At 43.6% G+C, this 122,116-nt stretch overlaps 17 protein-coding genes across 17 annotated transcripts; 12 read left to right on the forward strand and 5 right to left on the reverse strand.

Moving 5' to 3' along the window:
* The first annotated feature begins 5,283 nt into the window (after positions 1 to 5,283).
* LOC131266103 (protein naked cuticle-like) lies at positions 5,284 to 14,573 on the forward strand. Its single transcript, XM_058268463.1, has 4 exons — positions 5,284 to 5,698; positions 8,985 to 9,122; positions 9,730 to 9,915; positions 11,381 to 14,573. Exons 1-4 carry the CDS (start codon positions 5,284 to 5,286, stop codon positions 11,401 to 11,403), a joined length of 762 nt encoding a protein of 253 aa, XP_058124446.1. The 3' UTR covers positions 11,404 to 14,573.
* A 2,747-nt stretch (positions 14,574 to 17,320) lies between these two features.
* Positions 17,321 to 18,713, reverse strand: LOC131266102 (mitochondrial import inner membrane translocase subunit TIM44-like). The gene has a single exon (XM_058268461.1). It carries the CDS (start codon positions 18,691 to 18,693, stop codon positions 17,404 to 17,406), a length of 1,290 nt encoding a protein of 429 aa, XP_058124444.1. The 5' UTR covers positions 18,694 to 18,713; the 3' UTR covers positions 17,321 to 17,403.
* Positions 18,714 to 23,655: 4,942 nt separating this feature from the next.
* Positions 23,656 to 24,438, forward strand: LOC131266104 (EEF1A lysine methyltransferase 2). The gene is made up of 2 exons (XM_058268464.1): positions 23,656 to 23,872; positions 23,935 to 24,438. The coding sequence occupies exons 1-2, from the start codon at positions 23,665 to 23,667 to the stop codon at positions 24,396 to 24,398; spliced, it is 672 nt and encodes a 223-aa protein (XP_058124447.1). The 5' UTR covers positions 23,656 to 23,664; the 3' UTR covers positions 24,399 to 24,438.
* Positions 24,439 to 25,430: 992 nt separating this feature from the next.
* LOC131266101 (staphylococcal nuclease domain-containing protein 1) lies at positions 25,431 to 35,723 on the forward strand. Its single transcript, XM_058268460.1, has 8 exons — positions 25,431 to 25,575; positions 25,765 to 25,923; positions 27,342 to 27,466; positions 27,558 to 28,685; positions 31,714 to 32,722; positions 33,207 to 33,388; positions 33,773 to 33,899; positions 34,507 to 35,723. The coding sequence occupies exons 2-8, from the start codon at positions 25,852 to 25,854 to the stop codon at positions 34,615 to 34,617; spliced, it is 2,754 nt and encodes a 917-aa protein (XP_058124443.1). The 5' UTR covers positions 25,431 to 25,575; positions 25,765 to 25,851; the 3' UTR covers positions 34,618 to 35,723.
* Positions 35,724 to 37,651: 1,928 nt separating this feature from the next.
* LOC131261864 (brachyurin-like) lies at positions 37,652 to 38,563 on the forward strand. The gene has a single exon (XM_058263709.1). The coding sequence runs from the start codon at positions 37,661 to 37,663 to the stop codon at positions 38,561 to 38,563; it is 903 nt and encodes a 300-aa protein (XP_058119692.1). The 5' UTR covers positions 37,652 to 37,660.
* Positions 38,564 to 43,254: 4,691 nt separating this feature from the next.
* Positions 43,255 to 44,136, forward strand: LOC131262925 (chymotrypsin-like). Its single transcript, XM_058265023.1, has one exon. It carries the CDS (start codon positions 43,255 to 43,257, stop codon positions 44,134 to 44,136), a length of 882 nt encoding a protein of 293 aa, XP_058121006.1.
* Positions 44,137 to 45,547: 1,411 nt separating this feature from the next.
* Positions 45,548 to 46,468, reverse strand: LOC131262849 (brachyurin-like). Its single transcript, XM_058264931.1, has one exon. The coding sequence runs from the start codon at positions 46,451 to 46,453 to the stop codon at positions 45,548 to 45,550; it is 906 nt and encodes a 301-aa protein (XP_058120914.1). The 5' UTR covers positions 46,454 to 46,468.
* A 3,631-nt stretch (positions 46,469 to 50,099) lies between these two features.
* On the reverse strand, positions 50,100 to 51,017 carry LOC131263058 (brachyurin-like). The gene has a single exon (XM_058265194.1). It carries the CDS (start codon positions 51,003 to 51,005, stop codon positions 50,100 to 50,102), a length of 906 nt encoding a protein of 301 aa, XP_058121177.1. The 5' UTR covers positions 51,006 to 51,017.
* Positions 51,018 to 51,400: 383 nt separating this feature from the next.
* On the forward strand, positions 51,401 to 52,321 carry LOC131263371 (brachyurin-like). Its single transcript, XM_058265559.1, has one exon. The coding sequence runs from the start codon at positions 51,416 to 51,418 to the stop codon at positions 52,319 to 52,321; it is 906 nt and encodes a 301-aa protein (XP_058121542.1). The 5' UTR covers positions 51,401 to 51,415.
* A 3,555-nt stretch (positions 52,322 to 55,876) lies between these two features.
* LOC131262762 (brachyurin-like) lies at positions 55,877 to 56,794 on the reverse strand. Its single transcript, XM_058264832.1, has one exon. The coding sequence runs from the start codon at positions 56,777 to 56,779 to the stop codon at positions 55,877 to 55,879; it is 903 nt and encodes a 300-aa protein (XP_058120815.1). The 5' UTR covers positions 56,780 to 56,794.
* A 5,364-nt stretch (positions 56,795 to 62,158) lies between these two features.
* LOC131262928 (brachyurin-like) lies at positions 62,159 to 67,522 on the forward strand. The gene is made up of 2 exons (XM_058265029.1): positions 62,159 to 62,331; positions 66,778 to 67,522. Exons 1-2 carry the CDS (start codon positions 62,171 to 62,173, stop codon positions 67,520 to 67,522), a joined length of 906 nt encoding a protein of 301 aa, XP_058121012.1. The 5' UTR covers positions 62,159 to 62,170.
* A 3,001-nt stretch (positions 67,523 to 70,523) lies between these two features.
* On the forward strand, positions 70,524 to 71,444 carry LOC131263492 (brachyurin-like). Its single transcript, XM_058265698.1, has one exon. The coding sequence runs from the start codon at positions 70,539 to 70,541 to the stop codon at positions 71,442 to 71,444; it is 906 nt and encodes a 301-aa protein (XP_058121681.1). The 5' UTR covers positions 70,524 to 70,538.
* Positions 71,445 to 76,554: 5,110 nt separating this feature from the next.
* Positions 76,555 to 77,472, forward strand: LOC131263202 (brachyurin-like). Its single transcript, XM_058265369.1, has one exon. It carries the CDS (start codon positions 76,567 to 76,569, stop codon positions 77,470 to 77,472), a length of 906 nt encoding a protein of 301 aa, XP_058121352.1. The 5' UTR covers positions 76,555 to 76,566.
* Positions 77,473 to 79,546: 2,074 nt separating this feature from the next.
* LOC131263485 (brachyurin-like) lies at positions 79,547 to 80,467 on the forward strand. Its single transcript, XM_058265689.1, has one exon. The coding sequence runs from the start codon at positions 79,562 to 79,564 to the stop codon at positions 80,465 to 80,467; it is 906 nt and encodes a 301-aa protein (XP_058121672.1). The 5' UTR covers positions 79,547 to 79,561.
* Positions 80,468 to 98,003: 17,536 nt separating this feature from the next.
* Positions 98,004 to 98,918, reverse strand: LOC131263137 (brachyurin-like). The gene has a single exon (XM_058265292.1). The coding sequence runs from the start codon at positions 98,904 to 98,906 to the stop codon at positions 98,004 to 98,006; it is 903 nt and encodes a 300-aa protein (XP_058121275.1). The 5' UTR covers positions 98,907 to 98,918.
* A 4,844-nt stretch (positions 98,919 to 103,762) lies between these two features.
* LOC131262401 (medium-chain specific acyl-CoA dehydrogenase, mitochondrial) lies at positions 103,763 to 106,273 on the forward strand. The gene is made up of 4 exons (XM_058264394.1): positions 103,763 to 103,901; positions 104,688 to 104,946; positions 105,014 to 105,114; positions 105,186 to 106,273. Exons 1-4 carry the CDS (start codon positions 103,887 to 103,889, stop codon positions 106,068 to 106,070), a joined length of 1,260 nt encoding a protein of 419 aa, XP_058120377.1. The 5' UTR covers positions 103,763 to 103,886; the 3' UTR covers positions 106,071 to 106,273.
* A 5,581-nt stretch (positions 106,274 to 111,854) lies between these two features.
* LOC131264672 (dynein axonemal assembly factor 1 homolog) lies at positions 111,855 to 119,248 on the forward strand. The gene is made up of 13 exons (XM_058266942.1): positions 111,855 to 111,895; positions 111,970 to 112,061; positions 112,125 to 112,264; positions 112,353 to 112,440; positions 112,520 to 112,662; positions 112,727 to 112,825; positions 112,890 to 112,954; positions 113,017 to 113,102; positions 113,161 to 113,204; positions 113,278 to 113,787; positions 114,143 to 116,036; positions 117,888 to 119,105; positions 119,187 to 119,248. The coding sequence occupies exons 1-13, from the start codon at positions 111,855 to 111,857 to the stop codon at positions 119,240 to 119,242; spliced, it is 4,476 nt and encodes a 1,491-aa protein (XP_058122925.1). The 3' UTR covers positions 119,243 to 119,248.
* Positions 119,249 to 122,116: the final 2,868 nt, after the last annotated feature.

Below are 122,116 nucleotides of genomic sequence, written 5' to 3' on the forward strand. Positions count from 1 at the left end.
AAAGTGGTCGCCCTCGCCGAAACGAAATCGGAAGCTCGTGCGAATCGCAATGTGAGCTAACCGTGAAAAGTAGGGTTAGAATCACTCGACATAATCCCACCACTTCCTTCGCTTCCTCGCGTTCCATTTCGTCGCAAGAAGGTATTTGTGGAGATTGCAGCATTCCGCGAAAAACCCTCGTCGAACGGCGACCAGAAACGAACCAAAAAGGCAAGGAAAAGGTCACCCGGGGTTATGGGCCGATTGAAAAGTTTTCTACGGGTTCCGGCTCTATCAACCGCTGGGACAAACCAACGGAAAATGTAAGGCAGTGGAAAAAAGTGTACCATGATTTATAGGGGATTTATTAATTAAACGATTCCGGTGCGGTCCTGGAAGTCGCTTACTTTTGCGCTCGAGGTCATCGGCAGGTCCAGGGTCCGCATTACCGTTGATTTGTAGCAAGGAAGGTTGGAATTGATTATAAAATGCACACTACAGTAGGTTTTTTGTCTCGGACAAGTTATTAAATACTTTCGAAAACGTATTGGAATTTTTGACACTGAAATTCTACATTTCAATTTCTTTTCAAAACAGAAAAATGATAGATAGATTCAAAACTTTATGATAGAGACATTGGTTAATTTCACGAGCTTTTGCAAATAGTGTTGTACACAGTTATACACCGTATAAAATATCTTCACAAGCGTTTATAGTTCGACTCCTCTAATAGAGAATGAATAAACGTATAAATTAATGTTAGCCATACCTTGTTTTATCCGACATTTTGAAAGCACAATACTTCAAATATTTATGAAATCGGACAAGACGTTTTGGTCAGGTTACTGAAAATCCAAAAATTATACACTTCGAAAATCCAGCAATGATTTGTAAAGCGGTACTTTTAATTGAATTATTCTGTGTAAATTGGTACGGATTTGAATCGCGTTGATGCAATTTTCAAAAGATAGGTAGAATAAGAAAACATTAATCTACAGTGAGGTGCACTAAGAGCAAAATTTCGATAAAGTAGAGTAAAATCCGCTTCACTTGAAATTTACTTTATCTCACTACATCGGACAAAACAAAAAGAACGATTATGTCAGGAAAAGAGAACACTTCCATGCCAGATAAATCGTACCGACGGTCCTTCGATTGAACCTGTAGCAGACAGCTGCAGCATTCGCCTCTCGAATACGCCGAACAGCCGAAAAGTGAAAAATGGAGATACACCCTTATGATGTGAATTATGGAGCGTAGAATTAATCACGACCCAAGTGCTGGTGATTATAGCGAAAGCTAACGAGCTGAAACGAACCATTCTCCCGCCCGACTGACCGATTTCGATCGGGTTCCAGTTCGCGCAGCGCGATATTGCCCCCTTACCCGACCCTTCTCGGTTGTGGGGGGAAAAGCGTGGATGGAATTTAATTAAGGACGTGACCAAGTGATATCTCTTCGGCAACGTGTTGGCGTACGAGCAGCGATGGTGGATTACTCAGCTGACCGACCGGTCGTATCGACATACTAACTTCCTGCATTTGGGCCCATCAGCCACTAATTCAACTAGTTGTCCACTACGGCGCCATGATTCGATGGCCTGCCGGTGGAAATGCGCCGTGAAAATGTTGTGTTGTACGGCTACGGAAGGCCGCTCTTTACATCCGGACCGAGAATCGAGCGAAGCCCAAACCACATTAGTTTCCGTGGTTTAGCTTCGGCTGATTAGCTCGAGGAACTTTATTTGGAGCTCAATTTGTCGGCTGCCCTTTCCGATTGAAAGCTGTCGATGATTGGGAAATTGAAGCAGTAATGCTCTTTAAAATGGAAACGGTTGTTAAGTTGATGATTGAAGTCCGTAAAATTCATTTAGGAATGGTTTTTAGAACTATGCTTTAAAATAAAATCATCAAAATATTAAAAAAAGTTATTAAAACAGCATTATACAATTAGTAACTTTTTCGATATATCGAATGAATGTATAAAACGGATTTAGTAAACCTTGATTACAAGCGTTCTTTATTGTTTTTGGTATAAACAATTCTTATCGTTTCAATTTAAAACAAATCCCCGACGCTCATGATATGTTTGCGGTGGTATAAAAGACAAGCAACTGTAAAGTATTACGAACTCACTTTTAACCTTAGTATGCTCCTTGTGATGTAATAGCTTTTGTTTTATTCAAAGTTGAATACTACTGGATGCTTTAATATTACGACCTGCTTTCCAGGACATTTACAGCACCGATGACGAAAAATATTCGTAGTCCCATGGTCAGCACATGCAAGCCGGTAGCACGTTCTGTATTGCTTTTTCCCATTATAAATCAAAATAACTGCCAGTTCGGTTTCGATGGTGTACTTTAGAACAATGGTTATAACAGATCCACCTGCTTATAACAAAAATCGCAAATGTATATTTAAACTTTTGCAATTGTTTTTTTGAGAAATATAAATAATAAGTAATAAATTATTTTCAATCAAGTCTCATACGTTACGATGACTTTTATTAATTTTGAAAAAGGTTCGTTATTGCACTTTACTTGATATTGCATAAACCTATCTTTTGTTCAACTTCAACCATACTGTAAAATAAAAATCAACGGTAATAAAACAACGTGCAGTACACCACCTGGGGTGGTTAAAGCATTTATGGGTTGTTATGGTTTTCAAATTTGAAATGGCATCTGCTCTTTACAATGAAAACATCACGCAAATAAATCCACCCCACCTGACCCACGTCCAGACTGCACAGCGTGAGGGTAGAGGTGTGAAAAACGAATAGTTCCATTATGTAAACATTGGCTGTAGCACCTCTGCAACAATGTTTCTGGACCGGTGCTCAGCTTCCAACTTCATGAAAGTATGTGAAAGTAGAAACAGGTAGATCGTTCGAGTTGGACAAGATTTATGACGACTCGAAACGAGAATAATGTAAGAAGAAAAACTACAACACAAACAAACAAACTAATGCATTCCGCAGTGATCGACAAAAACGCTGTATCTGTAGCACGTTAGTTGTTCAACCCCCGGCAAAACATTGTAGCAACCTCGCTGATGTTTAGAACAGGAAACCTTACTCTATATGCGGGGTGAAACATTTTACGAACCCTTTATTACAACATACATCGTACTCTACTTTGGGTAGCCAGCAGTGTTGCGGAGAAGAATTAAAATTTAATTGACATTTTCCGCCCGAGGTAACCGCATGCTAGCGACAAGCGGGATGGTGGTATGATAAGGACGAAAGGTACCGCACAGGAAGGAACGAAAAACCAAAGGAAAAATGGCGTAGCCCTACGAAACAGCTAACTTTTGCCCGGACGTGGTTCGTGTTTTTCTTCTGCATATCATATAGCCCGGTAAGGGCACCGTGTTCCGTGCCGTTTCCATAAATCCACCCGGAGATCGGTATTAACAGGTCGGGCCACTTTTTTCCGCCTGATAGGCGTGGGTGCGAGCAGAGTGTAATTTTCACCCAATGAGCACAAGACCAACCTGGCCAGCCGGCAAACAACGCGCCGGACGCCGATGATGGACGGAGCGGGCAATCAGTTTTAATTATTCACCAACCAGGGCAGCGAAGAATGGCGGGTAAATGTGGTTCCCTGGGAAAAAAAAGGATAGACAGGGTGCTGATGCGACGCAAATTACCAGCATTGCCACAGACACGAATCTGAGGCTGCATATGGTAAGGTTCGCCAAAAAGCGCCTAGACCGTTCCAGTACGCCTGGGGTCATCGCGTGGTGAAATTGCCCGCATGCCTAGATGGTTACATGGCGACACAGTGTCCACGGGATCGCCATCAACAAATGCAAGGTGACACGGAAAATAATTAGAATTTATTATCACATCTCCCATTCCGCACGTCCTTCCTCGACCGAACAGCGTCCTCTGCGAGGTACGGACATAAAGCTTTTTTTTCAGCATCCTGTAAAATAGCATCAACGATACAACGATGACCAGAACGCAGAACCCATGTTGGCAATCGCCTTTCTATACGTCCATCGGTCATACCCTTTACGGTCATCGCTCATAAACATCACACCTTCCCAGCGGGATACACGCTGAGGACACGCTTTGCAACTCACAACAAACGAAGATGGCGGAAGGGTTGACCATATTTGCTCTGTTTTCCCTTGGCCCTGGCCTGAGCTTGGAGATGACGGCTTTTCATCTCGTTGGCCAACTAAACGACTTGTTTGACGTGGTATATGAATGCGTATACGCGTCACTCTGTTGGGAAATCAGACGCACGCCGGAGCGGGCATGTTGGGAAACCAGTACTAATTCTTTTTCGAGCACTGCGATGCCAACTCTAATTAGTGCTCTTATCGCACACAAACATATGATTTACCTCAGCAGAGGAAGGCACAGTCACGTTCAACGTTATTTGATTCTATAGAAGCAACTGCAGTACCCTGGGCTGGACTCATTTTCGGTTTCAATGCATCATGCTGAGTCCCTTCGAACTCGTAAAGTTTCCATCTGCATTCGAAGTTCGTTGCCTTTTTCATCCAATCATTTCTATTTATCCAAACAGTTAAGACTGGCATGGATTTTCATTGATTATTTCATTCATGAACTAATTAAGTTGATATATTAACCGTACAATATTTATTACACTGACTTACTGTTTTATACCGGACTAATTTTTTCAAAACATTTTGAAATCTGTTTACTTCTTTTAGTACTGACTCTGCGATGGACTGTAAAACCCAGCTCCAATACCATCAATACTAAAATCCAAAAAGCATTGATTTAACCGTTACACAATTTTCGTTGGAAATATCTCGAAAATGGTTATATAGCTTAAAAGAGACTTTTCTTGTAGCTGCATCAAATAAAACAAGTTTGGATTTTTCTGTTCATCCAATTCCGAAAATGAGCTTGGCAATTATGGCCGCTTTATTTCAACATAATCAAAAAAAGTTTTGATTTTTCTGTTCATCCAGTTCCGAAAATAAACTTTGTTATTTTGACCGCTCTGTTGCAACATACCCGATAATCCTTTACACCGGACAAGCGGAAAAACCTAAAAACGTCAATATATCGTCAAAAAGTCTCGTCAAAACTGCTTACAGATTCGAACAATCTTCAAAACAACGGAGCTACAGAGTGTTTAAAAAGAGCGGGTCAGAAAGACTGCTAAAAGGCATTCGGGATCGATAACACATTTTTTATCGAAAACACATTGGTAGTAAACCGTCACATTACTACCGTGAAACGGGTTCTCACTGAACTACCTTATACAGATTGAAAATGCTCTAACATAAAATTCGTTCTTTTCCTTTGTCTTTGCAGATGAACATTCTGATAATATCATTCCTGGCGGTGGTTTCGCTAACCACCTTCCCGACGCAGACCCTCTGCACGCCCGCCGCGTCCAGCAGCGACCCGAAGAAGTCGGTCGCGGCCGCCGAAGCCGCCCAGCCGGTCAACGACAATGGACTGAAGGAGATCTGGCAGGAGGACGACCGGGAGGTGCTGATTCGCAACGAGCGCGGCACCAAGAACGGGGGCAGTGCCGCCGCTGGTAAGAAAAATCACAAGAAAGACAAGCACTCCCCTTACAGTGGCCAGCAGCAGGAACAGCAGCACCAGCAGCAGCAGCAGCATCAGCAGCAGGGACAACTTGGCGGAGCCCGCGATCGCCAGCAGCAGAAGGGACAGAAAAAGGTGAAACCGATCGATTCGACCCGATCCGAGCCGTCGCCGAGTAAGTCGTCTATGCCTTTCGCCTGGCTTCGGGACACCAAAGTGTCTCGGTTTGCACCCTGCTTGCCCTAACTACTAACATCGTCCTCATCCCGTCAAGAACACTAATCGCTACTAAAACAGAACTGCGGGAAGCTTAACTTTGTCTAACAACTTAGTACAACAGCTGCTGTAATACATCTGTCTCCTACGCGTCTGTGTGTGTGTGTATATATTAGAGTCTGTTTTTGTGTGTGTTTGTGTGAGTTTTGAGTGATCTATTCCTACCCACCTTAATTTATAATCTTGCTCCAACGAACAAAAGACGCCATATACGCCAGTGTTCAGAGATGAGCCAACCGAACACATCTCAACCAGCCCTCCTGCAGGAACGACCTGACATTGACCGCAAAGAGCGCCCTCCGATTGTGCAACAACTGGCCAAGAGATGGATTATCACCGACCGCAAAACCCCCAAACCACCCTCCCTTTCGCGAGGAAAATGGGAAACGGTCGAGCGAGATGGGCTAGCGACGCTAATTAGACTCACGCCGCGTACTAATTCCATTCCGGTGGATACCTTGGGACAACAATGATAAGTGACATGGCCGCATGGGCGTGGTGCTTGGGAGTTTGGAGAGGGTTGTATGCTTGTGGCCACGGTAACCTCGATCCACCCGATAACGCAAACGCTGCTAGGACGTGCCTGAAACAATCATATTTGGACCCTCGGCTTCGTAGGACACCCAATGTTGGCATTCCGGGTTGGTCTACGTTTGTGTGGTACGGGTACCGCACCTGCCTGCCATGGCCGGAATATTGCGTCTCCATCCCGTTTCAAGGGACACAGCCGAACCCGGCTCGTTTCATGCGGGCGCACGTATCTGAGAAACCGTCCTCACCCGACCGACCGACCGGCCGGCCGTTCTCGGTCGGTTTCGACGGTATGGAACGAATTTTATCAAAATTAGGTTTACCTCACAAACATTACTCGTCGGTGGTCGTCCCTTTTCCCTCCCCCGCCCACACTCCTACCTCGTACGTCCTTTTCGTGCGAATGTGTTGCAGATCGTTCGCATTATGTGTAGAGCTACGTGCTGCAATAATATCCATCGGCGGATATCATCCGTCATTGGAAGCACTTGGGCTGAGAACCACCAGCTCAATCTACCTAAGGCCATCCCTGGGCTTCATGAGTTTAACGTAAGCTGCTTTCGAGTATTGTTGATTTACGCTAGGCATGAATTTTCTGCAGAAATTCGACTGATTCTATCATTCAGATATCGTACAACAAAGCCTAATGTTTCATTTGAAGAAAGGAAACTGTAAATTACATTGTAGTACTTTAATGCCCTCGCTTTTCAATGTCATGTCTCCAGTTCCAATCTTAAATCTTACTTACTTTTCTAATTTAGTTTTTCGTTTGTTCGTCGTATGATTTTGTTTTACATTTAAAGGATTTATTGTCTGTTGAGTTTTGAGTCATTGAGTACAACGATACTAACAAACATATTTCAAACCTAACTTTATATTACTTTGATGAAATGAAAGCTTGGGCTCTCCGTGTGGTTCCTAGTCATACAACGGTGTGTTCAAATATTACACTAGCGTGGTGATCGAAGTTATTTGTTATTTGTTAATATAATTTGATGTTTCACTTATAATTTCATGTAAGATAATTTTAAACTTCTCCTTTTTTAGATAAACTGCACAAATGAAATAAAATTAACGCTGGCTTTAAAAACTGGACACTTTCATCAGCGATATGAAAAACACTACCAAAGAGAATTGATCGAAATAGATTTCATTATAACATCCGCTTAGTACTTAAAATAAATTCCGACGGAAAGTCAGGCAGTCTTACGGTAGTTGACCGGAATTTTAGCTATGGACGACAAAACTATTAATGTTGGCATGTTTTTCAATCTTATGTGGCCTACATGACCACATGCTGCTTCATTTGGGCTTTAAAATTGTCGGTTATATCCTGTGTTTAAGAATTGTCACATTTTTTTTTCGATTGGCAGCAATTGGATGATAACGCAGTGAAACTTGTTCTGAACACAAAAATACTGATGCTCTTGATGATGCTTTCAAAATAAACTTTTATGCCTTCCTGGTACATTTGGTGCTCAAAGCACGTACAAAATATCCTTCCCACATAGTTTTACCCAAACAGATTCCGCTGTGAATGAAAAAAAAATTTGACTAGTTTTCCCGGTTGGAAGGTTTGGCATTTTTGACATTGTTTAACATGTTAAATAGTCTTAACATGTAAAATCAGCACATGACATATTCGTAAAATTAAGAAAAGTAAACCCCTAATGAAGCAAGCCCAACAAACACTTGCCTAGAGATAAGGATAGCTGAAAAGTTAAACAAATACACGTCTATTAAATGAAACGACACTCCGCTTTCGAGGATTTTGCATACATTTTTAAACCAAACACCCTTGATTTGATGAAGTTCATGTGTTTTACAATTTTTCTCATCTCATTGCATACAGCACGTACAGCAGAATGAGTTCGATTGTCCTCACCAAGTTGACAGTAGAAAAAATCCGAATTGATAAAGCGCACTTGGCTTTACAACAGATCCGTCCAGGGGGCTTCGATGGTATGGTTTCCGTCGTCGTTAATTTTCAAACCGAACTCATTTTTATGACACGATGATGGATCGGAAATGTTGAGTCCTCAGGATCGAACAACCATCCCAACAATGCGATGCCACAATCTGCCACCAATTTCGGGGCTGCCGGCCTGCATAACACAACAAACGCCTGAGTGCTTTTGACGAGGTTTAATCATTATTCCTCGACCACGACTCCATCGACAAGTTATGCATTTTTATATGTTTTTTTTTTAACAATTCTTTTTAATGGATGCCTGTTCTGAATCTACTGGTGGGAGTCAACGTTAGTGGTTTATTTCTTATGATTTTCGTTGTAGTGTATATTTTCTACTAACACAAAGGTAAGGATAGTCTATCGTGTTTGTTCAACCTCAAAACTTGTCAACAAAATAACAAACCACGGTCACATTAACACTGCGGACGGCAACATTCTCCGCCGCTGGAATCCATTTTCGTCCTACCATTAACGTCAGATTTTTCTCATTTTTCTTTTCCGCCTCCGTAAAACCTCTTGTCCTGCGAATGATGTGTTGAATGCGTGAATAATGGAAAACTCAACCAACGCACAACATCAACAACAACAACAACAACAAAAACCATAACCACACCACTGATCGACACCTGTCCGGCCGAATGTGTCCTCCCACGGGATACGAAAATTTCCAAAAACCCAACAGACTCGCAGTGCCGCTACACCAAAGGGCCGTGGACCGAGTGCGATGCCAAGACTAACACGCGCTCCCGAACGCTGTCGCTGAAGAAGGGCGAACAGACTTGCGTCCAGACCCGCACAATCCAGAAGAAATGCAAAAAAGGTGAGTTTCGGGGCGAAGGTGACCACCGGCTGCTGCCGTCGCTGGGGCTCGATCTGCTATCGTAAATAACATTGCCGCACAGTGGGAGAACTCGTAGGTGGTCTTGTAATTTAATTTTCCTATGGACGATGTAAACACAGAATGGAGAAAATATTTTGATTGACAATCAAGTCCTTTAGAGTGTTACGGGAAAAGAAAATAACTAAACGTACCACAATTTATCGTTTTATTTTGAGATTTAAAATAAACGACTTTCGTGTAGGTGAACATTTTCTTTGTCCCACTGTTTTTGGGCGCGTGATGGGTTTTCTGATTTTTGGCATACACGTTGCTCATAAAAAGCATGTTTTATAAAAGGTCGCTAAAAAAGGTGGCTTCACAAACCTTTCAACCAACGAACAAAATGCGCACATATGCAAAAAAAGGAGTATAAAGGTACCGGGGTATGCCCTTTCGGCGTGACAATTTCGGTCGCAAACTCTGGAGGAGAAAGAGGCTAGCCCAACACCAACCCATTACCAACCTTTAGGGATGACAACGTTAAACCCACCGGTTAAGTTCAAATATAAATTTGTTTGTGCTCGTGTCCACGATTTGCCTCTTTCAGCCTGCCGTTACGATAAGGGTGCCTGGTCCGAGTGCGACAACAACGGCCAGATGTCCCGCACGGACAACCTGAAGCAAACCAGTGACGCCACTTGCCAGACGACGAGAGTGGTCAACAAAAACTGCAACCAGGGCAAGTCCAAAGACAAGCAGAACAAGCCGCCGAAGGCCGAAAAGAAGGAGAAAGGTAAGCTGTTGGGAGAAAGAGGGGGGCGGGTGAGATCTGTGGATCGAGGGTTGGCAACGGATGGTTAAATCCAGTTGAGGTTGCAGGAAACTTCTCCAACATAGGGGAATGGATTCGGTTAGTGAGCAGTATATAGGTATATCTCTTGCCCGAGTTGCGCGCCGTCAGTTGTTTCACGGTCGGGAAACTCGTCCCATTCCAGGTTGGATATGCGTCCTATCGGCAAACTCATGTTTTACATTTTGTTTTGCTTACCTATCTTAGTTTTCCCCGTTACGCCTTCCAAATCCAAAAACTTTGTGTTTTTCTTCATTTTTTAACCCATAGTCCGAAAGCTTAAGCGGTTCCTCAAGCTGCACAACAAGCAGAAACAGGCCAGCGTTTCATAATTCCGCCGAGAGATATGTTCAACTCCCTGTGGGGAATTTGTAGCAGCCCTTAGCGACTACCGGATTTCCAGCTTTTGCTTATGTGGTTGATCAACATCATTCGTGCTACTTTTTGCATATTTTCTACACCACGAGGGCGCAAATCCCTGGGTGCGCCCTCTTGGTGGACTCCGTGAACTAGTTGGATTAATTTTACGACAGATGGAAGCCACTTTAATCGACATTTCGGTGAGAATGGTAGCAAACCAGCGTGCGGCGTGATTGGACGTGATTTTAACGGAAGCAAAACACTCGTGTTTCTGCGAGGGCACATTTGTTATTGCACATTTTCCTTCGAAATGCAAAATGCACGAACCAGCACTTGTATTGAACGATTTATTATGGATTGTACCATAACCTTGTTTTAGAAAATAATGTTCCGTGTACGAAGAAACAAAGTTACGAAACTTTTAGTCCAGCACAACTGATGTAATTGAAAGTTACCAATCGATCAATGTGAGAAAATGCTATCATTCATAATGGGCTTAAGAGTCTTAATTTTTAAATCTCCCTGTCGAAGGGATGGTGAACCTATCTTTTCTTATTCCGCTGCGTAACAATGATCGTACATCCATAATGGTTTGCCTGATTTGAATGGTTTGTTTGATTTCCTCTAAAAGTATGTTGTGTCACACGCAAAACCAGAAACAACTGCTTTGCCTCCAGTTATGTAGTATCTAATATTTAACGTTGCACTTTCAAATAAAGAGAATTGGTAGTTTTAAAAATTAGCTTTGAGAACGTTTGAAGCTTACATGCAGCAGTGATTAAGCTGGTATTTTGCAGATAATTAAATTAAACATTTTCTACTATAACCAACCATTTCCAGGCAATAGCAAAACGAAAGGAAGATAATATTTCCGCAAGTCTTTTCAAAATAGATCGAAAAAATCGTGTTCCCTCTAACCACACGTTTTGTTTGTTGTTTGATTTATGAACACAATCTTCTTAAGCTATGGTCCTTGTTTTTCTCTAATGTACTTTACCAATCCAAAGTAATTAACACTTCTTCTTTCCGTTTCTCGTCCCCCCAATAGGTGTCCGCAAGAACCGCCAGTAAATGCCAACTAAATGCAAGGCGCCAGATTTCTACACCGCAGTTTTCCACCCATGCAACGGCGCTGTTAGCAGTTGGTAGGGCGCAAGCCTACTCCCTCGGAGAACTGATCACCTGTGGCAGAACAGCAAGATAAGCTGATAGTAGAGTACGTTCCAACCAGTGTAGTGTTTCTATGTTTTTCTTTTCTACTATCTTTTTGGATACCCCTTTCCCAACTACAACTGCAGTTTTCCACACTAAGACCTCCGAAAGGGCCACGTGGCCAGGTGACACATTATTTATTAAGCGGTGAAGAATTAAAACTCGTGCAGCAGAGAACGTGGAAGGACAGCATTGAAAATTGGAATAAAAATACTAAAAGCAAGGGTACAGTTATTCATCGAACAACATAGGGCCGATTACACGATTATTTTTTTTATTGTATGTTATTAGTTCACGTACTTGTGGTGTCGATGAAATGGAAAATTAATTAAACTACGGCGATCCATGACACGCTTTTCAGTGCCAAAATATTCGAAAAATACAACCAACGAACACAAAAGTACACACACATACACCATTTCACTTTTCACGGCGATGGAAATGCCGTGTGGGAGATTGGTGGTTAAGGAACAACTGATAACATGCGAAGAGTTCGAAATTCGAACCCAACTAGACACACGTTTGTTAACGGAATACACTAAAATTGTAAACAGGTCACTCATGCTAGTGAAGTTTTTTGCCAACAATCGATATTTTAACATACTCCCCTGACGAAAGTAACATAGAATTCCGTTGCTGTAGTGCAGCAAAAATATAAGGATAATGAGAAAATTATCAAAACTTGGTATTCAAGCGCCAAACAAACAAGTGGCCAAAATCACACCACTGCGCCAACAATTGAACAGCCGACATACACTCACCGTTGCGGGCTCCCGTAAGCTTATAGTTAGAAGTAGCAACAGAAACCACAGACACACTCACACACACACATTAAAACTGGCAACACATAAGAACTATTGCTCCCTTATCTTAAGGACAGTGTGTAAAAAAAATCAAAGGAGGAAACACTAACCAACCATTCAAAGTAAATTTAGCCATATTCTGTATCCGAACAAACAAACGAGGAACATAAGTAGAAAAGTGATAGGAGAAATCAAATTGAACACATTCTACTCCCCTCGTCCGAGCACGGCATTCAGCGTTAGGTGTACTATAGGGCAAGCTCAAAGAAACTTCCGGTTCCTTGTAAAGCTTTCTTTGGTCTGGAGGAAGGGAAGAACCGAAATAAATAACTCAAATAGAATCATTCGTTTTTCGTGTCCAAAAAACCAAAAACAAATGCGCGGCAAAAGAAGTTGTGTTTCAATAAACCTGCAAAATTACGAGTGTTCTGGTCTTGGGTGGACATCTTTGATTCGCTGTAACAGTGTCATCTCGATTCTTCCGCGTAAGTTACAGTGCTGTGGACTGAGTGTTCAAGTTATATAAGCTTAGTCAACAGAAGGCAGTAAAAAATATTAAAAACAGGTGTTATTCTCGATGGGTGTATGCGTGAGTGGTGACAGTGTCCGTAGGAAAGAATCTTATTTTTTCAAACGACCTTGCATAACGCCATCAAGAAGAGTTTTCCCAAAGGCTGCAACGCGTTTGTTCTTTTTGGAAAACTCTTGGCAGGGTTAAGAGCGGCTATATACGGCTGGTTCGTACATTAAACACACTTCTAAAGAGTTTGTTGTTGCGTAGAATTCAATTTTGAACAAATCCATTTACCCTCTTCTCTATAAGCATAACGATAGTCTCGTTTTGGTTTTAACCTAGCTGGCACCATCTTTCCTTTCATTTACCCGTCGGAAACATTTGAGTATGGCTCACATTGAATTTCCCAGGATACCCGTGAGCACAATTGGTCCCAGGGTGAACCCATAGCGTAAAAAGATTCCAAATTATATTCTGAACAGGTATGCTGATCGGTCTTCAGCAAATTGGCGACACACGAAAAGCGCAAATCGACCCGATTTTCCATACATTATTACCGTAAGCCACCGTGGTCAGCTCTCTTGTATGTTTGATGTTCGTCTCGATAGTAACGATTATTGATAAAAAAAAACAAGTTAAGGAAAATTACTGCGGTGAGGCGGTTGGCAAGCGGATCGTAAACCATTTCCTCACTCGCTTAGCGGTACACCATCCTGACCACGTCGTCCGGTACTCACCCATTCATTGCAAGCCATTGGTGGTTCATGATACGTGCTGTTCCCTGCGGCGAGCTAGTAATAAACGAAAAACGCATAGCCGAAACAATTACATTCATGTTTTAACGCAGTTGAAATGCAGCCCAATGTCGTTCGAAGGGCCGAGCAGAATAGTAACAAATAGGTGGAGAAAATTAAAAGAAGTATAAAACAGCGTCATGCAATAACATCAATCAAAGGCAGAGAAAGAGGGAAGGAATCCCAACCGTAAATTGTAAAGGCCAACATGAATTAGATAAATATATATATATACAACATCAAAAGTATGCTATACACTTGAACACACAACCTATAGTGACCGCTACGGTGGCAAGTTTGAGGTGAAGAATGGTACGAGTGCATGGTGCAGCAAGGAGAAAAAATTTCGAATTAAAATAGAAACATAAACCAGAGGAAAAGAGGAACTTATACAGATATTCTTAGTCTTTAACGATTTAACAGTAACGACAGACAGTTCAAAAACAGAAAGGGTGGTCATTGAAAAATTCAATCTTTGGTTTGGTTTTGCGAATGTTTTGTATTTTGAGTGAATAATTTAAGCTTTGCCCTGATTGAAATAGGTGGAAGGCAACAGCAACGTCTTGAAATCGGGTCCGAGCATTTGGACTAGCTGATCCAAGCGTGCGTTGCAAGCTGCGGTATTTCAATTCGTACCCCTTCTTTACGATATTTATATTGCAAGGTTTACGGATCTTGTGTTTTTTTCGCTTTCTTCAAATGAACTACATCTATTTTATAAGATTAATTTTGTTTCCATTCAACTGATGAAGCTTTTCCTATTAATTGCTCTTACTGAAAATAAATTACATAAAAAATACAATAACTGTAGCATAAACAATAGAACCGTATTACAGATTGAGGCAACAAGCAGCAGAAAAACGAAATTCAAATATCAAATTTCTTAATAAAACATATTCTTTTGTGATATGTTGTACAAAGGTGGCTCAGAGTTTGTTTAATTTATCCGAAATTATGAACCATTATTTGAAAATGTTTTTCCCTCCTCATTACCAACGACATATTTCAGATCTAAACTAAGGCAGCCAAAATTGGTTACAAAAGGAGCTCTGAATGTTGTAACGGAGAATAAAAGCCGCATTTGTTTAATATTCGACCTAAGTTCGATACAACATTATTTATTTGCTTGTCTAAAACAATCTTTTTACCGACGTGATAATGAAAAGGTGATGATTCATAGAAAATTCCCAAGGGGAACTGTTATAGTCCGTTTAGGATTTAAATAAGCATGTCTACTGTCTACTGGACTCGATGCTGTCAGTTGTGCGACAGCATACGAGGATAGATACGGCACTGGAGGGCATCGGCCCTTTGCGAGGCAGACAATGCTAACGCCATCTTGCTGTAAACTTTGCACGCAATGCAACAGCAAATGCAGCATCAGCAGCAGTTAATTTCGCAAATGATGCAACAACAGCAAAACGTGCCACAGCTCCAGCGACAGCCCCAGCGACTGCCCACAGAGCAGCACTACTCCGCCGTGCCGAATAATCCCGAGCTCATCCTGGATGCTTGGATCACAGCATTTTAGAGTTCCGGTACGAAGCCGAATCGGGTTCCACATTCGAAGCGTGGATCCTGCAATAGTGCGATTACAGGTGCGCAAGCTGGGCACCGTAGAGCACGGGGACTCACCTTCGAGGAGACGACGGCGAAGCTAAAAGCCCTGTTCGGGAAAACAGAATCGACCCTCAGAAAGCGCTGTAGATGCCTCCAGAGGAAAAAGGGAATCGGAGGATCTAGTGTGAACTACGATTTTACACTACGACCGGAGAAATGTTCCTTTAAAGTACACCAAATTAAATACTTGGGACACATTATAGATAGCCATGGATTACGGCCTGATCCGCAGAAAGTGGAAGTTATTCGCATGCTCCCTCAGCCGACAAATATAACCGAAGTCAGGTCGTTTTTAGGGGCCATTAACTATTATGGTCGATTTGTGCCAAAGATGAGAGAATTACGCTATCCGTTAGACGATTTGTTAAAGGCCGGAAGTGAAATCCGATCTACTGCTAACCCATTACAATCCTCGGCAGGAGATCATCGTGTCTGCCGACGCCTCATCAGTCGGCCTCGGGGCGACAATCAGTCATAAATATCCCGACGGCTCAATTCAAACAGGGGCAAAAAAGCATATAGCCAGATCGATCGCGAAGGCCTTGCCATCATTTTTGCTATAAAGAAATTTCACAAGATGATATTTGGCAGACGGACATTTGGGTCGAAAAAGTGTATCCCCAACTACACCGCCAATCGATTGCAACGTTTTGTTTTAACCCTACTGGCGTATACGGATACGCACACACTCAAAATCCGACGAGGATTCAGTAATAGCGTGTGTGGTAATCCCTAAAGTACTGCAGAAGAAATGTTTAAAGCAAGTTCATCTCTGGCATCCAGGAATCAACAAAGTGAAAGCGATGGCCAGAAGTTACTTCTATTGACCATCGATGGATCGTGACATCATCGTCTGGGTAAATTCGTGCCATTCATACTAGATCGCAGCTAAATCCCCACCAAACATCAAGTCGGCTAGGTGACCGGAAAAATCAGGTCCCTGGCGCCGCATTCATGTCGACTACGCGGGACCACTCAACGGAGAATCGTAGCTGGTGATTATCGACTCGTTCTCCAAGTGGCCAGAGGTTATCCCAACTGGTAGCACAACACGCCCGGCGACGATAAGTATTCTTCGAAACGTATTTGCCCGTTTTGGCATCCCGGAAACGCTCGTACCAGATAACGGCCCACAGTTTGTTTGTTCGGAATTTGAATCTTTTTGTAAGCAAACTGGGGTTGAGCACATCATGAGAGCACCGTATCATCCGCAGTCCAACGGACAGGCCGAAAGGTTTGTCGACACCTTCGCGCTGTGAGGAAGATTTCAGCTGATGATCTCACAATGCGAGAAGCCCTGGACACCTTCTTGCAGACGTATAGCTCCACCCCAAATACGCAATTGGTCGGAGGAAAATCTCCAGCCGAGATTATGCTGGGCAGGAGTCCCAGGACTCTGCTAGAGCTGTTATTGCCGTCTCCACAAATGGCGCAACCGAATCTAGGCGTACGAGCTCCAGAGCTAAATCCGGGAGAATTGATCTACGCTAAGGAATACCGTCTAAACGATTGGAAGTGGATAGCTGCTACCGTGGTTGAACGACAAGGACGATTCATGTACCTGGTTAGGACCGCCAACGGGAAGTCCATCCGTCGACACATTAACCAGCTACGTCGACACACAAGCAACGATACGCCTAGGAACACTGCACAGGCCCATCCACCGTTACCCTTGGATATACTGTTCGATGCTTGGCAATTGGAACCGTCATCAGTATCTGCATCATCGGACCTTCCACCATCTTCCGAAATATCGCCCTCACCGCAGGAGCCTGTGCCATCCGATATTTCATCTGAGACTAATGCGAGCAGCCGTCCTATACTACTAAGTCAACACAGGAGAGCTACATCCCGTATACCGGATCAACCTATCGTTTCGGTGCTCGTCCCGGAAGGACGCATTTTTAATTTAATAAAGATTAAGTCCCGTTACTCACAACCAACAGAACGTAACAACTAGCAGTTTGAACACGAGCACTTCGGACACGGGACACGATATGCGATCACAGTTGAGAGTTGAGACATTTGCCGCTAATAATGTGAACCAATTTTTTTCGGGACTTACGTTTTCGTTGAAATCGTTGCCTGATGCAGGATGCTGGGCTGGAGCTGCAGTTAGGAAGTTGGCTTACACAAACTGTTCCGTACTGTTGGCTGACATTTCCATAAGGCGCCAGGCGGCTTTCGGGTCCAGTTCTTTCGGGTCGCGGCACAGTACCCACACATGATGGCAGCGCATCACCTCCTCTGGATCACCCTCGATGACGGCGCCTTTCCCATCCCGCACGCACATGATCTGTTGCGTCTGGAAGGTGACGATCAGCACCGGACCCTGCTCCATCACCTTGCCCATCGCCAGGTCGACGTTCTCGATGTCGAGGATTTTCGAGTCGAGCCGGTAACCGGCCTTTTGTGCCTGTGAGATCGGCGTTGCGATGATGTTGTACGTGCTCTCGAAGCACCAGTCGCGCAACACCTCCAGCTCGCCCCGTACGATCGACTCCAGCACGTTTGGAATGATGTCGTTCTCGCAATCGCTCAGGAACTGCTTTTGGTCGAAGCTCGGATCGATCTTGCACAGCTCTGTCAGCGTCTCTGAGAGTTCCGTCTTCGAGAACAGGTTGCCCATGATGTCGCTTACCTTGTCCGTCAGCAGCCGAGACGCTCGGATCATCGGGTTCTCGGACTCGTCGTACTGCATCTTCCACGTGAGCACCTTGTTCACGTACTGGTTGTTGTTTTTGAAATCCTCCCATGACTGGTACAGTTTGCTGTCTTTGTGCAGTTGCATGCCGGTCGCGTCCGCGTTCGGCACTACGACACGGGACGACGCTTCTGACGTCATCGACACCTCGACGCGCTTCCGAAGATTCAGTGGACTGCGGTAAACACGTGCCTCGAAACCCTGCGCGTCCATTTCTTGGCGCACAACCTTCGCCGTTTCGCTAATGCCATGAAAAGCGCTCGACTGGCCCAGCGCCTGGCCCTTTTCGGCGAGCGTTTCGCCTACGCCGCGCGCCGTCTTGCCAAGCTCTTCGCCAAGCTGGCCCGCCTTACGGGCCAGGTCGGTCTTGGCCACCTCGTCCAAAGCGTCCGACACGCGCCCTCGTATCTTGCCCAGATTTTCTCGCAACGCTTCGCTGCCCTTGTTCGCCTCCGACTCAACCGTGTTAAACTTTTGTCGTGCCGCCTTCAGCGCATCGGACTGCTCGAGCCGCTCCGCTTCCTCACGGAACTTTTTCAGGTTCTCTTTCATCTCTTTGTTTTTCTCCATCTCCTGCTTGATGTTGCCTATCACTTGTGTGAAGAAACCCGGTCTTCGGGTAGAGTAAGTGCGCACCGAACAAGGTACATTCCGCTGCGCTCCGGAAAGGATTAACCGCGATAGTATTCGGCCCGTTGCGTTTAATCGATGCATTTTCTCCGCTGCACACTGCTTTGGTCTGTTGGAAAAATATGTAAACGCGCTTAGGCTGCCCTGAACCTCTGGTCAAAGCTTTACGCAAGGTCTTGCGTTTGCGTTTGGGTGACAAAGGAAGTACAGCCAATATCCGACTTACGCTGATTATGGGGACCAGAGAAATCCGCGTATCTTGAATATTAGGAGCTATGCTGACTTATTCCGAGATCTGAACGTTCGAGATTCGATATTTGGCATTACCAAATTCGAATTCGAGATTTTTCAAGGTGTATGCAAAAGTGTTTTAAGGGTTACCGCTTAATGGTTTGAATAAACCTTTGGTGATGTTCGATAATTCGATTTGATTGTTATTATTACTTTTAGAGCGATGATTGATACATGCATGCACAGTACAAGGAGGCTAATATCATTTTACATAGATTTTATCACGAAACCCCAGTAATTACAAACGATTTTTCAACATTCAACGTCCAAATCTGTGTTGACCATTTGATTTTGACAACTGCCGAACAGCTATGTAGACTTTGTCGACTCGAATCGAATGTTAGAATACCGATCCAATCTCGATTCGAGACGAGCGCCCGCGTTCGAGACAGTTTCGAAACGAATCTCGGAATAGCCCTGATTATGAGATCCCGGCGCTACGACCGAGAGTTTCTGCGACACTTTTGACATACGAGATGGCCGACTCAGGCTATTTTACTTTGACACTTCCGACTACGGAAGTCGCGTCGGCGTAGTCGCAGAAACCCCGGTCGCAGGAAAGTCGCAGCGCCGTGTAAACCTTCCGTCCCGCTAGGCAGCTCGAAATATCGTTCTCAAAACGTCCTCCGCGCGAACAAACGTCCTCCTTTTTTGTATGGGGATGAAACAATTGGAGGACGTTTTTCGAGCAATCGTCCTCCTTGTCCTCCTCACCATACAAAACTGCTCGATGTTTGTGTCACGGAGGACGTTTTTTAGGACGATTTGCTCGAAATTGCCCAGCGGGGTGTGACCAGGGGTTGAGGTCGGCTGACAAAATTAGGAGATTTTTCAAGCACTCGAGCAGAATTGCTTGAATTGATTTTTTAGGAGCTCCCCAAGGGGATTTTTGAAATATTTCCGGCGCCTGGTCCGACCCGTTTTCGCGTCGAAAACGGGTCGGTCCAGGGCACGATGCGCAGTAAATTTCGACCCGATTTGACAGCGATGTTGACGGGCTGTCAGATTCAAATTTGATGGTGGGTTCAAATTCAAAATAGTGGGTTCGAAAAAAATTATCAATCTAGGGTTCAAAAATAATATCCTCTCTAGGACTGTTTTCCCTCCTCATTCCGCTATCTTTTCTCTTCCCTCTCCTAGCCTCTACCTGTAATGCACACTTGATTCGATATTCTTTCGTTTTTTAAACAGTTTTCTTGCATTCACCTTCCTGGATGTCGCAAAAATTGAATCGGACAGAGATAAAAGACAGGAGATCAGTAATGAAAGAGTGTGCCAAGAACACCAGCATATTTCGCTCCCAGATTATGACTGTGCGTTGGCGATCCCGTTCTGGCCCACTTGAACAGATAGCGTGCTGGTCTGCTTCAGCAGCTCTCCCGGGAGAGCGCTGTGTGACATTGAGAGATCGCATGTTGTGTTCACTCGCAGCAGTGCAGAAGAACGAGAGCACTTCCTCAGTGCTCATAGCAAACGTTAAAACAGAATGCAGCCCTACTCTTAGTCCTATCAAGGATTATCAAATTGGTACTCGGACATCGCGATCCTGTTCACTGCAAAGCAAAACGAGTTGCGCCAGATCCTGCAGTAACAGGCAGTGGATTTCTACTCCTTCCTTAAGTACACTCCGACTCAACTAACTTAATGACAATTTTCATATAAAAGAATAAATCCTGTTTTCTCTGTTCATGTAATACGTAAAAGTATAAAATAAATTAAATGAAAAAATAAATTTTCAAAACAACAGTTTTTCCTTAAACGTACTAAAAAATAAAAAATAATGTAAGTTAAATGACATATGTATTTATGTATCAGTTTTTTGTTTTTGTCATTATTCGCATAGCATCGTAGATGGCGATCGAACTGAGAGCAATCTCGATGCAATGCGAATAATGATCAAAACGAAAAACTGATACATAAATACATATGTCATTTAACTTACATTATTTTTTATTTTTTAGTACGTTTAAGGAAAAACTGTTGTTTTGAAAATTTATTTTTTCATTTAATTTATTTACTGTCGCGATCGTGGTTAACTCAGTGGTAGTGATTACATTGGTGGAAGCTGTTGAAGAGAAATTTTTATTGTTTGGTTAGTGAGGATTGAACACTTATCGTTATACATACCATATGATGCGCAGACCGGTTGATCTATCGGCGATGTTGGAAAATGTCTTGTTGATTGTCTGTTTTATTTTACGTAACGATGGATACATTTTCTCAAAATTGCACTCGCGCGAAATAAGGTGCGTAGTATAAAATCATGAAACTAGAGGTTGGAGTTGAAAAATTCGACGAAGTTTGTGCAGTTTAATAATGTGTTTGATTTTTCTAGTGTGCTGTTTTTTTTAGATTTTAACACTCAATTGACAGTGACTGCAGCATGTTCTTTTGGTCAGAAAGCACACGCCAATAAAGTGTTAAGTGTGGAAGTATTCATGCTACGACATCCACTGGGACAATCAATGTGAAACCCACCGAAACAACTGAAAAACGGCTCAGGACATTCCATCGTCACTGTTTACCTTTTCAAATTCCACCATGATTGACAAATCACGTTAATTATTGAAATCAGGTTACAAAGATATAACTTTATATTTGTGCCATTTATAAGACAAATACTGTGTATCATTTATTTTTAGAAGGGGCTTTCAAACGCAACCTTCACAACCATTAATATCATACCAGCATCTAAGCCATCGATTTCTGGCAAGTGAATCAGAGAACAACTCTTCTTTCATTAGTTGCATGAGTTTTGTCGTCTGCAAGGCTTGCGGTATTACTTTACATTGACTTTGGTCCCATTTTCTCTTTCCCAGTGTTTCTTTTCGCCAGCCCACCGGCAGTCGCTTCATGATGCTAAGATCGATAAGATGCAAACGATCCGCTACCACGACATCCTAGACTATGTAAAAAAAATAAATCTTAAAGAGGTGTAATCGTTCTTTGGTGTCCTGGATAGGCGCCTTGCCTGAATCCTCCATCAGTTCGTTGTGTCGTTGTTCGTTGTTGAAAATACAATGGTGCGAGCAACGCTGCCGTAGTGACCTACGACAGTACATTTCTGGCAACTGCTATAATCAACATGTCCTACTACACCTGTGAAAATTAAATGAAAGAACAATTAAATACATGTGAAATTGTCTGCTAAAAAGTTTTGTAGTCAACCTGTTATGAATGCTCTTGCTGGAGCGTCTGCTATAATAGCCCTTAGATTCCCGTTGATGTTTACTCCACATTCCATTAATAAATAGCGTTGAAACCCCATTTCATCCACATAAGCTCCATCTCGATCTTCAACTAGAATTTCTGCTTCCACGGGTATGTTGTCAGCTACAGCTTCAATATTTGCTGTAGATTGCTGCGTTTTGAACATGTTTTGGACATTGTCGGATCGACGATAGAAAACAGCATTCTTTCGCAAATGTTTTAATTCGGTTTTAAGCACATTTTCAAGGGATTTCTTGTACAAAATAGACACCAAGTTTTTAGAACATACTGGACGAGCGGTTATTTTAAAATGTAAACAATTCCTCAACGGGCTGTTGCTCACACACACACAAGTCTATGCTGTTGGCAAAATAACGCGAGAGAAAAGGACGGAACGATAGAGCAGACAGCATTTGGATTGTCATTAGGAAGTGAGGGGTATGTCAAATGGTGGCGGAGTGGTTGCGGGGTAGCTCTCCCGTCGTGGAGGGGTTTTTTTGTATGGAACTTTCATGGGTTCGGGTCGAAACGTCAATTTGGCGCTCCTTGGGTCTAATTTTGTGTCAGATCGCCTCGGCCCATACAAAAATGAGAAGTTTTTTGTTCGTGATGTGGAGTTCAGAGAAAAGCAAAAAATGCCAGCGGTCAAATTTTGCAGACTAAAAACATGTTGAAACTTAAAACGCTGCAGCATTTTACCCTTATTATACGAGGAATGTATCTGTCATATTTTTCCAGAAGTTATCTGCCAAACGCGCTTGACAGATACATTCCTTCCTCAAAATCGGAATCAGGCATGACCGGTTCCGATTTTCTTTCGACTGGAATTTATGTCAAAGTGGCGAGTTGTTTACTTTTTGCTTTGTTGTTTGCAACGGACTTTGTTCGTTACTCTAGGATGAACAATACGCTAAATTCAAACATGAAAATGATCAAATAACTGCAAAACACATTTTGAGGAACTTTGCGTTATTACACGAGCGGACATCATTTATATCTCGAACGCCCTGTCAGTGCCTACTTTGACAGTAAAAGGATGGAAAAATATGACAGATTCATTCCTCGTCTAATAAACCCCTGGTCACAGCTTTGCGCCACCGCATGCGGTTGCGTTTTTTCCCATGGGAGAAATAGGAGCTGTCATGGGCTGTCACCGCAGACGCAAGACCTTGCGGTTTCTGTACTAAAAAATCAAACGAGTTTGATTCTTGCCGCAGACTCTTGCGTTTTTATATGTCAACAGTAAATATTGTTCCTAGTAGACTTTAATGAGATTGTATGCTCATATAAGTGGTATATTCAAACATTAAAGTATTATTTTTGGCAAAAAGCTGTGCTCGTTTGACAGATCAAAAACGCAACCGCATGCGGTTGCGGAAAGCTGTGACCACAGGTTAAGGGTATTTGGGTCTCAGATTGGGAACGACTCGAAAAGCTCCCGGTAGGGTTCGGATTCGTCAGGATCCAAGGTCACATCTCTACAACGGGCTGTCATATGTTTTATGATTTATTTTGTAAACAAAAACACGCCGGTTCCATCTTTCATTCTGCACGATGTGTGATCGCGTTGAAGAATTAGAAGGTTCTGAGCTCGGCACTAAAGACTACTGGGAGTCTAGCTATACCAGGGAGATTAAAAACTATCGTGACCATGGCGATGTCGGAGAAGTGTGGTTCGATGAGGATAGTCAAAACCGCATCATCTGCTGGATAGCGAAACAAGAGGAAACGATCAAGGCGGACGATTCAATAATTGATTTAGGTAAGCTGTTTGCCTGCTTGCCCACACACACATTGTAAAAACGGTCATTGTTTCATTGGCAGGATGTGGTAACGGAATGATGCTGATTGAGCTGGCTCGTGAAGGTTACACGAAGCTCACCGGTATCGACTATTCGCCGAAAGCTATTGAACTGGCGAAAGCCATTTGTAAGGATCAAAGTTTAGCGATCGACTATAAAGTGGTCGATTTGCTCTCGGAGTCGGAAGTGAACGCATTGGGCTTATTCAAAGTGGTGCACGACAAAGGAACATACGATGCCATCAGCCTGCATCCTGACGACGCGAAAACTATGCGAAACCTTTACATTGACCACGTCCACCAAATGCTCACGGATGATGGCCTTTTCATACTCACCTCGTGCAACTGGACCGAAAGTGAGCTGGTCAGCAGTTTTGGGGAGTTATTTCGACTGCAAACGGTGATTCCAACTCCTACGTTTAAGTTTGGTGGAAAAGTAGGTAGTGTGGTTACTTCGGTGGTTTTCATAAAAAATACCTCGAAATAAATTGTATTTATAATACCTCCTCATAGCCTGCATAAGGTTTGAGTTATTAATTTAAAAAAGTGATTCTATCCCCTCTTCTGCTTCTTTTTCCACGAGGATTCACCACAGTACGATTTTTGAATCCTTCGCAAGCTAACCTGGACACATACACTTCCATAGTGTTATGGACCAGCTGCTAAAGCCATATGTCCTGATTTTCTTGGCAGCTGATCCCCAAGGAGGCTAGCGGAAGTGTACCAACGATAGGTACATATTTCAAAGTGGAAGTTTGTAGAATATGCGTGGCGAAACTAAATACGGATGTATATAAGAGCGTCGAGATAGACTTGGCAGAGCCAACAAAAGAGTTCTCAGCCTTCCGGTTAGCTAGCAATCAGTTCCAAAATTCGAGTTAAATTTAAATACTTAATCTAGAATTGAAACCTACCACTAGATATTTTAAAACCCTATTGCTGTTGATCCTGTTCGTGGTCCTCCTGTTGTTCTTGCAACAGTTGTTGATGCTACGTTTGTTGTAGTTGTGTTGAAGTTGTTCGATTGCGGTTTATTTTTAACACTAGAAGTACCGGACTATTTTGACTGGTTAGGTACTTTTTCAATCACATTTCTTTCTTAAGGTTAAACAATTCTACCAAATGTTAATGCATGGCTTTTACACATCCATTGTTCATTATTTCGTTACGACATATCCAGGGTTCACAGACACGGTATTATCTTTGGAAACAAATTTTGCTTCATTTGCACAAGCTTGTGCTTGTTTTGAAAAAAAAACCGGTTTCGCCCGATTCGAACCGGTACGAATTTCCTATTTTTTTAAATATCCTTTTAGCAAAATATCCCGTTTTGAGTTAGTTGTCAACTTCAGTTCAGTGTACGGTGACGTTTCCAACTGTCAGCCAACACGATTCTTCTGTCTTGCTCTAGCCACTGTCTCCCGGGCATGAAAGCATCTCACCTTCACACCGCTTAGGAAGCGCTTTCGTTCAACGTAGTGAATTTACACGCAATCACACCTCACTTCGTTCTCAGATTTTGTCCGGTGCAAATGTGTTGACTTCGTGGCTCTGGTGCGCCCTGTGTATCCGGTGGTTCGTCTCTGTCTCTGCTACCTCGGTCCTGTTGTGGGACTAAATTTGGAAAGCTTTACACGTATGCAAAGCACCCTGGCGATTTAAAGGTATCTATGCAAGTGGATGGAGGCTTGTTCTCTAAAGAATCCTCTCGTTTCTGTGTTTGCATCCTCGGCGGGGATGTGCGGGGCCGGGGGCCGGGGTTACCCTGTAGTTATGATGGAATACGATCGACAGGCACGACGAGGTGGTAATCGGTTTCACTTGGATTTATCTTCACTTCTTCTTCTCTCAAGTGATAGTGACGGTTTCGAAAGACCCGTAGTGATACTCCCGGAAAAAGGAAAGTTTAGCTGAACCACGTAGCCGTTTCGGAACGCAAGATGAGCACGACTCCAGCGCCTGCCGCCACCCCTGCTCCACCACCTGTGCTGAAGAAAGGAATCGTGAAGCAGGTACTGTACCGTCTTTCGTCTTCTTACAGCCCGTCCCATGATCCCATACTTGTGATCGTCTGTTAACCGTGCAAAAAGAGAAAATATGTGACAGAACATGCCGATCAGTAAGGCAATGGACAACTGCACCAGGGAACACGATCTGCCTAGTATCCAATTAACTATGCAGTTCCGGCGCCTTTTAAAGCCATACGAAGGTTTGGACCGTGAAAAGCAGTAGCGGTTCTATAAAACCATCAAAGAATTTTTCCCTTCTGTGTCGCTGTGGAAGTGTTCAACGTGACTTTTGGCTGCTACGATTTCTCATTTAACTTTCTCATATTCCGTCTCACATTGCGATCACCTCTCTCTGTCTGCCTCGTTCCATTGACGGAACCAACGAATTCTCGTGTGATCACTCTCATCTCACTCCCCCTACCGCTTAGTGAGAAGTGCTTGTAGTGATGAGCATTACGTTTCGTGGAACTTTAAGGGATTTAATTTTCCTACAGGGGTTTTAAAAATCGTGAAAGTGCAACAGGCTGTATTATTGTTCAAAATAAATTGCTTTATTCAATCGCCTGAGTAAGTGCTCTCTCTGATTTTTGTTTGGGCTGGATGCAACTTGTTTACGTAACTTCTTGAATTCTTTCATGATAATTATTGATCGTCTTTGCTGATGGTTTTAAAATACAAGAAATTTTATTTTTTATTTCTTCCAGCAGCGTCCACACGGCATCGTAGCGTATCGATTTTGATTCTCCGTCGTAGTGTAAATGTTGGTCAAGGGGCCTTAGCCACGGCCATAAAAAATAGTTGACACTACGATGGAGTGTCAAAATCGTTACGCTACGATGCCGTGTGGACGTCTAGTCATGATTTTGGAATCAGAATATTTTACATAAAAACAAAGGAACAGATTCTTTGATTTATTTTTTTTATGCGAACGAATGGGAAATTAAAATTAATGTAATGACAAGTTAGTGCATGAAAAAACTACGAATGCCAATTTATTTAAGATTGTTTGGATTGTTTGTACAAGAGTCGCGTTTGGTTTCCTTAAAAATACAGTTGATGGTGATGAATAAAAGAGGTATGTTTCTAGTTTTGTTGGTGATAGCCGACTTCATCACATCAAGTTTCACATTTAGACACATTTCAATTTACCTATGTTTAAAGCCACCGGTGGCTTAGGATTGTGAACATATTATTGTTCATTCAGCGATAAACAAAAATGGATTTATTTGATTAGTTTTGTGCAGCTGGGTTCGGCGTTCCAGGAATCAGGAACTAGATAATCCGAAGAAGAACCGGAACTCTTGACACACCTCAAATCTGTCATTTACTCGGGACGTCTTACATGGCTTCTAAAAAGCGCACGTTGTTGCCACGAGGACTCTGCTCGTACTGAATCGCCTGTTTCACTTCCCTTTCACTAGATCCTTTCCGGCGATTCGGTGATTCTGCGTGATAAACCCGTGAATGGTCCGCCCCGCGAGAAGCAGCTGAATTTTGCCGGTGTGGTCGCTCCGAAGCTAGCGCGTCGTCCAACGAACGGTTCAAGGTAAGTATCGGGGCCAGGTACATAACCTCTAACGCCTTACGCGTGTATGAATCTTTGTGAGGTTATAAACGATTGACTTCCGTTTCCCCAGTGATGGCTCGAAGGATCAACCTTACGCCTGGGAGGCCCGTGAATACCTGCGCCAACGGTTGGTCGGGCAGGAGGTGTGGTTCTACTCGGAGAAACCGCCGAACGCGAACCGCGAGTACGGCTACATCAAGCTGGGCAAGGACGTGAACTCGGAAAACATCGTCGAGTCGATCATCTCCGAGGGACTTGTGACGGTGCGCCGGGACGGAGTCCGTCAAACGCCTGAGCATACCCGCCTTATCGAGCTGGAGGATGCGGCCCGCAAGGCGCGGAAGGGTTTGTGGAGCGATGCTCCGGAATCCGAGCATGTGCGTAACATTACGTGGAACATCGAGAACCCGAAGCAGTTCGTCGATCAGCACGCGGGCCAACTGATCAAGGGTATCATCGAGCACGTGCGGGACGGTTCGACGGTGCGCGCTTTCCTCATGCCAAGCCGTGGTGTTTACCAGCACATCACGCTCATGATGTCCGGAATCCGCTGCCCGGGCTTCAAGCTAGACGCCGACGGCAAACCGGACAACACGACTGAAGTGCCGTTTGCGGATGAGGCTCGCTTCCATGTTGAATGCCGCCTGCTACAACGAGATGTGAAAATTAGGTTGGAGTCGAACAGCAACACTAACTTCCTCGGGACAATCCTGCATCAGGACGGTAACATTGCCGAGTCCCTGCTACGCAACGGTTTCGCCAAGTGTGTCGAGTGGAGCATACCGTACGTGAAGGAAGGCATCGAACGCCTACGTGCCTCTGAGCGTGAGGCCAAGAACCAGCGACTGCGCCTCTGGAAGGACTACAAACCACCGGCGGCACTTGCGAATACTAAGGACAAGGAGCTGATCGGTACGGTCGTAGAGGTGTTCAACGGTGATGCCGTTGCGGTGAAGGTTGGTACCGTCACGAAGAAGGTGTTCTTCTCGTCTATTCGCCCCCCGCGTCCGAAGGAGGATGATCCTCCCCGTACTAAGAACTCGCGTCCGTTGTACGACATTCCCTGGATGTTTGAGGCTCGTGAATTCCTGCGCAAGAAGCTGATTGGCAAGAAGGTTACTTGCACGCTGGACTACGTAGCACCCGCCCGCGATAACTACCCGGAGAAATTCTGCTACACTGTTAGGCTGGGAGACTTGTAAGTATTCAATACAATGTAAAAAGTAACTACGATTTAAATCTGTATACCCAAATATCATTTACACATATTTCTCATGGACGGGATTTTATAAGAGGTTCGTCATTGCCATTTTTGACGGACATAAGTTGTAACAAAACAGAACAAACATGTTCAACATAATCAATCGGTCCGCATGCACGCTTCTTAACAAAAGTAGCGTAAGAATGAGCAAATTTTAATTCTCTATCTTTAGAATGTGTAGGATAGAAAGGGTTCGCGAGAGCCGAGCGGTTAATTCGGTTAGAAAATCGGCACACGAGCGCCGAGGCTCACCACCTCTACGACGTGCGTTCTAATCCCAAACGTGACCGGACTATCCATGTACACAAAGCGAAGAATGTTTAGTAAGCTCTTTACGGGGAGGCATGATCGAAGACGGTTGTTACGCTAAGAAGAAGTTGGCGTCCGGAACCATCATAATAGGTTCGTCAATGGTAAAGTAATGTTCACAGATGTTTTGTTTGGTTATTCCTGCCGTTAAGGACATGGATCATACTCGCTTTAGTTCTGTGACACAATGCAATGAATACTTGAACAATTAACATGGATTACATAAAAAATGGATATCGCGGGCGTAACATGTATTGTTTCGTCTACAATGCAAAAATGATATAATAATAACGATATTTAGGATGCTTCAGAAATTAATCTGGCCGGAATCATCAAAATAGGTTCGTCAATACCTTTTTGATGGGAAATGACTTGATCAAATGATGGAAAAGTAATGTTTACAGATACTTCGTTGAGTTTTTTTTCTTCCTTTTAGGACATGGATCATACTCGCTGTAGTTCTGTGATACAATGCAATTAACATGCATTATTCTCAAAAAAATTGAGATATCGCTTGCTATAATACTTTAAAAAATGACCGGAACCATCAAAATAGGTTCGTCAATTCCTTTTCGATAGGAAATGACTTGATCAAATGATGGAATAATAATGTTCACAGACGCTTCGTTGACTTTTTCCTGCCTTTAAGGACATGGAACAAACTCGTTTTTTAGTCCGATGACACAATGAAATGAACATTTGAACAATTCAGAAGATGCTTTACTCTTTAAATAGTGATGTATCGATGGCGTAACATGTATTATAGCGTCTACAATACAAAAATGATCTTATAGTAACGATATGTAGGATGCTAAAATAATCAGATCAGAAATTAATCCGACCGAAACCATCACAATAGGTTCGTCTTTCCCTTTTTGATGGGAAATGACTTGATCAAATGATGGTATAATAATGTTCACAGATGCTTCGTTGAGTTATTCCTGCCGTTGGGTGGATCATACTCGCTTTAGTTCTGTGACACAATGCAATGAACTTTAGAACAATTGACATGCATTATTCTTTAAATAATTAGATATCGCTGGCGTAACATGTATTATAGCGTCTACAATACAAAAACGATCTTACAGTAACGATATATAGGATGCTAAAATAATACTTCAGAAATTAATCCGACCGAAACCATCACAATAGGTTCGTCTTTCCCCTTTTGATGGGAAATGACTTGATCAAATGATGGTATAATAATGTTCACAGATGCTTCGTTGAGTTATTCCTGCCGTTAAGGTGGTGGATCATACTCGTTTTAGTTCTGTGACACAGATCAATGAACATTTGTACAATTAACATGCATTATTCTTTAAATAATTAGATATCGCTGGCGTAACATGTATTATAGCGTCTACAATACAAAAACGATCTTACAGTAACGATATATAAGATGCTAAAATAATACTTCAGAAATTAATCCGACCGAAACCATCACAATAGGTTCGTCTTTCCCTTTTTGATGGGAAATGACTTGATCAAATGATGGAATAATAATGTTCACAGATGCTTCGTTGAGTTATTCCTGCCGTTGGGTGGATCATACTCGCTTTAGTTCTGTGACACAATGCAATGAACATTTGTACAATTAACATGCATTACTCTTTAAATAATTAGATATCGCTGGCGTAACATGTATTATAGCGTCTACAATACAAAAACGATCTTATAGTAACGATATATAGGATGCTAAAATAATACTTCAGAAATTAATCCGACCGAAACCATCACAATAGGTTCGTCTTTCCCTTTTTGATGGGAAATGACTTGATCAAATGATGGTATAATAATGTTCACAGATGCTTCGTTGAGTTATTCCTGCCGTTGAGGTGGTGGATCATACTCGCTTTAGTTCTGTGACACAATGCAATGAACTTTAGAACAATTGACATGCATTATTCTTTAAATAATTAGATATCGCTGGCGTAACATGTATTATAGCGTCTACAATACAAAAATGACCTTATAGTAACGATATGTAGGATGCTAAAATAATACTGCAGAAATTAATCCGACCGAAACCATCACAATAGGTTCGTCTTTCCCTTTTTGATGGGAAATGACTTGATCAAATGATGGTATAATAATGTTCACAGATGCTTCGTTGAGTTATTCCGGCCGTTGAGGTGGTGGATCACACTCGTTTTAGTTCTGTGACACAATGCAAAGAACATTTGTACAATTAACATGCATTACTCTTTAAATAATTAGATATCGCTGGCGTAACATGTATTATAGCGTCTACAATACAAAAATGATCTTATAGTAAGGATATGTAGGATGCTAAAATAATACTGCAGAAATTAATCCGACCGAAACCATCACAATAGGTTCGTCTTTCCCTTTTTGATGGGAAATGACTTGATCAAATGATGGTATAATAATGTTCACAGATACTTTGTTGGGGTTTTCCTTCCTCTAAGGACATGGAACACCCTCGCTTTATTTCTGTGACTCAATGCACTAAACATATACCTTCTTCACAGTTTTATCCGGGCTGCACGTAGTTGCCCGAGTCTAGTGTGGGTAATTTGTCACCGTCTGTTTTGTTTCTGTGACTCTCTCTAATGTTTGTAGTTCAATGCTTCTCACCAGTAAAGATCGTTGTGTTATGAAAAATTAACGTGTTTATGTTTGCTAATCTTTACAGGAATGTGGCCGAAGCAATGCTCGAGAAGGGTCTCGCGACGGTGATCAACTACCGCCAAGACGATGAGCAGCGCTCACCCGAGTATGACAAACTGCGTGCCGCCCAGGAGCAAGCGATCAAGGGTTTGAAGGGTCTGCACGCGAAGAAGGACATCCCGGCGCACCGCATCAACGACCTGACGACGGATCATTCCCGCATCAAGCACCACTATCTGCCGTCGTGGCAGCGTGCCTTGCGCACCGAGGCTATCGTCGAATTCGTTGCCAGCGGATCCCGCCTGCGACTGTACTGCCCGAAGGAAAGCTGTCTGGTAACATTCCTGCTTGCTGGCATCAGTTGCCGCCGCTCGGCTCGTCCCGCCATCGGTGGGGCACCGGCCCAGGAAGGTGAACCGTTTGGCGATGAGGCACTCCAGTTCACGCGCGAACGTGTCCTGCAGCGAGACGTTAGCGTGAAGATCGATACCACCGACAAGCAAGCGACTAGCGTGATCGGCTGGCTATTCGCAGAGAACAATATGAACCTCTCGGTGGCCCTGGTCGAGGAGGGTCTGGCCGAAGTGCACTTTACGGCGGAGAAGTCCGAATACTTCCGCTCGCTCAAGGACGCCGAGAACCGCGCCAAGGCGAGGAGGAAGAATATCTGGAAGGACTACGTCGAGAAGCCGGTGGAGGAGGAGAACAAGGATGAGATTGATGATACGCCGGACGTAAACACACCCGCCGACCGGAAGGTCAAGTACGAGAGCGTCGTCGTGACGGAGGTGACTCCCGAGCTGCACTTCTATGCCCAGCATACCGAGCAGGGTGCCAAACTGGAGGAACTCATGACCAAGCTGCGCCAGGAGTTCAAGGCTATGCCCCCGGTAACGGGAGCGTACGCGCCAAAGCGTGGTGACCTCTGTGCGGCCAAATTCTCCGAGGACGACGAGTGGTACCGTGCGAAGGTGGAGAAGGTCGAGAAGGGTGGCAACGTGTCGATTCTCTACGTCGACTATGGAAACCGCGAGGTAAGTAGCAAATGTAGGAAGGGAAAGAAAATTCAAAGCCGCAAGCTCCTTAGATCCATTTCTGTCACTTCAAAAGAAATGCTTGAGTCATAAGCTTGCCAGAACAAAACTAGCGAGTGAACCATTGACTTACGGTCTTTACCCGGCACGCAAGAAAAACCTCCACCTGAATGTCTTTTCCGATGCAGGAGAGTACGCAGCACTTCCGGAACGGGTTCAGTGTAGCCAGAGGTAGACGGTAATATTCTTTTGCCTGTTCACTTCGATAGCTTCACGACATGGGCCACGGAAGGTCGTGCATGGTCTCTCCAACGCGTCGAAAATGTACGCAGGCTACGAGGGTGCATTCTAATTGTACCGCCTGGTCAACCAATTCTATGGCCGTGTTCCTCGTACAGAACTTCCCCGAGTCGGATGAATGATAACCTTTTGGATAGGTTGTGTGTGTACCAAGGAAATAACCATTACTTTACCCTTTTCACAGAACGTTCCCTCGACCCGCCTAGCAATGCTCCCGCCTACGTTCCTCTCGGAGAAACCGTACGCGCACGAATACGTGCCGGCCCTGCTTGTCTTGCCGACCGACACCGACGATCGTAACGAAGCGGTGAAGGCGTTCTCGCAGGACGTGCTCAACCGCAGTCTGAACATGAACATCGAATACCGGTAAGTGAAGCGCGAATCATTTATGCTCATCATTAAACACCAGCTTCACGCGGTCCGCTGCGGCATTGATATGCCAAAGCTGTGACAAACAGTAACATCATTGTCAGAGCTTCTAGATCATTACCAAAAGTAAAGACAGAATCGAGTGCGCGGAACACTTCCGCCGCTCGTATCCGTACCGACCTTCGGAAGCAGGTACGGCTGCTGGCTTAGCCCATCATTCACCGTATGAAGCATCAAATAGGTTTTACAGAACACTTTCATAATTTAATCCATATTTCTCATCGTCGAACGCCTTGAGCTTATTTTGTTTTGTGAGTTGCAGTGCCAACGAATGATCGAATGACAATTTTCTCAAAATAATGTGATATAAATCTTTTACAGCATCACCGGTACAGAGTATGTGACCCTGGTGGATCCGAGCACGAAGTCTGACGTCGGAGAGGATCTGATCGCCGACGGATACGTGATCGCGGACAAGAACAAGAAGGATCGTAGACTGACCAAGTTGGTAAGTGTAAACTGACCACCAAGCTATGCGTTCTTAAATTATCTAATGTATATTAACAATCTATCTAATGGATATCTTCCCTGATCTAAAAACTGACTGATGACAATGCGCGAATTTAGCCTCTTTTTGATAGTCGATCATAAATATCCGATAATGTGTCAAAATACCATACCAAAAGAATTCAAGGAAAAGCGAAAAATTCGTTCAAACCGATCCTTACGCCTAGATGCGAGACCTTCAAAGATTGCTTTCTTAGTTCGACATCGTTGCCTTTTGCCGTCAAGTTTATCTGTAAATTAGTACGCAAATATGAGATATAATTTGTTTAACCTTTCTGCAACAATTTCGTCACTAATCCTTTTGATATTGGTGAGGTTTATGTATGCTCTTTTGATCTTGGTGGTCCAGAGTAATTACGTGATGGTACGCAAACCCTAACGGAGACTCAAATAAGCCTGTTCACCCATGGTGCGATCTTGTTACCAATGTTAACAGGGACACCTAGCTTGCTCAGCCTCTTTTGTGTTCGTGTCAACATCTTTCTTATCGATAAGTCGAGTAGATGAATCGGATCTAATTGTTTTCTTTTCCGACCTTTCTTCCTCAGATCGCCGATTACAAGGAAGCTGAACAGAAGGCCCGTAAGCACCATAAGGGCATCTGGCAGTACGGTGACAGCACCGAAGATCAGGCTGGCGAGTTTGGTCTCAGCCGTTAAGGTTCGCCAATCGAGCCATCCCTTTTCGCTCACGCATCTCCATCGCAGTCCAGTTCTTCCCTCTCACGTTGTTCTCTCAACGTATATCCTATCGTTCGTTCCGTTTAGGGCGGACGTCTGGGATGTGCGATGTAGAGCAGAATTGAGGGCCCCCGCTGAGAATAAACGGACATTAAACAGTAACTCTCCGGAGGGGAAACGTTGCAATTCTATAATATCGTCGTCCTCGTGATCGTGTTTTGTCAAAGTCGTACCGGTTGAACCGGTCTTCTAAAGCACACATACACATTAGAGACAAAAGGAGGATTGAAGTTGGACCGAGTGAGTTGCGGGCGAATGAACATGAAATAACACACCTGCCTATCAATATAAACAGTAAAAAAGCTATATAATGTGAGATAAAAGAGAGAAAAACAAAAAATCATTTCTGATAAAGAAAACATCGTTTCAAATGGTTCATTTACGGCTCTATATATATGCTACGATATATTGCAAGAAACGAAATCGTTTCATGAAAGGAGAGACTACCACCAACAACCAAGAACTAGCATGATGCTTCCATGGACTCAACTGTCCAAATGACAAGAACACTGACTAAACATCGGTTGGTGCCAAACCAACAGTCAATATCATCGTTGAAGCGCTGGAAGCTGGAAAGAAGACTAGAACTAATAGAGTCCACAAGAAGAAGGCGTAAACAGAGCTAGTGTATCTCCCCTCATATTGTAAGATGAAGATGAATGTGAGCAGAAAGGCAACTAAAGTAGCGATGTCGAACATAGCAGAACAGAGAGAAAGATTGAAAAAAAAAATGTAAAGGCCTCGGAAAAAGGAACCGAATAGGGAATGTGTTTATTGATGGTTACGTGCATCTCACAGGAATGGCACAGGAGAACAGTGTTGGTTGAAGAGATTGGCCTTTGTTCACATGTTCACATATAGCCATTAGTTATCACAGATTTGTGTTTATTTTTTACGGTTTACGCGTAACGCATTATATATCTTCACCTGATTGTCATAATGAATCTTTTTTTTTTACAGTTTTTCTTTTTTTTCTTGGTTCCATTTATGGTGAAAATAAAATTTATCCTGACATTATAAAAATACCTGTTGTGTGTTTATGCAGGTGTGGGATGTTATTAGGATCCGGATGGATCTCCAACGCCCCCTTCATACCTTCGCTGAAATCCGAAAACGGTTATACCTAAATATTTTCTCATATTAAGTTGTTGATTTACGGACATTTGTATGAGGGTATCTGCGGTGAAGGATCTTGGGGTGTGGTTGGACGATCCCTTCAGTGATCATATAAACTCAGTAGTGGACAGAGCAAGCAGAGCACTTGGCCTAATAACGCGCATGTCAGCAGAAATACGGGATCTTTTTTGTTTGTGGGCGCTGTACTGCTGTTGGGTCCTCCAAATATTGTAATACTGTCGTGTTGTACGGTCTCCTGTGGGGTTTACAGGTATGAACAGGCTGGAGCGAGTATAACGTAAATTTATTCGACTCGCTGTGAGGCTGGTTGTAATCGTCTCTTCTTCCCCTATTCCATCCTATCCTTCGCCTTCGTCACTTGCTTGCTTTACATACCAATGGCGACACTCGACCACCCAATCCTTGTTCATTGCAAGCCTACTCCTGCAAAACATTGATACCCTTCTTTTTCTACCCTCTTTTTTTTTTAAATGATCCGTTGCTTCAGGCACTAACGGTCAGGGGTCGCCAAAGTCCCGCCAACTGATTTTATTCGACCATTTAAAAATACGGGCTTCATACAAAAAACCCAATTTAATTTTTATCGGATTTGTTCACGATGCCAGGTTTATTTTCTTCTAAAAAATGTAGATTAAAATTGTTGAACGAGATGTTCCTGTTATATGTTGAAAAAAAATAAAAATTCAGCGAAAATAAGTACGAAAATGTTAACATTAAAAGTTAAATGATAAAATTTAATATATTTTATCTTATACCACTTTTTATGTAACTTCACTGCTTATAAAGTTGATATCCCATTCTAATAAAATGGGAACGGATTGAACAAGCGTGTAGCGTAAAACGGAAAAACTGTTTCCGTCTTCTAACCTCTTCGCTCTATCCAACCTATAGCTAGATATGTTGTAATAAGCATAAAAATGAGCATAAGTATTTATTAACACATACAAATTATATTGTCGCGTGCCCTTCTTCTGTAAAGTGCAGTTTTGCCGTAATAATGAGCATCATCATACTCCGTCTAGCTGATGTTACAATCATCATATCTAATTTGCTGCTTTTATCTCAACCTTCTAGTTGATTCCGCAACGGGAAATCCCAAGGGTTCGAATTTTATCGAACTTAATTCAAATTTGATAAGGTCGTCTTGTAAGGCAGACGGAAATTGAACCAGATAAGCAAACATGGGGCCTACCGGGACCATAAAACTATCCATAAATCTACTGTTGGATCACAATAAACATACGACGGAACTGGTGATTAGTTATCTGCTGAATTAAGCTGGACGGATTGTGAAACCATTTAGGGAAGTAAAGAGATAAAAATTACTACGCTCCGCCTGTTCTGGTATAGCGAGGAAATACTGACATCGAGTTAAATTAAATGACACAGAAATCTACGATACTTGTTACTAATCTTGTATTTTACGCTGAAGAATACGTTTGAGTAAAATTTTGAATTGTTTAATTGATTATTATAAATTGTTTGATTGAATTCACTTATACGTAATAAACTCTAAAATTAATGAGATCCTTTGAATTGAGCTTTAAATCGTAGATTTCCTTTGAATGATAATAAACCCTGTTTGTTGCAGCAGGTATTACAGACAAGGCTTCAATCGACCATTACTGTTTTGCGTTCACGCCCTGGAAAAAGATTAATCTAATCTAATGGTCGGTAGTGTTGTATACGAGCTTTTATTTCCCTAGTATGAATGAGAAAGCATACTACAATTATGTCGCTGGAACAGAAAAAAAGAATAATCTCGGTCCGTAGGTGAGGTATATAATCGAAGCCCATCGACCATCCAGATTCATTCTGTGTCAAGATGAAAACCTTCGCACTTCTCGTTGGTCTGCTCGCTGTTGCCAGCGCCGAATGGATCGATATCGATTGGTCCAAGGTGCGCCCGATCGAGGATTTCGATCACTACTGGGCCCGCCTGCCGGCTGAGTTGCAGGTCTACCGTCACATGCGGCCATCGGCCCGCATCGTTAACGGCAATGAGGCTACTCCCGGACAGTTCCCGTACCAGATTGCCCTGCTTAGTGAATTCCTCACCGGAACCGGCCTGTGTGGAGGATCCGTCTTGACCAACAACTACATCCTGACCGCTGCTCACTGCGTCGTGTCTGGTGCTACAACCTTGGCCACCGGAGGTACTGCCATCATCGGAGCCCACAACCGCAACGTCCAGGAGCCTACGCAGCAGCGTATTCGTTTCTCGACTGCTGGAATTGTCCGTCATCCGCAGTACACCCCGACCAACATCCGCAATGACATCGCCGTCGTGCGCCTGAACTCGCCAATCGCCTTCAACGCTCGCGTCCAGCCAGCTCGTCTTCCGGCCCGTTCGGACACCCGTCAGTTCGGAGGAGTCATTGGAACCGTTTCCGGATTCGGACGTACCTCGGATGCCACCCAAGGTACCTCGGCTGTCGTTAGGTACACCACGAACCCGGTCATGACCAACGCCGACTGTATTGCTCGCTGGAACACCGCCCTCATCCAGCCCCAGAACGTGTGCTTGAGCGGAGACAACGGTCGCTCGTCGTGCAACGGTGACTCCGGTGGCCCGCTGGCTGTTCAGGATGGAGGAAGCCTCCAGATCGGTATTGTGTCGTTCGGATCGGCCGCCGGCTGCTCGGTTGGTATGCCTTCCGTCTACGCTCGCGTGTCCTTCTTCCTTGGATGGATCGAGGCCAACTCCGATTACGTTGCCAGACCCTAAACTGATCTTTGAGTACGGAATTAATAAACGCAATGTTTCTTGAAAGTGAAAACATAATCTAAAATGTTTCGAGAGAAGATATCACATACTCTTAACCTAAAAGCTTTCTAACTGTAGTATGTAATCATAGCAGCTCTTAGAATCGTGGATAGTCTTACGCAAACGTATGATTAGACACGAGACATGTATAACCGTAAGGCGTTACCGCGTTATCATACATCAGCAACAATCCACTACTAAATTGTTGACTATTGGTGCACCCTTAACCCCTAAGTCTATTATACTGTAGGCCAGGCATGACTGAGGACGAATGTGAAGTCGCTTGGAAAACGCTTGATGCTTCGCACAAGGAACTAGCGGTCGAAGTCGTCAAACTGTTTTTTTTACTTTGCAAGTATTACTACTATCTGGTAATAGCTGCGTAGTTTTAGAAGTAATTGCAATGCCTTCATTCACCACTCTTATTTCCTGACTCCATCTTAAACCTAAGCGAAGTAAATGCAATCGATGATTTTGAAGTCGTTCGTTACTCTGGGCTTGGAAGTATCATACGGAATGCTTTTAAGGAATCTCGATTACGCTACCCGGATTGAAGTAATCAAACTCAAAATCCAAGCCAAAAACATGTACAAAAGCTAATCTTACAGTGCATACAATGGTCACGTTCTTTAGGAGTTACTCTAGATACCAGATTTTTAAGCCCCATATGATCGTTGCTGAACGCCGGACCCAAATCGTCCTTGTAGTGTACTTCAGAAAACCAATCGCTCGATTCGAATAGTTCTAATACCCATCTCGCTGGTATAATGTGCCATACAAAACGCCTTGCACGTATGTTCATTATTTTTGTATATGTTGTATTATTTTTGCTCACAAAAAACTAATTATCCTTTATACACTACTGCACCAGACGAAAACACGGAGCTGTACAACTACGACAAATACAACTTGTCGAAATCAGTAATGATCGATGCATAGATAAAGCAAGCCAAACATTTTCAATAACTCACATATAGGTTCGAAGTTTGGGTGTTGTGGTCGAAAAATTTGTCATCGGTATTTCCCGCCGAAAAATAATCAAACTTATCATCTCCAAACTTATCTACTCTCCTATCTAAATTAACTCAAGGGTGTACATGTTTTGCAACCGGAACTCACAAATGATTAGTTTTATATTTTACATGACAAAATGTAGGATATCAATTCATTGCATTAAAATATTATACATTTTTATTTAGAGTTCAAATCAAATTTAATTAGATTTCTTGAGGTTGCTAAACAACCTTATCTACTATCAGGGAAAAAGAAGGCTCTTAAAATTATTCGTTTTTATAATGATTTGATTAATTCAACTTAATTTTATTATGTTCTGGTATAAACAGCAATGGCATTTAATCGATCTGTGAAATATTGGGATACCTTTCTTCGATGGATTACGAGAAATTATTGTTTTTCGCTTAAGGTCACCTTGCCTCACATAAGCTTTCATAGCTTGCTATGATAACCGGATTCAGAGCCCGCACTCAGCGTCCGGTTATAGTCTCGCTTGTGCATAGACTCTTAAGTATCATGGTATGCGACCAATCAATTGAGTGTGAATCCTATCAATGGCGGCACTCTCCCCCTTTACTACAGGCATGACTACCAAAGTCACTTATGACAAAAGTCTGGTTCACTTTTGGGAAATTGATTTCAAAATCTTGTAGTAAAATAGATTTTTCTATGTTCTTAATTCATCTATGTATGCATATGTGCGCATCGAGAAGGCTCCACAGAGAAGTTTCACCGACATCAATGCGCCAGAAGTACGTTAATTTCGAATTATATTCCGTTTTTTCCAGTATGCGTTATCGTAATTCTTTGAGCCACGGGTTTTTTGCCCTGAAGCCCCCGTGAACAAACATACAAACAGAACCGCTCGATGGTTGATTTGTAATTGTTTTTTTCTCTAGTGGCTTGCTAATCTTACATCCCATCCCAAAAGTGTGTCCCTGTGTGTGTTGTGGTTTGTTCATTGTTGATAAGCTCGTGTTTATCAATAAAGCATTATCCTATGACAAATATGTCTGTCTAACGCAGCGCTGAAATAATTACATGGCTGATAACCTTATCGATGTATTGAAGGTGTTGTAAAATGTTTCAAAGATGCCGAGATAAACCGTGTAGGCTTTGGCCAAGACAGGGTCACACGAACCCTGTGAAAAAAGAGACATTTCATCTGCTGGTGGAATGAAAGAGACAAATCGAGCCTTTTTCGGTATTACCCGTGTATTTTCCCACTGTATATCAGATCAGACTGCAAAATCAGTACATAGGTTTGGGTCCTTAGATTCCCGATCATATCGTGACAGTTGTCTAGGATCATTGTATCGCAAAACCTAACCAGGAGACGCCGACTCAGCAGAATCACCGAGACACGCACCACCGGTTCCCACGGGCTGCACCTGACGCGAATCAGCAGGTCACGCATACTCACAGTTAGGGACACTTAGGCAAAGCACAAGTTAAGAACGTTATTGAACGGATTTTCACACAAATTGGTACACATACTACTTACATAGGGACATAGCAAGGATTGAAATTTCATTCATCTAGAAGTAGGGGACAGGGGTGCTCTCACACTACCCCTATTTAGAGATTCATAAATCTTGAAATGAGAGATTCATGAATCTTAAAGATCCATCATCTGATGAAAACTGAATAGTTAAAAATGGGAAAAGCGACCCCCTTTTTTGCTTGGTCGCATGATTTACACCAATGGAAGAATCATGGATTCGTGAGAGGAACATGAAAAATTCATGAAGATTCATTAATGTTTCGAAAGATTCATTAACGTTTGAAGATTCGAATCCCAAAAGATTTATGAATCCATCTGAATGAATCTTAGGGGAAAGATTCATATGAATAGATCTCGCCAAAAGATTCATAAGACACAACACTAATAAAAATGCAATATGGGTATCAATTTCGTAATATTTGGGGCCACTAAATCGAATGGCCACAGTTTTAGTGCTCAATCTCATCGCATAGTTCTTCTTTCTTCTCCTTCATAACAAATAGTCTCAATCACACAAAATCGATCGAATCGATTTACACCAAACATTACTATAACTGCCTTTAATTTTCTATCACCAGAACGATACAAATGCCACCTTACGATTATGCGAGGGATTGATGAAAGACACTACTTAATACCGTACATATCGTGGGGTGACGGTAGCAGTGCTCTCAACACTAGAATGCATTGCTTTGGACACCTGTCCGAATTCTTTTTAGGGGTCATTTTGATTTTGAACGCTACAACTTCACTATTTTTGAAGATTTTACAAATCCGTTAACTATTATTTTTTAGTATATTTGTTGATTATTTATTTGCGATTTTTAGTTTTTGATGTACCACGTCTTCATTCCGCTAGCTCGGTGTAAAGCAAAAAAGATCGATGTGAATCGAATTTCAATCCTTTTCAAATTTTATTTTTTCAGAACGTATCATGTAAATTCCGAAAAAAGTGTGCGTTTGAATGTTTATATATTAGGCCACCTTTGAAAAATATACTAAAAAGTAACAGTTTGCGGATTTGAAAAATCTTCAAAAATAGAGCAGTTATAGCAGAAATTTTTGTTTTAGATGTAGCTTTGAATCGAATCGAGCCTTACTTCCAATATGCAATCCCTTTTGTTTTTTCCTCCTTCTCCACTTCTACAACAATGTAATGGTGTTCCTTGGCTAAAAAAGCGTTAATTCTGATAACATACATATGATTGTATCAAGCAAAATCTTTCGGTCTGGTGTGCACCAAACTAGATTTAAGAGTAGTCAATTTTGTTGTTGAACTTAATTTTATAGATGTGATCTCCTTTCTTTACCCCTCGCAAACCTTTACAAAACCTTAACACAAAACAAACCTTCAACGTTTTTGAGATACATTATTTAACTATTAATTTATTGATATTGGTAAAAAACATGTTTTTTGTTAGTTTTCCTTGTGAACCTAAATCTTGCACTATAAACTTATATGTGAGACGCATTTTCATGAATCCGTTGCAAATGATTATCCGAGTAACGCCCAGCCCCTAGGGTTCAGTATAATCTACATTCTACTATTTTTAGTTTCCCTTCGAAAAATAGATACTTTGTTTCATTGCAGGAATACAACCACCTTTTATACAAACCCTGCAATTGTTCGTATGAGCATTTTATTAAAATAGTTGAATTATAAAATTATACAATACGTAGTTAGTCCATCAGTATAAAGAGACTATATTTGGTAGGGAAACAGAAAAAAAGAAGAAAAAACAGAAAGATTTCTAAACTAATCTATAGTCTACTCTGTTGCGCTGTTCGAATTGAGGTTCAAGCATAGTTTTTCTCATGATTGCTTCAATTGGTTAATTTTAAACGGAAGCACTAAGGAGAAAGTATAGTAAGATAATTAATGCAAATTGGGTGTAAAAAATAGTTGCTGCCGACTTAAGGTAACACCATCAAATAGCTTGTTTTGGTGATTTCAAAAAAGGTAAAATTGAAGAGTGTCAAACTCAAGATACTGAATGAAAACTCTCTTGAGTATGAAATTTGTTTCTTTTCGGATGAAAACGGGTAAATCAGCTAGACTTCGATAAATGTTTGGATCAGTTTTTGGGGTATAAAACGCGCCGACATTGAGCAAACAGATTCAATCTGTGTCAATATGAAAGCCTTCGCACTTCTCGTTGGTCTGCTCGCTGTTGCCAGTGCCAAATGGATCGATATCGATTGGTCCAAGGTGCGCCCGATCGAGGAGTTCGATCACTACTGGAAACATCTGCCGGCTGAGTTGCAGGTCTACCGTCACATGCGGCCATCGGCCCGCATCGTTAACGGCAATGAGGCTACTCCTGGACAGTTCCCGTACCAGATTGCCCTGCTCAGTGAGTTCGGTGGCGGAACCGGCCTGTGCGGAGGATCCGTCTTGACTAACAACTACATCCTGACCGCTGCTCACTGCGTCGTGTCTGGTGCTACGACCCTGGCCACCGGAGGTACTGCCATCATCGGAGCCCACAACCGCAACGTCCAGGGGACGACGCAGCAGCGTATCCGCTTCTCGACTAGTGGAATTGTCCGTCATCCGCAGTACACCCCAACCAACATCCGCAATGACATCGCCGTCGTGCGCCTGAACTCGCCAATCACCTTCAACGCTCGCGTCCAGCCATCCCGTCTTCCGGCCCGTTCGGACACCCGTCAGTTCGGAGGAGTCATTGGAACCGTGTCCAGATTCGACCGTACCTCGACTGACGTAAGGTACACCACGAACCTCGTTATGAACAACGCCGACTGTATTGCTCGCTGGAACACGGCCCTCATCAAGCCCCAGAACGTGTGCTTGAGCGGACTCAACGGTCGCTCGTCGTGCAAGGGTGACTCCGGTGGTCCACTGGCTGTTCAGGATGGAGGAAGCCTCCAAATCGGTATTCTGTCGTTCGGTTCTGCCGCCAGCTGCTCCGTTAGTATTCCTTCGGTCTACACTCGCGTGTCCTTCTTCCTTGAATGGATCGAGGCCAACTCCGATTACGTTGCCAGACCCTAAACTGAACATGGAATGAATAAACATTGTGTGCATCTCTATGACAGCATCGTTTACTCTTTTACTAAGCAATAAACCCTCGATAGATGGTAGAGACATTGGTCTATCCGCATAGATTGAGGTCTACCCAAAGCTTCATGTCATGAAAGTCATTTTCATGCTCGGTCATTCTAAGGCTGTCTCGAGGACGTATGTGAACACTGGGACTATGAATGTTTAAGCTTCGATTATTTAGCTAGGTGTCGTCGTTTTCCTCTCAAACATACTTTTAGTGGTTTTTGACCCCATTTATTATCTGCATCCACATCAAGATATTTCGGCGAGATTCTCATCGTATGTCTCAACCATCCAGCTCTTCCTGCTTTGATTCGGCTCTGGTCCATTTGTTATTATTTCTAACTATCACTGCAGAAAAGAATGAATAAACAGATGACAATGAACATGATTTGATAAAGTTTAGGTTAACAAACCAATCGTATGAAATCATAAATACGTATTTATAGTTTCTATAAGCTGAAGATGGTATTTTGTACGGAGACCATGACACTTAGTCGAAACTGCATTCGGCGTATTGCGTTCGAATTTTACACATTCCATTAAACCTAACCGTTCACTAACACGCACCGTATATATTTTGTATAAGAACTTCGAACTGAACAAGTTTGCAACAATATTTTACTTTGTTTATCACAACACCACACTGCTAGACAAGAATGCAAACTCCGTACAGTTACTTCGGCACACACACTCGGTGTGATCCACACACGGGAAACATAGGCTGTTCGTTTTCACAACTGGCTAAACAGTACAAGTAAAACTTGTACTGTGTACCTTGTCCTACTGGGGGATGTTGTGCCACATTAAAAAAAAAACAATTACTTATTTTCGTTGAATTTATTTTTTTTTCAACATCGATCAACAATTTAAATCTTCATTTGTGGGAATAAATCAAACCTGATATCGTAAACAAATCCAATAAAAAATGAGCTAATTGTTTTGTATAAAGCACTAAAATTTCCTTACGGGCCCGATAAAACCAGTTGGCGTGCCGGATTTGGCCAGCGGGCCGGACTTTGCCGACTCCCTGGGCTAATCAGTTCACTGGTCTGTTTGAATTTTAATAATAAGTATATTTGATAAGTATAATAACAGGGGTTTGTTTGCTAGTCAGCGACTGGGGAAAGAAAGACAGCATGAAACAGTAGCTCGCGTATTGATATAACAAAAGATGCGGTCGGAGAACATCCGGACCACAAGTGACTCACAAAGTATAGAATAGTTCTTAAAAATTTCAAAAAAAATTACATTAGATCTAAATAATGATCAAAACGAAGACAACATGAATTATCTTAGCAAATAGTATTGGTTTATTATAAAATCTGGACTTTGAGAAAATATGACTTGACTTAAAGACTTAAGCGCTGGCCACGAAGTCAGAGTTCGCCTCAATGAAATCGAGGAAGAAGGACACGCGAGCGTAGACCGAAGGCATACCGATCGAGCAGCCACCGGCCGATCCGAACGACACTACACCGATCTGGAGGCTTCCACCATCCTGAACAGCCAGCGGGCCACCAGAGTCACCGTTGCAGGCCGAGCGACCACCCTCTCCGCTCAAGCACACGTTCTGGGGCTGAATGATCGCGGGAGAGTTCCACTGGGCAAGACAGTCGGCGTTGGTCAAGACCGGGTTCGTGGTGAACATCACGACATTGGATACATCCGGGCTGGCATCCGAGGTACGGCCGAATCCGGAAACGGTTCCCAAGACTCCTCCGAACTGACGGGTGTCTGAACGGGCTGGAAGACGAGCTGGCTGGACGCGCTCGTTGAAGGTGATCGGCGAGTCAAGACGCACGACGGCGATATCGTTGCGGATGTTGCTTGGATCGTACTGCGGGTGCGGAATCACTCCCGGACCAGAGAAGCGGATACGCTGCTGCGTGGGCTCAACGTTGATGCGGTTGTGAGCACCGATGATGGCGGTACCTCCGGTGGCCAGGATACCAGCCGTTCCAACAACGCAGTGAGCAGCGGTCAGGATGTAGTTGTTGGTCAAGACGGATGCTCCGCACAAACCGCTGGTAATTATGAACTCACTGATGAGCGCAATCTGGTATGGGAACTGTCCGGGAGTAGCCTCCTGACCGTTGGTGACGCGTGCCGATGGCCGCATGTGACGGTAGACCTGCAACTCAGCCGGCAGACGAGCCCAGTAGTGATCGAACTCCTCGATCGGGCGCACATTGGACCAATCGATATCGATCGATTTGGCACTGGCAACAGCGAGCAGACCAACGAGAAGTGCGAAGGCTTTCATCTTGACGATTTTGACTGCAGAGAATTGGAAGCTGACACCTTTTATATGAAAGCACAGCTACGATTACGAATGATTCCTTGTCTTATCGTAGCTTTATCAAAAATCTAAAGGAAACCCCTCGCGCAGCATTGGTTATGTGTTTGCTTAAATCATTGTATGATAGCTCCTATCTTGGTGATGTGGAAAACCCAACCAAATAAATTATGAGCTTGCGATATCTGAAACCAACACAATGAATCGTCAAATTTTCCAAAAATAAACAGCGCTAAGCTGTGTCTCAAATATGTAGTGTTACGTCAGTGGGAAATAGGTTTTTTCGGTTTAAATAGATCGAAGAGCTCTTGAAATGCGTCAGCTCTTGAAATGGCCTTGAAAAACTGCGTCAGCTCCGTGATGTGAAGGGAACCTAACTTGGCAACTTGATGAACCCTGTAGCATGATATTCTAAGTCTCAGGAACTTATAATTTGTCGAATTGACCAAGGTACAACTAGACTACACCCTGCAAACAGACATCTTTCGTGGTTAGTCAATCGCTATGAGGGGGTGATTGCTCGAAAAGCTATGAAGTCCTCCATACTTAGAGTTCTCAAACATGACGGACGAAGTGTCTAGATCACCAACCATATGATTTGGATTACAACTCTTAAGAAGGTTTTTTGGAAATAACAATAACATCGCATAATTGTATGTTGCAAATTTTTCGTTTCCAAGGAAAGAATAAGGAAGACTGGGGATTTGCAAATCGCTGTATTTTGATGCCATTGGCGTGTCGGCACAGTGTTTTATACACTATATACAGACTTCATACATACAAAATTAAGCAATTTTGGCCAAAAAAACGAACAACAATAGAGACTTGACGTCGAACTCAATCATCAATATGAGCAACGTTGTTCCAACTATAAAACACAGTAGTTGAGAGTATGTGTTATGGTGTTCGGAGGCCATTAATCAAACTGGAAATATTGAACTAATTATAAATCATCTGTGGGACATGGTCTGCTTCGCCCATTTTATTCCTTGGACAAGCCAACCATTGGTAAAAGTTTAGATGTTCTACAATGTTCTCTCTGAGTAAAATAACGATCCTAAGAATAGGCCATATATTGTCCAAGAGTGACCACTTTATGAGATCATACAAGTGTTGACGATACTCGAAAAGTGTCCGGAATCGATCTCTATACAACATTTGTCGAAAGATGCCTAGATTTACCATCAACGGAACATTATCCTGATCTTAGTAGACATCTTTGGAACTATTATGGAATCGGGTCAAATTTCCAGCATCTTTCGAAATGAAAACTGGTAGAAATTATTTCTTGGCACTTACAGGCTATTATTGAGGCAAGTGGCATTGATTGCACCATATTGGCACATCATGTACGGATGGCACATCATCAATACTCATCATGTACGGATACTTTTTTGTCATCGATTTTGAGCCTTTTTTTAAGTTTCGTTAGAACAAAGTGACCTACAAGTAACTTTTTTGAAATGTTAAGACCTCATTGGATAGAATAGAAGTTTATCTACGAAATGTCGTTCGAACGGTTGTCCTAGGCCACGTAGTCGCTGAGATAACTAGGCTTAAAGTTGAAATTGATGACTGTATGGATACTTTCTTGTCATACTGTATGTAGAACATCAAGAATGAAAGCCTACTGTAGAGTATTTGATGTTGAATCGCAAAACCCACAAGTTGCAACACAAACGAGCAAGTAGAAAATTCATCACTTTCTAGAATCTACCAGGATTTGTAGTACAGTTAAAAGTAGGGGAAAATCGCTTTCCGGTCGAAAACATACTTTTGCGAAGATTGTTGTGATTCGCGCTCGTTTTCTGATGCGAAAAAGCAATCATAGCCTACCTTATCCTGTACCTTTCAACTGGTCGTGCCTACTACAAACATCCCCGCGACAACTTTCATTCTGGTAGATCCTAGAAAGTGATGAATTTTCTACTTACCCGTTTGTGTTGCCACTTGTGGGTTTTGCGATTCAACATGAAATACTCTACAGTAGGCTATCATTCTTGATGTTCTACATACACTGCCGCGGTTGCTAGGTGAAATGTAAAACGCTGTAAACCAAAAATGTATATGTTGATTGAAATTCGGTGAAAATAAACATGAACATTATTTTAAAAAGTCAACGATAAAATTCCAAATTTACAAAAAAAACAACTTTTATGTATCTTTACTAATTAGAAAGTTGATTTAAAAGGGTATAGTATTACTTTGAAACAATGATACATCAAATCATCGTTTAAGGCGAGCTCTCCTCCCCAACTCCTATTCAATGCGTTTGCCATGTACAGATAACTTGTCGTCTAAATTTTCAAGCTTGGCTACACGGGGAAACCGACCTCCTTGTGCGGATGAGTAGTAAGGCTGAAATGAGAGGGGGAATGGACTGCTACTTGCTAGTAGTTCATCCCCGAGAGGATGTTACCCATGTAAGGAACGACCTATTTTCTATCCTAGCATCCTTCAGGACGTAAGCAAGTATGCTGCGTTGTTCTGTCGGTGAGGTAGGAGACGAGGGAAAAGGCCTTGCAAGCCACCCCCAGTAATATTGCAACGAAAGGAAACCAAGAAGATCTACCGAATTTGACCAATCGTGTCAGATGATAGATGATAGATTGATAGATGAAAATGCAGGTCTCTTACCTCACCCGAGAGTACCGGAATAGTCACAGACAAGTCCGCGGCTTCGACATAGAAGCATTTCAAGAGGTTCTCTGGAAGGGAGTCACGGAGCGTCGCTACCGTAGCGATTGCATGGTCTACCAGAGTGCTGGAAACAAGCACGAGCTCGGTACGGCGATCTTTGTAAGAGGAGACGTTTGGTCGGATGGTGGCCGATCAACGACAGGATATGCAGGCTGAGGATCCCAGGTCGTTTTTTCAAACTGACCATTACAGCTCACACCTTGAAAACAATCATGACAAGAAGGACGTTTTCTATTCGCAGCTCGAGAGGGAGGACGACCTCTGCCCACAACATGGTATAATGATCGGCACAATGGAGGACACAGTAAATAAACAACTGATGAAGTAGGCATCTCAGTCGGGAGAAACTCGTTAGTTCTACAGGACGTTGAAGAAGCAACGAACCGGTTTCACGACAAATGTGTCGAGGCAAGGAAGGCACAGACGACCGAGAGGTTATCGAAAGGTGGAAGTGCATTTTAACGGGCACCTGAGCGCAGCGAAATAAGGAGAGTCTAGCAGCGGCCCTCAAATCGAGCAGCATATTACCCAGCCACGATGTGCTCCCTCCATCCTTGAACGAAGTTGCTTGTAAAGCCTTCCAGTTAGTTAACTACGCTAGTAACGGTAATGTTTTGTCGCGTGCGCCGAAGATCTTCCAATCGACTGGAGGTTAGAGATAGCCGTTGAGTTGCGTCAAACCCACTTGGCGGTATGTATTCGAATCCCAACCGAAACCTTCCCTACTACAAGAGTATTGATTATCTAAATACTGAAATGGAAAGTTCTAGGGCAGCCATGCTCAAAGATGCTCGTTACGCATGAGCAAACCGACAAAAGAGATACCTCCGGATGGTGATAACGAAGACAACGTTGATTATTTTTGCTCATCGTATTGGTTTATTTTCATAGCTGAACTTTACGAAATAATCCCTTATGCGCTGGCCACGAAGTCGGAGTTCGCCTCAATGAAATCGAGGAAGAAGGACACGCGAGCGTAGACCGAAGGCATACCGATAGCGCAGCCGGCGGCCGATCCGAACGACACAACACCGATCTGGAGGCTTCCACCATCCTGAACAGCCAGCGGGCCACCGGAGTCACCGTTGCACGACGAGCGTCCACCGTCTCCGCTCAAGCACACGTTCTGGGGCTGAATGATTGCGGGAGAGAGCCACTGGGCAAGACAGTCGGCGTTGGTCAAGACCGGGTTCGTGGTGAACATCACAACAGCAGAAGTGGCCGGGCTGGCATCCGAGGTACGACCGAATCCGGAAACGGTTCCCAAGACTCCTCCAAACTGACGGGTGTCTGAACGGGCCGGAAGACGAGCTGGCTGGACGCGCTCGTTGAAGGTGATCGGCGAGTCAAGACGCACGACGGCGATGTCGTTGCGGATGTTGCTCGAGTCGTACTGCGGGTGCGGGATTATTCCACTAGTCGAGAAACGGATACGCTGCTGCGTCGGCTCAACATCGATACGATTGTGAGCACCGATGATTGCGGTACCTCCGGTGGCCAGGGTCGTAGCACCAGTCACAACGCAGTGAGCAGCGGTCAGGATGTAGTTGTTGGTCAAGACGGATCCTCCGCACAGACCGGTTCCGCCACCGAACTCACTGAGAAGCGCAATCTGGTACGGGAACTGTCCGGGAGTAGCCTCCTGACCGTTGGTGACGCGTGCCGATGGCCGCATGTGACGGTAGACCTGCAACTCAGCCGGCAGGCGAGCCCAGTAGTGATCGAACTCCTCGATCGGGCGCACATTGGACCAATCGATATCGATCGATTTGGCACTGGCAACAGCGAGCAGACCAACGAGAAGTGCGAAGGCTTTCATCTTGACGACTATGACTGATCTGGTCCTCTACCAAAACGACCTTATATACTTGTTGTTTATACAACAGATAAACTAAGCAGCATACCATGATGTTTCGAAAATGAACAAACGATAAGAGATGATAACTCTAATTTTAGATTTGGCGGAAATCCATTTCGCTGCTGATTTATAGATAGTGGGTCTTTTCATTGAAAAAAGAAAAATTGAAACTGTAGAAGAAACAGAACGTGACCAGTTTTCTTGTTCATGATCGCTGGAAATACCTACCGGAAAACCCGATACAGATTATGAATCGCATATCGTCTTGACTTATCTCAAAGACGTCACTTTAAACCCGTACGGAAGTGTTGTTTTTAAGTTTGTATATAAAGCCATTTTGGTAGAGGACCAGTTCAGTCATAGTCGTCAAGATGAAAGCCTTCGTACTTCTCGTTGGTCTGCTCGCTGTTGCCAGCGCCAAATCGATCGATATCGATTGGTCCAATGTGCGCCCGATCGAGGAGTTCGATCACTACTGGGCTCGCCTGCCGGCTGAGTTGCAGGTCTACCGTCACATGCGGCCATCGGCACGCGTCACCAACGGTCAGGAGGCTACTCCCGGACAGTTCCCGTACCAGATTGCGCTGCTCAGTGAGTTCGGTGGCGGAACCGGCCTGTGCGGAGGATCCGTCTTGACCAACAACTACATCCTGACCGCTGCTCACTGCGTTGTGACTGGTGCTACGACTCTGGCCACCGGAGGTACCGCAATCATCGGTGCTCACAATCGTATCGATGTTGAGCCGACGCAGCAGCGTATCCGTTTCTCGACTAGTGGAATAATCCCGCACCCGCAGTACGACTCGAGCAACATCCGCAACGACATCGCCGTTGTCCGTCTTGACTCGCCGATCACCTTCAACGAGCGCGTCCAGCCAGCTCGTCTTCCAGCCCGTTCGGACACCCGTCAGTTCGGAGGAGTCTTGGGAACCGTTTCCGGATTCGGTCGTACCTCGGATGCCAGCCCGGCCACTTCTGCTGTTGTGATGTTCACCACGAACCCGGTCTTGACCAACGCCGACTGTCTTGCCCAGTGGCTCTCTCCCGCAATCATTCAGCCCCAGAACGTGTGCTTGAGCGGAGACGGTGGACGCTCGTCGTGCAACGGTGACTCTGGTGGCCCGCTGGCTGTTCAGGATGGTGGAAGCCTCCAGATCGGTGTTGTGTCGTTCGGATCGGCCGCCGGCTGCGCTATCGGTATGCCTTCGGTCTACGCTCGCGTGTCCTTCTTCCTCGATTTCATTGAGGCGAACTCCGACTTCGTGGCCAGCGCATAAGGGATTATTTCGTAAAGTTCAGCTATGAAAATAAACCAATGCGATGAGCAAAAATAATCAACGTTGTCTTCGTTTTCTGGATAACTATTCATCTCATAGCTCACCATCCGGAGGTATCTCTTTGTCGGTTTACTTAGGCGTAACGAGCATGTTTGCGCATGGCTGCCCTAGAACTTTCCGTTTTAGTATGTGGATAATCAATCCTCTCGTAGTAGGGAAGGTTTCGGTTGGGATTCGAATATGTACCACGAAGTGGGTCAGCTCAGCTTCGCTTTTTTAAGTGAAGCAACAGAACGGCTGTGTCTTACCTCCAGTCTCCTGCGCACGTGACACAACTTTACCGTTACTACCGTGGTTAACGGTTAATGAAAGTTGCCGTAGACCATTTTGTTTTAATGTCTATAGCAACCGTTCTATCAATCAATCAATGATTCTTTATATCCAGTGCATTGACTTACTGCTGGACGGGTTGTAGCTCTATCTTTTTATTACTCATTAATTAACGAATAAGCACGAATGAATAATAAATACGAATAGAATCTCAGTTTTCGTCGACCTCGCCCGCTAGACGTTTCCTAACGGTTTCCCTCAAAACTACTCAGTGCGAACAAAAAACTCCTCATTTTTGTATGGGCCGTGGCGAGCTGAAACTTCGTCTTCCTACTGGTTCACATTTGTGCCTGAAGCGATGTTAAGCGCAATACATGCATTCTTTTCGAATATTTGAACGGTAATGGTTGAATTGAAAGAACAACTATATCTATAAAAATGTAATGTTTGTTTGTTTGTGATGCTAAACCAGAAAATCGGCTGGACTAATATTGACGATGTCTTGGTATGATTAGTTCTTTTTCACCTAAGAAAGGTTTAGAAAACAAGAAAATTTGAAAATTCCATGGAAAAGCGAGAAAATTAAAAATATTCTTAAAAACGTCTTATTCCATGTGGAAAAAAATATTTACCATCTATATTCACGCTTATTCGAATATTAATGGTCCAAATAACGGTTCAAATACTCGTAGGTCGAAATAAATGCATTTATATATCACCACACTGCTGAGTTTAACATATTTATTGGTGTTGCATGTATCCCGCCGTATCTTCGTCCGATGCTCCAACGTTTGAATATTTGCTCGACTGTGTTAGAGAGGTTAAGTTGCGTATGCAAAGGAATGATAAGTTGCTAGTTTTAGGAGACTTCAATAAACCCAATCTGCCTTTTTTCCCTTCCTCATCATCCTCCTTGGTCGGGCAGAACCTGTGACGTGATGAAGCGCGATCGTAATCGTGCCGTCAGAATCCAGCGCGCTTATGGCACCATACACTCTCCGTCGGTACAACACGCACATTAACAGCGTTGAAGAACAATAACGGTTGCACGACACCATGGTTGCCAATAGTAATGGTAGTATCTGCTCCTTATTTGCTAATCATTTCTCGAGCGTCTTTGAGCCACCCATCCAGAACCTATTAAGTTTGGGGCCGGGATTATCCAGCACGCCCCATTATGTGGTTTAACACGTTGACTGCCACGCTTATTTTGGTCATGTTTCCCTGCAGGCCAAACTTTTTCTTCATACAATATCGCTGGCTATCATTTTTGATAGCCATGGCCTGCTGGGAAGTGCACAGGTGCTCGAAGCGCACACACACAGCTCGGCAATTGATATTTTTCTGGTTTTTTGCCTTTAACACCTTATTGTTTATTTCTATTGGCGTTATTATTAAATATATAGCGCCTCAAGATTTCTCCAATACACGGCTTACGTATTAGCAGCGTGACTGCATCCGTCTCGTTCACCCAATAGACACGCAACGACATTTAGCGAAAGAGACAAAGCGATTCACATGTGATTCAATAAACAAAAACCTTCCACTAAAACAGCTTGTAACTTTTTTCATACTACAGTTATTGTAAAACCAACCACAAATTAAGCTAGACAAGAGATGAAACTATGTAACTACCAAAGGATTTGTAGGTAAGAGTTGTCATTTAGAAGATATAGTACTTCAAAAATCATGGTAGGTGGCTATCAAAAATGATAGCCATGGCCCCCCAGGAAACATCACTGGCTATCAAAAATTATAGCCATGGCAGTCAACGTGTTAAGAGGATGCTTTTCCGATCGGCTTGGATCCAGTTGGTCAGGTGTTAGCGGCCTGAAACAGTCGTTTGCACCGGGTCCAATGCATTTGTGAGAACCCTAACTCACATGTTCCAGTTGTCTCTTGCTTCGGATATATTCTTTATTTTTTTTTTCCGGGTCGCATGGAAGCGGTCGCGGATGAGATCTATCTTGAAGAAAAGTGATAAATCTTCCGTCTTGAACTACGGTGGGATCTCGTTGCAATCTCCGTACAGTAAGGTCTTCGATTCGATGATTCGCCCGTCCCTGTTGTATTATGTCAGTGCTTGGGTCAGCACAGAACACCATGGTTTAATGCCACGTTGCTCAACTGTCACGAATCTCATTGAGTTCGTTTCGTACAGTATAAATACTCTTAGTCGTTTGGACTCTGGGTTGCATACACTAAAAATATTCATCCGGATAGGAAATACGACTTATTTTGTGAGCTACTACATGACGATAATACTGGATTATTAAAAGGATCAGCAAATACGTAACTAAACGTAATTTTTGTGAAATTTCGCGTTTAATTTTGTGAAGCAATGACATCTGGCTAAATTGACAAGACAAAGTACATTATTACTGTAGACGAGACTTGGAACTATGCTTACTACCCTAAACAAATTGATCAATCCAGGTAATACCGTGCCAGGAATGAGCCAGGACGAAAAAATCGAACAACGTAGAATATACGTTAAAAACCCTGGTACTTTATGTTGCTTTTGAAGCTTGTTACAATATATTTAAAATGTTTTGGGGTATCTTAACTCTCATAGATCGCCATATCGTGGCTGAAAACCAGCGAGAAGGCTGTGCTTTCTGTCAATCCTTCCGGCGTATGGAGAAGTGTATAGTGTGCAGTGCCTTCCGGAATCCAGCAACTTTATCAGAAAACATCGTAAAGAGTACGATTCAGTGGTTTGGACATACCTGTCTACAGTCAATCATGCGCAAAGAGAATCGGAGGAGCTGCACGGGTCAAATATAATCGATATACCCCACACTGCTAAAACTTCTTGTACCTCTCAACTACAACCAATCGAAAGCTTTTGGTCATGATTGCCTCACAACAACTGAAAAACATCGTTACACGGTTGGTTTTGTCGGCTATGGCTAGAGTTTAAAGCTATGGCTAAAGTAAGGCTGGCTTACTGGCCGTCGGAATATTTTTTGAAAGTACTTAAAAGATGTAACTTTACACTAAAGTTTAATTCATTCTATTTGTCCAATTGACACCATCTAATACATACACTAATCATCATCATCATCAAACTTTTGTATGTAACGATATGTTTCGATATAACAGAATTTGTCGTGATCTATAAGGCAATGCTGATGGTATTATTAATGATTTTGGAGCTTGCATTTGAGACTATTGTAGAGTTTTTTTTTACATTTTATTTCTTTATTACTCAAAACTATATCCTTAGGGGCTGGCAACGAAGTTGGAGTTGGCCTCGATCCATCCCAGGAAGAAGGACACGCGAGCGTAGACCGAAGGCATACCAATGGAGCAGCCGGCGGCTGATCCGAATGACACAATACCGATCTGGAGGCTTCCACCATCCTGAACAGCCAGCGGGCCACCGGAGTCACCGTTGCACGCCGAGCGACCGTTGTCTCCGCTCATACACACGTTCTGGGGCTGGATGAGGGCGGTGTTCCAACGAGCAATACAGTCGGCATTGGTCATGACCGGGTTCGTGGTGTACCTAACGACAGCCGAGGTGGCCTGGGTGGCATCCGAGGTACGACCGAATCCAGAGACGGTTCCCATGACTCCTCCGAACTGACGAGTGTCCGAGCGGCCAGGAAGACGAACAGGCTGGACGCGAGCGTTGAAGGTGATTGGCGAGTCAAGGCGCACCACAGCGACGTCATTGCGGATATTGGTCGGGGTGTACTGCGGATGGCGGATGATTCCACTAGTCGAGAAACGGATTCGTTGCTGCGTTGGCTCCTGGACATTGCGATTGTGAGCTCCCATAATGGCAGTACCTCCGGTGGCCAGGGTCGTAGCACCAGACACAACGCAGTGAGCAGCGGTCAGGATGTAGTTGTTGGTCAAGACGGATCCTCCACACAGACCGGTTCCGGCGCCGAACTCACTGAGCAGCGCAATCTGGTACGGGAACTGTCCGGGAGTAGCCTCATTGCCGTTAACGATGCGAGCCGATGGCCGCATGTGACGGTAGACCTGCAGCTCAGCCGGCAGACGGGCCCAGTAGTGATCGAAATCCTCGATCGGGCGCACCTTGGACCAATCGATATCGATCCATTCGGCACTGGCAACAGCGAGCAGACCAACGAGTAGGGCGAAGGTTTTCATCTTGACGATTTTAACTGACGAATGTTAAGTGCTGGCGCCTTTTATATAAAAACACCCAAAAGATTGTAAACGATTAGACAACGTGAGCATTATCAAAATTTCGCAGCAAGAAGTCTACGCATAACGTTGGTAATCTTTTGAACGTTGATTGATATCTCATATCTTGTAGACCTGTTTATTATTGGAGCTTGGGAAAACCAAGCAAATAAACCATGAGTGGGCGATTTCTTCAACCAAAACAATATACAACAATAGGTGTTCATCAAAGATAAACGAACAAACTAACATAAGAGTGTAAATTACTTTTTAAAACATCGTAGTAGGGTAACTGTACCAATAGTGGTGCACTTAGTAATGTAAATACCAATTAGGTGTAATTTACGAGTGTTAAGAACACAATATTCTACATATTTGAATCAATTATGATCGAAACATGCCTTTTCTTCTGAAAAACATCTATTTTCACCGTAAACTATACAAAATACACGAAAAAAAGCGTATTTTTCTTCCTAGTCGGTTGCTCCTATTATGGTGGTATGGTTCCTATAGTTGTGGTATCGTGTTCCTATAGTGGTGGTAGTACGAAAAACTTGAATATATTTTGACTATTACTTATTTTTGAAGCATATTTCAAACAGAACGGTAAAATACTCCTTGACCAATGCGTTGTCATTGAAAAGACTGTATTGTTTTACCGAAATATGTCCAATTTTAATTCAAAAAATATGCTCTGAATATTACAGCTCAAACTATAGTACATATATGCTTTATAGCGTATCCTTCGTCCGCTTTCTTTTTTCTTTCCTCTGCTTCTTCTGCTGAGCCTTCTCTCCAGTTCCGATTTGTTTATTTTGTAGAAACAGAATAAAATCACTAAATTTACCTGATTATATTGGCCAAAACCGGAATAAAACTAAAATATACTTATACTAAAAATCTATGGCTACTATAGGAACAGCTCTGGTTTTTGTGCCTATAGTGGCACTATGGTAAAAACTATGAAAATATAATAAAATTATGCTAAAATGCACTAAGTTCGTATAAATCAATTATATTGGGGTATGTCAGTAGCGAAATCATATGGTTTTAATGATTTTGCAGTGATTTATAGCCTTAAGGAAATCATGATATTCGTTATAGATTCTTAAGGAATGCAGCATGTTGGGACAACCTGTTTTGAAAATATGAATTTTGGAGCTTCTATATTACGGAATGAGATGGTTCATCTTTTAAACACTCCACAGAAGATCAAAGAACATTTCATAGAAGAACAAATAACTCCATTGTATATATATATCGGCGTAGAGCTAGGATTTTATTCCACTACAACCACTATTGGTACTAGCTCCACTATGGGTGCACTTACCCTAATGATCAACGCATAAAAAACTATTAAACAAATGTCGGGTGAGGTTCTACGTTAATTACCCATACACACTGAAAAATGTCTTCCATTTCACTTTCATTGAGGAAGAACCACGTCCGAAAAAACCTTTGCTAATGCAGAAACGAGACTTTTATCACTGGTGTGATCCGTTCACTTGAGACGAGTTTAATCAATAAGTCAACATTTGACTGGTCCACAAAATACAAGCATTTAATTTAGTAGGTTATTTATCATATTGCATTGATAAAACATTAAATTTAGTAGGTTATTTATCATATTGCATTGATGATATTGCATGTAATGTACATATCACTTGAACCGCCCCAAAAGAGCGCATAAGAAAAATAGACAATCGACTGGGCACCATAGCAGCGCCGTTCAAGTACTTGAAAACGGCTGGGCACCGTTCGTGATCAAAGAAATAAGAAATAAATAAATACATTGATTTCGGGGTTTAATTTGGCCACGATAGTGCGACAAAACACCACGCTAGTGCGGTGGGATCTAATCTCGAATCTGTCACCCACCGGTATTTCGAACGGCCTAGTTACGTTAGGGGATGTTGTACAACTTACCACTATAAAAAGTATAACAAAAATACACAAACAAATTTATACGACATTACATTTTTTCATTCGTTAGGAGAAACCTTGTGCGAGCTTGTCCCTCACGAGATACAAGACACTGGTTGTTGGAACAGCGAATAATCTTAATCATAATAAATTGATACCCAGTGAGCCGTAGCTAGTGAGCCGTAGCTAGGCATAGCGGTGGTTAGTAAGGACCGAATTGTACCTGGGTTGTGATAGGGAATCGGGAGCGTAAAGTAAAGGGCATATTGAGATAGAGAGAAAATGATATAAGGGAGGTCTTCCTCGATGGCACGCGAAGAAAGTTTTTGTTTCGGACTGTGCAACCGCTCGCTATACATATTTGAAACCTTCTGTAGTTAAAAGTTTTCAAGATTTACGATCCGAATAAATAGTTAACAGGTCGACGATACAAATAAGACTTAATTTTCCAACTATTTTTCAGTTTGATGAATACTTTCAGTAGACATTAAAAAAATCAGCCATAGCCAGAAGCGGATCAATCCGTTCGGGGGCCCCAAGCGGTTAGATAAACGGGGCCCTCCAGATATTTCCATTGCTCTAAGTGTTTCTATACTTATGGCCAAAATTGGACTTATTATTTACAACAGTTAGCAATCCTTTATACACATAAAGGACGCATATTTGCTTATTTTATGAAATCAGACATTAGATCTTCATTATCTGAAAATAATTACTCTGAATTAAGCAATCTAAACAAGTTTATCGCAATCGCAATAGGGGTTTTTTTAAATCGCTCTCAAATTATCAAATCTTTTTATCAATTTTAACAGCGATGACGAAAACATTTTAAATTTATTTTTTGCTGGTAGACCGTAAATTGAGAGCATTTGAAGTCAAACGGACATTATTAGATGAGAAAGAAGATTCATGAAAACATATTCTGCAAGGTTTTAGGTGAAAATTAACAATGGATAAGCAATATTAAAATACATCTGTACTAACTTTGATCAAAGTATGTGTACCGCTGAGAGAATAAATAAAATTGGTAGTTACTTTTGCGGTCTGGGGTTTTCATCACGGGGCCCCTTTAAGCTCGGGGCCCCCGCGGCCGCTCAGTCCGCTTATAGGTAGATCCGCCTCTGGCCATAGCACGGACTCCGTTTATCGAGGGTAGTGTTAGTTGCTTATCGCCACCTTGAATGCGTTGCACTCTTAATCCTATGATAAGGCAGCGTAGTGCGTCAGTGGGTCAGGTAGGATGACGGCACAATTTTCGGCGGTCAGGATGGTCGCTTATCGTAGTCATAAGGTTATTAATGAATTTAAAACATTGTGCATCAATTTACTACCGGGTGCTGAATCAACTTTTGATAAAGAGTGCGATGGAGAAAGAGATAGAGAGAACATATTGAAAGAGGCAAATGGGAAGGAGAAAAAAAGAGTAAAAATTGATTTTCTGGACCGTATTTGATTCCTGGTTTAAATACCTTAGAATAGCCTGTTAGCACCATTGCAAAATTTCATGCAAAGCTAATATTGAGATTATGAGTGTTTCATGCAAAGCTAAAATTGAGATGAGTGTTACTCATACAAAATTCTCGTGAACTCTGGTACTTAGTAACGAATAGCAGTGAAGTTCGTATTTTGAGTAAAATCGACAAAAAGAAAGGCGCAACGTACCAGTGGTCTGCAAAGTTTGTGTAAGTTGGCAATTTAGTATATTTCTCTTACTCAACAATAATTGAGGCATTCGATATATGTTCTGGAGGAAGTATGCACATGACTTTGGCCATGACATTTGATTTCAGCCATATCATGGCGACCATATTCCATGACTTTGCTCCGAGGAGCACTTTAGACTACTTGGGATATTATTTTACGACACTATCCGCTAGGCCATGTACCACAACTGGAACAGTGTGATCCAGAATTTCCGATGGCCTATTTCATTTAAGAAATTGTTGTGAAAATCTCCCACAATATGTAAATATATTTCTAAACACTTTTCAAACTTTTACAAAAATGGCAATATTGGCTTAGAGTGTTATTAATGTATAACCTACTTGTAGCTCTTTACACTTGTCTCGCGATATGTTTAGTGTGTTTTTCTCCCGGTTCTGGCCACGAATGGTATTTATCACTGTTTATGGTAAGGCAAAATATGGGGTTGGGAAATTGGATAACGAATCCAATTTGCGTCGACAACATGGCCCCCTTAAGAGGTTAAGAAAACATTAATTTCTTCTACACCATTCATTACAAACATTCCTAATTTTCACAATTGGATTCCTTAACATCTTTTTTATGTAAAAAAATAAAAAACAAACCACATCAAACTTATCAATTGTTTTGATACCTAAGATTTTGCAAACCCCTTTTGGATTTTACGTCATAGAAAATTGCAAGATGGCCCGAACTCGAACAACTCTTCATAAGCTGATTTTTTGTGCTGTTTTTTTCAACAATGAGGAGCTTTTTTTTCAACAATGAGCACCAACGGTATTTTTGACAGCGACGTAAACCGAGGCTAGCGCTCAACAGTTTATGTAAAATTTGTATGTTTCTTGCGCTTATAATATCTATTCAAGACATAACAGACACTGAGCAAACGTTAGTTATGCACATTCATCTCACCTGAATTCTCAGCGGTGGGTATGATAAGTTCTTCAAACAAAAACATTGTACGTTTTCCCAAGACTCCGAACTGACGGGTGTCCGAATGGACCAGAAGACGAGCTGGCTGGATGCGGTCGTTGAAGGTGATCGACGAGTCGTTGCGTCGTTGCGGATGTTGCTTGAGTCGTACTGGGGGTGCGAAATTATTCCACTAGTCGAGAAACGGAAACGCTGCTGCGTCGGCGCAATATCGATGCGGTTGTGAGCACCGATGATGGCGGTACCTCCGGTGGCAGGACTTGTAACTCAACCGGCAGACGGACCCAGTAGTGATCGAACTCCTTGATCGGACGCACATTGGACCAATCGATATCGATTGATTTGGTACTGCGAGCAGACCAACGGGAAGTGCGAAAGCTTTCATCTTGACGACTGTGACTGAACTGGTCCTCTACCAAAATGGCCTTGTATACTTATTGTATATACAAAAGATAATCTAAGCAACATACCATGATGTTTCAAAAATGAACAAACGATAAGGAATGATAACTCTATTTTTAGATTTGGCGGAAATCCATTTCGCTGCTGAATTATAGATAGTGGGTCTTTTCATTGAAAAAAGAAAAATTGAAACTGTAGAAGAAACAGAACGTGACCAGTTTTCTTGTTCGTGATCGCTGGAAATACCTACCGGAAACCCAGATACAGATTATGATCCGCATATCGTTTTGACTTATCTTAAAGACGTCACTTTAAACCCGTACGGAAGTGTTGTTTTTAAGTTTGTATATAAAGCCGTTTTGGTAGAGGACTAATTCAGTCATAGTCGTCAAGATGAAAGCCTTCGTACTTCTCGTTGGTCTGCTCGCTGTTGCCAGCGCCAAATCGATCGATATCGATTGGTCCAATGTGCGCCCAATCGAGGAGTTCGATCACTACTGGGCTCGCCTGCCGGCTGAGTTGCAGGTCTACCGTCACATGCGGCCATCGGCCCGATTCTGACAACCGATTCTGACAGCTGTCAAGTGATTCGCAAGCCCAAATAAGCTCCTTGCTAAAACCTGTTTTTTCTCGTCAAGTTTCTTTTTGCCGCGCACCGGACATATAAAAAACCATTAATAAGACCCGGTTCTACTACATCCCACTGGAGTACAAGTTTTAAATCACATTTTTCTACTGCAAATCCGCGATACTACACATCGACTATTCCCATCGCGTCAGTTCTGCCACCGTTCAGTAAAACAAAATGGTGACCCCCTGCTCGTCTTGCTCGATCGTTCTCGATGCTGAAGACGCCACTATCCAGTGCTGTTTCTGTGAACAAACCTTCCACACTGGCTGCACAAAGGTACCCCCCGTGCTACTACTCGGTGTGAAGGAACACATCGACTTGCATTGGAGTTGCCCAACATGCACCGCAGCCCTAAACACTCCCCAGTGCAAGAAAGTAAAGGAAGCCGGCCTACAAGTAGGCTTCCATGTCGGACTTGCATCGGCGATTGAATCAATTAAATCTACACTCATCGAACCGCTACTAAAAGACCTCCGCGCTGGCATCACCACACACAACCCGACTATGCAACCCCTCTTCAACCACCCAACCGACTCCTTCACTCCGTCTGGCAAACGACGCCGTGTTTTTGTTGACAATGCCTGTCCACCGACGACAACAAATGACTCCAATAAGCCCAACTTTGAAAGCAAACTCAATGCTCCCAACAACGATAACATCTCAATCCCACCGAGAAACAAAACCATCACAACACTCCCAACCTCAATCGTTGGCACAAGTTCTATATCATCGACACTGCTCGTCGCAAAGACAACAAGCCGCACTTGGATTCATCTTTCTGGACTCGATCGCAACGTCACCGCAGACAATGTTGTTAGTGCAGTGACTGAGAAACTAGGCACCGACGACGTGATCGCCTTCCCGTTACTGAAACCAGGTCAGCTAATCACAACCATGCGCTTTCTCTCATACAAGGTACGGATCCCGACTGCCTTACGCGATAAAGCACTAAACGCGGAAATTTGGCCAACTGGCCTTCTCGTCAGAGACTTTATCCACCGTGACCGCTCCCAAGGACACCAGCCATCAACGGGCTTGATGCTGCCAGAGACACGCACACTCACTCAACCACCCCAAACATCATACACTACCGCGACATCAACAGCCGATAACAACAAGACAATCATCAATAACAAACACTTTCAACCTAGACAAAATGCTGTACTGGCGAAGGAAGTTCAATCACGAGATCGCACATTAAACTCAACACTTAACTCGACCATCGACGGCAACAAAACACTTATCGACCCTCCGCATGTAGACCTCACTGCATCTCCAGCACGCACACCACAACCGAAGATCGATCACTTTTTTCCCCGCCAAAGAATGTAAACAAACCACCGGACAACTATCCATATACTACCAAAATGTACGGGGACTACGCACGAAAACATCAGATTTCTACACTAATACATCAACCTGTGACTACGATGTGATCGTTATCACGGAATCTTGGCTCGATGAATCCATCTTCTCGACGCAGCTTTTCAATAACCAATACTCTGTATATCGAACGGACCGAAATGCGAGGAACAGTTCAAAGAAGAGAGGTGGAGGTGTACTAATAGCGGTATCAAACAAATTCCCTTCGTCGGAGTGCGAAGAAGTAAGAAACTCGGGAACTGAAACACTATGGGTGCGGATTTGCTCCAGATACGAATCCCTCATAATCGGCGCAGTCTACTTTCCGCCAACCATGAGTGATAACGCTAATGTAGTCGACGAATTTTGCTCTACACTACGCATCATCGCCAATAACTTTCCAAAATCTGCAACACTACTCTTGGGAGACTTCAATCAACCACTGCTACGTTGGGTGCCTTCTGAAGCAGGATACAGTGTGCTAGACCATTCACGTTCAAAAATCTCATCACCATGTGCCAAGTTGCTAGATGAATTCAATTTCATGGGACTAAAGCAACTCAACAAATTTTCTAACTCGGCCGAAAAATTTTTAGACTTAGTTTTTGCCAACGATCTCGCGATGAAAAATGTATACTCAGTGAAACCAACAGTCGATCATCTTACTGTCCCTGACACTCACCACCCTTGTATAATAGTGGAACTCAACTCAAAAGTCACTGACCACACCCCCAGCTCTTCGGCAGTCCCAATCTACACCTATAACTTCACCAAGGCAAACTATATGAAAATGAGTGAACTACTACAAAACATGGATTGGAATTTTTGCGAATCTTCTCAAGACATTGACCTGGCTACAGAACTTTTTATCACCAAGATAAACAGCACCTTTGCAGAATGTTGCCCTAAGATCCAGACACGAACAACATACCCAGCCTGGTCGAACCACGAGCTAAAAGCTCTTAAAGCAGAAAAAATGAGAGCCTACAAACGATACAACAGATCGGGCCTCGAGCGTGACAGAATAACCTTCCACGGTGCCACTGATCGATACCGGCGACTCAATTACGTGCTTCACACGCGATACACGCACAAAATGCAAAAAAAATTCTACTCAAGCCCCAAAGCATTTTGGAAATACGTCAACAACAAACGCAAACAGCCTACAATACCGACAACAATGACTTTTAATGACACCCAAGCCTCCTCGCCAAATGACATCTGCCAACTTTTTGCTCAGAAATTTGAAAATATGTTCTTAGCTAGCTATGTGGCTTGCACAAACATAGATGAACGCCTCTCACCATTGCCACAAGATGTCCTAGATTTCTCATTTGCGAACGTAAGTGTTACACCTGAATCAGTGCTGGCTTCCATAAATAAACTAAAGCCCTCTAACAACCCTGGACCGGATGGAATCCCATCGTCTGCACTTATAAAGTGTGCAAAAGCCATTTGTGTTCCTCTCTGTAACTTGCTTCAAACCTCAATACGCTTGCGCAAATTCCCGGACCCATGGAAATACTCATACATGACGCCAAAACACAAAAAAGGTTCAAAAAGTGACATAAATAACTATAGAGGAATAACATCTTTATGCTCGAGTGCCAAAATATTTGAGATCATTCTCCACGACGCACTATTATTCTCATGCAAAAACTACATATCTGTTAACCAACACGGCTTCGTACCAAAGCGGTCAGTGTCCACGAACCTAGTACAATTTGTTTCGAACTCTATAGAATGTATGGAATCAGGAGGTCAGATAGACGCAGTCTACACAGACTTCAAAGCAGCCTTTGACACAATTAATCATGACTTGCTGTTAGCTAAGCTTACTCGCTTAGGGGTAGCACAGGAGGTCGTAATCTGGCTATCCTCATATCTAAGCCAACGAAAATACCGCGTCAAAATTGACAACACCGTCTCAAAGGAGTTTAGTAGTAAGTCTGGTGTCCCACAGGGCAGCAACTTGGGTCCACTACTATTTATTCTCTTCATAAACGATCTCTACTTAGCCATTCCGGACCAACCCCTATTGATGTATGCAGACGACATCAAACTATACAGTACGATAAATAGTGTTAATGACTGCCAAAGAATGCAAGCTTCGTTAAATGTGTTTTCCAATTGGTGTGCGTCCAACCTTCTTACCTTATGCGTCAATAAGTGCAACATTATTAGCTTCTATCGGAAAAAGCATCCAATAACCTACAACTATACCCTGAATAATCATCAACTGGCCCGTAAAAGCGTAATACGAGACCTTGGCACCATTCTTGACCACAAACTTACATTTAATGACCACTACAAAACTGTGATAGACAAAGGAAATCGTACACTCGGCTTCATTATGAGAAATGCTAACGACTTGAAGGACCCTATGTGCCTAAAAGCTTTATATACCTCGCTAGTTCGCTCAACATTAGAATTTAACTCTATCACTTGGACGCCATATTCCGCAGTTTGGATAAATAGACTAGAGTCAATTCAGCGCAGGTTCACCAAAATAGCTCTCTATTACACACCATGGCTCAACCCTACTAACCCGATATCTTATCGTGACCGCTGCTCACTACTAGGATTGCAACCCCTGTCCCACAGGCGAAATGTAGCCCAAGCTACCTTCATAGCTAAACTACTAAACAATGAAATTGACGCACCAATGCTACTAGACAAAATAAATATTTCTGCGCCGGAAAGGGCTCTGAGACCCAGAGACGCCATCAGAATCTCACACACAACTACGACATATGCCAGCAACGCCCCGATCATCGCTATGTCCAAAATGTTCAACATATTCAGTGCCCACCACAATTTCAATGTTAGCACGACTAGTTTTAAAACCAACATACTATTAAGATGGACGTCCACCACTAACTAAAAATGTTCATGTTGTGATTCTGTTTTCATAGAAGATTGTAAACTCAAATGTAACAGTAACTGTAAGTTCAAACAGACTAAATTGTCCATTGAACAAACTAAACTAAATAAATAAATAAATGTAAATCGTTAACGGCAATGAGGCTACTCCCGGACAGTTCCCGTACCAGATTGCGCTGCTCAGTGAGTTCGGTGGCGGAACCGGTCTGTGCGGAGGATCCGTCTTGACCAACAACTACATCCTGACCGCTGCTCACTGCGTTGTGTCTGGTGCTACGACCCTGGCCACCGGAGGTACCGCAATCATCGGTGCTCACAATCGTAACGAAGTTGAGCCCACGCAGCAGCGTATCCGCTTCTCGACTAGTGGAATAATCGCGCACCCGCAGTACGACTCGAGCAACATCCGCAACGACATCGCCGTTGTCCGTCTTGACTCGCCGATCACCTTCAACGAGCGCGTCCAGCCAGCTCGTCTTCCGGCCCGTTCAGACACCCGTCAGTTTGGAGGAGTCTTGGGAACCGTTTCCGGATTCGGTCGTACCTCGGATGCCACACAGGCTACCTCTCCTGTTGTGATGTTCACCACAAACCCGGTCTTGACCAACGCTGACTGTCTTGCCCAGTGGAACTCTCCCGCGATCATTCAGCCCCAGAACGTGTGCATGAGCGGAGAGGGTGGTCGCTCAGCCTGCAACGGTGACTCCGGTGGCCCGCTGGCTGTTCAGGATGGTGGAAGCCTCCAGATCGGAGTTGTGTCCTTCGGATCGGCTGGTGGCTGCTCGATCGGTATGCCTTCGGTCTACGCTCGCGTGTCCTTCTTCCTCGATTTCATTGAGGCGAACTCCGACTTCGTGGCCAGCGCATAAACAGTTGTTTTGTAAAGTTCAGTTATGAGAATAAACCAATGCGATGAGCAAAAATAATCAACATTGTCTTCGTTTTCTGGATAACTATACGGAGGTATCTCTTACTACTGTGTCCAAAAAGTAAGGTGACTTTGGTGCTCATACTGGATGCGTCAAAGGTATTGGTGGATTGTTATTTTTTTATTGTTGCTATATGTGTTTTTGATTTTTACAGCAAGTTTCATGTAAAAATATTCATCCGGATAGGAGATACGATTTATTTTGTGCGCTACTACACGTATGACCCTCGTTTGTCTAGTTTTTTGGTTCTGGCTTATTCCTGGCACGCTATTTATTCGATTGATTGATTGTTTTGCAGTCTGAAGCATAGTTCCAAGTCTCGTCTACAGTAATAATGCACTTCGTCTTGTCAATTTAGTCGGATAGCGCTGTTTCACCCACTTCAACGCAACGCCTTTTTTCAAAAAAATTCAACGATTTTGGTACCAGTCGAATTCCAGGCCCAAAACCTCCTCTAAAATGATATTTACTGATACTTTCGATAATTTAATATTATCGGTGAAGTCTCTAATCATCAATCGACGATTATTTAACATTGATTTCCTAATATTTTGAACGTGAGCTTCGTCAAATGATGAATCGTTGAGGATAATGTGTCGCATGACGCCCTTTTGGCCATTGTGGCCCTGGCGGCCATTTTGGAATTCACTAAACCCGTAGCAAACTTTTTTTTTCGACATTACTGCATCGCCAAAAGCTATTTCAATGAATCTGCAGCTAAAAATTAGTTACGCATACAAAATTTTAAGTAAATTCTTTGCTCCCCAAATGTGGCCAGAGACGATAAACGAGGTTCATACGTGTAGTAGGCCACAAAAAAAATCATATCTCCTATCCTGATGAATATTTTTACATGAAATTTGCTGAAGAAGTCAAAAACACATATTTCAACAATAAAAAAATAATAATCCGCCAATACCTTGGACGCGCACAGTTTGCGTACCAAAGTCACCTTACTTTTTGGACACAGTAGTATGTTCTTTTGCTCAAGCATTGCGCATGTTTGGGCATGGTTGCCCTAGAACTTTCCTTTTCAGCATGTGGGTAATCAACCTTCTCGTAGTAGAGGAGGTGTCGGTTGGAATACGAATACATACTGCCTAAGGGAATTCTAATTGACGCATCCGAACGCCTGTCTCTTACCTCCAGTCTTCTGCGCATACGAGAAAACATTACAACAGTAATTAAGCATCAACTGAGACATTTTACAGATGACTTCGTTCAAGGATGGTGGGAGCACATCGTCATCTACCTCCTAGTTGATGTGCTGCTCGATTTGAGGGCCGCTTCAGGACTCCTCTTATTTCGCTGCGCTCCCGTTGCCCGTTAAAGTAGCACTTCAACCTTTCGATAACCTCTCGCTCGTCTGTGAGACTGTTGCCCTCGTGTTTTCTTCAACATCGTGTAAAACTAACGAGTTTGCCCGGACTGAGATAGCTATTTCATCTGTTGTTCATCCAATCATCTCTTCCAAGCGACGCTTCTTGATCTCAAAGCGCAGGGTTTGCTGTGTCCTCAGTCGTTTGTAGTGTTCCACGTTCTGACGGGTTTCCCGCTGCAGCATTGTGGCTCCACCATATGCCAGTGGCCATCGAGGGCCATTGTGGTGGTCGCGTTGTTATCCGGTAACGTTTCCCCAAGCTCTGACGCGTAGTCCTCGGCAACAGTAGGTGTTCGCAGCTGATCCACGTTTAGCCGTGAGGTAGGCCGGTGACGTTCTGTCGTACAGCGAATTAGACTCGCCATTGTCTGGTGGGCTGGCCATGTCATGCGGATGGCACTGGACGACCGTAAAGTCGTTTTAGACTGTCCCCAAGGACAGAGGAGGCGTGGTAGGCCAAAATTGAGGTTGAAGGATGGCGTAGACGAAGCCACAAATAAACCCGGGATACGGAATTGGACCACAGCGACCAAACCAAACCGTGAGCTGTTTCGGATGGAGCTTCGTCAGGCTAAAACAGCGGAGCGGTTGTAGCGCCACGTAAGTAAGTAAGTAGCTGACGCAGTATCTTGACAGCGTAAAACTTCTGTCGTAGCTTCACCATCACCATGAAGTGGTCCGAATCGACGTTCGTGCCCCTGTACGTTCTCTGAGAAGTGCCTTCGAACTGTTAGAACGTGGTCTATTTGGGAACATGTCTGTTGTGGTGATCTCCAGGTGTAGCTGAAACGAAGTTTGTGCTGGACGCAAGATGTCCATGTGGCTCGAGGATGCGAAGATTCGATGGCCAAGCTAAGACTTAGCTTCCCAAAGACCTTGTTTTTAATACTACTGTAGTTTTTATGTTGCATTTTCATTTATTTATGAATCAAAAACTTTTTATAACTAATTGCTGCTGTCACCCACTTTTGAGTGACGTGTTAAGTCTTGTAGCCTACTACATCAAATAATAAAATAGCAACATTAATGTTTTACAAACCTTCTTCCTCGAGTATCTCCAGGGCTAATGGAATCTAGTGCTGGGTAGATACGTAATGTTCTGAAGTACGGGGGTGTAGGCACCGCAAGTTAACATGTTGAAAACACCTGGTACCATTACAGATTGTTACCCACTTGTTGTTCGACCTTTTCGATCCCTATCAAGAGCTGACGCATTTCAAGAGCTGATGAAACCTCTTCGATCTATTTCAACCGAAAAAACCTATTTCCGACTGACGTAACACTACATATTTGAGACTCAGCTTAGCGCTGTGTATTTTTGGAAAATCTGACGTTTCATTGTTTTGGTTTCAGATATAGCAAGCTCATAATTTACGTGATTGGGTTTTCCACATCACCAAGATAGGAGATGTCTAACAATGATTTAAGCCAAAACATTACCAATGCTGTGCGAGGGGTTTCCTTTCGTCAAATTTTTGATAAAGCTACGATAAGACAAGGAATCGTTCGTAATCGTAGCTGTGCTTTCATATAAAAGGTGTCAGCTTCCAATTCTCTGCAGTCAAAATCGTCAAGATGAAAGCCTTCGCACTTCTCGTTAGTCTGCTCGCTGTTGCCAGCGCCAAATCGATCGATATCGATTGGTCCAATGTGCGCCCGATCGACGAGTTCGATCACTACTGGGCTCGTCTGCCGGCTGAGTTGCAGGTCTACCGTCACATGCGGCCATCGGCACGCGTCACCAACGGTCAAGAGGCTACTCCCGGACAGTTCCCGTACCAGATTGCGCTCATCAGTGAGTTCATAATTACCAGCGGTTTGTGCGGAGCATCCGTCTTGACCAACAACTACATCCTGACCGCTGCTCACTGCGTTGTTGGAACGGCTGGTATCCTGGCCACCGGAGGTACCGCCATCATCGGTGCTCACAACCGCATCAACGTTGAGCCCACGCAGCAGCGTATCCGCTTCTCTGGTCCGGGAGTGATTCCACACCCGCAGTATGATCCAAGCAACATCCGCAACGATATCGCCGTCGTGCGTCTTGACTCGCCGATCACCTTCAACGAGCGCGTCCAGCCAGCTCGTCTTCCAGCCCGTTCGGACACCCGTCAGTTCGGAGGAGTCTTGGGAACCGTTTCCGGATTCGGTCGTACCTCGGATGCCAGCCCGGATGTATCCAATGTCGTGATGTTCACCACGAACCCGGTCTTGACCAACGCTGACTGTCTTGCCCAGTGGAACTCTCCCGCGATCATTCAGCCCCAGAACGTGTGCTTGAGCGGAGAGGGTGGTCGCTCGGCCTGCAACGGTGACTCTGGTGGCCCGCTGGCTGTTCAGGATGGTGGAAGCCTCCAGATCGGAGTTGTGTCGTTCGGATCGGCCGGTGGCTGCTCGATCGGTATGCCTTCGGTCTACGCTCGCGTGTCCTTCTTCCTCGATTTTATTGAGGCGAACTCTGACTTCGTTGCTAGCGCATAAGTCATAATTTCTAAAAGTCCAGATTTTATAATAAACCAATACTATTTGCTAAGATAATTCACGTTGTCTTTATTTTGTTGATAAGTTGATAAAGAACTACTTAAACCGCAAACTTAACCGGTTTTAGAGCTATCCCGCAGACCATGGTGTTATTGTAGAATTAGCTGGATTTTAGTCTAACAGTTACCCCACTTAGTGATACTGCTATGGAACCATGCAAAACATGACGATCTCCAGCGTGTTCTTCCAGTATGATTGGGAGGAGTATCTCTTATATAAAAAAAATTAAATAATAAATTCTCTTAGAGAACTTCATGGTGCAGTTCACGATTGAGCTAGAACCACTTTCAATATTTGTTCTTGCGTAACAAGAGTAGTTAAGATGATCATGAAGATTTATATTTAAATTCGATATTCAATTATACTACCAAAAAATTTATATTTGTTTTATAAAAATATTTGTTACTAGCTTGGCGCCCCAGCGTTGCTTGGTGAAGAAAAGGTTGAGAAAAGAGTTATGGTTTTACTCTATACTTGAAAGTTCGAATTAATTTATTAGTTACTGTTAGAAACACTTTTGATTCTAACGCCAGCTGCCAATTCGGCTAAGAACAGACACCCCGATAGCATCAAGATAAGAAAGGGAACTTCGTCGATCAGCTGACGGGTCGGCTGTCGGGAGAATCGATGACCCTTGGCGTCGGCCATCGGCGCTAGAAAGGATAAATAGGGCGTGTTTGGGCGCAACTGAACGATTGTGCAAATAGGAACAGTTACCAATAAAGACTAATTTTTTGGTTTCCGGTCCACTGCGATTCCGATTAAATTTCTTATTTTTTCCGTCCTTTTGCACATGTTAGAACACTTTCTAACAGTTACCATAACGGCATATTTAAATTTATGAAATTTCATGAGTTTTCCCGTGATGTATAAACCTTAGGGTAACTATGTTGGATACACCTTGACATTTGTTTACATGCTTGTTTTGTTTGTGTTAGTAAAACTGAGTTTAAACTGTAAAATTTAGATAATTTTCTCAAAAAATAGTGATCAAACAAACCTTCAACAACATCTGCAGTACTTAAACTTAATGTGTGAAAAGTTTCAGAAGCGATGGTTCAGTATTGGTCTAGTTTTTAGTGTACACAGAACTCCATACATAAAAAAAGCTAAAATATGTAGTAGATACGCAAACACAAACAACATTGATTCCTAATATCGTGAATGTTTGCACCTTGGCAAGTTAACCTCTGATGCATATTGATATGGTAACGTTCAGTAAATGTAGAAACATCTTGCTATATGCTTATCTTCTTATTCTTCTTGGCGTCACATCCATTTTGGTCACGCCTGCCCGTTACGGGCTTACAAAACTGTTTCCCTTGTGTACGTGGATAGTCTGTCGTCTCGTACAGGAGACCCACTAGGCAAAAACTTGCATGCTAACTCCTAATTTTGTGTCACCTCGATTTTGCCCATACAAAATTGAGGAGTTATGAGGAGTTTTGAGGAGTTCGAGTCACGGGCTTATAAGCGTGTGTGAGTGAGAACGTACAGCTCAGATCTATGCATGTGTTGGTGCGAACCATGGAATGTATGTATGTAGTAGTGATAAATGGTTTCTTTCGCTTGATTTCGCAAAATAAAAATGTCAGGCTCAAATTGGAAAAATTATGAAATATTTATTTAACGCTCGAAAAATGTTTTAAACACTTTTTACAAATACTCACGTATAATACTGTAGGAAGTAAGAGAATTCACGGGAACTGCTTATCGTTTCGGGTGTATGAAACTTCCGGACACAATAAGCTATCGCAAACAAGCACTCGTCTATCCGGCAGGTCGATTTGGTTGTAGTTGTCTAAAACTGGAGTGAGATTTCATTACGCTGCAACTGGTACGAAATGAATATCGGCATGCTTTTGCTTACCCTTTTTAACAAGGCCAGGATTGGCGACACCGATTGCGTCGGATCTTCCGACTCCGACTTTGCTGCTTCGGATGTAGTTTCCCCGGTCGCTTGTTGGCTTCCTGAGATGCTGTGTTTTTCCTTACTTTTTCTGTTGAGTGTCCATCCATCGAGCCGTAGATAACAATGTTCTGGATACGAATAACTATAAAAGAAATTACAGATCCGCAGAAACTAAAACAATTACCACGATTAGCTTTGCTTTCGCGTGTGTTCAACTCACTGCTTGTTGTGATGCTGATCCGGCTTCTTGAACTTGTCATTTTTTCACTGAACTTCCTCGCAAGATTCCACTACCACAGACAAATTTTTGAATTGCTGTGTCCAGACACGGGAAGTTACGTTTACACCACCGGGGTTGGATCCGACAGAACGTTGATTTATACAGATGAGCGTGACAGACGATGACGAGCTACACGCTAAAAAGAGATGGCATACTCGACAACTTGTGTGCAAAGACCAAAGTATGGGCCAAGAGAGGTCGGGGGTGGGAAAACTTGTATGGTAACGGCTAAATTGACTAGTGGGGAGGGTCCTGTCTCGGTTGTCGCGGACCCATTCCCATAGTTATCATATCTTCATATTCTACCAGGAAGTTTTAAAAGTCCGGCCCGCTGCTGAAATTTTCAATCATGTTCAAGCTCTACAAGTTCAAAACAAAAATCATGGGAACTTTTGGTATGTAAAATTTTTTATTACTAACTAGAACAAGGGTCGGCATACAATTCCCAAAAAGGGCCAGATGATCAAAAGGGAACCGAAACCACGGGCCGGATACCTTAAACAATGACTTAATGTTTTCAAAGTAGTGCCCTTTTGAATGGTGTATCATCTTTCTAAATAGTAAAGTTTCATGAAAAGTGGTAAGATAACATATTTGAAATTTTATCATTAACATTTTTTAAACAATTTCATTCTTATTTTCTTTGAATTTTATTTCTTTAACAGGAACACCTCGTTAAACAATTTTAATCTTCATTTTTGAAAAAAATCAAACTTGACCTCGTCGACCAATCTTATAAAAATTGCATTCAAGTTTTTGTAGGAAGCAACAACGTTTTATTACGGGCCGGATAAAATCTGCTGGCGTGCCGGACTTGGCCATCGGACCGGACTTTGCCGACCTCTGAACTAGACGCTTAGACAATCTTTATTTTTATAAATCTCAGTTTCAAAGTCCCGTGATGAGATGTGGCAATAAACCCTACATTTTTACAGTGCACGGAAGCATGCTTTTTACAATCTGACTCTAAGTGGAAACGGGACTCGAACACGGGTTTACCAAGAGCGAAGCCGTAGTCTTGCCGAGGAACCATAGCACAAGTTAGAAATAGCGAGGAAATATTGCTACTTGAATGGCAAACGTAGATTTTGAAGAAAAATTTTATTTCGTACTATAAAAGATTTCCCACTCGGGATTCGAACACCAAACTTCTGATACAAGTCTCGAGCACCACTACCAGTACACCAGTTGTACGAATGGTCAGCATAGCGAAAATACAGGTATATATGGATATGTGAATAAATTGAACCACCAAACTTTTATTTTAATAATGGTTATGATAATTTGAAAAATATGTATCAAAATATGATCGGATTTGAAAAAGTACATTAAATATCTAAAAACAATCCTAAAAAAAAAATTTTACAACCGTCAACAAAAAAGTTTTTCCTAGCCTAGATTTGAACTCCGATCCTCCGGAAAAACACCCATGCACTATTATCCGATTTGAAAAATTACATTAAATATCTAAAAAATTCATGAAAAAATATTTCACAACCGTCAACAAAAAAGTTTTTCTCAGCCTAGATTCGAACTCCGATCCTCCGGAACAACACCCATGCACTTAGCCCCCTAGACTATTGATGAAAGAAAATTTTCGCGTGATATCACTGCTACTAATATGTATGTAAGCAAACTAAATATAGCATAGAAAATGAACCAAGAATAAAAACTTTAGTCACATTTTTCCTCCCCGAGCTTCGCCGGGGCTTCGAGCTAGTAAACATATTAAAACAGGACCCGTTAACGCTGCACACGTCCGAACTCCCCGGAAGTCAGGTAGGAAGAGAACGAGGCTAACGCTTCGGCCCGGACGGTAATCCGGATTCATAAATTTATGAATCTGATCGTGGCATCACACGAAGATGGAACTCATCTACAGAGAGCCCGGGTTCACGCTGCTTCTTGATGGCATATAACATCTCCTCCTTTTAAATTTGTCCGGTACAGGTCAAACCGAGGTTAGCGCTCAACAGTTTATGTAAAATTTGCATGTTTCTTGCGCTTATAATATCTACTCAAGACATAACAGACACTGAGCAAACGTTAGTTATGCACATTCATCTCACCTGAATTCTCAGCGGTGGGTTCTTCAAACAAAAACATTGTACGTTTTCCCAAGACTCCGAACTGACGGGTGTCCGAATGGACCAGAAGACGAGCTGGCTGGATGCGGTCGTTGAAGGTGATCGACGAGTCGTTGCGTCGTTGCGGATGTTGCTTGAGTCGTACTGGGGGTGCGAAATTATTCCACTAGTCGAGAAACGGAAACGCTGCTGCGTCGGCGCAATATCGATGCGGTTGTGAGCACCGATGATGGCGGTACCTCCGGTGGCAGGACTTGTAACTCAACCGACAGACGGACCCAGTAGTGATCGAACTCCTTGATCGGACGCACATTGGACCAATCGATATCGATTGATTTGGTACTGCGAGCAGACCAACGGGAAGTGCGAAAGCTTTCATCTTGACGACTGTGACTGAACTGGTCCTCTACCAAAATGGCCTTGTATACTTATTGTATATACAAAAGATAATCTAAGCAACATACCATGATGTTTCAAAAATGAACAAACGATAAGAGATGATAACTCTATTTTTAGATTTGGCTGAAACCCATTTCGCTGCTGAATTATAGATAGTGGGTCTTTTCATTGAAAAAATTGAAACTGTAGAAGATACAGAAAGTGACCAGTTTCCTTGTTCGTGATCGCTGGAAATACCTACCGGAAACCCAGATACAGATTATGATCCGCATATCGTTTTGACTTATCTTAAAGACGTCACTTTAAACCCGTACGGAAGTATTGTTTTTAAGTTTGTATATAAAGCCGTTTTGGTAGAGGACTAATTCAGTCATAGTCGTCAAGATGAAAGCCTTCGCACTTCTCGTTGGTCTGCTCGCTGTTGCCAGTGCCAAATCGATCGATATCGATTGGTCCAAGGTGCGCCCGATCGAGGAGTTCGATCACTACTGGGCTCGTCTGCCGGCTGAGTTGCAGGTCTACCGTCACATGCGGCCATCGGCTCGCATCGTTAACGGCAACGAGGCTACTCCCGGACAGTTCCCGTACCAGATTGCGCTTCTCAGTGAGTTCGGTGGCGGAACCGGTCTGTGCGGAGGATCCGTCTTGACCAACAACTACATCCTGACCGCTGCTCACTGCGTTGTGACTGGTGCTACGACCCTGGCCACCGGAGGTACCGCAATCATCGGTGCTCACAATCGTAACGAAGTTGAGCCGACGCAGCAGCGTATCCGTTTCTCGACTAGTGGAATAATCGCGCACCCGCAGTACGACTCGAGCAACATCCGCAACGACATCGCCGTTGTCCGTCTTGACTCGCCGATCACCTTCAACGAGCGCGTCCAGCCAGCTCGTCTTCCGGCCCGTTCGGACACCCGTCAGTTCGGAGGAGTCTTGGGAACCGTTTCCGGATTCGGTCGTACCTCGGATGCCACACAGGCCACCTCTCCTGTTGTGATGTTCACCACGAACCCGGTCTTGACCAACGCTGACTGTCTTGCCCAGTGGAACTCTCCCGCGATCATTCAGCCCCAGAACGTGTGCATGAGCGGAGAGGGTGGTCGCTCGGCCTGCAACGGTGACTCTGGTGGCCCGCTGGCTGTTCAGGATGGTGGAAGCCTCCAGATCGGAGTTGTGTCCTTCGGATCGGCTGGTGGCTGCTCGATCGGTATGCCTTCGGTCTACGCTCGCGTGTCCTTCTTCCTCGATTTCATTGAGGCGAACTCCGACTTCGTGGCCAGCGCATAAACAGTTTTTTTGTAAAGTTCAGTTATGAGAATAAACCAATGCGATGGGCAAAAATAATCAACATTGTCTTCGTTTTCTGGATAACTATATAATCCTGTATCTCTTATGTTCTTTTGCTCAAGCATTGCGCATGTTTGGGCATGGTTGCCCTAGAACTTTCCTTTTCAGCATGTGGGTAATCAACCTTCTCGTAGTAGAGAAGGTGTCGGTTGGGATACGAATACATACTGCCTAAGGGAATTCTAATTGACGCATCCGAACGGCTATCTCTTACCTCTAGTCTTCTGCGCATACGAGAAAACATTACAACAGTAATTAAACATTAACTGAGACATTTTACAGTTGACTTCGTTCAAGGATGGTGGGAGCACATCGTCATCTACCTCCTAGTTGATGTGCTGCTCGATTTGAGGGCCGCTTCTGGACTCCCCTTATTTCGCTGCGCTCCCGTTGCCCGTTTAAGTAGCACTTCAACCTTTCGATAACCTCTCGCTCGTCTGCGAGACTGTTGCCCTCGTGTTTTCTTCAACATCGTGTAAAACTAACGAGTTTGCCCGGACTGAGCTATTTCATCTGTTGTTCATCCAATCATCTCTTCCAAGCGACGCTTCTTGATCTCAAAGCGCAGGGTTTGCTGTGTCCTCAGTCGTTTGTAGTGTTCCACGTTCTGACGGGTTTCCCTCTGCAGCATTGTGGCTCCACCATATGCCAGTGGCCATCGAGGGCCATTGTGGTGGTCGCGTTGTTATCCGGTAACGTTTCCCCAAGCTCTGACGCGTAGTCCTCGGCAACAGTAGGTGTTCGCAGCCGATCCACGTTTAGCCGTGAGGTAAGCCGGTGACGCTCTGTCGTACAGCGAATTAGACTCGCCATGGTCTGGTGGGCTGGCCATGTCATGCGGATGGCACTGGACGACCGTAAAGTCGTTTTAGACTGTCCCCAAGGACAGAGGAGACGTGGTAAGCCAAAATTGAGGTTGAAGGATGACGTAGACGAAGCCACAAATAAACCCGGGATACGGAATTGGACCAGTTTGGCAGCGACCAAACCAAACCGTGAGCTGTTTCGGATAGAGCTTCGTCAGGCTAAAACCGCGCAGCGGTTGTAGCGGCACGTAAGTAAGTAAGTAGCTGACTCAGTATCTTGACAGCGTAAAACTTCTGTCGTAGCTTCACCATCACCATGAAGTGGTCCGAATCGACGTTCGTGCCCCTGTACGTTCTCTGAGAAGTGCCTTCGAACTGTTAGAACGTGGTCTATTTGGGAATATGTCTGTTGTGGTGATCTCCAGGTGTAGCTGAAAAGAAGTTTGTGCTGGACGCAAGATGTCCATGTGGCTCGAGGATGCGAAGATTCGATGGCCAAGCTAAGACTTAGCATCCCAAAGACCTTGTTTTTAATACTACTGTAGTTTTTATGTTGCATTTTCATTTATTTATGAATCAAAAACTTTTTATAACTAATTGCTGCTGTCACCCACTTTTGAGTGACGTGTTAAGTCTTGTAGCCTACTACATCAAATAATAAAATAGCAACATTAATGTTTTACAAACCTTCTTCCTCGAGTATCTCCAGGGCTAATGGAATCTAGTGCTGGGTAGAAACGTAATGTTCTGAAGTACGGGGGTGTAGGCACCGCAAGTTAACATGTTGAAAACACCTGGTACCATTAAAGATTGTTACCCACTTGTTGTTCGACCTTTTCGATCCCTATCAAGAGCTTACGCATTTCAAGAGCTGATGAAACCTCTTCGATCTATTTCAACCGAAAAAACCTATTTCCGACTGACGTAACACTACATATTTGAGACTCAGCTTAGCGCTGTGTATTTTTGGAAAATCTGACGTTTCATTGTTTTGGTTTCAGATATCGCAAGCTCATAATTTACGTGATTGGGTTTTCCACATCACCAAGATAGGAGATGTCATACAATGATTTAAGCCAAAACATTACCAATGCTGTGCGAGGGGTTTCCTTTCGTCAATTTTTTGATAAAGCTACGATAAGACAAGGAATCGTTCGTAATCGTAGCTGTGCTTTCATATAAAAGGTGTCAGCTTCCAATTCTCTGCAGTCAAAATCGTCAAGATGAAAGCCTTCGCACTTCTCGTTGGTCTGCTCGCTGTTGCCAGCGCCAAATCGATCGATATCGATTGGTCCAATGTGCGCCCGATCGAGGAGTTCGATCACTACTGGGCTCGCCTGCCGGCTGAGTTGCAGGTCTACCGTCACATGCGGCCATCGGCACGCGTCACCAACGGTCAAGAGGCTACTCCCGGACAGTTCCCGTACCAGATTGCGCTCATCAGTGAGTTCATAATTACCAGCGGTTTGTGCGGAGCATCCGTCTTGACCAACAACTACATCCTGACCGCTGCTCACTGCGTTGTTGGAACGGCTGGTATCCTGGCCACCGGAGGTACCGCCATCATCGGTGCTCACAACCGCATCAACGTTGAGCCCACGCAGCAGCGTATCCGCTTCTCTGGTCCGGGAGTGATTCCGCACCCGCAGTATGATCCAAGCAACATCCGCAATGACATCGCCGTCGTGCGTCTTGACTCGCCGATCACCTTCAACGAGCGCGTCCAGCCAGCTCGTCTTCCGGCCCGTTCGGACACCCGTCAGTTCGGAGGAGTCTTGGGAACCGTTTCCGGATTCGGTCGTACCTCGGATGCCAGCCCGGATGTATCCAATGTCGTGATGTTCACCACGAACCCGGTCTTGACCAACGCTGACTGTCTTGCCCAGTGGAACTCTCCCGCGATCATTCAGCCCCAGAACGTGTGCTTGAGCGGAGAGGGTGGTCGCTCGGCCTGCAACGGTGACTCTGGTGGCCCGCTGGCTGTTCAGGATGGTGGAAGCCTCCAGATCGGAGTTGTGTCGTTCGGATCGGCCGGTGGCTGCTCGATCGGTATGCCTTCGGTCTACGCTCGCGTGTCCTTCTTCCTCGATTTTATTGAGGCGAACTCTGACTTCGTTGCTAGCGCATAAGTCATAATTTCTAAAAGTCCAGATTTTATAATAAACCAATATTATTTGCTAAGAATAATTCACGTTGTCTTTATTTTGTTGATAAGTTGATAAAGAACTACTTAAACCGCTAACTTAACCGGTTTTAGAGCTATCCCGCAGACCATGGTGTTATTGTAGAATTAGCTGGATTTTAGTCTAACAGTTACCCCACTTAGTGATACTGCTATGGAACCATGCAAAACATGACGATCTCCAGGCGTGTTCTTCCAGTATGATTGGGAGGAGTATCTCTTATATAAAATAAATTAAATAATAAATTCTCTTAAAGAACTTCATGGTGCAGTTTACGTTTGAGGTAGAACCACTTTCAATATTTGTTCTTGCATAACAAGAGTGATTAAGATGATCATGAACACGTATATTTAAATTCATTATTTATTTATTTATTTATTTGTTAGTACATGTCCGCCTTTGTTGGCTTAACATGTCCGGGTGAGATAATACATTAGTGCACATTTAACAGTTTTAGGACGAACGCATAACAAATCTGTACCTGATCTGATTTCTAATATTTCTCAGCGGTAGGTCGAAATCTATGAAACTGTAATCAGTATTAAATTGACTCATCATACGTAAAATTGGGCTGTTGTAGGCATATACAGAGTTTGTACTATCGACCAGCAGAAAGGGGCGCTGTCTTAGACTAGGCCGTGGAATATAAATCGATAATTGGTCGAGAATTTTTGGAGCGTAAATGTTACCATGGAAAAGACCGGTTATGAACATAGTCTGAGCATCATTGCGGCGTTTCTCGAGTGTTTCTAATCTTAATAACAAACAACGAGTATGATAGTCTGGTGAACTGGTCCACCTTAACCAGCATAACACAAATCTGGTAAATTTACGATCGCTTCGAGCCGAGTCTTCCAGGTCTCGGCAAATGGAGACCACACAACGCTATTATACTCTAGGATGGACCCAGTGGCGGATCAAGAATACTGGAGGCCCTAAGCGGTAGGAATTTTGAGGGCCCCAAATAAAAAAAATTGTATGTGTTTTTTGGGATTTGGGATCAAACTTGGAGCGCGAAGAGCTTTTTTTATTACTACCACATATTCTATATTCGTAATTTCTCACTATCACATCATCTCAAAGCAAATTTATACCACATACAATGTTACATTTAAGTATTACAAATAATCCTAAGCGATACAGGAAAATTTAATAATAAACTTTATATTTTAAATTTCTTTGTGAAATATGTTTTTCTCTTTTTTCTTGTCAAGTCATCTAGTAGTTGAAAAATCAATAGAATCCATTAGTTGCTCTATGTAGAGAATGGCCAAATTGTTAAGCTTTTCTTTTCCAATTGTGCTTCGCAAATAATTTTTCACTTTTTTCAAAACTGAAAATGAACGTTCACCTGATGCATTGGACAAAGGTAATGTTAAAAATATCTTAATCAATATTCCTACGTTTGGAACAGTACATGGCATATTCCTAACTATTATATGTCCATTATATTTACATTTTTGTTATAATTACTTCTACTCTTATCTTCTCGAATTAATTCAGTAAAGTGTTTCAATTCTGCCTCTAATGTAGGGCCATCAATATCATTTTTATACATATTTTTAAAGTATTCTAATGCCTTGCTCTTGTCTTCCAAAGAAATGTGACGATCAAAAAAAATTCTGAAAGGTTCTAAAGCTTCCTTGTATCTTTGCGCACGCGTGGATAGTTCTTGTCTTCATCAACAAATGTCTGTAAAAATTGATCTAATGATTTAAGGAACATCGAACCTTTAAATAATTCACATTCTACAGATTGTAGCGATTTACTAGTATCATTGAATCGCTGCAAAATATTGTTCCAGAGAATGGTCATTAGGACTGTTTCATATTTTTCCATTTTCGATATTAATGATTTTGCTTTTGTTATTGTAACATTGTTTTCTTCTTGTGAATTTACGATTACTTACATAATATGTGATACGTTTTGTTTGTGAGAGCAGCTTGAAAATTTTAGGCACAATCACTGCTTCGAGGCCCCCTATCAGCTCGAGGCCCCCCGCGGCCGCTTACTTTGCGTACCGCTTGATCCGCCCCTGGATGGACCTGACTAGGGAACAGAAGATTGCTTTCAGATACATAGGTTCGTCAAACTCTTTGGTGATTTTAAATACTAGCCCTAAAGTTCTATTGGCGTGTTTGATAATATCCTCGTAGTGGGAGTTAAAATTAAGACGATCTAATAATACACCTAAGTCGCGAACCTCGACGACCCTATTAATTAGCGTCCCATTTATAGTGTAGTCTGTTATGATCGGATAATGGCATCTAGTGAAAGAAATAACACAGCATTTTTCGGCGCATATGACTAGCGCGTTAAGGTGACACCATTTTGAGAAGGAAATAAGAGCTGATTGCAGGGCTGAACACTCGTCATAGTCGCGAACCGGCGAAAACATTTTTATATCATCCGCAAACATCAGGAAACGACCCTTCGGTAGGGCATAGGCCACATCGTTAACAAAGAGAAGGAATAGTAACGGGCCCAGGTTACTACCTTGTGGAACGCCTGACGTGTACATGAACGGATTTGACAAGGCGTTTCCAAACTTTATTTGGTATTCCCGGCCTATCAGGTACGAATGAAACCATTCAACGATATCACGATGTATACCTAGTTTGCCGAGCTTTGCTAGTAGGATATCGTGAGATACACTATCGAAAGCGGCCTTCATATCTGTGTATACGCAATCCATTTGTCCATGCAGTCCATAGACTCCGAAACAAATTCTACCAAATTTGTGGAGGTTGACCGGCGAGGCACGAAACCATGCTGCTCCACGTTGATGTAGCTGGATGAGGCCCTTAATAGCTGGTTCTGGATCGTCAGCTCGAAAACTTTGGCACCTGCACACAGGAAAGTAATTCCTCTATAGCTAGTAGCCTGCATTTTGTCGCCTTTCTTGTAGTGTGCTATCATCCACGAGATTTTCCAGCAAGTAGGGAAGGTGCACTGCCCTATGGAAAGATTGAAAATCCGATGAAGCAGCGGTACCAGAATCAATGCATCCTTTTATCAGGCATGATGGTATGCCATCCGGGCCAGGAGAGAAACTTGTCTTCAATTTCCCTATGGCTTTAGTGATAGTGTCCGCGTCGATGAGAAAGCGTTCCAGAGACATAACATTCAGAGGAGTCAAGGCGGTGGCCTCCCCTACCACGACTTCATCACTGATTCTCGGGCAGAAGATGTCACTAAAGCGTGATGCGAACGTATTAAAAATGTCGGTGGCAGAGTGCGTCGTACCCTTGTATGAGATGGAGCTGGGTTTCGAGTTGCTTTTTCGACGGTTATTTACGAAAGACCAAAATGATCTCGGATTACGACGGAGGTTGTGCTGCGTTCGAGAGATGTATTGGCGGTATAGAGTCCGGTTGTAGTTACGGTAACGACGGGCGGTAGTGTGAACGCTAATTAGAAGATGTGGTGAGTTCCCACGCAGTTTGTACCGGTTACTTGCGTTTTTCCTCTGCGAGTTCAGCCTACAGAGGGCTTTGTTGTGCCAGGGCTGCTTGAAGCGATGTCTGCAAAATGGTACTTCGCTATCGATAATCCGTAGAATTTGCCGGTTGAAGTGCTCTACAACTTCATCGACCGTGACATCGTCCGATAAAAGGAAGTCCCAGTTTGTGTGACGAATCGTGTCGTTGATCCTAGCGTAGTTAGCTTTTTTTCGAATAGTCGTAGAGGCAGTAGTTGGCTGGATCTCAGTCGACGAGGGTTCATTTCTCAGGTGTTTAAAAGTCACTAACAGCGGTGGATGATGCGGATCGGGGTGAACCAGAAATTCATCAGCCCTCGCTGCAGTGACGTTTACGGAAGAACTAGAATGTTCGGTGGCAAACACCAGATCGAGACATCTACCTGAGTAGTTAGTGGTTCTTTTTTATGCGCCAGCATGAAAAGGTTGATAATATCGAATAACGAACCAGAGAGGGCTGCTGGCTGATCAGGAACGTCATTAGTCCAATCCGTGTGCCGCTGGTTAAAATCGCCAAGAAGAATCAGGTGATCGCTGGGTTTTATGACGTGTAGGATTTGTTCGATAGATGACGATAAATCGTTCGTCCGGTATGCCGACCTTGAAAGACACGGAAGAAAGCTTGTCGAGGTCGCAATCTTTGGGGCACAATCTGAACACTAATACATCCTCAATACCCAGGTAACGGGTTGCAGCAGCCTTCATCTGATCTTCCGATACATCAGGAGCAATTCTCGTCAAGTAGAGCCACATTCTTTGATCCTCCACCGACACTGTCCTTATACGGTCCGGCGAGTTAGGGACGGCGGTCCCCTGCAGCAGCTGGGGGCAGGAGAAGCCTCCAACGAACGATCAAGTAATCTGCGCTTAGGAGCAGTGGATGGTGGTATGTGGTGTGTAGTTCGTGAATGTGAGAACGTTGTGTTGTATTTCTAATCAATTCGTTTATTCACGGAGGAGCACACACGTCTTATCGTTACTACCGAAACTAGAAGAGAGAGAGCTGACAGTTGTCAGGCCAAAAGCACGTTATCGCAACGCGCCAAAATAAGAGACGTCAAGCGTTCTGACGTTTGACGTTTAATCCAGGTTGGCTCATACATAATATTTCCTCCCTTCTTACAGAGGAATTACGGGGAGTATCTACGAGGCGGGCGGCGTGTCCTTTCACTGCGGCGTAATACACATGATGCCGCAGTAGGAACTCTTTCCGGGCTGCTGGAAGGCGTCGTATACTCTGAGCCGGAAGACTCAGTCCCATTTGCAGATACTTCCTGGGGGTCTTCTCCGGTGTCCTGTGGATGCGCCCGTTGGGTGTCGTCGTAGTAGTGTCTCCGTTGACCTTCTCCGTCGGCCTGGGTGGCCTCCACTTCGCTCGATGCGCTGGTGGACTGATGGTTACCAAGAAAGGATCTTATCTGGTCTACGTGACGTTTCAGATGTTTTCCTTTGTAGAGTACGTCGTAGTGTATGTCACCTAAACGGGAATACACTGTAGCAGGAATCCACTTATCAATCCTCGGGTTCCCGGATAAGCAGTAGATTTGCTGTCCAGGGTGGAATGTGCGATACCTTGGTTTGAAATCTGCTCGATGCTTCTCGGTGAGTCTGGTGTGTGTGTCTCGTGGTCGGACTAGGTCGAGCCGTGTTCTGATATTTCGGCCCAGGAACAGTTTCGCTGGCGATTCTCCTGTTTCGATGTGGGGTAATTTACGAAACTGCTGCAGGAACAGGTTTAGATGAGTTTGCAGGTTACTATGTGTTGTACCCATTGCTCTTAATGCCCGCTTCACCGTTTGGACGTAGCGTTCTGCTTGTCCGTTTGTAGAGGGATGGTACGGCGCTGTCAGCTTGTGGGTTTTTACACCGCTTCTTAGTAGAAACGACTTGAACTCGGCGGATACGAATTGTGGTCCGTTATCCGTAACTACGGTTACTGGGGACCCGTAGGTACTAAACAGTCCGTCTAGGAGATCGATGGTTGCAGCAGCTGTTGTTGACGGCGTTACTTTTACTTCTACCCACTTACTGTACGCATCAACGACTATTAATAACATCGATCCTGCGATGGATCCTGCGTAGTCGATGTGTATCCTTTCCCATGGATTATTCGGATATTCCCAGTGGTGACTACTGAACTTCGGTGGGGCTGTCGCTTACCGTGCGCATTCAATACACGACTTCACTGTTCTTTCAATATCCATGTCTATACCAGACCAATATACATAGGAGCGTGCCAAAGATTTCATTTTCACCATTCCGATGTGCGCAACGTGAAGATCGTTCAGGATCGCTGGGCGCAAGATGGTTGGAATTACTACACGGTGCTCAAATAACAAGCAGTTGGCGACGGTGGTGTACTTCGTCTCCGGGGCTTTATACCCTGCATGTTCGAGGCTTCGTCCCAGTTCCAGCTCTTGAATTATTTTCCCAAGGTGGGGATCTTTCCGAGTCTCCTGCGCGATATGTTCAGCTCTTATGGGCAGCTGTTGAACCTGGTGTAGAACAAAGTTTCAAAATCGTCTTCCTCCGAGCTCCTTCCTTCGCAAAGAGAGAGGCTGTTTACACCTGATAGTTTTGATGTGGACGGGATACGGGAACAGTAGTCGGCGTTTGCGTTTTGACTCGTTGTCTTATACTCGATGGTGAAGTTGTATACGTTGTCTTATACTCGATGGTAATCTGCGTAGTTTGCCATACGGCTTATGCACAAAGTAGGCAGTGATTTCTCTGGGTTGAGGATCTGTGTCAGCGGTTTGTGGTCGGTGATCAGCGTGAACTTGCGTGCGTACAAGTAGTAAAAGAATTTCTTGACGGCCCACACAATTGCGAGTGCTTCTTTGTCAATGATGGGGTAACGCTTTTCTGTATCCGAAAGACTGCAGCTGGCATAGGCAATTGGGCGCTCAATTCCATTACTTAAACGGTGAGAAAGAACTGCGCCTAAGCCCGTTTTGCTGGCATCTGTTGCCAAAATAAGCGGTAAGGTTGGGTCATATTGCATTAGCACCTGCGGTGAAATCAACGTTTGTTTCACGTCTCGGTGTGCCTCGTCCGCTTGAGCTGACCATTCAAAATTGCTAGCTTGTCACGCATCACTTTGGTTCGAGCAGACAGATTCGGAATGAAAGCTGCATAGTAGGTTGCTTTGCCCAAGAATAGTTTGAGTTCTTCCGTTGTCGATGGACGCGGTGCGTCTCGAACTGCCACAACGTGCTTTGAGCTTTTGTGCAAGCCTTCTTTGTCTATGCGGTGTCCCAGACATTCCAGAGATGGTACCGCGAAAACGCATTTGGAGCGATTGAGCTTTAGTCCGCTTTCCTGTAGTCGGCTTAATGTGGAAGAGAGGGCTGCTAAGAGTGCTTCGAAATCTGTCGCGAAAACTATGATATCATCATAAAAACTAACAACGTTGGTTAAGCCTTGTAGCACGGTTTCCATACGCCTCTGCCAGATTGCCGGGATGTTTGCGGCACCATACACAGCACGTGTTGGGCGTATAAGCCCGTGTGTAGTGGTATTTAAAGTGAGTATTTGCCGAAACTCTTCGTCTATAGGCAAGTGAGTATACGCATCGGTGATGTCCAGGTGGCAGAAAAGTGTAGCTCCTTTCATCTGGTTGAAAATGGTATCCACTCTGGGGATCGGAGGTTCGTCGATGATCATTCTCGGATTCACAGTAGGTTTGTAATTTCCGGTGATTCGAATGCTTCCATTTTTCTTAGCCACTACGTGCGTCGGCGAAGCCCACTCGGAGTACTCACCCTTCTCATAGAAACCAGATTTGAGTTTCTTTTCGATTTCCGCGGCATACTTATCGCGTAATGCATATGGAACATCTCGTGCTTTCGCGAAAATGGGTGTGGCATCGGGTTTGAGATGTACTGAAGCGGGTGGACCTGTCAGTTTACCGGGTACTTCGCTAAAAACATTATCATAACTGTTGAGCAACGAGTTCAGTTGAGTTTCACGATCTGATGTGAGCTTGGAACTAATGGTATTCACCGCTGCGTTTGGAGCTATCATTTTACCGAGGTCTAACTGGTCCGCGAAGTGTGCGATCCACTCACGACCGAAGAGCGAGTCTGTTTTCCCAGATACGACATACAGGTTAAGCTTACGCGTTACGTCACCTACTTTTACGGTTACCGGTAAGCGACCAAGACAATTGATCCGATGTCCCGTGTAGCTGGTAAATTGTCTATCCGTTGGCTTAAGAGAATATCTTGCCTTAATTGTCCGTAACGTCGTTTCACCTATAATCCCGCAGGGTGCTCCGGTGTCCAATTCCATTTCGGTACGCTTGCCGTCTATGTTCACATCGATCATCAGTTTGGTAGCGAAAGCTGTGTTTTGAACTGCGTTTATTGGCTGTACCGAATCGATGTGATAAGTAGGGACCTGGTTGCTTCTAGAACGTTCTTGTGTTGCACTACCTGAGCGGCAGACTTTTGAGAGGTGTCCCTTCTTATGACACGTGTTGCATAAGGTATTTCGAAAACGGCAAACACTTCTTGGATGTGATCCACCACAACCATTGCAGGGCGTAGCTGCATTGTTTCTCTGTTCCGTTTTGGAGCCGTATTGTCGATTTTCCGGTGAAAAAGTATGACGGGTAGAATGTGGTTGCTGCTTGGTAAGGTGTGTTCGGTGGAACGGTTTTTGTTTCTTGGTTTGTGGTTTCTCATAACCCAACTTATTGGTTGCTTCGGATGACGTCATTGGTGTTGCTGTGGAAATTTCTCGAACCGTGTTTCGTGTAGCTTCGAGCGCTAGCGCGATATCGAGAGCAGCGTTGAAAGAATCAGGATTTTTAGCAATCACCTCATCACAAATACCGCGTTCTTCTAGTCCATGAAGCATTTGTTCTATCAACATTCTGTCCAGAACATCTCCGTACTCACAGTAAGCTGCACCTTGCTTGAGTCGCAGTACAAATTGAGCAATTGTTTCACCTTTCTGTTGCACAATATTCCGGAACTTTACACTCTCGACGAATTTGTTTCGCTTCCGATCGAAGTGGTTTTCAAGCGTCGTTCGTAGGTCTGCGTAGGGAATTTCCTCTGGTAGTTGGGGAGTGACGAGAAACTTGAAAGCAATGTTCGGTAAAAGAGTAAATGAGGCCCCGGGCTAGATTCTCCTCTTCCTGCTGGTTCACATTTAGCGCCTGAAGCTATGCAAAGCGCGACACATGCATTCGTTTCGAATTTTTGAACGCTAACGGTTCGCTTAAAAGACCATAACGGTTTAAACTAATCACCCAGTGGAGGTTGAATGCGGGTTAATATACTTTTACATGTTAAGTTACTAGTTAGTAAACTATACCACACATGGTGGACATGAAACAATGAGTTTAGCCGAAGAAATGATTTGGAAACGGCGGCGCGCCCGCAGCGAGCGAAGCGAGCGGACTGCGCTAGGTCTACCGAAAAAGAGAGTTTTTTATAGTTTTGAGAAATAAGGGGGGCCTGTGGGCCCCCCTCATACCGCACCCTCTAGGTTGACTGCGTAGCCGAAATTAACGGTACACACTACGGTTCAAATACTCGTAGGTTGAATTTAACGAATTAATGTATCACCAATTGCATACATTCAGTTTAAACGTCCACAAGAGGTGTAGCCACGATCAAAAACATGGCGGCCGGGGCCTCATTTACTCTTTTACCCAATGTTCAATTCCGTTCCCATGTGGACGCGTGCATATTCTGCATATTTAGCAGTAGGGATATTGTTCAGACTGAATGACCATTCCAGTCTGTTAAAATAGTCTTCGACTGTGGATCCGTCGGATGCATGGAAAGGTGGGTGTGAGAACGTTGGTGCTTTCGCCGCACGGGTACCGTTATCTTCGTTGGTCGGTGCCATGGTGGAACCGATGGCAGACTTAAGTGCTCCCGCGATCATTTCGGCAAGCTGTTGCATAGCTGCTTTATCTAGCTGAGCCATGGTGATTCTCACTTCCTTTCAGCGTACTTTTAGAGGAAATCCCACTTCTGACACCAAAATTGTTGTATTTCTAATCAATTCGTTTATTCACGGAGGAGCACACACGTCTTATCGTTACTACCGAAACTAGAAGAGAGAGAGAGCTGACAGTTGTCAGGCCAAAAGCACGTTATCGCAACGCGCCAAAATAAGAGACGTCAAGCGTTCTGACGTTTGACGTTTAATCCAGGTTGGCTCATACATAATAGTTGGGGTATTTGTATGGCGTTGAATAGAGTTGTTATCGGTGAGTGTATGCGTGTTAGGCTGAAAATAGACGGCGCGCGTCCCACGCGCCCGTGTCCCGAATGTGATCTACACTCTGTCAAACTGACATCTTTTAGGACACTTTCGGCACGCGCTAGCGGACGCGCCTGCCTGGACGCAGAGTTGCTTCGAGCAAGCAACTCTGCGTTCCACGCGCTAGCGCGTCCATTGACGTTTCAATATAAATGTTCCGTTATAGTTAATTCGTTGAGTGGATGTTGTATGAAAACACACATTACACCTGCAACGCTAAGTAAGAATGAGTTTTTCTTCTTAAATACCTAAAATAAAGTTTCTTTAACCATCATCCGTTCCACCAAAGTTACCTACGTAGACGTTCAACCGGACTACCCGGGTAGTCCATACATTTTGTATGGGAGATTCCGTTTTCCTGTACTTCAGACCAAATAACTTTTTATCTAGAAGTCGGATCGATTTGAAATTTTCGGTGAAGATACTTGAGGGTGTTTTCTAAAATATTGTATAATTTTTAAAATTTTATAAATTCATTGAGCATATTAATTTGAGGTTCCCAAAAATTTCACCCTTCACAGCTATAACCCAAACCTGTGCAGCTCCAACATTTTAGATAGGAGTTTTCATTTTCTGTATTTCAGTATGCGTATCTTTGATCATTGAATCTTAATTACTTGAAATTTACAGAAATATAGTCAATTTTTTTTTTCAAAAATGATGTAGAAATTCAATGTTGTAGAATGTTCAAATAGAATAGTTTCATTCGGAAACACGAATCCTTTAATTCAAGCAATTATGCCTTTCGTTAAGGTCTTAAAATCTTAATATTATATTAAATACAAATATGCTACACACACATTTTGTTCAGAAAATGTGCGCCAAAAACACGTTTATTAATACGCTTTTATTCGACTATGTATGTGATTCGAGGTACAAAAAAGCTAAGTAAAAGTGAGAGTTATGGAAAAACTCGATCCTTAGAATAGATAAAAACAGAACAGACACATACAAAAACTACTAGGAACAACATTCCCGACGAAAAAAGAATAAAATAACGGAAAAAAGTGTTTCCAGTTGAAGCATGAAGCGACTGAAAGTTTATCAATTTGTACAATATTTTTTGCAACTTTTCAAACCATTTCGAGTAGTAGTTGAGAATCTAAGTGCAAAGATATCAGTATTAAAATACATAAAAGTCAAACTTCTATGTAAAAAGCATGAACTACTCAGATAAATGGTTGTAGATGTAAAAGGTGAAATTTGTTGGAACCTCAAATTAATATACTTAATGAATTTTTAAAATTGTAAATTGTTAAACAATGATTTGGAAAACACCCTCAAGTATCGTCACTGAAAATTTCAAACCGATCCGACGTCTAAATAAAAAGTTATTTGGTCTGAAGTACAGGAAAACGGAATCTCCCATACAAAATGTATGGACTACTCGGCAACGGATGGACGTTTGAGGTGTGCCAACCAAAAAACGCGAATAAAAATTATTTAAATTCCTTGGAAAAAAATTTGTTCTTAAGCAATACGATAGAAATAGTTATTTGAAAACAAAATTCCAAAAACTACCCGGGTAGACGGTTGAACGGGTAACGGTTAAGATGACGACGCGCGTTCAAAATGGCGGGTGTGTCCTAGACGATGCGCGTCCCACGCGGGTAAATGACAATTTGTTAAACGTCAATTAGACCCCATGTTGACTGATGTTCGTTAACATTCGGGACGCGGACGCGTCGGACGCGCGCCGTCTATTAGCGGCCTTAGAGTGTCCATTATGGGTGGTTGCAGCAGTGGCAGGAATTATGGAACGTGAGCTGACGTGAAGAGCGATGCGTTTATCGATCTCATCGATGATTTCTCGTATCATCTCGTTCAGCTTGGAGGTGAGACGATCGACAAATCCGGTGTTTGTTTTGCAGCAACAATCCTGGCAAAGCCAAATGAAGCTCATATTTCTAGTGAGCTCCTTGGTGCAAGCCGCGGGGAGCTGCAGGCAATTCGGATGAAAAGAAGCACTGCACCCGGTAATGCGCAACTTACCGCCGCAGACGATAACGTCCTCACTTGTCTGCAGCGAGCAAGTCTGGCAGATGTCGGTCATCGCTAGGCTTGGAGTAATGATGGCAAAGATGCTACTAGGCAGGATTGCGAAAGCAGCAAAAATTCTTGACGACGAAACTCAGCTGAAGCGATGATTGGGGCGGTTAAGAACAAAAACTCGTTACGTAACACCAGGATGGCAAAAAGCGCGTAAAACACACAGTATAGAACAAACAAAAAGAAAAAAAACAGAAACGTTTACAATCGCTCCAAGTCGATTGACGTCCGAACGAATGAACGAACAATTCGATGTTCAATTATACTACCAAACATTTCTTTTTTTGAACAACCAAACAAACAACATTGATTCCTAATATCGTGAATGTTTGCACCTTGGCAAGTTAACCTCTGATTCATATTGATATCGTAACGTTCGGTAAATGTAGAAATCTTGGTCATGCCTGCCCGTTAAGGGCTTACAAAACTGTTTCCCTTGTGTACGTGGATAGTCGATCCTCTCGTACAGGGGAGGGTCCTGTCTCGGTTGTCGCGGACCCATTCCCATAGTTATGATATCTTCATATTCTACAAGAAAGTTTTAAAAGTCCGGCCCGCTGCTGAAATTTTTAATCATGTTCAAGCTCTACAACTTCAAGAAAAAATCCTGAAAACTTTTATGTTTGGTATGTAAAATCTTTTATTACTAACTAGAACAGGGGTCGGCATACAATTGCTAAAAAGGACCAGATGATCAAAAGGGTACCTTAAACAAGGGGCCTCCGTTTTTGGGTTTTTGCCGCGGCAACTTCGGTTTTGCTTCGGCAATTTCCAACCAAATTGATCAGACTATTCGGATCCCGATTGAGCCACAATTTGGCTTGCTTTACTTCGTGCAGTGTTTCGATGAGAATCCGGTTATTACCCAGCAGCGTTTTACAAGGCGCAGTGGCGCTTGGGTTGTTAAGGCGACACTTCCTTGATACTGTTTTCTCTATCGACAGTTCCATCATCTCCTCGGGAAATCCTTCCCATTGCGCTTTGCGGCAAAGCGTTCGTCTGGCTACTTCAACGTCCGCGGGAGTTATGGATGGGGTTAACGACTTTTTATCTGGGCGTCTTGCCCCAGTTTCCCCTACTCCTCATTTCACGTTTTTTGGCTGGATCGGGTGGCGTGTACTGTCAGGGAGTCTTTTTTATGGTACTCAAAACCAGAAGGGCAAGCTTTTCTTGCCTTAAAGCTCCGATCATGCTATGGTCCTACACGGTAGAAGCAACGATGGGAAAGACGTTGTTCCTGGGCGAAAATCTCGGTTAACGGACATTGTGGCACGTAACTAACTCCTGAAGGGTGAAAGCGCGTGTTGCTATGGGACTCATTGAGTTCCCCATGACTGCCTACCAAGGTCATGTTTCCCCCGCCCAAAGCAATGGTGCGATCTTAAGTGGCGAACCAACAGCTGACTTATCTGGCACCATTACCACCTAAAAACCACTTTCTTAAATCTTGCGGGTCAGACTCGATATTCTGACACCTCTTGGCGATGTTATGCCAACTTCCTGTGAAGGCATCTTTCTTCGTACCTTCGTACTGACTTGGCTGCTGTTCTACCAAGTTCTTGAACAAGACCGGTATCTGGGAATGGCCAGTGCCGGATCGGTATCGCATTGGGTGGATACTGGATCACTCCCCGACAAATCCCAAAAGATCCCATAACCAGTCTTGTCCTCTCCTTTCCCTTTTAAATGCAGACTTGATGGCTCTGGATGGCTGATTGAAATACAAGAAACTCGCATTAAACATTAGTAACACACACTACATGGTGATGTCGAGGAGGGAGTGGATCGGCCAGCTTTCAATTGCCATCAACACGGAACCAATTGACCGAGTCTCCCAGGTGAAATATTTGGGAGTCATTCTTGACGAAGGACTTACATTCAGTGCACATATTGATGGGGTCATCGCAAAGGTTGCAAATTGCTCACCGCATTTTGATTTTTGTCCTTAAATATTGTTCCTCGGCAATCGGACACAGCTCAAAAGGTTGCAAAAAGTGCAAAATAGGGTAATGAGGCTAGTGCTGTGTTGTAGTCGGTACACGCCGTCTGCTGTTATGCTGGATGTGCTGCAATGGATGTCGGTAGAGCAGCGGATAGTGTATCAGACTATGATACTAATATTCAAACTCCTGAGGAGCTTGTTACCGGGGTACCTTGGAGAAAGAGTAGTTAGGGGTTCTGACGTTCACCGGTACAACACTCGTAGGGCTCATGATCCCAGGACGTCGAACTTTTCTTCAGTATTTGCCAGGAATTCACTATTTTGTAAAGGTATACGATGGAACAACAGCATGCCAAGAGAGATTGCCGAGGCTGCAAACGTTCGCGAGTACAAGCGCTTGTGTGCCGTGTACGTTAAGCAGGCTGTTAAGTAGAACCCAGTAGAATGTGTAATGTCTCGTAGATGTGTATTGTGAAAATTTAATGTTTGTAAGCATCGCACTTGTCATCACGATCTCACAGATGATGATGATGAGATTTTTGTTTTGCAAATTTAAATGTAAATAAAAAAAAATGGAACAACATATCTTTGAGACACGCGCGCGTAAAAGTGGAAATTTGAAGTTGATCTTTCTGTAGGAACTGTATCATTCGCTCTTGTGCAATCACGTGGCAGGCGCCTCGAATTCATCCATTGATGATTTTTTCCACGCGACCAACTGTTTCACGGATAAGGTTTGCTTAATTTGACAATCCTGGAAAGTGGTAACTCCCCTCCATATGTTGGATAAAGGAGTTACTGGATACATGCATAAGAGAGAACATTTTTTGGCCGTGCACTCCGGAGATCGGTTTCACGATTTCTGTCTTTTTGAAGTTGTGCTAACCGCTGTATGCAAGGAAAAGAGAGCTGACTGGTTTCTTCGTGAAGGGTCACTTTGTTCACTTTGGGATTATGGAGAGTGAGTCCCATCCGAAGCACTTCTTACGTCTTCACGTTCCTGTCCGTTGACACAATATTCATCCTATCCTCCGAAGAGGCTAAACAGACCAGAAGGCTAGATAACTGCTCCCAGGATTACAGATACCTTAAGGCTTGGTTCATTTAGAAATGGGGCACTTTGCATTGCGTGTATTTTTTATTCTGTTAATCCAATATAAAAAAAATATACCGTCTTTCGGTCACACAAACTCTCTTCGGAGAGAGGCCTTGTCCCACTAGGGGATGTCGTGCCACATAAAAAAAAAAAAAATCCAATGTAAAAACTTTATATGAATGAATCATAGGTTATGATATAATATATTTGGAAAAAATATGAAAAAAATTGTGCATCATTTTTACGACGCAATTCTTTCACTTTTCTGTTTATTCCGCCCATCAACCGGTACACAGCTGCTTCAGCCACTGTTCTGGCCAGTAAATTCCACCAATTCTTCATTTGTTTTATGCCCTTAATCACTGCCCCCTTCTTCTTTAATTTTTGTTTCATTATTGCCCAATATCGCTCTATTGGGCGAAACTGGGGGGAATTTGGTGGATGAAGGGTTTTTGATATGAATTTCACTCCATTTTTGTTGTACCATCGTAGCACGTCCTTGCTATAATGGCAGCTTGCAAGATCAGGCCAAAACATGACTGGACCATCATGAGACCTAACAAATGGCAAAATTCGTTTCTTAAGGCACTCCTTCTCATACAAGGCCGAATTCATGTTCTTGTTCGTTACAAACACGGTGGCCTTTTTGCCACATGAGCAGATTCCTTGCCAAATCATAATTTTTTTTACGAATTTAACGGCGAATACAAATTTAAACCTTTTGGGGACGTTGCCACGAGCATAAGCCTTATACAATTTTACGCCCGGAATTTGTTTAAAATCGGCTTTCACGTGGGTTTCATCGTCCATCAAAATGCAACCATGCAGTTTGGTCAGCACCTGATCGTACAGCTTCCGAGCCCGGTTTCTGGCCATTGCTTGTTGTTTCATGTTTCGGTTTGGATGTTTGCTGGCTCGAAACACCTTCTCGGAGTCGGATTCGCCGTACAGTAGAGCGGTCTGCGTTAAGCTTTTTGGCCAAATCATAGTCCGAGATGTTTGGGTTAGCCTTGATTTTCCTAATGACTCTCAATCGCAGTTGACGATTTACGGTTCCACTCCGCCGCTTAATTTGCACCGTACGGACAGTCGTCTGTGTCTCCTTGTACTTTTTAATCACTCGTGCGACGGTCGACTTAGGCAAACTTAACCGTTTTGCCAGCTCTCGAGATGACGTTGATGGATTCTTAAGATAATTGTGCACAATAAGTTTTCGCTTCTCCTCTTGCATGGTGAATATCTTGGACCAGGAGTTACTAAATTGCGTGAAAAATTGGCCGAATTAAGTGTTTACTATTGTCACTAAACGCTGTCAAAGGTTTTCATTTTTGTCCACGGGAGGCGCCATTATCATAAAAACAAAGTGCCTCATTTCTAAATGAACTAAGCCTTACGAGGCCCATTTCGTCTGCGGCATACTACGATACCCTGGCCCATCAGGACATTGCTCTGATAACGTACAGGAGGTCGGATATCCCTCCCACCCAGATCTCTGTCGGTGTCACCTCTGTTTCCAGAGGGTCTAGTGACGGCCAGTATTCCAGGCGTTCACGTCGCCAACCCAGTAAACCAGGTTAACCTCACTACAACGGCGGGCCTCTGTGTGGGGAGTCTTGATGTGATCTTGTGTTCGTCATGAATTACCCAATCGGAAAAATCGGATACTGTTCGGATCTCTCACTCTAAATCTGCACTTTCTCTCTTGCTTTCACGCGCACAACTACTTTCAACCGCGGCACCGAGCTGCGACTGTATGCGTGAGCCATGCAAGAATCAATTCGCCATCACCCTAAACACACTGGAACACCGGAAAAATCGGGTGATGACAAATGCACATGTGTGTGTATAACGCTACGCGCTTCGACCGCGACACCCAAAAATCTTGTTTTTCGCGATTGTTTTGGAGCTAAATCGGATATCCAATATTCTATGTGTAATATACAATCTAATATAGAAAACCCTCGTGTTCAAGTGACTGGGTACGGTCTACACGTCATACGCGTAAGGCTATTCTTCCTTCGAAAAACAGACAAGTTACGTACGCTATATCGTTGATTTTAAACGCATGTTGGTCATGCATAATTTTTTTTCTGAAGAAACGATTTTTTTTTTATTTTAGAAATTGGCTTCGTCTGACGACATGTTAAAACAGTAAATTATGCGCCGGTCTTCGTTTTTTCCTACCATTGCTACACCTCTTATGCGACGATATACCCGAATGTATCCAATAGGCAAACTCTCTTTTGTGGTAGCCCTAGCGAAGTCCGCTCGCAGCGCTCGCTGCGGGCGCGCCACTGTTTCAAATTCATTTTTTTCGATTTAACTCTTTAGCTCTTACTGTCCATCCTACGTAGTATAATTTACAAAGTTAATTGATATGTTAAAGTACATAAACTTGCATTCAACCTTAACTTCATGAGTAGTTTAAATCGTTAAGCTCTTTTACGAGAACCGTTAGCGTTCAAATATTTGAAAAGAATGCATGCGTTGCGCTTTGCATCGCTGCAGGTATAAATGTGAAACAGCTGGAAAACGAGGATATAGGCCGGAGCCTCATTTACCCTTTTACCACTCGAAGTATTATTACTTTTCATTATGTGAGAAATGATTTATTGAAAATTTTAAACCATTAAGGATTGGCAACGAAGTTGGAGTTGGCCTCGATCCATCCAAGGAAGAAGGACACGCGAGCGTAGACCGAAGGCATACCAATCGAGCAGCCGGCGGCCGATCCGAACGACACAATACCGATCTGGAGGCTTCCACCATCCTGAACAGCCAGCGGGCCACCGGAGTCACCGTTGCACGACGAGCGACCGTTGTCTCCGCTCAAGCACACGTTCTGGGGCTGGATGAGGGCGGTGTTCCAGCGAGCAATGCAGTCGGCGTTGGTCATGACGGGGTTCGTGGTGTACCTAACGACAGCCGAGGTAGCCTGGCTGGCATCCGAGGTACGACCGAATCCAGAGACGGTTCCAATGACTCCTCCGAACTGACGAGTGTCCGAACGGCCAGGAAGACGAACAGGCTGGACACGAGCGTTGAAGGTGATTGGCGAGTCAAGGCGCACCACAGCAATGTCATTACGGATGTTGGTCGGGGTGTACTGTGGATGACGGACAATTCCACTGGTCGAGAAACGGATACGCTGCTGCGTCGGCTCCTGGACGTTGCGGTTGTGGGCTCCCAAGATGGCGGTACCTCCGGTGGCCAGGGTCGTAGCACCAGACACAACGCAGTGAGCAGCGGTCAGGATGTAGTTGTTGGTTAAGACGGATCCTCCGCACAGACCGGTTCCGGCGCCGAACTCACTGAGCAGCGCAATCTGGTACGGGAACTGTCCGGGAGTAGCCTCGTTGCCGTTAACGATGCGGGCCGATGGCCGCATGTGACGGTAGACCTGCAGCTCAGCCGGCAGACGAGCCCAGTAGTGATCGAACTCCTCGATCGGACGCACCTTGGACCAATCGATTTCGATCCATTCGGCGCTGGCAACAGCGAGCAGACTAACGAGAAGTGCGAAGGCTTTCATCTTGACGATTTTGACTGCAATGTTATTCTCCGTTGTGCTTTTTATACTAGAATACCCAACACTTATCTCAGATTAAATAATCAAGCACGATTTATCAAAAACGCAACTTTGCTGACGGGTAATTAGGAATAGACGATGCAGTCACATTTGGCATGTGCCAAAATTATCTGTTGATAAGTGTCGTTCAATCGTTGTTGGAAATTCCAGAGAGAGGTATCAGGAAATTGAAGGATTGGGACAAGGAAACTGACAGAAACTGGTTCATTTTATTTTTATTATTTGTGTTTCCCTTTCATCGCTAAGATCGCGCACCCTTTCTCCCGCTCCCTTCGCTAAGATCGCTATTTTAGGTGGAGAACAGAAACAGCCAAAATTCAAACATTTGTTTCAGCAAAATAATTTCATTACGATTTCGTTCATTCAAACTTATCAAACAATACTAAAAAGGGAACCCTTGTACTATTTCAAATGATGTAAGTTACATTGCCAACCTTTGATATAACTATGCTTGCCTCGTGCAAAGAAAGCAAGATCAGGTAACAGAAATGCTTTTTCAAGATAAAAAAATGTATTCTGAAAACATGTAATAACTAGGAGAGGTTTGCACAGATGTGTAACGTAGGTGGATTAAAAGAGGCAAGTGCAATGGATGAAATACGCCAAATATAGAGCAACAGAGATCATCTTGCATAGTGTAGCACGTGAAGTTTTTCTTTATGCATATTTTTTCTTCTTCTTCTTGGCGTAACGACCTTGTTGATCATGCCTGCCTCGTTAAGGGCATACGAGACTTTTTACCCATAGGGTACGTGGATAGTCAGTCCTCTCGTACAGGGTCCGGTCTCGGTTGGGATTCGAACCCACGCCGTCGAGGTGGTGAACCCCGGCGCTCATGGGCCGATTTGTCTAACCGACGCTACCGCTCGGCTGTCGGCCCCCATTTATGCATATTTATGGCTTTAAATCGGAATTTTAAAATTACCATACTACACTTTTATGATTATTCATTTCTGTAAGCAGAAAAAAAGTATCCGCAAGTAATCTTTTGCAATGAAACTACCCAACGACAAAATTTTGGCGTTATTTTGGTGTAAAAGAATTCTCTTCACAACTGCCCGCTCTTCTTTTCAGAATTCTGTTACCCCTGCTTTTGCAGCAGATTTCCTATGCAATCTAGGCGTAAACCGACTTCTGAAAAGAAGTGTAAAACAATTCTGTTTACACTTGCGGTACGCCTCTAAAGAGAACGCTTTTGACGTGACAGTACGTTTATAACACCTATTTCTGACTATATGCGCAAAAAACGTATACCCATTCGTAGTAGATTATATGAGCTGTGTTCAGGATACCTTTTCTTTCTCATAATAATTATTTTCATGCAGGAAAATCTTTTTGTTTGTTTTATTATTTTGATATATCGATAATAATAATATATACATATCGTCGGGTTCGGAAGGCGATCAGACGAAACATCCAGAAATCGTCTGACTCCTCCTCTGGTTCGTGCTGACAAACAGCTACCACGGACCGTAGCAGGCTCCTACGATGTACAATGTGCAGCACCACTCCGTCATGGCCAGTGAAAACACGTAGAACGCGTTGATGTTCATTTTAAGCCACTTCTTCCTCCTTGTCGAGACACTGAAATGTGTGAAAAGCGCGGACAAATCATCATCAGTTAGAACTCTCTGCTGTGGGTTCTTACACACGTACTTACTGTCTGGTGCGAGTTAACCCGGCCCCGATTAACCACCCCGAATCGGTCGATCCAAGCGCTGCTATCGGACACTGGCCACCGATGCTATGTTACACCCGGTAACAACCGATGATCGCCACGATGTCCAACCGCCACCGACCAACTATTAACGCTGCGTTGCAGTTTCTTCCTGTTGCCTTTCCTGCCCTTTTCCTACCATGTTCCGTAATGTTGCTTAAAAACTTGTTCTATAAACTTCACTCCGATTCCGACACCCAAACCCGCTAGTAGGTTATGCGGTGTAAATGTCAAAAAAGCCTACCAAAAATACACTTGAAAGGCGTTTTTTTGGTAGACATGTTCACCTTTGGTAGGAAAGTGCAGCACGGTTCTTCTTGGGCAACCTTTTAAATTAAGTTTCAAACTGTCACAAAAACCGCTGCAATTGCATGCAAGTTTGCAAACTGACACAACTAGTGGTGGGAAAATTAAATCCCTGTAGAGATTCAAATATATCGACTCCAATCTGGTATGTGTTCCGGATCTCCAAATTTAAATCCCATTCCGTTATAAAATTCGAACACATATAACTCGGGGTCCACACTACAGCGCGATGTCGCCTGACAGGAGCTGAACTCCATATAAAAAAAACCTTGCGCGATGTCGCGCGAATCGCGCTAGGTTTTTTTTGCATGGAGTTCTGCGCCTGTCAGGTGACGTCGCGTTACGCGACGGTGCAGTCTGGAAAGCGTGTAACATACCGATAATTTCCACCATTTGTTGAATTGGATTTTCAAGAACTTTCTTCTCAGTTAATTCAAGCAACACGTTACTTCACTGCAGTCTCCGTTTGCTCTTGGTAGAAAATATGCAGAACTGATTTACCAGATTTTTTCCGAGAAAAGTAGCATTTCTTTTTATTCAGATGTAGCTAGATTGCAATGAGTGGTTAAAACTCTGGTACTTTACATAAATTTCGAAGCATATTACAATATAAAAATATGTATTATATATGTATATATCAGTAGTTGAGTGTGAAGCCACAAACGAACTGAAAACACGGCTCAATTCTTCAAAAAAAAGAGTCTTGCACCCCCCGGTATTACGAACAGTTGACCACCGATCTATAATATATCGTCTTTTGGTCACATAAATTCTCTTCGGAGAGAGGCCTTGCCCCACTAGGGAATGTCGTGCCACATAATTATACCCGGTATACAAAAATTCATTTTTTTTGCAGCTGTCATGTAGTTACAGCAAGTTTTCCCATGGCAGATTGCTATGACTCTTGTTAGAACTACATGATAGCAGCCAAAAATTAAAATTTCTGTCAACCGGGTAATTACTATTCAATCGATTAGCAGTGGAGGAAAAAATCTGTTTGTAGCGAAAATTCCCTGAACAAAATTATGTGTGTTAATTGTATATTTAACGCTAGATTAATATTTTAAGCCAATATGAGGCAAAATTTTTTAAGATAAAGCATTCGTGCTAGATTCAACAGCCGTACTGGTGCAAATCCTCGCAGATGAAGAAGAAGAAGAAGAAGAAGAAGAAGAAAAAGAAGAAGAAGAAGAAGAAGAAGAAGACGAAGAAGAAGAAGAAGAAGAAGAAGAAGAAGAAGAAGAAGAAGAAGGATATAATTTCCTTTGAGTTTTATGTGGTTAATAAGATGACGGTTAAAATACTGCCAAGGTATCTGTATCTAAATCCCATTCAAATGTTTATTTCATAAACTAAGATTCGAGGTGGAATCTTTGTTATATCAAGTTGTTTGCCTTCAAAAGACCTTTCATTTGAGGGGTCTGTTGCTGAAATTGACCGAGGCACCAAAAAGTTATTAACAAATTAGCTATTTCAGTCATTATTTCAAGCTGTCCCACTAGTCAATTTAGCCGTTACCATACAAGTTTTCCCACCCCCGATCCCTCTTGGCCCATACTTCGGTCTTTGCACACAAGATATCGAGTATGCCATCTCTTTTTAGCGTGTAGCTCGTCATCGTCTATCCCGCTCATCTGTATAAATCAACGTTCTGTTGGATCCAACCCGGGTGGTATAAACGTAACTTCCCGTGTTTGGACACAGCGATTCAAAAATTTGACTGTGTTAGTGGAACCGTGCGTGGAAAAAAAGCCAGTGAGCAAATGACAAGTTCGAGAAGCCGGATCAGTATCAAAACAATAAGTGAGTTGAACACACGCGAAAGCAAAGCTTATCGTGGTAATTGTTTTCGTTTCTGCGGATCTGTAATTTCTTTTAGTGATTCCAGAACATTGTTATCTTCAGTTCGATGGAGACATTCAACTGTAAAAAGTAAGGAAAGCAGCATCTCAGGAACCCGACAAAGCAACCGGGGAAACTACATCCGAGGCAGCAAAGTCGGAGTCGGAAGTTCCGACGCAATCGGTGTTGCCAATCCTGGCCTTGTTAAAAATGGTAAGCACAAGCATGCCGATATTCATTTCGTACCAGTTGCAGCGTAATGAAATCTCACTCCAGTTTTTTACACAACCAATTACAACCAAATCGACCCGTCGGATAGACGAGTGCTTGTTTGCGATGGCTTATTGTGTCCGGAAGTTTCATACACCCGAAACGATAAGCAGTTCCCGTGAATTCTTCTACTTCCTAGAGTTTAATACGTGAGTATTTGTAAAAAGTGTTTAAAACATTTTTTGAGTGTTAAACAAATATTTCATAATTTTTCCAATTTGAGCCTCACATTTTTATTTTGCGAAATCAAACGAAAGAATCATCATTATCATATCACTACTACATACATACATTCCATGGTTCGCACCAACACATGCATAGATCTGAGCTGTACGTTCTCACTCACACACGCTCATAAGCCCGTGGCTCAAACTTCTCAAAACTTCTCAAAACTCCTCAATTTTGTATGGGCAAAATCGAGGTGACACAAAATTAGGAGTTAGCATGCAAGTTTTTGCCTAGTGGGGTGGCCAAGGTTTTTGAAGCTTGTTGACGCTGCAACTTTGCTCTAGTGGTGGGTACATCGAATCCCCAAATCCGAGTCCCAATCCATCAGTCGAATGGGATTCGAATCTTTGGAATCCGTAAAGGGATCGAGTCTTCGGATCTTTCGAATCCCCATTCTGCCAACACTACTCAACAATTTAGTTGCTGTTCAGCGGTGTACGAAGAAAGTTGTCAGGCAACATATTAGTCTTGATTGCCACGCAGAGTATCGCGAATCGTTCGTAATTTAGAAATAATCGTTGCATTTCTCCACCCTTCTGTTCATCAAATCTTCAAACAAAATGGCACTATCTCAGGTAAACCACAACGAGGGGCTTATTAAATTTTCACAACCAAAGCCCACACTATGCACTATCCGCGTACCGCCGTCGACCTTTGGTCGCGTTGAGTCTGCTGGCGAAATTCATGCCGTGTGGACTTTGGATCGTTCGCAATCTTCTCCTCCCAACCACCTCGCGTTGTTATTTCCACTCATTATTATCGCGAGTCATCATCGTTGCGCCTTGGTCTTATCGAAATTGTTCGACAAATAGCGTAACAAGAAACGCCGGCCAGAGACGAAGGAACCGGTATAAGCTGTATATGGCCAAGCCTTTAATCCGACGAATAAGTGAAAGTGATTCCAATACAATAAGACACGTAAGCCCCATGATGGGCCTTTCAAAGGTATCAAATGGCTCAAAAAAGGATTTCATTTTAATTCCAAATCACAACGATGGGCAATGGGATTTGATAAAACGACCCCTGCGGGGAGTATCTTATCTACGGGTCTTGTGACCCACCTTTGTACCTTGCCATTTGTCGTATCGCCCAAAAAGGGAAACGTTGGCTTACCGTTCCATTTTGATTGAAGAATCTTTCGAGATAAGAAGCTGGAAGGCGGAAACACTAGCAAATCGTCAGCATTAAATGAAGCGGCCAATAAGCAATTAATGTTTATGCAAAACAAATCATCCCTAGTCATCCCCGTGTGGCATTTTGTTTATTGGTAAACAGTTTGTTTACACATCCTGCTTGTTGTAGTGTTCGTAGTAGTTAAAATCGGTAAATTTGTAACACCCATTCTCGTTGCATCTTTTCAGTTTATGAAATTTGCCGCACGCCCCGCATGCCGTGCCCTTTCCTCGAAAGCTGCCCCCGCTGTGGATGTGTCCGCGACCGGTCCCAGCTTTGCACTCACGGACGAACAGCGTGAGATTGTGGAGATGACGAAGAAGTTTGTGCGGGAAGAAATCATCCCGGTGGCGGCTCATCATGATAAGACCGGCGAGTACCCGTGGGCCATCATCAAGAAGGCGTGGGAGCTGGGTTTGACCAACAGCCATATTCCGGCCGAAATTGGTACGTTGTTAAGGGTTTTAAAGGGGGGATTATTTTACCGATGAACTAACGCCTTTCTTTTCCGCAGGCGGCAACGACATGTCCATCGTCACCAGCTGCTTGGTCGCCGAGCAGTTCGCGTACGGATGCACAGGCATAATGACGGCAATTGAAGCTAGCGGGCTTGGGGTACGTAGAGACAATTATTTTTGTAGCCACGCGAAGCTTGCTAAAATACATATTGCTTATATTTTTTTTAGCAAACTCCGGTGATCATTGCCGGTAACCAGGAGCAGAAGAAAAAGTATCTCGGTCGTTTGCTTGAGGAACCACTAGTGGCGGCCTACTGCGTCACGGAACCGGGAGCCGGATCCGATGTGAACGGTGTGAAAACGCGTGCCGAAAAGAAGGGAGACGAATACATTCTGAACGGACAGAAGATGTGGATCACGAACGGTGGTGTTGCGAACTGGTACTTTGTGCTGGCACGTACCAATCCCGACCCGAAGTGTCCCGCCTCGAAGGCTTTCACCGGGTTCATCGTCGAGCGGGAAACGCCTGGACTGACGCCTGGTCGCAAGGAGCAGAATATGGGCCAGCGCGCATCGGACACGCGCGGCATCACGTTCGAGGATGTACGCGTCCCAAAGGAGAACGTGTTGATCGGAGAGGGAGCCGGTTTCAAGATTGCGATGGGCACGTTCGACAAGACCCGCCCACCGGTGGCAGCCGGTGCCGTCGGTTTGGCACAACGCTGCCTGGACGAGGCGCTCAAGTACGCGTTGGAGCGAAAAACATTCGGTGTGCCGATTGCGGCCCACCAGGCCGTGTCCTTTATGCTAGCCGACATGGCCATCGGTGTTGAGACGGCACGTCTTATCACGATGAAGTCGGCGTGGGAGGTGGATCAGGGCCGGCGAAACAGCTACTACGCGTCCATTGCCAAGTGCTACGCGTCGGATATTGCGAACAAGATCGCTTCTGATGCCGTGCAGGTGTTCGGAGGAAACGGTTTCAACAGTGAATACCCGGTGGAGAAGCTGATGCGTGATGCTAAGATTTACCAGATCTACGAAGGCACATCGCAGATCCAACGGTTGATCATCTCCCGTAACATGATCGAAGCGGCAAAGCAACAGGCATAAGCAACAAACACCGGTCTGTGGACGTACCGGTAACTTGGTTTTGTTTTCCCTATGGTGTGAGTGCGCGATATTGTGTTTGTATTCACGATCATCACTTTTTCGTTTCGATACTTTCTAGATTATTTCTGTTATAACTTTAACCACTTTTACGAAAAAATCACATAGAGGTGCTGTAATAAAGTATATTTTTTTAAGAATAGAAATGTTGTGTAAAAGTTGAAAATGATTAAGATACAAGCCCTAAAGTTTGTTTAAGCTCAAGCATATACATTTTCCGAACCCGTACCATGAAATATTCAGGTGTCGTATGACACACACCTATGCTCCGTTAGCGCCTCGAAGGTCGGCGTTGTGTTCTTTCTAATTTATGACTCATTAGCTTAAGAGTGGGTTGACATTGTTCTTCTTTTCTTCTTTCGCTATGCGAGTCGGGGTATATCCTCCTACGCTAAGTCGAACGTTTGTTCCCTTACTCGTAATCAGAGGCGTACCGACTCTGTCCGAACTCCTATGAAGGGGCTCGTCCTTTAGGACCGGCCAATAATAGCCATATGTCCACCCGCCGGCCACGGGAAGGATAATTCCTTCCGTTGTCAGGACACAAGAACTCGTGGTCCGCTTGATTGACTCAAACAGAACGAGATGTGCGGCAGCTAGGATTTTTCTGACCTGAGCTCCAGCTCGGCGTGACCACGCGGTCGTGCCGTAACCTTACTTTTCCGCTAACCCTTTCAGGAACTGCACTGCTAACCTCCGCTCTGATTCACTGCCGAACTGAAACTGGGTTGACATTGACTTTCGTTGCATGTTATGCAACATTGTAACCTAAGTCAAGGTTCTTCCTTTTATGGGTCACAAGTGGTTGGTGACTGCAACATTGTAACAGTTACATGGTTTGTGTTTTGGGTTCTGGGTTCTGGCTTTCGTCATAACTTTCCTGACTGTACATTGTGTTACAAAGTGTGGATTAAGAACGTTGTGTGGTTCTAGCGTGTTGTGTTGTGTTGTTACAAAGTGTGATAAGTGTGATGAGATGTGGGTTTGAAATATAGTGTGTGATATGATAAGGATACGTGGGAATTGTGTGATGTGCGTAGCGTATGCTACAACATAATGAACACTTCAATATACTCTGCATTAGAAGATGTTTTACACTTAATTAAGTGGTCAATTGTTCTAATGAAAATTAAGATCGTCCTACAGACGTTACAGGTTTTCCTCAGTGTTTTGTGAAATAATTAATCTTTGCAGTGTAGATTCCATTTGATTGTTCAAATTTCAGGTTTGTCCGTATAGAAAGCCAATTTCATCTTTTTTAACACCAAACGGAATCCTCTGCAGATAAACAATATGGATAAACAACCATAGTGCTTGGTTGGAACCTATCGTTAGTCAACTATGGCGGTACGTTTCCAAGGGTAACGGCACGGTTGTTATTTTGGTGAAGGCTTTATTTTCATTTCGTACATCCAAGCAGGTGGTATTAAGAAGTAACGAATAGCAACGTTCATCGAAAGAACTAGTTCTCGTGTATATAAGTAAGCAAAGAACTGGAATAAAGGGTGTTGCAGTTTAACCACCGATCGAGCAAGTCGTGTTTATATTCTTCCACACAAGTGTAGTTTTTCCGAACAGGTTATGGGCCCAGATCCAACCATGGAGAAGGCGAAGTATAATATACCGCTATTCAACGGTAATACCAATTTCGAGAATTGGTGTTTCCGCGTGCAAACGGTTTTGGACGCGGAAGGTGTGTGGAGTATAGTGTCGGCCGAAGACATAAAAATCGAAGAACCAGCATTCGCGAAGGCAGACAAAAAGGCAAGAAGCCTTATTGTAAATTTCCTTGCCGACGAATGCCTGGAAATCGTTAGGGAAGCGACCACGGCCAAAGAAATGTGGTGCAACCTAAGCAAGGTATACGCTCGAAAATCGGTAGCGAACCAAACGATTCTAAGGAAGCAACTCGCGCGCTTACATATGGCCGAGGGAACATCGATAATGACGCATTTGCGTGATTTCGATGAGCTGGTTCGTAAATTAAAGACAGCTGGGGCGAACCTTACGGATGGAGATTTGGTCTCGCAGCTGTTCTTAAGCCTGCCAGATAGCTACGACCCGTTGGTGACTGCTCTGGAAAACATGCCAGAAGCAGAACTAACGATCGAGCTAGTAAAACAAAGGCTCCTCGCGGAAGACCAAAAACGTAATATACGTGGTGAGAAAAGTGAGCGCGAAACGTCGGCAGCCTTTATCGGGCAAAACCATAAAGAAGTGAAAAAGTTTACAGAAAAGTGCTATAACTGTGGAAAAGTTGGACACTACAAACGGAACTGCCGAAGTAAACCACAAAAGTGGAAGAACAATTCGTCACGCACGTGTTTTATGGTTGATTGTGCAGAAAAGGAACGAGATGCATCAATGTGGTATGTTGATTCAGGTTCAACAGAGCATATCACGAATGAGAAGAGTCTGTTTAATAAATTGCAAAGACTTCCTGAACAAGTTACAATCGCTGCTGTGAAGGAAGGGGATCTCATTACGGCCACACATGGTGGTGATATAGATGTTTTTTCGGTTCCAAATATGGGTCCACCGGTTTTTATAACCATAAAAGATGTCATATACATGGAACATGCGCGCGTGAATTTATTATCAGTGATAAAGATGGTGGAAACCGGGTTGCAAGTGATTTTTCAAAATAATAAAGTGAAAATACTTCGCGGTAAGAATGTCATCGCAGAAGGAAAGAAAAACGGAAAACTGTACAGTGTCAAATTTTATAGAGACAGTTCAAAAATTTTTTTTGGTGGTCGCATAGAAAAGGACCAGGAACTGTGGCATAGGCGTTATGGCCACATAAGTTCGAAGAATTTACAAACACTTCAAAAGAACAATTTGGTGCTAGGTTTACCAGTTTTAAATTCCGTGAAAAACAATTGCGATACCCAAGTATGTGAAGCATGTGTTCTCGGAAAACAAACAAAAGAACCGTTTGCGAAACGGCGAAGTGAACAATCCAGCAGACCGCTTGAAATAATACACTCCGATGTATGTGGCCCCATGCAGGAAGCAGGGATGAACGGCGAACGATTTTTTGTCACTTTTATAGACGATTGGAGTCGTTTTACAATGGTATTTCTGATCAAAACTAAAAACGAAGTGTTCGATAAGTTTCGTGAATATGAAGCCATGGTCTCTAAAAGGTGTGGCATTGGTATCTCCAGGTTGAGATGTGATAATGGTGGAGAATATAAAAACCATCGGTTTATGGATTACTGTAAAAGTAAGGGAATACAAATGGATTTTACCGTTCCCTATTCCCCGCAGCAAAACGGTACAAGTGAGCGAATGAACAGAACCCTAGTGGAAAAAGCGCGTACAATGCTTGAAGACAGTGGTGTTCATAAAGGACTATGGGGTGCCGCTATACAAACGGCAGCATACTTAATAAATCGTAGTCCCACGGAAGCTATCTGTAAAAGTACACCCTACGAAATGTGGAACAAAAGAAAACCAAATGTGTCCAATCTTAGAGTGTTCGGTTCGAACGTGTTTGTTCACATTCCAAAACAATTTCGTAACAAGTTCGACGGAAAAGCGTGGCGCGGAATAATGATCGGGTACACAACAAACGGCTATCGAATTTGGAACCCCGCGAGAAGGGAAGAAGTTGCTGCTCGTGACGTTATTTTCCTGGAAGACAAAGTGCGGATAGGTTCGAGTCCAGTGAAAGAAGACAGTTCAGAGGATATATCAAACAACAATCACCAGAATGTCGAACAATTCAGTGAAAAGGAAAATACGGAAAGTGATTATGATAGCGCTTTGGACGAGACGGTGAACGTTCCTGAAATGGCAGATGCAAACGAAAGCCAAATTTGCAGTAATGAAAAGGTGTCAGAACTTCCATTAGTTGATGCCGTCGAGAATTCGGACAATGTTTCCAGAGAAGTCAACAGGCCGGTTCGCAGCACACAAGGTAAGCTGCCACGGTGGATGTCCGAGTATGTATTGGAAGCAGTCAACACGTCGGAAGGTGATCCCTCAACTGTACACGAAGCCATGGGTTCCGCGAATGCCGTTGCATGGAAGAAGGCAATGGATGACGAATTAAAATCACACAACGATTTGGGAACATGGGAGTTGACGGAATTGCCGGTCGGTAAAACAGCCATTGGATGTAAATGGGTGTTCAAAAGAAAACTGGATGAAACAGGTAAGACCATACGGTACAAAGCTAGGTTGGTCGCACAGGGCTATTCGCAGAAACCCGGGATAGATTTTCATGAAGTATACGCTCCTGTAACCAAGTATACTACCATTAGAACAATATTAACAATAGCAGGAAGAGATAAGCTAATTCTGAGGAATATGGACGTTAAAACAGCTTACTTAAACGGAGAGATAGATGAAGAAATTTATATGTTACAGCCACCAAATTATGAACTAAATGGTCAGGAGGAGAAAGTCTGCAAAATAAAACGTAGTATATATGGGCTGAAACAGTCAGCCAGATGCTGGAATTTAAAACTTACAAAAGTATTGGAAGGTTTAGGTTTTAAGAAGAGCATGGCAGACGAAGGACTTTTCGTGACAAAGAAAAAGAAAACAACAATGTTCTTAATTGTATATGTTGACGATATACTTATTGCTCACGATAATGAAGACGAAATCAAACAAATTTATGAGGAACTTCGTAGACATTTTTCGATAACGTGGTTAGGAGAAACAAAATATTTCCTAGGTTTGGAAATTCAAAAAGATGATTCGGGAATTTACAACCTCAGTGTAAAGAGGCACATTGACGATATTATTACAAAAGTTGGGCTTGGTCAAGCGAAACCAGCATTGTCTCCAATGGATACTGGTTACATAAAGGATGACTCTGAAAGTGAATTTTTTAAGGATATTACTGAATACAAAAGCGTAATAGGGAGTTTAATGTACATTGCCCTCTGTGCCAGACCAGACATAGCAGCCAGCGTTGCCATACTAGGACGAAAAATGAGCAACCCAACTATGAAAGATTACGTTGCCGCGAAGCGAATAGTAAGGTATTTGATTAAAAGTAGACATTTGCAACTGAAATTAGGAGGTGATCCCCAAAAGGATGTGCAAGCCTATACCGATTCAGATTGGGCTGAAGATAGGACCACTAGAAAATCGACTACTGGATACGTGATTTTTGTCGCAGGAGGAGCTGTTTCTTGGGCGAGCCATAAACAGACTTCAGTAAGCCTCTCATCAATGGAAGCTGAGTACATAGCTTTGGGCGAGACATGCCAAGAATTAGTGTGGTTCAGAAAACTCTTATCTGACTTAGGAGAAAATTTAACGAAACCAATAACTATATATGGCGATAATCAGGCATGTTTAACTTTCGCTAAGACAGGAAGATCTGGTAGACGATCGAAACATATTGATACAAAGGAACATTTTATAAAAGACCTTTGTGAAAAGAAAATCATTGAACTGAAATATTGTCCATCGGAAATGATGAGAGCAGACATATTGACGAAACCGTTAGGAAATGTAAAGCATTCAAAGATGGTGCAAATGTTGAATTTAAATGAACGTTGAGGAGGAGTATTAAGAAGTAACGAATAGCAACGTTCATCGAAAGAACTAGTTCTCGTGTATATAAGTAAGCAAAGAACTGGAATAAAGGGTGTTGCAGTTTAACCACCGATCGAGCAAGTCGTGTTTATATTCTTCCACACAAGTGTAGTTTTTCCGAACAGGTGGCAGGTTCAATTTTTCTTCCAAGTTAAACTCATCACGATGGTGCACGAAGAGGTAGAAAATGATTTCGGGCCCAAAAAGTGAGTAGTTTATCCAGTTTAGATGGCAAATTGTTGGTGAACAAATAATCATTACCTTTTTTCCACACCCAAAGAATGACCAAGAAAACTATTCAGGCATCGTGTCGTAAGAATAAACTCTATCTTACGCCACACTTGAACGAAGTTCTGTATCTACACTATTCAGGTGAGAAATTTGATCGTGATGATTGAGCGATCCCTTTCTATAAACATGTTTATCCTCCAATAGGATACAATGAGATCGACTGCCTGGAGGAGTACGTTGGATTGAAATGTCTCTGGCTTGAATGCAACGCCATTTCCAGCATTTCCGATCTGAAACACCAACCCCTATTGCGCTGTCTGTACTTGCACAACAACCTCATCAAGGTCAGTACCGATATGTATTGATTTTTATGTTTCATATCAACTTTCGAGAGCATTCTGTTTGATCCGCATTCTATGTTCTAAACTGCAGAAAATAGAAAACCTCGAACATTGCAAACAGCTGGATACTCTGAACCTTTCGCATAACCACATAACAAAGGTAGAAAACTGTGGCATCGGTAAATAGTAATGCTAGAAAACAAGCAAAGGTTATATGAGACCCTAACTAAACGTAACAATTTAAATTTTGTATGGCAGACATTTTGCCCGTCTTGAACACACTAAACATGTCACACAATTATTTAAAATCGATCGAGAGTGTGGAGGATCTTCGAAAGTGTGATTTTGTTTCCGTCCTCGACATTTCACACAATCGCATCGAAGATATTGCTATCGTAAAGGTAAGATCGGTCTAGTCCAGGCTTAGCTGTCTGTATGTCTATATCCATTTTCGATCCCATTCAGGTTCTTGGAGCTATGAAAGGGCTGCGCGTGCTAACACTGACGGGGAATCCGGTGGTCAATGAAATACCTTCCTATCGCAAAACATTAATACTGGAGTGTGTGAGTTCTAAACTGAGAGTCCTTCTCGGTGTGCCATTGTTAATATTAATTAAATATTTTACAGAAAACACTCACATACCTCAACTCCCGTCCAGTTTTCGATAAAGACAGAGCATGTGCTGAAGCATGGTAATGTACAACATTTTGGGTGATTGTAGAAAAGAAATTGTATAATACTTCTTGTTTTCCAGGAAACGTGGTGGATACCAAGAAGAGCTTAAAGAGCATCAACGATGGAAGAAAGAAGAGCAGCGTAAAATGAGACGGAACATTAATGGTTCGTTACCTCAACTAATCCTTAAATCTTTTTAATACAACATTTCTCTAAATTTTAGCTACATTACGTCTCCGTCATCGAGGGGATGGCGAACCAGAATTGGTAATGTATAGACAACTGTAAAATAATCAAAATGTTTTCCAAAACTAACAGCACAATATCTTCTTAATAACAGCTTAAAACGAGCAGCGACGAGGAAGCAGATGTAGAGAAAAATGAATCGTCCAACACAAAGGCAGAATTACAGGATATGCAGGAGTTATCCAATTTGGAAGCGTGGAAAGAAACGGAAGCCTTGTTCAATCAGCTTCCAGATGGACAAACATCTCCTTCGCCTTCAACATCTTACGGTCAGTGGAGTGGTGTTGATGGAAAAGACAAGCCAAGCCTAGATGCGGCAGTCAATAACAAGGATAATATGAAAAGATCGCTTGTCGAAGAAATAAGCAACGAAGAATACCACCTGCTAACAGCTAGGAAAGATTCGAATGAACAATATCAGGACGACTCGACACCAACCATAAACGAGATGACATTAGAAAAGAAGGCTTTGGAGGAAACACATGCCATATCTCCAGCAGTTGCAAACGAGCCAGAGAAAGAAGAACATTCTGGTACAAGCGAGAACATGGTGAAGGCGTTTGAGGATGATATAAGAGATGGTGAAAACCTCGATGCACCTCTGGCACGAACAGAATCTGAAACCGATCTTACACTGTTTTCAGGGCCAATTCGTCGGCATCAAGCTGCTCTTTGTTGGTAGTAGGCAGTCAATTGCACGCTCACGGCTTTTATTTGGTTTTGTTAGGAAGCACTTTGGGCTTGTTAAGTTTAACTTTGCCGTTATCGGTAGCAACATTGGCGCGACAACAACGCGATCTTTTCTCGTCGCGCCAATGTTGCTACCGATAACGGCAAAGTTAAACTTAACAAACCCAAACTGGTTCCTAACGATGCCAAACAAAAACCTTGCGCGTGCAATTCACTGCCTACTACTGGCAAAGAGCAGCTTGATGCGAACGAACTGGCCCTGAAAACAGTGTAAGACGGTGGATGAACTCATAGTAACAACACAAGAGTCATTCAATGCGATGCAGATTGAAAATGAAAAAGAAAGTAAAATAGCTTCGGCCGAAAAAGAGGAAACACTTAACGTCGTAATACATTCGAAGGAAATTTCAATCACCATGCAACCGTCGTGCAGTGACGGGAAAGAGATTCCTCGAACCTCCAAGGATGATGATGTATGCGAGGGAGAGCGGAAGCCTTCCGTCGCTTCCGTTGATTACGTCACCGGGTCGGATTCCAACTCGGATCCCACACTCGTCACGGATTGTGACAGCTGCATTCGCAACAGCAGCGTGGCGTACAGTTCCCGTTCGGACACCTCCGACAGCGAGGACATGTTCGACAAGATTGTCCCCAGGAAGCACCGCAAGTTGGCGTCCCTTGTTCGCACCGACCCGTCGTCGACTAGCAGCAGCTCGGAGTCGGATGATGAAACGGGGGCACTCGGTAGCAAGCTGGATCGGCAGAATACGATCACGGAGTTTATCGACGAGTACAAACGGTTCTTCCGCTCGGTGGACACGCGCGACCCGAAGTGTGTCGTGAAGAACCGGCACAAGCTGGTGCGTCCGCAGACGGCCAAATCGCAGCGGACGGAACCACTCATCTACGATGGCGTTCTGAAGTCGATGGAGCGCCAGTCGAGTGCGAGTAAAATTGAACAAGTGCGCCAGGAACGGGCGGAGGCCAGTGCAAGCTTGGCCAAGGAGAGCGTCTTCGAACGGCTACTGAAGGGTCACGCAGCAGTCGATATGGACATCGAGAGTCCGACGATTTCGATCGGGGGTAAGCCGCACAACTTAAACGAGTACCGCTTGGATGTTTTCCGCGAAGGTCCGGCAAAGTTGCAGACATTGATCGATCGAGTTACGGCGCACAAGGATAAGTACAATGCACAAATCGACAGCATCCACGTCCAGCTGGCGAACATTATGGATGACTACGGCCAAATCAGTGAGAAGTTGAAGAGGGTCGACAACATGATACAGACCATTGAGGAGGAAGTGGATAGAGATGATGAGGACGAATTCAACGACGCGATGGATAAAGTCCCTCAGCAAAGCACCATCGAGCGGATCGTCGAAGCCGTTGAAGTCGGTACCGGAAACGATCAACCCATGTCATCCGGGGAATCAAGTGGGGCTTCATTTGATCCTGCACTGTTTGAACACGACGAGCAAGGTGATGGGATTGAACCCGGTTCTCGCATTGAAATTGAAGAAGGAATCTTTATCACCGGCACCGATGGACGCTTGGTGAAGGTGAAGCGCCTCAAGCGGGGCAATAAGGTGATCCAGGCTAGCCAGTGGTTTGAGCAGGCGAACGCCAAGCCGGCCGCACTGCTCGAGCTGACCGAGAAGGAGCTCGAATCGGACGCCATCCTGCGGGGCATTTGGAAGGCGATCCTCAAGGTGGAGATCGAGCCGGAGACGGACTTCTTTGCGTGCGGCGCTGGCTCCATGGATGTCGTGCGCCTGGTGGAGGAGGTAAAGGACACCCTCGAGGTGCCGATTAGCAACGAAACCCTTTTCATGGCTCCGACGTACGGTGAGTTCATGCAGGAAGTGGTGCTTCGGTTGCGCAGTGGAAACGATTCGGTTGGAGTTGGTGCAAACATTGGATATGACTTCCGACACGTGGTGCTTAAGGCGAACCGAAGGGAAATTGTCGTGCCCACGCAGATGTTTGTGAGTGGCCGGTTCATCGATGCCGAGGGTGGTAAAACACTTCCAATTATAAATCCCACGACGGAACAGGCTATTTGCGCGGTAGCGGCCGCTTCAAAGGGTGACGTCGACGAGGCGGTAAAGAGTGCCGATGAGGCTTTCAGGACCGTGTGGACGAATGTGTCGGCTCGTGAACGGGGTCAGATCAGTGGCGGATTAACCTATTGGCGGAGTTGGCGGCCGCCAGGGGCCTCGCCGGTCAGGGGGGCCTCGCCAGTCATGGAACCCCATTAAACATACTACATAAATGAGAGTTAACCAAGCTCGTGTGCAAACAACTGATAGAAGCGAAGAGTTCTTGCAATTTTTGCTAGAAATTACCATATTACTATGATCAGTTAGGTAAGTATTAGCGACATACAAGTTTATTAACGACTACATAATCATGCAAAGCAAGCGACTAAAATGAAGCGGTTTGAAAGTGGAGCAGTAAATTGAAAATTAAGAAAGAAGAAGAATTTTTTCATTCTCAAGAAATTGCTTTGGAAAAAATTAAAGAACATTTAAAACAGTTTGAACGTGGTTGACAACAAAAATGCAGACTCTTCAGCCGTCTTTAGAGCACCGGAGATCCCGGAGCCAGAAACAACTACCATGTCTGAGAGCCAACAGGAAACTAAAATAATTGTTTCAACTATCCCAAAACTAATCTTTTCCGACGTTTTCATTTGCCACGTAATGAAAAAAGCCTGCAGATTATGGCATTATCGAAAGTTCAAAAACCGCTTTATAAAGATGAGGATGACGTTTACTGCATAAAGTTCAATACAGGACATTTTTACCGAAAAAAACAACGGAGAATCAGAAGAAAGCACTTGGCTATTATTTTTGGAAACTCCCAAATGTGTTAATTAGTATCCACGCATCAAAAGAACACATCACATCTATATGTACCTTGTACAAAAGGTTTAGTATAACCCAAACTAATGATACAAAGTTAATCAAAGAAAGGGGAAAGGAACACAATTATTCGAGAGAAGTGCTAAATCAAATATGTTATTCAGTACTATTAAATTTTTAAATTCGTCTTGCTTAAAACAAGAAGGGTTAAATAACAATAGTTATGGACATTGCAAACTGTAGAGGAGAGCCATTTGACTTTGCATCAAATATGGCTGGTAAATACTTGAGTTTTGAAAAATTTTGAAGTGAAAAGAAGTGAGTGAAAAAGGAAAACAATCATTCAATAACAGTTTTTAAAAAGGTGCTCTCTGACTTTGTGGTCAGCTAGAGTCGACGCGGTTTTAGACTTAAAAACCGGCTTTGGAGAAATCAAAAATGCATTGCAAGAAATTTGTAACGATAAAGATGAAAAAGCAATAACAATAGATGAAACAAACGCGCTTGTCCAACAAATGAGTAAATATGAGGTGGTTTTAATAACCGTAACTTGGAACACGCTTCAGAAAATAAATGCTACAAGCAAGTCACTTCACACAGTTGAATGTGCACTATTGCAAGGATCAGTGCTGTTGCAATCGTTAGCAACATTCATCCAGCGTTTTCGCGCAGATTTTGCAAATAACAGCTAACAAATTAATAATAAATAGTAATGTAGAAATAACAACTAACGAGTTATCTTTCAGTTCAGTTCTTTCAGAAGAAAATTGTGTCCGTAAGCGACACGAAACAGTGAACACAAATTTTCAATCAAAGACAAATTCATAATTAATGCATTCTATTTCATTTGTGATAATGTAAAATTTCAAACATTACAAAAGGCTAAGGAATACGAGTCAGTTTCGAAAACTTTTAAAATATTATACGGAATATGTCCCCTGATGATAGAAAGAACATGAAACTGCAACATGAATCAAATCAATGTACACATTTTTTTGAAAAATGAAATGCTTATCGTGTTATCTCAAAATTTAATTCATAATTTGTTATCGTTATCGATGAAGTGGGTATGTGACTCGATAGTCTGAACTTTTACAATGAGTTATTATTTGAAGGGCCTCTACTACAATTCCGCTCAGGGCCTCCGAAGGGCTTGATCCGCCACTGGGTCAGATGATGTTCCGGTTGGCCGAGCTGATGGAACAACACAAAGAGGAACTAGCGACGATCGAATCGATTGACTCAGGAGCTGTCTATACACTCGCACTGAAGACCCACGTTGGTATGTCGATCGATGCGTGGCGCTACTATGCCGGCTGGGCGGATAAGATCGAGGGCACCACCATCCCGGTTAGCCCGGCCCGGCCAAACCACGTACTGACGTTTACCAAACGGGAACCGATCGGTGTATGCGCGCTCATCACACCCTGGAACTATCCGCTCATGATGCTCTCGTGGAAGATGGCGGCGTGCATTGCGGCCGGCAACACGGTCGTCATCAAGCCGGCCCAGGTGTGTCCACTGACGGCGCTCAAGTTTGCCGAGCTGACGGTTCGGGCCGGGTTCCCGCCCGGCGTCATCAACGTCGTCACCGGGACCGGTTCCCTGGCCGGCCAAGCGTTGGCCGACCATCCGCTGGTGCGCAAGCTCGGCTTCACCGGCTCAACACCGATCGGCAAGCGCATCATGGCGTCGTGCGCTGAGTCGAACATTAAAAAGTGCTCGATGGAGCTCGGTGGCAAGTCGCCGCTGGTCATCTTCGCCGACTGCGACCTCGAGGAGGCGGTCCGGCTCGGCATGTCGGCGGTGTTCTTCAACAAGGGCGAAAACTGCATCGCCGCCGGTCGCCTTTTCGTGGAGGATCGTGTGCATGATGAGTTCGTGCGAAAGGTGGTGAAGGGTATCCGCACGATGAAGATCGGTGATCCACTGGACCGTGCCACGGCGCATGGTCCCCAGAACCATCTGGCCCACCTGCAAAAGCTTCAGGAGTACTGCACCGTGGGAGTGAAGGAAGGTGCCACCCTGGTGTGTGGCGGTAAGCGGGTACCTCACCTCAAGGGACTCTTCTTCGAGCCGACCGTGTTCACCGACGTCGAGGATCATATGCACATCGCACAGGAGGAGTCGTTCGGACCAATCATGGTCATCTCCAAGTTCCACAGCAGCGACTTTGAGGCACTCGTTGCCCGCGCCAACAACACCGAGTACGGGCTGGCTAGCGGTGTGTTCACCAAGGACATCCAGAAGGCACTCCTGTTTGCCGAGAAGGTCGTAGCGGGGACAGTGTTTATCAATACGTACAACAAGACGGACGTTGCCGCACCGTTCGGTGGATTCAAGCAGAGTGGATTTGGAAAGGATTTAGGTAAGTGCTATTGACTGCGGGAAAGAACCGACCGTAGAATGTTCATTGGTTTCTTTTTGGTTTTTCTTTTGTTCTCCACAGGGAAAGAAGCTTTAAATGAATACCTCAAAACCAAATGCGTTACGGTGGAATACTGATACGGCGTGAGGAAAATAAGTTTTTGATATCAAAGCAGTCTGGAAAGCTGTCTATAAAAGAGGTTATGGGCACCCCGAAGGAAGCTGCGTACGGGATTCCACAATATTCTGGTGGTCCCGGGTACGGAAACTGGAGTTTCCGTGTAAAGATGTTCTTGGATGCGGCTGGTGTGTTGCAAACGCTCAACGAAGATGTGCCATCAGAGGCGGCTAGTGCAAAATTGTTCACGGAAGCGGATCGCAGAGCAAAAAATTATATCGTCGGATTCCTAGCAGATGAAGTCCTAGAAGTGGTCCAGGATCAGAGAACCGCTAAGGATATGTGGGCAAGATTAAGCGAAACCTTCGCTAGAAAATCTGTGGCCAGTCAGACGCTGTTGCGGAAACAACTTGGGCGTCTGCGGATGAAAGAGGAATCGTCAATGAGAAGTCATTTGTTGGCCTTTGACGACCTGGTAAGGCAACTGAAAATGACCGGTGGGAACATGGAAGAAAGCGATCTGGTGTCCCAGCTCTTTTTGAGTCTGCCGGACTCATATGATCCTCTGGTTACGGCCCTTGAAAACATTAAAGAAGAGGATCTAAACTTGGAAATTGTGAAACAACGCCTGCTGGCTGAAGAAAATAAACGTTTGGATCGTCAGAACGGTATAGATGAGGTTAAACCAATGGCGTTTGCCGGGAACAAATCGTTTAGAAGCAAACGTGCTGGAAAATTTAACGGAAAATGCCACAATTGTGGTCAGGTAGGACACATGAAGAAGGACTGCCGAAAGAGAGAAAGTCATGTTGCTACTCGGTATAAAGGTTGCAGCTTCATGCTAGCAAAAGATTTGCCTACTAAGACGAACGGAAACAATTTCATCAAATTCAAATTGGACTCCGGAGCGAGTGACCATTTGGTAAATCGAAAAATATTTTTCGACTTGGTAAAGAAGTTGTCGTCGCCAGTATCTTTGAGTGTGGCAAAAGATGATACTGATATAATAGCACATGAAATTGGCGAAATTAACGGCATTAGCAACAAAGGTGTACCACTGAACTTTCGTGATGTTTTATATGTAAAAGACCTTCGCGACAATTTGATATCCGTAAAAAAGTTAACGGATGGAGGAGCAGAAGTTTTGTTCCGAAAGAAGCAAGCAGTGATCAAAATGAATAATGAAATTATCGCTACAGCGCCAGTGAAAGGAAACATGTATGAACTCGTACTCGGAGTGGACAGACATACTGCCAACATGTGTAACAAACTAGAAAATAACGTATGGCATCGTCGTCTAGGGCATCTAAGCCAAGATGGAATGAACAAAATTATGCGCAAGAATTTGGCGTTAGGAGTGAAGTTCGAACCAGGAAGAAGCGAATTTTGCGACGCTTGTGCAAAGGGTAAGCAGTGCCGCGAAAATTTCCATGGAACACGACCGAGAGCAAATCGAATTCTGGAACGAATTCATTCAGATGTGTGCGGACCTATCAATCCACCAGCATGGGATGGGACTAGGTACTACGTGTCGTTCATTGATGACAAAACACACTTCGCGATGATCTATCCATTAAAGAACAAGTCGGAAGTATTTGAAAAGTTCAAGGAGTATGAAGCACTTGTTACCGCACAATTTGGATCAAAAATATCAAAGCTGACTGTGGATCAAGGTCGTGAATATGGCTCGATTGCGCAACGAGAATTTTATAGGCAAAAAGGTATACAAGTTGAGTCTACAGTTGCATATACACCTCAGCAGAATGGAGTGGCTGAGCGTTTTAACCGTACATTGATGGAAAAAGTAAGAACTATGTTGATAGATGCTTCGATGCCGAAATCGATGTGGTATGAAGCAGCTACCACAGCGGTGTATTTAATAAACCGCAGTGAAACGGTAGCAATTCCGGGAGAAAAAACGCCGGCGGAATGTTGGTTTGGAGAAAAACCAAACTTATCAAAACTACGGATTTTTGGATGTAAGGCGTATGCGTGGATTCCTACTCAATTGCGAAAAAAATTGGACGACAAAAGTGAGGAAGTTATAATGATTGGTTACGCTCCTAATGGATACCGCCTTTGGAATCGTCGAAAAAGAAAAATAGTCATCGCTCGAGATGTAAGGTTCGACGAATCTTGTTTTCCGTACAGTATAGACACGAACAAAAACAAGGCAGTTCATAGCTTCGACAAGCAAGAAAGAAAAGTGTTTATTAATACAGCAGATTTGCTTGCGGAATGTTTGACGGAATCAAACTTACAATCATCGAAGCAAGAGGGGGAAGTCGTTGCAGTTGTTGAACCAATACCGGATGAAGAAGTGGTAAATGTAAATTTGGATGGTGTCGAAGAATGTTGTTCATCGGAAGAACATGAGATGGAATTAGAAAACGGTAACCAGCTAAGGCGCAGTGACAGGAAGCGCCAAGTACCTGGCCATTTCTCAGATTTCAAGGTATATTCTGCCAGAGACTCATCTATAATGAATGTTCCAGGAATTAAAAAAGAGAGACTATTGTCTATATGTGCGTTATCAGCCTGGAGATGAAGTATACATCATCTTGTACGCGGATGATCTTTTGATAGCTGGACGAAACCTTCACTCTGTGACAGAAATTAAAAGAAAATTGGCAACAGTTTTTGAAATGAAAGACTGTGGAGAGCTGAAACATTTTCTTGGAATGCGTATTGAATATAATCGTGACAAAGGAATTTTGAAGTTGTCGCAAGAAGCGAACATTGAAAAACTTATGAATCGCTTTTAAAATGAAGGAATGCAATCCGACAAAAAGGAAAAATAGGAATGTCGGATTGAGAGGGGGTGATATCAAAGCAGTCTGGAAAGCTGTCTATAAAAGAAGCACACCCCGAACATATCAGTTAGTCTTTGAGCA

Source organism: Anopheles coustani, chromosome 2 (assembly GCF_943734705.1).
Source record: "Anopheles coustani chromosome 2, idAnoCousDA_361_x.2, whole genome shotgun sequence".
NCBI classification, from domain to species: domain Eukaryota; kingdom Metazoa; phylum Arthropoda; class Insecta; order Diptera; family Culicidae; genus Anopheles; species Anopheles coustani.

Bases quoted from the DNA above. Each gene is read 5' to 3' on its own strand.
- LOC131262762 (XM_058264832.1), bottom strand. From the start codon at position 56,779: ATGAAAACCTTCGCCCTACTCGTTGGTCTGCTCGCTGTTGCCAGTGCC.
- LOC131262928 (XM_058265029.1), top strand. From the start codon at position 62,171: ATGAAAGCCTTCGTACTTCTCGTTGGTCTGCTCGCTGTTGCCAGCGCC. The intron at 62,332-66,777 runs ATTCTGACAACC...TAAATAAATGTA, and splicing joins CACATGCGGCCATCGGCCCG to AATCGTTAACGGCAATGAGG.
- LOC131263492 (XM_058265698.1), top strand. From the start codon at position 70,539: ATGAAAGCCTTCGCACTTCTCGTTAGTCTGCTCGCTGTTGCCAGCGCC.
- LOC131261864 (XM_058263709.1), top strand. From the start codon at position 37,661: ATGAAAACCTTCGCACTTCTCGTTGGTCTGCTCGCTGTTGCCAGCGCC.
- LOC131262401 (XM_058264394.1), top strand. The intron at 104,947-105,013 runs GTACGTTGTTAA...TCTTTTCCGCAG, and splicing joins CCATATTCCGGCCGAAATTG to GCGGCAACGACATGTCCATC. The intron at 105,115-105,185 runs GTACGTAGAGAC...TATTTTTTTTAG, and splicing joins TTGAAGCTAGCGGGCTTGGG to CAAACTCCGGTGATCATTGC.
- LOC131263485 (XM_058265689.1), top strand. From the start codon at position 79,562: ATGAAAGCCTTCGCACTTCTCGTTGGTCTGCTCGCTGTTGCCAGCGCC.
- LOC131262925 (XM_058265023.1), top strand. From the start codon at position 43,255: ATGAAAGCCTTCGCACTTCTCGTTGGTCTGCTCGCTGTTGCCAGTGCC.
- LOC131266102 (XM_058268461.1), bottom strand. From the start codon at position 18,693: ATGCATCGATTAAACGCAACGGGCCGAATACTATCGCGGTTAATCCTT.
- LOC131266103 (XM_058268463.1), top strand. From the start codon at position 5,284: ATGAACATTCTGATAATATCATTCCTGGCGGTGGTTTCGCTAACCACC. The intron at 9,123-9,729 runs GTGAGTTTCGGG...TGCCTCTTTCAG, and splicing joins CCAGAAGAAATGCAAAAAAG to CCTGCCGTTACGATAAGGGT. The intron at 9,916-11,380 runs GTAAGCTGTTGG...TCCCCCCAATAG, and splicing joins GGCCGAAAAGAAGGAGAAAG to GTGTCCGCAAGAACCGCCAG.
- LOC131266101 (XM_058268460.1), top strand. From the start codon at position 25,852: ATGAGCACGACTCCAGCGCCTGCCGCCACCCCTGCTCCACCACCTGTG. The intron at 25,924-27,341 runs GTACTGTACCGT...CCCTTTCACTAG, and splicing joins AGAAAGGAATCGTGAAGCAG to ATCCTTTCCGGCGATTCGGT. The intron at 27,467-27,557 runs GTAAGTATCGGG...CCGTTTCCCCAG, and splicing joins CGTCCAACGAACGGTTCAAG to TGATGGCTCGAAGGATCAAC.
- LOC131263202 (XM_058265369.1), top strand. From the start codon at position 76,567: ATGAAAGCCTTCGCACTTCTCGTTGGTCTGCTCGCTGTTGCCAGTGCC.
- LOC131264672 (XM_058266942.1), top strand. From the start codon at position 111,855: ATGGTGCACGAAGAGGTAGAAAATGATTTCGGGCCCAAAAA. The intron at 112,062-112,124 runs GTGAGAAATTTG...ATCCTCCAATAG, and splicing joins TCTGTATCTACACTATTCAG to GATACAATGAGATCGACTGC. The intron at 119,106-119,186 runs GTAAGTGCTATT...TGTTCTCCACAG, and splicing joins TGGATTTGGAAAGGATTTAG to GGAAAGAAGCTTTAAATGAA.
- LOC131263058 (XM_058265194.1), bottom strand. From the start codon at position 51,005: ATGAAAGCCTTCGCACTTCTCGTTGGTCTGCTCGCTGTTGCCAGTGCC.
- LOC131263137 (XM_058265292.1), bottom strand. From the start codon at position 98,906: ATGAAAGCCTTCGCACTTCTCGTTAGTCTGCTCGCTGTTGCCAGCGCC.
- LOC131263371 (XM_058265559.1), top strand. From the start codon at position 51,416: ATGAAAGCCTTCGTACTTCTCGTTGGTCTGCTCGCTGTTGCCAGCGCC.
- LOC131266104 (XM_058268464.1), top strand. From the start codon at position 23,665: ATGTGTGATCGCGTTGAAGAATTAGAAGGTTCTGAGCTCGGCACTAAA. The intron at 23,873-23,934 runs GTAAGCTGTTTG...TTTCATTGGCAG, and splicing joins CGATTCAATAATTGATTTAG to GATGTGGTAACGGAATGATG.
- LOC131262849 (XM_058264931.1), bottom strand. From the start codon at position 46,453: ATGAAAGCCTTCGCACTTCTCGTTGGTCTGCTCGCTGTTGCCAGTGCC.